The following is a 131887-nucleotide window of genomic DNA, read 5'->3' as shown; positions in this document are numbered from 1 at the left end:
CTGTTGTATCCATTGTATCTACACATCCTAACATCCACACCAGTGAGAATAAGAATTTAGATATGAGAGGAAGCACGTCCTCATCACAGGGGAATAACATCCATCCAACCTGAGTATGACCTTTAACCAGAATAGGACTAGGACCTGGTCTCTGCATAGTAATGTGGTTATTTTACACCATACATTTTGTGGAGTTGTTTAGTTCTACACAATCAACCACAACAGACTTATTCAATTGAGATCTCTCGCACAAAATGCCATCGAATGTGGCGCCCTGTTTTTTTGTGATGTGCAGACACAACTCAATCTCTAGACAGACCCTCATACTCACTAGCCCCTCCATCAGCACATACACACACACACACACTCTCACTCACACACACACACGGCTATCTGTCTCCCATTTTTACCCGTCTGTGAGATCAAAACAGAATGGCAGCATTTAGCCTCATTTGAGAGAGCCCTCGTCCTGGGCGTCCTCGAGTGATCCATAATCTGCCCTGTGATTGTGTTTCTCCCTGTATGGCATGAGAACGCCATTTATAATCTGCCTCTATGGAACAAGGCATGGCTGTGATAATGACACTGTCTCTGTCTCTCTGTCTGGTTCTCTGTCTGGCTGGCTGTCACCCAGGTGGAATAGTTGGTGTATTCCTTTAAGTAGTCTTTTAGGTTATTTTGGTGGAAATGCTATGTTGAAAAATTAAAAGCACTCTACTTCTATAGTGCTTTTATCCAAAGCACTTCACTGTGACCTCACATTCATCCATTCATACACTGATGTCAGGGGCATACCATGTGAGACGCCAACCTACACATCCAGAGCAGTTGGGAGTTCAGTGTCTTGCTCGATGGCACTTCAACAGGCTCTCTAGGAGGAGCCCAGAATCCAACCGGGAACCTTCCAATCCCTAGCCACGCCGCCCCCATGTTGCTGTGGTGCTGCAAGCCAATGCCCCTGCTGTGTTGAGCCTTTTCCTCCATCCTAAGCATGTTCCCGTTCCTCCTTCCGTGCCTGCGCTGTATCCTTTTGTGTCTGACCTCAGAGATCTCGCAGCGAGCCTGTGATGAGTCATAGCTCAGTCTGGAGCCTCTGCATCACAGCAGGGAGTCATGAATACAAAGCAGAAACACATACATCTTTACACACACGCACATGGGTGGCAGAAAGGGGAAACAAAGGCGAGCAGCATGAAGTTGACTATACAGATTCATGCAAATATTCACTGGAAAATAGAACTAAGGAGAAGATTCATGCCCATGTAACCCTACAGTCACAGTGATTGCTGTTATTGTTCACGCGATTGCCTCATCCTCAGCAACAGATCGTCTTATTGTCTTACCCTGATCCTGTGAAGTTTTACTCCACCGTGTCCTTGTGTAACTTCAAACTGCTCTGTAATTGAAATGTACACTGCTACCTTACACACCCCATCAAGACAGTTTCTGCTATGTGTCCTTACCGTCTCTAACCATGCAGTGTTTGAGTTTCATCCGTCTGTGACTAAAGAGTGTGTGTTTCCGTTCTTCCACCCCTACACCCCGAGAGACTGCAGCGAGATCTCAAAAGAACAGCACGCTGTGATGTATATTTCAGCTACCTCCTTTAGCAAACCCTGTCTCCAAAGCTGCTGTGTTTTTTCCTCGTGTGCTGCAGTAGCGGCTGTGTAGTCGTGACATCGGCCCTGGAAAAAGCGTTCCGCTGAGGGAGAGACTCTTTTTCATCTTTTAAACAAGTTTCCAATGCTCTTCTGATCAATGAGCTATGTGATGCTGCGAATGAAGATGTGAAGAGAGGAGGACTGTCACCGGTTTACCTCAGCCCTGCCTAGACAGCCTGGGAGTTTAAATGTAGAGTCCCTTAGCCCTCAGGAAGAGAAGGTAAAATGAGTCATGGATCAATCACATTCTATGTCGTGACATGGAGCCATAGGTCCTGTGGCAGCTCGCACCTGTACACCAATAATGTCAGATGATCAACCAGCAGCTCCATTTGCAAACTAAACCTGAAATTAGGTGAGTGTGGTTAGGAAACAGCACACACACACACACACACACACACAGATACATGCATACAATCATACAATGTTGAATTAATCATGGCCCAGAAGGTTCGTAGGTTAATTAATTATTTTTCCTTTCATTACCACGCCGCCAGAGATCATACCTACAAAACCTTGGACTATAAAAAGCCTCATCCTTTGTTTGCGGCATAATTTTTACAAAATCTTCCATCCTTACATTTTGCAATCAAGATAATGTTAATTGATGCCGGTTGTGACGGTGGGAACTACGTTATCTCTGTAGGCTGACCTATTTTTACCCATTCAAGACACATAATATAAATATATATATAGATCACATAATACTAGATTACAGACTAGTAAGGATGGATATTTTCTGCCTAGCATTTCCCATAAAACACAAGAGTCATTTGGCTTCTATTTTCTGCCTCCGGTGGTTCTCTCATGAATCATACGAGGCAGACGGAGGGATAAAACTGTGCACCGGGTAGAGCACCTCCTCATGACTCTTCTCATGGCTCTCTATGCTGAAGTCCTCCTAAATTTGTTCCCTACACATCCGTATCCACATCATCAGGTATGAATACATACATTTTTCCTCTTTATTTAACTAATCATATGTTACTATTAAGAGCAGTGGGCAGCCGCAGCAGAGGAGCACCGGGGGGCCGACTCCATATCTGCAGCCCGGTGGCTTGGTCAAGTGGAGCGGCAGGAGTAATTAACCTAGCGCACATTTGTATTTGAAGGTTGAGGTTGGGAACAGAATAACCAGAGGAAACCCACAGAGACAAAGCAAACGCATGCAAACTACACACACAATGGGGCAGGGATAGAAGGGATTTTGTTTTTGAATCAGTGAATAAGAATAAACAACTTGTGACAACAAAACGTTTGATGTGACTTTCATGCAAGATTGTAGGAAAATAACAAAGAATTCAAAATACAAAAACTGATTTCATTCATTTACCATTTTTGTTGCTCCACTGAGGCCTTACGAATAGTGTCAGTGAACGCAACATGCAGAGGGTACAAGCCAAGACTGGCAGCAGCAGAAATCTCCTATTCATCAGCAGTCTCCTCCATATGTCGAGCTCAAGAAAACGGCGAAAGTGGGTTTTTATGGCACACCCCTGTAGAGTAATCAGAAGTACTGGCTAAGCAGAAGTGACAGGGTTGGTTTGGGATTAGGGTCAGCAGCTCCGCACGGCTCACGGCTGAGAGAGAAGGGGCGAGGGAGAGAGAGGGAGAGAGGGAGAGGGAGAGGAATGGGGTGGGCGGCGGCAGCGGCGGCGACGGTGTACAGGAGGTTCATGCGAGCCGGTGGGCAGGGGCCAGCTGGCAGAGTGACAGCATCAATGTCTGGGTTGAATCAGACACTTACCTACCTGAGGAACCTATCAGAAGAAACACATCTGAGGAGCTGAGGCTGATTAGCTGGGCAATGGGCTGGAAAGGGGCGGGGGGGAGGAGGGGAGGTGCGCAGGCGGTGTGGCTTTCAGGTCGAGTACGAGCCTACATTCATTAGCAGGTGTCAGAGGACTTTTTTTTCATTAAGTGAAGGTTATGACGGGATGGGACCTTATCTCGGCCCTGGACTCGGAGCGACCTTGTGCTCATTACCGGGGTGCTGCAATCAAATGTTAATACCCCTTTGAGTTTTTTGGGGGGGTGTATAATGTTCCGCCATAATCAGGACAGTCGTTTAATTTTGTCATTAAAGCTTAGATTGGGCTTTCAGAGGCTTAAATTCCTTTGAAATTATTTTATTTTGGGATGGAAAGGTCGCAAGTTCAATCATGGTTAAGTGAGATTAGACACTATTAGTGTAAAAAGCAGACTCCCTCCGACGCTCTGCTTGTACCTTAGAACTTCTATATTCTTTATCTATTTTCTAAAGATTTTATTAAACCAGAGAAGTCCCAGTGTGGGCAAACCAACCTCCTAATAAACAAAAGTAAACAGTTTTCAGCTGCTATTTGTGCTCAGTGCTTTAGTTTTCAAGATACATTCAGTTATTATTTGTCTTTCACACACTTTGGTCCAAATTATGGGACTGAAAAAAAAGCAAAAACAAGATTAGAAGGTTTGTGCATGGATGTCTAAATTAATCCAGTCAAGAAATTGCCTCCAGTATTCTTTGTTCTGTGTTGTTGTGATTGATGTCCGTGGGCTGCTTTGTTTTTGTCCATCTATGTTTTTCCTGCAGCCATAACTAACAGAGTCTGTGTCATTTTTATGCTATTAGTGAAAAGAATTACATTTCTCTGATGGTGCAGTTTTTTAAAAAGGCCTAGTCATCGTTATCTGTATTGCAACATTGCACATAAATTGCATTTTGTGATACTTTACATATTTTGAAATGGAATTATTCACACATATTTTATAAGTTAACACTGCTACATAATTAGCAACATATCCATCAGGTAGCAGCGGGTTAAAGTCTGTGCTGCTGTATAAATCATATATACATAAATCATTCATCACCGGAAGGTGGGTGGGGTGTTTGTTTTGATTGCAGCAATTGGATTGAATACATAATATGACACTATATGAATTGCTTAAAAATCTTTACTGCAACTGGTGAAATCTTAGCTTAGACAATAATGGGTTTGTTTGTTTGAGCGGTTTCACTTCCAGAGATACAAAGGTAACGTTTAAGATCAATATAAACCCCCACAATGAACATAATAGGGCTTTTTGTGCCGGGGGGGGTGGGATTGAGGGGCACTTGTGATATGTAACAGGAAGAAAACGCTTCTCCTCTGACAGAAATTGAGCTGAAAGCATTCTCAGTGTGTGACAATGGCAGATAGAGGAAGGACTGAGGAGCTGATGGGAAAATGATATCTAAAACGTTTAACTTTAAGAGGAAAAGAGAACAGGAAATCATTATGAATAAATTAGAGGCTACGTTGTTTCAACAGTCTCATTTTGTTTTCTAACGGGGGTATTAAGCTTATTTTGAAACACTACGTTTATTGCAAGTGGAGAGGGATGTCAGTGGCTAAAGATAAAGTGTTGATTCTAATGGAAAACACTATTGCACTTCTATTTTCTTTGATACTACTGAAGAGTCCTTTGATATCTCTTTCTAGGAAACGCTTGTGTCAAGTAGAGCAGCACAGACGCTGCACCCAGGCCACTTTAATTTAACCCTAATTAACCTAAATCTAAACCCTAACCCCCTCTGGCTAACCCTAACTTCATCTAATAGTGTCAATTTAGAATCATATATGTCAAACATGTGAGCTGTATATAGAATGGGGATTAAATATGTGGTAAAGCTCCTTGTGTTCTCTTAGGGCATACGCGGTCATGTTTAATTTTAAACCGTGCCCTTTCCGTGTTCTTAAACCTGAAGAAATGAATCCATCATCGGTTCAGACCCCCTGCTGGTGGATGTGTCACCCCAGACTGTTGTCATCTAGATGGCCGCCGCTGGGCTGCGTTCACCTCGCCTTGCCAAATCATGATGTACGATGTTTATATAGCCAGAAAATCCCCTCCAGATCTGCAAACTTTACTGCTGCCCCTAATTAAGAGCACGTAGCTACAAACACACACACACACACACAAATACACACATCCATTTCCACACACGTACGCGCAGATTGACAATTTACGCGCATGAATTAACACTCACATATTGCACCACAAAACACGGGAGATTAAGCATACTGGTGCGTCACACACTTATTCACACATCATATACACACACAGTATTACTCATATTGCTGGCGGCAGAGGAAAAGTAGATACCAAAACACAGAACAGAACCAGGTTTTCCAGTCTGTTAACATCAACGGGAACACATTCAGAAAAGACAGATGTCTCCCTTGCTACTGTTTATTGTCACACAAAATGTGAAGTTATTGATCGATATAACTCTTTTAATATTTCCACTCAAATAACAGGTCCTTCTGCTCAATTCACGACCTGCCAATGCCGTCTGCAGAGGGACAGTAAAAGCAGGGTCAGTGTAATATTTATAAGCAGGGACAGGAGTGTCTTGAGGGAGGCTTGATTTTTATTGTTGGAAGGAGTGTGGGCTGCACACACACACAGCTTACACACGTGCGCCTGGCTTCACATGTCACACACACACACACACACACACACAAGTCCTCCCGAAGAGCAAGCCTCTCTAGATTAACTTGTCACTAAAGTGGAGAGCCTGGGTCCTCCGGGCTGTCTTATCCCTGCGCAGAATGTCCAACTGCTCCTCTTTATCTAGTGAGCGCTTATCTGCCACTCTGAACCCGGACAGCACACTATCTATACCACACGGAGAGGAAGGAGAAGAAAAAAAACTTTTCTAGGCAGTCCAGCTGTGAAGTCTTAATCAAAATGATGTCATGTTTGCATCGCAGCTTTGGAGGAATCTTAACATATATGAGCAAATGTCGTTTTCTGCAGCAAAGTGGCTGTTTTGCAGACAGAGTGAGTCAGAGGTCGGAGAGATGAGAAGGGAGGATAGAATGAGACTTTGGAGGAAACTTGAGAGCCATGAGAGTTTAGAGGTCAGGCTGAATGTGGTTATGAATAACAGGTGCGTAGTATAAAGAAGCACTATAGGAATAAATGTGAATAAGAAGCTGTTTAATTAGAGTTGCGCTGTTTTAAAAGTGTCCTCCAACGTCGCAGCCGCTGCCTTAATAGTTCCGCTCTAAGGCGAGACACTCCAGGGGGTGCCGTTGTTAACGAGCGGCAATTATTTATCCGAAATGACCTGAATCTCCAGTCTAATCGCAGTGAGTGAAATGCAGCTCACTAACTCAGTCATCGGGCCTTTTTCTTTAGACGTCTCCCCCTCTTCCCCCCCAACGTTAAAAACTGAGCTGAGTGCCGAAGCGTCTGAAACATCTTGGAAAACAGCGATCGAACGACACATTCGAGCATCTGGGTGATTCGGCAATTAGACTTAACAGATGCACTTAGCCACATCGCACAGTCACTCCCCGCTTTTACCGCCGCCGTGGTAGATAAGCAACCGCCTATGGGGTTCGCTATTATCTTCTTATGACTCACGCATCTGGTGGACGCGTTGTTGTTCGTATAGGATGCTTTTCCTCTCATTGTGAGCTCCGTGTTTTTCTATGGTGGACTGAAAGCAGAGAGAGAGAGAGAGACTTGATTGGGGGGGGGAAGTAAGTGGCCCTGCTCTCATCTGCTCGGGCCTCCACACAATGACAGGATGTGAAGTCACAAAGTGCCACTCTGCAGCCCTGCAACCCGGCAGTTTGAGCGGCGGCCGACGCTGGCGTGCGGGGTGCAGCGGTACGCCAGTTACCCACAAATGAAACGCGAGGAAAAGTCTCTCAGAGAGAAAATAAAGGGTCAGCCTGGGTTTATTTCAGTCCAGATTTAATGTGTGTGGCTGACTTGTGGGTAGTTCACTGTGAATACGCTTGTGTAAAATTCAGAGGGGGTCATTTCTTCCTTCACTGCCCTGTTTGAATGGAAAGAGACCCTGCGCCCTTTTGGTGTCGTCCATGCTGTATAACTTTTTCCATCTGAGATCAGGCCTGTGAGTGTGTGTGTCTGAGAATAGCTTGACCCCTTCCTGACTGGCCAGCCGGCACATGTCGTCTTTTTGAAGATGAATTGTGTCGGTGGAGAGACTTGGGTTTGAATACAGAATACATTTGTTGCGCCAGGCTCCATTTTTCAAAACAGCGGATTCTGTCACTGCGCTTGTGCTAATTCTCTTAACGTATGTCACTGGTCGTCGGTTCTTGATGGCCAGACGTATAGCTCAGTGCTGTCTGTGACCAGAGCCAAGGTTCTCCGCAACCAGCCAGGGGAATCCAGGGGGTCAACATTTTGCTTGGCACGCTTCCAGTGTCGTGAACTAGAGGGAGTGAACGGGAAGGGAACGGAATGAGGAGGAAGAACTCAGAACAGGAAAAATAACTAATATTTTTAACTCCTGCAGTGCGTCACCGAGATGTATGGGCCTGTCCGCTGAGGATAAGTGTGGACATGAAGGAGGAGGAGAAGGAGGAGGAGGAGGAGGAGGAGAAGGAGGGTCCCGAGAAAGACGAGAGAGGCTTTCAGCAGCTCCTGGTCATATTTCCACCATTTCCACAAAGGGTCGTAAATATCTTGTTTTACTTTCTTAGCAGTACTTTTTTTTGTTGACAGACCTGCTATTCTATGCATATATCCAAAGCGTGTGCCTGTGTGTGTGTCCGTGTGTGTGTGTGTGTGTGTGTGTGAGTGTGTGAGTGAACCACTTTCACTGCAGACTGTTGATTCAGCTGGAGCTGCCTGAACGCCTGACAGCCAACTGACATCCTCTGTCACTGAGAGCCAGCACGTAATCATGACTCAATAAGCCCAGGAAATCAGGGGAGAGAGAAAGAGAGGGCAAAAGAGAGAGAGAGTGAAAACACACACACAAACACACACACACATGGCGAGCCAGAGCAGAGGTGAGCCAGCCTCAGGGGGTGAGGGCTCTCTTGCACTGAAGATCAAGTTACAACCCCCCCATCTTCTTCTAGAACCTTCCCCTGAGAGTACAGTATGTGTTAGCATGAGAAATCTATAGGGGTGTGTGTTAAATTCACCCAGGGGTTGTCTGGGGGGCGTGGCCTATTTTTTAACGAAATCTTTCCACCTTGCACAATGTTGAAGCAGATCCTTATGATCCTTCCGTTGCGATGAGGGCATGAAGGGGATGAGGGGCTCCAGTACTCCATCTAGAATTTTGGGGGGAGGGCAATGAGATCTTTATTGCCTCATGACAGTAGTAGTCCTAAAGGTAATAAATTCCCTGCTTGCTCATATGTTCAACATATGTATCTATTTTAGTATTAATCCAGGTTGTAAAGTTCTAACTTGAGGAGAGACCTGTTGTACCGTAAGGCCGCGTGTTTTCATACCTTTATTTCGTGGACATAAGGGAATCAAATGACGTGAACAATAAAATACACAATGAACTTGGCAGTGCTGGTTGTATTTCGGTCAATAAAATACACGGAGGGGTCGGTAACTGAAGAATGAAGCGCCGCCTCCCAGCAGTGGATCGAAAGCCGCCGTAAATTAGAGCCGTTTGTTTCCCAGATGGCGCCGTTTTTTCGCAGAAAGATAATGAAACAAGTGGCAAGGAAGTTGAGACTGTTGGAGAATCTGAATTGGAAATGTAAGCGGAAATGTTTTGTAAGTGAAAACATACAGTCCTGGGATTCAAAGAATTCATATTCAGGACCTTTAGATCTCAGAATTTTGTCCATTCTTAGATTAATGCAACAGTATGTAACTATTACACTTTTTTAATGTCATTTGTGGAATCCTGATGGGAATCTATGAATTGAGACATCTGTGAAAATGTTCATATTTCTGTCACACCTTCAACTGACCCAATCTGATTTGGAAAAGCCGCCAAAATACCACAAATCACCACAAGGAGAAGCACTGCCTCATTAAAAATGATGGGGAATTGCAACCAAGCTGAATGAATTTTATGTCCAAAAACCAGTGCATGACCTGGAACGTCCAGGATTGCATCCATCCATTGCTGGCACCATATGTCAATGTGGAGGTTAGAGGGAGGAGGTTAAAAGACGATGATAGATTCTTTCTGTCGGCGTTCAGTTTTAGTGTGTGTGAGCAGTAACAAAACAACACAATCCTCCCTGATACAAACCAGTCCAGCTGTTCAAGGTTATCTTAGCCTTTTTAAAGCATGTGGAAGCGTTCGAACTTCAGCCTCTGAGGTCACCGTCTCGCTTGTTGATGCCAGCCTCTGGTGCCCACAGTCCGCTGCATCCTCCCAGGCTTTGCTGCGGCAGAGCGGCAGCGGAACATTCTGTAGGGGGGGGAGGAGGGGGTGGGGAGGAAGCTGGGGCACACGAGCCAAATAAGCGGGTTTTGGCCAATTAGAGTGTTTTGAGCCCAGGGTTTGGTTTGGAGGGCAGACTTTGGGTTTTTCACGAGAGTGTGAAAGCATTCGGTTGGATAGACGTCAGTGGGGGGGGGGAAGCAAGTCCACCAGTGCATCCTGACCATGAAATGTCACCGAGAATGTGTCACCAAAAAGCCCAGTTGATTCATTCCCCTGGCGGCGTGCCGCTGGGTGAGGCCCGGGCTTAGCTGGAGGTTCTTGCGGCGAGTAACATATGTTTTCTTGATTTCCTCCTATCCGTCCTCTTTGATTTAGGCAGAGGGGGAACAGGAAGGAGACGTTTCTCTTTGGAAAGGGCCAAGCAGATGCGCGTCGAGGATGAGAGAATTTTGCACCGAGTTAATGACGGGCAAAAAAACTTCCACTTACAGGGTGCAAGAACTCCGGCGCGCACGTGCGTAACCACCAGAGCGAGCGGCTGTAAGTCTCTCGCCGAGTCGTAAAGGAGACGTCTCTATAAAGGACTACACTGTGTCCTTTTAATAGAGGAAGATACAGGGAGAAGAGGGAGGGAGGGGAGAGAGAGAGATGAACCGACAGGCGGATAACATGGCGTGAAATATCTGCCGTGGGAGCGCTTCAGCACTGACTCAGTGATGACCTATCTCACCACTGAGAACAAGTAGCAATTATGCTGCGGAGAAAAAAAGGAATGATAGACAAGCCTATGGATGCCCTGCCGGTTACCCCTCTATACTCTAGGTTTAAGAGCCACCGGGGTCAAAGTTCACACAGAAGCCAGCCTTGGGGGTTGTTTTTAGATTCATCCTATCGCACAATACACCTTTTGTTTCACATCTGTCTAAAATAGATCGGGACGTGTTTTTTTGAATGCGTTTTTCTGCTTCCTGTTCATTGTTTGCGTGACAAACAGGGAAGAGACAGCTTTGGAGTTGGGTTTGTTTCTGGGCCTCATCATTTGAACATATACATTTCCCCCGTTTCCCCCAACAGGGCACAATGTTGTCATTCATGTGTGTTTTGGCCTTGAAACATGTAGGTGTGTATGTGTTTATGTGCATTTCCTGCCCTGTCAGAGCTCTGTGAGATGGACAGTCCATCAGAATTAAACACACATCTCATAGAAAAGGCCCCAAATAACAAAAGAATAATGTCTTAGTCTCATTCTAAAGTCTTGATTTAAAAAAAGTGACAAATGTTTTAGCCGCACGACTGCCCTGTGTGATTTATTGTTTTCGGATGGGAGACATGATAAGATGACTCGTTGAAAGAGAATTTCTTGCAGTGCCCTTCCTCTCCTTCTCCTCTTCCAGGAAATGTTCCCATGGTAGCTCATCTCCTCATTGGGTCTCTGTTCACGCAGGTTGGATTATGGATGGAGACTAGAATACTTATAAGGCCAAATTCACTGCTGCACCACAGAGCTGAGCTGAGCTGAGCCGAGCTGAGCAACGCATCTTTGCCTCTCCAGCAATATTCCACTAAATAAAAGCCGCACGAAAACAAACATTCTGAACACAAATAGCTTTTATTTGTGTCAAACGTATTGTAGAGGATCAGCAGACGAGAGTAAAGCGCCCTCCATCAAACGCTAATGATGACAAATGCCCGGGCTGATGAAATTTCATGATGAGAGTATTGAGATGTGAAAACAAAAACGGGACAGTTTGTGCTCGGCGTGTTTATGAGACTTGAGGGGAAACAACGAAAGCGCCATGCTTATTTCTCGACAAATTCCTCTGAAAAAAACAACAAAGCTGCCATGTGTCCCGTTTGTAAATGAGGTGAAAATGACTCTGCAGCTCACACACACACACACACACACACACACACACACACACACATTTTTGGCACCTGGCTTACACTCTGATTCAGCTTTTATTCCTAAACTTGGAAGAATAGAAGAGGAAGATTAATCTGTAGCCTCTGTTTAGCTCATTATGCACGGTCCCTACTCTTACCGGAGTCGTTATGTTGCGCTCTGGTGGTTGGTGGTCAGCGGATCCACCCTGCCGCTGGATGGCTGCAGGAACACCAACATGCCAGCTCACACCACAACGTCCTCAATTCTCAAGTTTAAAAGTAGCACTGGTTTCCTGTATCCTCTTGGCACCTTATTATAGGCAGGCTCATTATGTCTTAGAGTTCGGTGATGGTAAAGGCACCACCACCACCCCAAAAATGTTTTTGTAACCGGCAGAACGTCGGCAGAACTGGAGCACTTTTTGGCAATGCAATTAACAACCGAATGTTCCATGTCAAATGTTTGACTGACCTTTTCAAAGAAACAAGTGAAGGGCTTTATAAACTCAGGTGTGTCTTGTGTCTTAGATGATGAAGAGCGACGCCCAGAATAAGATGAAACCAAATGAATCATGCAACACTTAGAGGAAACAACAATGGAAGCTGAGAAAAATCTACAAAACTGCTGTATGAATCTCCATACAATCAAAACGTGTGAATGAGTGAAAACGCATAGAGACTTCCCCCCGTAAAGTCACAGAGTCATAATGAGAGTCTGTCATCCAGCTGTAGTCTTCAAGTGGCGCAGGTAAATATTTAGCGAGGAGTGTGATTGCTGGCAGCCATGGCCTATTCATCTCTGTCACCCTGTAATAATGGAGAGCTGTGAACACTAATGCGAGCGGCGGCTGACAGAGAAATGACTGGGAACACATGAGAACATACTCTGCAGTGCAAGTCTGTTTGCTCTGGTTCAGGACAATTGACTCCATCGCTCCACTGTGTGCTAATGAGTCTTTATGTGTCTACTCCTGACTTGACACAGTGATTAAAGAAACAGCGATTATGCCGGTTTCCCCCCCTCTTCTTTTCCTTTATTTCCAGCAACTGTTAAGTGTTTTATAGGTCAAATGCTGTTGCTGCTTGTGCTGATTAGCTTTCCAATCCGCAGTGTGAAGATGTTCTCCCTGCCAAAAAGAGAAAACTGTTAGAGAGCAGCTTGCGTGCACATGTTCTGGTTTTCATTAAGAGCATACGAGTGGCCCAGTGAACGGGGATGGCTGGCGTCCAAAGAAATGTTTCTGCAGGCTTCATTAAAAATGGATCACCTCAAATGGTGATGTCAACTACAACGGGGCGACTTCCCCATTGGCCTCTCAGGGGTCAGCTGGTGCGAAGATCCTCCTCCGCACTTACAGGCACGAGGTAAAGATACATCTGTGTAAACAAGCGTGAGTGGCAGTTCGAGGGGTCGTCATGGGAGCACAATACGGAGAGAATAAAGCCTCCATATGTGTATAAACACAGAGGGAGGGATGTGCACTGTGCGTCTGCTCCTGTTGGGAAAATGGAGTACATGCTTGCCTGTCAGAGGGAAGAATCAGGAACAAGGGCTGCTTGCAGGGTCAGTGGGAGCGGCTTCAAATCCCTCTTTGTGCTCCCAGCCTGCGTTGGAGACAATGCGCATAACAAGGGAGGAATTTGGCGTGGAGTACAGGGGAAGCACCTCACCCCGGCCCCTGGGACCCCAACCACGCAGCTGTCTCAGCTTCTGTTTCCCCAGGGTTAGACACTTAATATATGTGATCCATCATGGTGAGAGGTGATTGATAGCACTGGATACAGTGTGTGGGTCCTTAATATTTTCCAATATCTGATAAGGATGTTCAGGGATCGTGGGATTTAGAGCTTCATTGTCTGTTATTCTCTGCGTGGAAATGTCATCAGAGCCAGTGTGTACAAAGCTGTTCGGAGTGAAATGTTTTGTAAAAATCCTCATCACATCCTGATTTATCCCTAATTAAGTGTAAAAACAATGTGTTCACCTGCAGATTACAATGTTAACTGTCTTTCCCTCCCTTTCTATCTCTTCTTCTGACACTTTCTTGGAATGTTTTCCTAAATCTAGCGGTAAAGAATCAAACAATTAATCAAAACGACAGTCTTACATTGTGAAACTGTCAATTTGTTCAGTTTCCAACTCACAATCTTTATTTATTGCCACCATTACAATGAATGCCATCTTTACAAGGGTCCTTTGCTCATAAAGTGCCCGGGGCCTGTAGCACTTTCCCTTTGCTGTTAATCAAAACTGATTATGTGGTCTTCGCACATTAATATGACACTGATAGACATTGTTAGGGATTTGTTTTTAATATCTTATTTTGTCAGAATGCATTTCAGTTTGGTTATGAATGCAATAAATAAATAATAAATAAATAAATCCCAATATTTTGGTGATACAGAGGAGATAAAAATATACTTCCACCATATGATAATACTGATCCACAACGCTACATTATACATCATTTGGGAGTTTTATAGTTTCATTATTATTATTATGGAACTTTTTAATATCAATTTAACACCTCGTGTCTTCTTGGGTGTTTCTTCTTCACCCAGTGGAGTGTGTGAGAGTCCTGCTGTGTGTCTGCAGGGGGCTGGAGGAAGTTTAGGAGTCCATGCCGGAGCCTGACCGGGACTCTGAGCGGGGAGGGACTTTCTGGACTCAGCGCAACAAGTCCATGTGTGATGAGAGTCAGTGGCGAACGTGGCGCAGCAGTAGCAAAAGGACAAAAGGACAAATTTGGTAGATTAAGGTGAAGGATTTTTCCCAGTATTAAAGCGTATTTCTCTCTCGCCGCGACCATTTTGAAAGGACATGGAGTAGTTAAGAAGTTTGAAACCGAAGTTGGAAAGCGCGCCCGGTGGAAGTTTTTACCTCGCAAGACGCAGAATTTTGGGAATTTTTAGTGGACTTGTAAGTGACAGAAACCGGCGAAGATGCGGCGTTTCACACAGCTGGTGCTTTGTTTGTGTCGCGGGTTCATTGTCAAACGCAGCGGGGAAAGTGTGCAGCATTTCGGCGACGCAGCAGGTGATTAGCCGGCGGACACCATATCGGGACCAGCGCGCGCTTCATCTTCTTACTTCTTCAAGGTTTGAAATGTGAAATGGTCTCGACTCGTCACAGAAGCTGGGAGGATATCACTTGAAACATTTTAGAAAACAAACAATAAATAAATCTCAGTCCACCATGAAAGCGCTGAGTTTGTTGTGCGTCATCGCCGCGCTGTGGCGCTCCAGCCGGAGCAACGGGGATTGTCCGGACCTCATCGTTGACAGCTGCCACTGCTCGGCCGAGAGGTCGAAGGAGCTGAGCCGGCAACAGGTCCGCGTCAAGGTGGTGTGTGTGGATGTGGACTTCATGGACACACTGCAGCCCAGCTTCCTACCCAACAGGACTGTCTCTCTGTAAGTAGACAACAAATCACAAATAAGGACAATACACCCCCCCCTTCGCCTCCTCCTCCTCCTCTTCATCCTCCACACATTTGACCCAAGCAGGGGCGCTAATATAATGTTGCCCGTAAAGTTGGAATAATTTACTTTTCAGACACATTCCTCTTTTTATTCCTATTTATACCCATAAGTTATCGCCTTTGACCAGGTGCAATGATTACATACTGAGTCCCAGTTACCCAGGTGAAACTAATTCATGCTTAACAATTGTTTTGCGCTATAAAAGTCAAAAACATTAACTACTCCAACTTTATGGCAACAGTGTACATGTGCCCCACCTTGGAAACTCTCCGGCCCCCCCAGTCTTGATTTGACTACATGAGTAAAAGCAGAAAGAGTGAAACATCTGTCTCACTGTTCATCACTACGTTGTTATTGTGTCCGTTAAAAGCAATTTGAAACCCAGCACGGATAACAGTACGATAATATACAGCCTATAAGTTTTACTATCCTCCGGTAATATCACAGGCATGTTAAAGTGATACTATTAAAGATTAAAATGCTGTTAGGTTTTACAATACTGTTACTATAAACTCACTCAGTACCCCAGATGCACTTGAAGTCCCGCAGGAATATTATAGGGATGTTGCAGCAACACCACAGGAAAGGAAAGATAAACATTAAATAGATAAAGTGTCTTTAACCTCCGACCTTATTATCAGGTAGCACAGACAGCCTCAGTTCCCCGGTGGGATTGTAATATATTACAGGTATTTTTCTGTATCGATCAGTTGCAAGACCTTGAATGAACCTTGTTTTTATAGGTTGTAACGCTTCTATTTTATCATAAGCCAACGTGTCAAGATACGACGCGCGGCGGTGGATTCTCATTTGGAGGAATTAGACGAGGTACACGCCGCCGCGTCGCACACCTTGTTAAAGCTTGATGCGCTTAAAGTCAAGGGCCTCAAATAGATCTACATTACAGCGTGGATGTTCATTTAATAGAGAGTGAAGCCTATTATTAGAAGTCATCCTTTCCCTTTACGCTGTTATCATTACACTCCTGGCTGTAATACAGGTGCAGCTAGTCCCTGGACTCCGCTGTCACAATGTCAGCTACGTTTAGGCCTCGCCGCTCGTCCTGGTAGGTGTCATTACAGCTGCCGTCCACATGAAGACTTTCCTTTTCCCTTTTTCCCTTTTTTGCTCTTATGGATGTTATTTGCATTGCATTCGTTCGGCTGCTCTAACAGGACATTTAAGAAAGCTCCTTTTAGTATTCATCCATGCTCCTTTGCAGATGAAATAGCACTCGGAACACTCGAAGGGGAGGGGGGGAATAGTTGATAACTTCCTCCTGCAGATTCACAGATTGCCCCGCTAGATTAATAGACTGTTTTATTCTTAGGAACTTGAGGTTTGTCGTCTTGAGTCTAAAAGCAAATGTGAAATATAAAGGCTCTCGACAAGTTCCAGCCAAACCACTCATTGGGAGCTTGAGGAACAGTTGATGATAGCACTTTGCTTACTTCAATTTATCCGTCGGCAGGTTGCCTTTTGTTCCTCTAAGTAGAGAATTCTTGACTTTGTTTTCCACATTCTTCAAAGTGCTGCGGTTTTATAGGCCGCACGCAATAAAAACAGGTTGATTTTTAAAGTGCACCGCATAGATAATTAGGTAATGTCTCCCGCAGTTTCTTATATACATCACATATAGCGCCGCAGATTAGACTAACTGGACGAAGGAGCCCATGTTAGAACCAGATGCCTTCATTTCTGCTGCCTTTTTGTGGATCCGTTCACTTTCGGTAGCGCGTATACGTTCTATTTTACGGTCCATTCAAATAACACACCACCCTTACTCCCCAGCCGCTCTTATTTCTTGGTGAGCTACATTCTACACCAGGCGTGCTGTAGCCCGGCCAGGAAGCAGTTCTCCTACATTAGGAAACGTGACCTTTGTCAGGCCGAAGTGGCCTCCCTGGTCGCTCTTTTGTTTTGACGTGCTGTGCAAATAAACAGATATATCAAGGGGAAGTATGCACATACCGGCGTCCCTCTGCAGACTGCCCAACAAATCTCTCTAATGCCTCCCCGTAGCCTCGTCAGTCGCTCATCGTTTAACCTCCTACATAGACAATGAGCTACTTGTACACCCATTTCCTCAATGACAGTTCAAGTACAGTGCATCATGTTTTGGCTACTCTAGCCACAATTCAAATGCAGTCTTTAATTAAAGGCACAGTTTGGGGCTTTTACATATGCCACGTATTTTAATTGTTGGGTCTATATACAATATTTATGAGGAACACATCCTGCGCTAATGCAGTGTCTTACAAATGCAGACGGAAAACAACTTAACAAGCAAATTAATGAGCATTAGCATAAATAAGTGATGAAAATGAAGTGCACGCAGGAGTGTGTGTCTAATTCTCCAACAGTTGCCGTGCAGCTGAACGCCCTCTATTAACACCTCTGCCTGTTTTCCTTATCTTCCACGGGGGATCGGGAGTCCGAGAGTTTGAAGCTCAGGCTGACAGCTCTGTTGACCTTGGGACCAATCTGGTCTAATCGTTTCGGCTTTGCCGAGTAGCAGAAGCGTCCCGCTCTCTGCAGAGTTGTAGCCGAGATTGTAGCTGACACCTGTCTCGGGCAATGCTCTGACAGGAGGACACAGCGCTTGTCCAGGGGAGACCAGAGACAGATTGCGAAAGAGACACGGGGATAGAGTGAAGACGGGAGATAGACGTGGAGGGGCAGCGAGGGGGGAGGGGAGGAAGAGGCAGGGAGGAAGCGGGAAACAGAAGGTGGGAAATGTTTTGGTAAAGCGCCACTTGATTGGTGAGATTACGGCGATGTGATGGACGACTGCAAACAGCGTGTTTGGACGAGGGAGTGTTTACCGCTCAGGTGAAGCTGATTGCAGCTGTGTGTCCTCGCCGCAGGAAATTGCATGGAGTGAAATACACACTGCACTTACACAATGCAGAACCGATTTAGTTTGTATGACTGTTGTTGCTATCCAACCCCCCCTCCCCCGCCCTCACACACACACACAACCCATCTTGTGCTGCATACCAAACCTGGGTCACATATCATTTGAATATTATTACTATTCATTCATTTCTGCTGAGTCTACACAGATGTGTCAGGTGGAAATGAGCCCCAGTGAGTTTTAAATGAAGGATCAGCTTTACGCTTCATCCAAATTAAATCTCGATGCTAAAGCAGTGAATTTCACCCATGAGCAGTTGAATGCACTCATGGGTTTAGGTATGAGTCGGTGCTGGTGTTACCTTCGTCGGTCAGATATTGCAGCGTAACCGAAGTTACTAAGTCAGTTTGAAGTCCCGGCTACTAAATGTTTCATCTCGTCAATGATAATGATTGAGTAGAGGCGGGATTCAATGCACTGCACCTCAGGTGGTTGTTTTCATTTTACTTACACTCAGTGGAGTCATCAAAGTGATTCGGAGAGAATCTCGAAACATGTAGGTAAAGAGACTTCAGGCGGTTTCTCCGACTGAGCGATCTGTCCTCTGTGGCTTCTGTCGACTTAAAGTTACAAAGGCTTACATTGGGAAAACTAAGGGGATATTAGGAACATTTTTAGTAATTGTTTTTAATTGTTGGCATCAGGCCTGCTCTGTAGGACCCAGCGGACTATTCAGGGTTGCAGTTTAAATTTAATGCACATTTAATTCAATAGGATTTGGTTGGTTATAGTTGCAGGGACATAAGGTAGAGGAGGATGTTTGGTCATGTGTGTTCAAAGTTGCATCGCCTGTTCACTTACTAGAGCAACTGCATAAAGCGGTCTACGGCTTGATTTGTGCGTTTGCTTTGACCGCACAATGCTCCCTTGAAGCCTGGATGCCCCCTGGCGTCTCTCGGTCTATCTAAGCTCCAGAAAGGAGAGAACTTCAGGTGGGTGGTTTGGCATGAAGCGGCGTGTTCTGTGTACCGTCATCATCATCTTCATCTACATCCTACAAGGGGCCATTGGAAGTATCAAGCTGGAAGTGATGTGGATGAGCGCTGTAGTGTAGGTGGACAGTGTAAGGTGTGATGTTTTTATATATATGCACAAACTTGTAAATCAAAAATGAAACGTCCTCCCGCGTATGGTTTCTTAAAGTGACTTCCTGCTTCCTGTTATTGAATTCTTCATATAGCCACGGATATAATTTAGTCATTCCCTTTCTCCCTTCCTGACCTCCTTTCCCCCCCTCACCACCTTAAAGGCTTTTCTCCAGTCTGCTGAGGTGCTGTTTGTGCTTCGTCCTCTTCAGAGCTCTGAGTACTTCCGCATGAATATTTCATTGAAATGCACATGTAACCCGTCCAGAGTCTCCCGTGCAACACGTCACTGACAAACCCGGTGAGCACACGGGACAGAGAGAGAGTGAAAGACGCTTAAATGATCTGTCAAACATTCGCACGGAGCGCCGACTCTTAATCTATAGAGACGTGACCGAGATGACCTCCGTGAAATGTGTTGTATCTTACATCTTAAGCTGCTAGGAGCATCGCCAATCTTCCCGCCGCTGCGTCGGTCCGTCTCCGACTCATCTCCAGCGATACGGAAGAAAAAAGCAAAAGGTCTTCCTTAGATGAGTGCACTCTACAACATCAATCGCCTAAGCCCAAGAGGGAGCAATGCTTTCAGATCCACCTCAGCACTTGTCCCTCTGTGATAGCGAAAGGCGAGCAACATTTGCCCTTGCGCTCGCGTGCTCATGATGTGTGAGGTCGTGAGGCTGATCCGTGATGTCGCCGCACAGCGGAAACTGTCAGTCTCTTGAAGAAGTAACTATCGATTAATCTATTCACCGACAGGGAGCGAGGATTTTGTCAAGGTTCCCTCCCAGGATGCATATTGATACATCACTCACAAGGTCCCCCGTTGGCGCTCAGATTGCCTGTCTGAGACGACGGGCGTGTAACCGCGGTTCCACGTGGCGCGGTTTGTGCAGCAACACACGATCGCTTCTGCTTTTGACAACAATGATTCACAAGAGGCAAGTTCGTGACCACGATAGGGGGAGAGAGGGGAGAGGGGGAAGGCTGATGAATTTGCTCCAGGCTTTGAAAAATCAAGAATGTGTCCAAACTCGGCCTCACCGTCTAAAAATATTAGGTAAAGTTAAATACAGCGTTTGCCAAGGATATGTCTCTGGTCTGCTGTCCCGACCTCCTCCCTCCACCGCCGGGTAAATACAGGGGTTACTTTACGGGTCATAAATCTGTGTGCATAGACGAGGCCAACTCAGAAGCTTGTTGTCTTTTTTTTTTTGTTGCTCTCTGTCTCATTGTAAAACACAGTGATTAAAACCCTGGTGTGCTTCGCCTCTGTTGCAGGGTGTGATCGCAGTGGGAAGCATATTAGCTTTTTTTGTAGGGTTTTATAGGCTCTCCGGTGCTGTGTGTGTGTGTGCATGCAGCTTGTGTGTTCAGTGTGTGCATCAGCTTTTCTTAACATCTAAGCAGCTTGTGTCACTCAGAATGACCTCATAGCTTCTTTCTCAGCACGTTCAGCTCAAATTGTGTGTTTATATTCTAGGTACAGATGGTGGGGTGAATATTTTACAACCCGACATCTTCAAATTAATTTGCATAGTGAAGGATTTCTTAGCAAGGATTCAAGTGTGTACGGTGCAGAATCGCATCCAGGGATTTTTGTAAAGTAATTTCTTGTTCTCTATCTCTAAAAAACAAGACAGGATCACTAATACATGCAAACTACATAAGGACTCAGATCTGGCAGAGTAAAAACACACACACTCGCGCAGGGGGGCACACATTAGCCGAAACGCCGCGCAGCAACAAATAGAGCGGAAACATGCAACAATCACTTAGCCGAGTGTAGCTGAGTTGATAGGGACTCAGTCGCTTGCAAAACAATAATTTTAATAGTTAGAGAAGTAGAGCCAGGAACAAGCAATGCTGTGATTTTAATTAGAACAATCTTGTTTCTCTGAGGGCAATATTATTTTAAAATAAAATTGCACATTTTCGTCTTGGCTTGTTTGGCCTCGCTTAGCGGTTATAAAGATGTTTTGGCACTTACATCAATAACTCATTACATATTCTCTTTTGCAGGGTTAAAAAGTTACTTTAAAAATAAGAGAATAAGACAAAACAGGGCACTTGTGTCAAATAAAACGACAGCAGATTCGAGTGAGTTTTATAAAAGGGTCGATTTGCCTGTTAAAGTCAGAGAACATAGTGAATTTCTATGGCAAATTACTTCATCTATGACTCAAGACTGAAACGAGCTGCGATTTGTTTCCCAGCTTGCCGTCTCTGGTATACAGGATGGCATCCGAGGCAGATGTGCTTAACCGTCAATAACACCCAGTCGCTTTGAAACTCTGTTAATACCTAGTTCAACCCCTCTGGCAATGTCTGTTTCCCATCCAAGGTCAATGTTAGTAGATATGAAATATGTTATTTTGGTTAGCTGTGCCTAGTAATACGATCTTCTAGAATAACACGGGGGTTCGACCGTTTGAAGAGAAGTAGCTCGAAACGTCGGGGCCGGCAGGATCTAAATGTTTGTAATAGTTCACATTGTGATCTCTGCTCCATTTGGTCCTCATGATTGGTGTCTTGGATGGTGCACGTCCAAAGCTATTTTTGTTTCTGCTCCTTTATAATAATACAGTCGGATGTCTCTGGTGCATGGCAGCAGGGCCGGTTTGTGTAGCGGAGGCTTTCCGAGTTGGACCTCACAGAAATATCCCAGCTGTGCTGCCGAGGGAAAATGAAAACCAGATCTCCTGTTTTGAGAAGAATTGATATGGATCTTAGCTGCGCTGTCCAGTCATGTCAGTTAACGTTAAGGCCCATGAGGGCTTAAGACAGGAGTGCCTTTAGACATTATATAATTGTCTTGCCATGAGTGTGATTAGTTTTTATCATATATTGTTTAGTTTCTCTGTTTTAATTCTTATTCAATAAGTTACCAGTTTATCCAAAAGATCTAAAATATAGAGCAAATAAAAGAGAGAGCTTTGCAAACTCCTCCACAACACTGCACTGTTGCCATCCTCAAACCGACTGTGCCGAATGGGAGAGACATGAAATTATGGCATTTTACAAGCTATTAAATGGTGTGGTTAGAATTTCAATTTGATTGTGGCAAACGTTTTTGCCGGTCACACACGGGAGACAGACATTAACCGTTGGCCGTTTGCTGCAGCCCAGAGAGACAATGCTGACTTTGCCCGCTACTCCCTCATCGAAAGCAGCTTAGCCATGAAGAACATAATTGATAATGTAAATAGAAAGTTGGACAGACTCTCCAGAAGTTTGTCAAGGGCTGTTTACATAATCTACAATTCTGTTTTGCCTGTGATTTGCTGGACGTTGCGCAGAGGCCTGAGATAGGCATGCAGGGGTCGGTAAGCAGTGGCTTTCCATTGCACACATACACACACACACGCACGCGCGCACAAAGACACACAAACACAGCAGAAGACACGCTTGAGTTTGCACAAACAGAGGCTGCCTGTCCCTCATTTGGACTTCTGTCTAGGGAGGGAAGTGCCTGGTGAACAGAAGGGAGGCATGGAGACAACACAGCGACAGCACCGAGCGTCTAGCTTCTTGTCATCACACCGTGCTGCTGCTGCTGTGAACGCACCAGTGTGGCGTTTCAAGGCTGTGAGAGTTAGCGGTTGGAGCTTAAAATATATTCAAATATACACCACTTGGCTAATGAAACACAAATTATTATCAATAACTCTATTTAAATGAGCCTATGTGGGGAATATTGATAAATGGACTTGTTTAGGCCTGGGTGTTACCTTCTCACCAGGCTCATTTGACTCCACGCTGTCTTCTATCTGCTGGAGTTTTGTTATTGAAGAGCTTTGTGTCCAGATGAATCCAAACTGACCGAACCCCAGTAGGATATTGATGTGTGCATCACCGGCAATAAAAATCCATGTGAAAATGCTGCTCGCTCACTTTTCGGATGCTCTAACCGGCTGCCTGTGAGGTCTCTTCCTGCAGGGTTTAACTATTGCCATCAAGTTCTTTGTCAGTGTAAAGATTTAGCACTGATGGAGACGTGATATTCTCCAAAGAATGCTGCGTTGCCTCGGGGGGGAGGCCCAAAACATAAATAAGATGTTGGATGTTGACTTAAAGTTACTGACAACAGTTTGTGTCCGTCCTGGCGTTTCTGTGAGAGGGGACGCGCTATCTCCATTCCTGTTCTTCCTGCCAAGACAACTGTTATCACTCAGGGGAGAGATGGGTGCTTTCCCTAAGGACAAGTATGCACAAACAAACTTGTTCACTGAAGTGCCAAAGCCCACCAGCACAAATACAAAAAGTACATTTTTCTCACAAAGGATCCAGAACTTTTGCTCCCTCAGCTTTGTCCAAACTTCATTTTAATCCTTTTTTGTGTGACTGAATGGAGTCTGTGTTTATTTCTTCTTGTGTGGGTTTCTGAATAGCCTGCATGTGTGTATTTGTATAGCCCCGACTTTGTAATATTTCCAAACTTCGCATTTTAGCTCTTCTCCCCCCAGACAGTGCGGTCAGCAATTTGCAATCTCCGCTCAATGCATTATGGGATGCCACTCCTAAATCCTAAGGTTAGAATCGAAGGTACATTCCTATACAGGTGTAATGAGCAGCCAGTCGTCACCGAGCCAACCACTGACAATTACCCCCACATTTCCTTTCCTGGTCCATCCCTCCTTGTCCTTTCCAACCTTGTTAAAAACAAGATGGGGAAGAGGCGGAGGCGGCGTGATGGAGGCGTTTCACGTGGGCGCGAATTGTGTGTGACTTTGTTAGGTGTGTGTATGTGGCTGCATGCCGACTGGAGATACACAATACTACACATGCAAAAAAGGGCTCCTGCCTGTAGATCACAGACTCAGATCCACGATGTCATGGAGATGGAGCAGCCCTTCAGACTATGATTTAAGACCTGGCTGCAGCGATCAATATTTTAGCAGATATGAAATCCAGAAATGCCATCCAAGGTATATTTAAAATGATGTGAATCTGGGCTGTAGAATAAGCGTGAAATAAATCATTAGCTCCTCTCCCTGTACCTTACAGCTCTGTGTGGCTCTGTCTGTGGGTGTGTGTGTGTGTCTGTCTGTGTGTGAGGGAAAGGGAAGGTAGCTTTTAGAGGATTTGACCAATATACAGTATATATATATATCTCAATATAAATGCTGAAACAAATTGTTTCGGATTCTAACCCCTGGGACTTCAATACATTTTACAACTGATAACATAAAGTTTTACCTCCAGGCTTTGATTGAGCTTCTACACGACCAGACCAGTTCACAATATCAGCAGGACTGATGGTGTTGCGATTAGGGGTGGGGTGACGCGTCGCCGTAACTCGACTACTCGCTTACGTAAATACGTTGATTTGCCGCCGGCGCGCCGTAATGACGTAAGATGGCTGCGCCAGGTGGAAGCATGCACGCAACCGGAGAACAAGCTGCGGCGAAAAAAAGCCGGCCACGGTGAAAAGTGAAAGCATCGCGAAGTGCGTTGTCGAGGCGGCTCTTTGCCGGCCGCCATGCGGCTCTTGGCTGACGTTGGGCATGCAAGCCACACGCCGGTCTCTGCCGGCTGACGTGCGGAATCGCAAACTGACCTGCTTCTCATGTATTTTTGTTGTTGAATGCAACTTGCGCTCGATCACTTTAACTTGAATTGAATAGGCAATATGTTGGATTGTAGAACGGAGAGTATCAGTCAAAAGGTGGCTAGTTGTGGAATAAGGCATTGCAAATCTGTTACATTTGTTTGTTTTCAAGAGAAGACGATTGAAGAAAATATTGAAATAGCAATGAGATAAGTTTGATACTTGTTTTGGGGGAAGTAATTGTTATTTCATAATAAATGTAATCTATAGATTTTTTGACTGATCGAAGATATAATCTGTAGATTAATCGTTGAAAAAAATAATCGTTAGGTGCAGCCCTAGTTGCGATTTGTTCTACCACTATCTTGCAGGTGTGTTTGGGTTACACGAGGCAAACGCAGTGGTAGTTATTATTTGGGTGGACGAGTAGACTCTCTTTCCGGAAATGTCCAGCAGGTCACACGGATTGTGTGTGTGTTCTAATAAGTCACCTTGGGATTTTCCGCTGCAGTAAAAACGATGTTGTGCCCTCAAATCTTCACGTGAATCATTTAGGGTGTTTGTCCAGGTTTAGGGTTTGTGAGAGTAAGGTGTTAAATTACACAAGTGATGTTAAAGTTGCATGTGTCTGTTTCTGGTGAGTAAGGTTTTGAAGGAAAGCCAAAGTCTCTTTAACCCCAGTGTGCTGAATAATGCGATAATACTGTGTGTGTGTGTGTGTGTGTGTGTGTGTTATCAGTAACACACAGTAGGAAATCCTGTCCAAGTAATACCACTCTAGCCAAACAAATACCCCCTCTTGAACAACATATACTTCCTAATTTCACTATTTGACACAGACATATTTCAACCCACCCCCCAAAAAAAAGAAAAAAAAGGAAATGCACTGAGCACTGTCAGGGAAATGATCAAAATGGAGGCGCAGCATTGCCTCTGAATATTAATTCATCACTTACAGATCCCTGCAGTGCATTTCATTGATTTGTTTGCTGTTATAAAGTGAGCAATGGATGATTGAATTGTGCTGAAGCGGCGTTTCTTTAAGCTTTTTCTATTAGGCTGATATTTTGACATGGAGGGGGGAATAGTTGGATTGAGGGGGGGAGGGGGTTCATTATCCATCTTAACCGCAAACAGCATTAAACAAGACAGAAATGTGCAGAGGATGAGCAATTTCCAGATTTACGGCCGCAATCCAATCAAGAGCGAAATCTTTTATCTCTTACGACTCACGCTGACAGTCACGGGACAAACAAGTGATAAGAAATATGAATGAATAATTGTGTTTTTTGCGCCGCATACAAAAGATTTCATTTCCCTTTTCCTCTTCCCCCCCCCCCCAATTCTTCCCAAAACAGGAATCTGAGTCACAACAAGATCTCCCTGCTGAGGAACGGCTCCTTCTATGGCCTGGCTGCCTTGGAAAAACTGTGAGTACTTAAGTAAAGATCTGTTTGCTGTTTGTCCTCCCTGGAGTCCTCATAGCTGTCATCACAATGTTGCCACGGCGAGGCAGAGCGAGACATGGGAATTAGAAGACGCTTGTTGGGTTTGTGCTGTAGCTGTGTTTACCAGCGGTTCTCACCCTCCAGTCAGTTTGAGTTTAACCTCAGTTGCCACACTTAATGTCTTCAAGGGACAACAAATGGCATCAAATAAAGGCCTAATGTGGGGCGACTTAGAGGTGGTTTTGACAGTGTGACTGACTGGACTGAACCTGTCGATGGCGTACGTGAGGTCCCAGAGGTGTGCGTGCGGTGATGAGCGCTGTGATGACTGCTCTGATTCTTCCAACCCCCCCCTGAAGGCAGCTATTGATTGCTTATTGCCTCTGTTCATCCCGCCGATCGCTGCTTTTACACCTGATGGTGACACTGACATTCAGCCGTGATGAGGAAATGAGGGAGTGGGTGAAATTGGATGGACTGGACTGCTAGATAAGAACATCCCCCTTCTTTCTCTCTCTCTCTCTCTCTCTCTCTCTCTCTCTCTCTCTCTCTCTCTCTCTCTCTCTCTCTCTCTCTCTCTCTCTCTCTCTCTCTCTCTCTCTCTCTCTCTCTCTCTCTCTCTCTCTCTCTCTCTCTCTCTCTCTCTCTCTCTCTCTCTCTCTCGTCATCCTCTGATATACACGCGCATGCTCACACTCTGAAAGGACACATTCAGCGCGTGAACACACTCGCCGCTCGCACACTCGCCGCTCGCACACTCGCCGCTCGCACACCGCAGTAATGACTCCTTTGAATGTAATTACACTTCCTTTGGCGCTGTCTCCCCCGACTGCTTGACAGTTAATTTCATATCGGTATAATGTCAGAGGAATAATTCTGCCCCTCTTCCACTCCACTTTTGCTGATTCTGTCCCTGATTGACCTGAAGAATGATGTCACCTGTCTCGCCGGGTCTTATTAGCGCAATTAAACTTCCCCACCTTCCTCCCTGCAGCGTGTCTGACGTGAGAGACGATCGCGAGGCTTTTAAGCACACTCAGCCAAAGGATGGCCGTAGCTGCCTGTTGACCTCTTAATACCAGCAGCGCTCTGCGTGTCTCATCCCTTCCCTCACCTCACCCCCCCCCCCCCCCCCCCCCCCCCCCCCTCAGTGCAACCCGTCCATCCACCCTGCCAGATGTAGCGTTTGGCAGAGATTCACATGTCTCCCCGCTGCTGGTGCCAAGGCAGGTACTCCCAGCGAGCTGGAAGTGATCGCCAGCTGTTTGCGAGGCTGACTGGCTGACTGGCTGACTGACTGTAGTTCTGATGACTGTGGTGAATTGCCTGTTGATTGACGGGCGTGATAGATGTGTACGTGTTCGCGCAGCTGTGGACTATGAGAATTTGGGACGTGAATGTCAAACAAACCTGGTAAGCGCCTGCAGGTTTTTTCTCATTGCTACAAAAGGGGAAAAAAAACATGAAATAATGTTGTAAGTTAATTAAATGCTTGTGCATGTAAAGCAGGAAACTCACCATGATACGAATGCGAGCGACCGTATCAAAGGTATTATTTGTTCCTTTCGACATCACCAATCCCACAAAGAGACTGCTTCTCCTGTGATATAATCTCCTCTTCCCATTGTGATGTCGCTCCATAGATGAGCCACTGTCCTCACGTTGTTGGGTCTCTGTGTGTTGGACGGTGTCCTGCATCCCCCCGCATGGACGCCAGCCCATTAGCATCAGCCAGAATGGGTCCCACAAGAGCAAAGCACGAACAAAGTCCATCAGTGTTCTCTGATCAGGACACTAAATCTAGCTGTGCTGCTTCATCACAGGTTCCCCCCATACAAGCCCCTCCGATGTCCAAAGCTCCCGTGAAGAATGGACAGAGCAGATTTTCCAGCTCTCATAGATATTAAACTAGATAAGTACTATGTTATATTTTTAGTAGTAGTGGTAGAGGTGGCAGTAGTTCTGTTCTACACCCACAATCAAAACATTTTTCATTGCAGGTAGTGGCTTTCCTTTTTTTTGGCAATTTGACCTGAAGTTATTTGTCTGGCCTAAGGACTTCTGTGGCAGGTTGAACAGACTGAGTGGACTTGGAGCTCAGGGCAGAGACCGTATCAGAATCCAGAGTGGCACCTGCAATTGCTCATTCTGAGAGGAGACGTCAGGCGTGTAGGGGCGTCCTTTAAAAAGTTTGCTCCTCCTGTTGTTGTTCTCAGCGAGGAGGTGCTGTCCTCAACAAAGCGTCTCCTTGGCCGGTGATTGATGAGGGCGTGGCACCCCTGCGAAGGACAGAGACCCCGGGTGGTTGTGCATGTGAATGTGTGATGAGCGGGCGAAGTGGAGACTCAGCGGTCAAAGGAAAAGCTTAATGACCACATGATGATAAACCACGCTGACCCTGACGTTACCCTCGTCGGGTCAAAGGTCAGGGATTATTAGTTAAGGAGAGCGGGTCAAATGAGAGTCTGGCTGTGTTATTGACTCATTTGGGTCAATAATGCTTGATTAAAGCCCAAGAGTATTCAATCAAAGTTTTCATGTAGCTTATAAGCGTACGAATCAATGTGACTAAGCTTATATTCCTGTGCCATGCTACCACTGGAAAGAATTTGGTCTTAATTGAGCGACAACATTGTAAAAACAGGAAATGTAATGCAGAATAATAAAAGATTTTTTCCGTTTCGGCCTATTTCAGTCCGTTTCGCAATGATGTCATAGTTGTAGGACATAAAGGCAAGTGAAGCCTTCTATGGTCCAAAGTCTCATGTGAAATATGAATGATTTAGTTGTTGTTTTGAAGGAGACTGTTGCCGGGTCGCGTTTGAGGCTAAACATGTGAGCAGCATGGGTGTGACTGATTTAGTGGCGACGTCGCGAGGAGCCGAGGACACCAGATTTTTCCTCTTACATCACTCTGTGTAACTGAACCAGCTGTGTTGCTCTGCGCTCTTAATCACAGATTTTTTTTCTCCTACAAGGGGAAAAAAAACCCCCCAGCAGATGGACGGTGGAAAACTACATGATGATTTAGCAGAAGAAGTGTTCACAATATTTATTTCCATTTTTGGGAGTGTTGGAGTTCTCTCTCGGTTAGAATTATTTCTTGGCTTCTCCTCTTATGCTATTTAGAAAATATGAGAGGAGTTATATCATAAGTATCTCTTAGAAGAATTTCCTGCATGCTCTGCTTGACCCTTTTCTTTTGTTCGTGATCAAAATATCTCATACTGATGAGCGCAGCAGTACAAAAATAGTATACTGGCAGTAGCAGTGAAAGAGTTTTCCTGACAATTGTGCGTTACTCAGAGCTCCTTCCTCGCCATTTGCTGTGAATATGCCTTTACTGGCTTGCGGAAGGTTTTATTTTTATCTGCGTGTGCCGGAATGTAGGTGTCCATGCATTAGCCACGGGAATGCTCTTTCCTTTTCCCTTCTGTTCTTGAAAGCAAAGCAAAATCGGAGAAAAATCGAAGGAAATATTCAACACTGGGAGCAAATTGCACTCCAGCAGCGTGTGGGAACTGTGTGATCATTGGGCCAAATTGGTACGGACTGTAAAAACATTAAAGTGGTAAAGACTCACATTCTTTTCTTTAAAAAAAAAAAGGCGTCATATTTAAATAGAGTGTAGAAACATTCCCTCAACATTCCTGCAGAAATATTCATTTATCTGCTTTACATTAAGGAGCGTTGACTGTTTGAAATAGAGTGTGTGATTGTGTGGCGTGTCTTGGCAGTAATAAGGAATTAATGAATTCATGGCTACTATTCTTGCGGTACAGTGCGTATATATAGTAGTAGCATAATGGAAACGCACATAGGAAGAAGTCCTTTTTGCCGCTCTGGCATTAGCAGCTACAAGCCTGTCACAATACATACATATTCATTTTCTTTAATTGGACCGAACTGTCCAACTATCCGCCTATTCTTCCTCCCCAGTGAGCTTTCAACACATACTCATTTACAATCCAGTCGTGTTTATCCATCTCGCTGAGTGTTTGCTTCATTTCAGAGTGTGTGTGTGTGAGCAGATTTCCCCTCCCAAGTGTCTGCAAACTGAACCATGACTACTGTGGATAAACGGTATTAATAGGAGTGAGGTTGTGTTACGCCTGTCATTGTGAGTCTCGCTGTAACAGCCCGATCATCTGCATCCTCCACAACGTCTTTACACTTGATAGTAATAACTTATTTTTGCAGAAACATCATCATTTAATGGCAGGTAGTGTATTGTCAGGGGCTCACACTGACACATAATGGGTCATACTTCTCTGAGCCCAAGCTCGTTGTGTTCTGGCTGACAGTTCCATTAAATGTGTTCAAACCTGAGCCGGAATGGCACTATATGTTATTTTTGTAGTGTCAGAGATGAACAGCATAACAAGTGGATAAGCATTTCAACCTTTACAATGGAAGGTTCAAAGAAATAGCAGAGACACTTAGACTGCTCACTGTGTCTGTGGCTGGAAAGGTAAGAAAAGAAAAAGTAGTAGTCTGAGGAAAGGGAGCGGAACAAATATATCTTTACTAATATGAGGATGAATGATCTCTCTCTCTCTCTCTCTCTCTCTCTTCTCTCTCTCTCTCTCTCTCTCTCTCTCTCTCTCTCTCTCTCTCTCTCTCTCTCTTGATGTTTTCCACTTCCTAATTTACAACATCATTTAAAATAGTCCTGCAAGTATTTTGTGTGTGTGTGTGTGTGTGTGTGTGTGTGTGTGTGTGTGTGTGTGTGTGTGTGTGTGTGTGTGTGTGTGTGTGTATTGGTTATCCTTCTTGTCTGCATGACATGGAAGTGTTTACCATCACACATCCTACTCCAGACACCACATGCCAATAAGAAATATTATGAAAGATAAATCAATATATGGAATCATCTCATTCCGTTAAGTGCCCACACGCACACGCACACACACACACACACACACATCAAATCCATTTGGATGAGTGCCTGAAACGACAAGCCGCAGTATTATTTGCTTATGCGCTTAATGTAGAATGTGACCTGTAATGAATCGGATGGTATTTTGATAATTACAGGACGTCAACATAGAATTCTATGTAATGAGGCTGTGTGATTGAGTAGCATCAAAGAGAAAGGCAGCGGTCAGTCCACACACCGGGCCTGCAGCATGTGTGTGGTCTGGCTGCCGTCCTCTATTACTTTATGGGTGTTTTTGTGTGTGGTGAGTACATGTCTTCGAGTGTGTATGTGCACGCACACCGTGGTCTGTCTGTGTGTGTGCGAGAGACGTGGTAATCGGCTAGACTCGGAGACGAATCCGCCCATTAGTGTCATATGGTGAACAGGCTGATAGCCGCTGGGTCACGCAGCTCGCAGACGATGTGCAGTCTAAAGCGTACAGTAAGAGTTTGAATTAATGGGGGAACCACTTCAGTAGCTTTTCAAACATTAACCGCAAATGGTGGAGTTTATACCGCCGTCTTCTCCCGCTCATCAAACATGCAAGACTGGGCTAGTTGAAAACGGTTATTGTTTAAACATTCATCTCATTTGAGCCTCTCCAGCTGTACATACACACTGGATAACTAGGGCAAGTTCCCCCATGAAACATGCCTGAGCTTTAGAATCTTTCAGCAGTACTCGTGTGTGTGTGTCTCTAGGTGTGTGTGTTTGAGCATAGAGAAGGGGGAGAAAGACAAAAAGAGAGGGAGACATTCAGGCAGAGAGAGTGTGTAGGACAGGCGTAGTCCTGCTTCAGGAAACAGGAAGAGGACCTTATTCTAGTAAACTTCCATTTTCTCTTTCACTAGTTTTATCATCGGAGCATACAGGCAAAGGCAGCCGCATGTTAATAACACTCCCTACGTGCGACACTGAGAGGACTGTAAAGCAGACACAAAGCTCACAATATCTGATCATATCGCACTGAAGATCACTTCTCATTTGTTCAATCCTGCTCGGAGTAACACATAGGTGGGGCTTTACTGCCAGAGGACTTTACATATCATGCCAGAGAGGTTGTTAATTCCAGAAGAGAAGAAATATGCAGGAAATGATGCTATATTGACTTTCAAATAGTTTCCTTTGATTGTTTCAAGTTTTTTGGCACCTATTCCATTGTACGACGGTGTAGACCCCACCCGTCTGGAACCAGAGTAAAATAAACTATGAGGATTTATAACATTTTATTTGCAAATAGTTGTCGGAGCAGGTCTGATGACTACAGAAGATTGCAGTGTAACACACAATGCAGTCTTTGTTGTATTTGGCTTTAAAAATGACCTCACGCTGGAGGTCTGCACGGTAAAACAAACAGGGACTACTGTGGGTAACATTCTGTAGAGCACAGGACGCAACAGAACATATCACACTGCTTTTTTTTAGTGCATATTATTCATGCAGATTCCAGATAATGAAGGTCATTTTTCAATCGAAATGTAATCTTTTCATCTTTAAAACGATTGATTGATGGTCAGACAGCAAAACGTGGGATTGCCTATGATAATGCAGTTTCAGTCGTGGGCTCCACATCCCCGCACACGACCAGAATCTGATCTCAGAGGAACACACACCTCCTCTCCCAAAAATAGAATCCCTCATGCAATTTCAAAATTGCCTTTATGAATATTTCAACAGAGATGTTTTTCTTTGTGTGTCTCGCTTTATTGACTTCGTGGCTCTTCCGCACTTAAAAAGCTGTTCTGTGCTTTGCTGTTAGTTCCTACAGCGCATTCCATGTCCTCAGACTCGCTGAGCAGTGACCTTTGCCCCCCTGCTGAGGCGGATGGTTGATGAGGTGGAAAGCGCTGAACATTCTAGCAATTGCGGAGACTGCCCGAGCGGCATGCTGCAGGACAGTAGGGTATGAAAGGCGGTGCTGCGGGCGCAACAAGTGACCTTTTGACCTCCACCCTCCAGCCGCTCTCGTCTAGCATATTGTACATGATCAGAGTCGGCTTTGGGTGAGAGCGGAGATGAAAGGCCGACCTGTCTGGACCGAGGCTAGTCTTTCAAGAAGGCAGCTGCAGTTATATCTTACTGTATGAATGATCACTGAATGTCAGAAAATGTCATGATTAAATCTGAACATGAAAGTCAGCAGAAATTGCAACGTTCAGAAATGAAACGACCCCTAAAGCAGCAGTCATGAAGGAAACCACAATGTCCCGGGGAAGGCCTAGGTGCACTTGTGATCTCCAGATGTGAGGCACCGGTGAAGCGTTTCCATCTACTGTCTGCTCGGCCACAACCTGGTCGGAGAGGTGTCGGGCTCAGGGAAGCCTAATGGCGCAGACAAAGTGTGTTTTAACTACGGGGCGAACAATTTAACACGAGACACAGATCATTAAACCCAGATGAGAGTCATTTTTCTGCTCCTAACGATGGCCTCGTCTTTTGTGTGTGTAACTAATGCTTTACGGTGACAATGTTAACATCCGCTACTGTAAAAATAAGCAGGGCTGGAGCTCTCGGTGAATCTAATGGCAGTGATAGCAATGCTTTCTCTTTCTATTCGCCGCCTCTGGAGGAAAGTCAATTCACAATATGGGCCCCGGCAGGCTTCTGTCTGTACCGAATGTAGCATAATAAATTCTTTAGCTTCAGCTTTGATTAGGTAAAAGGCATCATTTGCTACCAGGCTGTCCCATGTGTCAAATAAAAAGAGCTCTAGCATGTCTTTTATTCTCACTCGGGGAGAATGTCTGCAGCTTAAACAGTCTTATTGGTCGTGTTTTGTTTCCTTTGGCTGGCCATGATTTGGCCCGTGTGATTGTTAATCCAGGGAAAAGAAAAAAAAAAGACTGTGCCGCTGCATTTCTGCTCACATTTTGAAAAGAAGCGAGGAGCCTTCTTCTATTCTCATCACGCTGCACCGACAGAGGCAAAGGAAACCAGGCACAGACAATTTCAGGAAGTTTTCTTTGGCCTGCAGAGAAACCCAGAGAGGAGAGATTTTTTTCCCGAGATCCATTTTTAGTAGCGTCAGACATTTGAGTTGGGGGTGCGACTGGGCAGGGAGTGCCGACTGCTGAAAATGCAGCATGTGCATGTTTGCCTCTTGGCTTGGATGTGGTCTGGGCCCTGAGCATGCAGGAAATGATCTCCATCCACTGAACAGGTGCCTCACTTAGGCACTAGAATTCTGTCGTGTTGAGAATGAATCATCCCTGTGTTTTCCTGCATCGAATGAAGAAATGTAGAAACTGGGTGCTTATGTTGGTGCATTTACTGTCCGGTTGATATAAAGGAGCTTGAATCATTGACTCCTCTTATTACTGTAGTGAAGCATTATTGTGGGAAATCACAGAGTTGAACAATGTAAACATCCTCATGCACGGTTTGACTGTCATGTTTCCTCTGAAGGCTCGGGTTTGCATCTCAGCATCACGGTCAGCAGGCACGAAGTTCAGATAGATAGATAGATAGATAGATAGATAGATAGATTCTCTAACACTCTCTGTGTTTCTCTCTCTTTCTCCAGGGACCTGAAGCATAATTTGATAAGTACAGTGGAGCCTGGGGCCTTCCGTGGTCTGCTGGTTCTGAGGAGACTGTAAGTATGATGAAGCCTTGTAACGTATCTCTCTCTAAGGGATAAGGGGGATGAGTCCTCTGGCCTCAGAGAGAGAGTCTTTACAGTCCAGGGTACCCAAAAAGCACCCAAAGGATGAAGTTGAAGGAGTACAACTTCCATTTCAGGCACTTTATAAACTTTCCCTCGACACTTTATTACACTCCCAACTAGCTGTTTGGTATCACCACATTCTGCAGTATTTGGCGGCCTAATTCGTTGCCAGAAGGCACATCAGCAGGAGCTTTTACGTGAAGAGACTAGCCAGAGGTTGTGTGCTTTCTTCACTCAGATTTAGGAGATTGGAAACACTGACCTTTCTGGTGACCCTTTACAGGACGCTGTATTAAGATCTGCTTTTGTATCGGCTTCTTCCTTGGGTGAAACAGTTTGTTTCAAGGTGGATTTCAATTACTTATCTTATTGCTGTTCAAATTGCATAATTAGATTAACATACACAGTAATTAAACACAGAGGAAAACAAGTCTATTTTCGGATGCCAATACACTTTAATCTGTCATGTACAAATACAGGGTTTCAAACTTTGGTTTCATCTGTTTTCAAACATGTACAAAGCAGGATTTTGGCTGGAGAAGAAAGTAAAGAAGCTTCTTTTTTTCTGTTTCGGCAAACTCCTCCATTTGAGTAATTTTCTTGACAATTACTCTCATGCTGGCTTTCTACATATAGGCCTCAGAGTGAGTGACATGACTGCAGCAGCCTTATAGTTAGTGGGATCTGGCTTGGCAGGGATGCAGGCAGTGAGTTAGCGGTGCTTATTCGGGGCGCGTGTGCGCCAGGATCGGGGAGCAACAGAGTGCTAATTTAAGTGCTCCCCAACTGGTGATTACTTGAGTGCTCTGCTTATTTTCCCACAGCTGCTCCAGCAAAGCAGCTCTTTAATTACAGAGCGTGAGGGCACGGAGCCACGGACGCGACACCACTCAGCCACTCACATTCAGAAGCCCACTGCATTTGCAGGGTGTGTGTGTGTGTGTGTGTGTGTGTGTGTGTGTGTGTGTGTGTGTGTGTGTGTGTGTGTGTGTGTGTGTGTGTGTGTGTGTGTGTGTGTGTGTGTGTGTGTGTGTGTGTGTGTGTGCGCGCGCCTGCGTGCGTATGTATGTGAGTGTGCACATGCGAGTGTTTCTGCCAGCCAATGGTTGTGTGAGGGGTAAAAGGCTACTAGAGGTCAGGCCTGATTCCAAACGTTAGAATAGATAAATGAACATGGCATAAACCTCTCACAGCTGTTTAAACTCCCTGGATTCAATTTTTAGAAAGCAAGCGTACATGCAAACAGACACACACACCCGCTCATATTTTGGCCATACATCTGGGTGAGGCAGTGGCTCAGTGGGTAGTGCTTCCGCTTGGGAACAGGAGGGTCGCCGGTTCGAGCCCCTGCCGAGGTGCCCCTGAGCAAGGCACCGAACCCTCAATTGCTCCCCCCTCTGCGAAGGGTGGTAATGTAATGTAAGTCGCTTTGGATAAAAGCGTCTGCCAAATGATCGTAATGTAATGTAATGTAATCCTATGCTCTGCTTTGTCCTTTACGCTTTTCCATCCTTCTGCTACATAGCAATATCCTATATGGAAATAAAGCAGAGACTCTCACCTTGTCTTCTGTCCTCACAGGGACCTGTCCAATAACAGGATTGGCTGTCTCGCACCTGAAATGTTTCAAGACCTCGGCAATCTCTCCAAATTGTGAGTAATCCTTCAAATTGAAAACATACAATGCACTCCTATAGATAGAATTTGGAGAGAAGATGTACAATACGTGCCATGATACAGTCATATGGTTGTATTTTTGTGGGGACTCATCTGTGTGTGTGTGCGTGTGTGCGCGTGGGCGTGTGTGTGTGTGTCTCTCTCTCTCTCTCCCTCTCCCTCTCCCCCTCCCCCTCTCTCTCTCTCTCTCTCTCTCTCTCTCTCTCTCTCTCTCTCTCTCTCTCTCTCTCTCTCTCTCTCTCTCTCTCTCTCTCTCTCTCTCTCTCTCTCTCTCTCTCTCTCTCTCTCCAAAAACAGGAATTTATCTGGGAATATCTTCTCCACCTTGACTATTGGATTGTTCACACACCTTGTGGCTCTCAGAGTGCTGTAAGACAAACACACACACACACTTTATACAGCACATACAAGTTCATATAGAATACATATAAACACATACATACTGTAGCACCTGCACACAGTATGAGGACAACTGACTTTCGACACAAATATTGATACACACACACACACACACGTTTGACTGTAGTTTCTGTTCCCTCCAGGCACTTCAGCACCGAGACTTTGTTCTGCGACTGTCAGCTGAAGTGGCTCCTCCTTTGGGCTCGAAGCAACTCGGTGAGAATCGGCAACGACACGGTGTGTGTGTTCCCCACACACCTGCACGGTCTGGAGTTTCGCAACCTGCGCGAACAGCAGCTCAGATGCGGTAAGCGACCAAGTGACTCCATGTTTGGAAAGTTATAAAAGTATGATACAGAAGATAACATTCAGAAATTCATTTAATGTTTATGGGGAGTTTAAACAAAAAAACAGACAAACTATATAGTAAGTAGGAGTAAATTAACTTGAGGATCACCAGCTCAAACTGTATAAAACAGCACAAATATTATTCCGCCCACGGCCACTTAGCCATTAAAACTGATACGCACTGACAGTATTTTTGTTATTATCATCTCCATATGTTGCGCTGAACTTGTCCAGTCCCTGATTTGAACGCAGCTCCTCCACAGCCGCTTTATTAATTCTACCCACTCGTTAGTTAATTGCATTCAGCTGCCCTCCCAGGTGTGACTCCATCTCTCGGTGGAGATGAAAGCCCGTCATGACTAACAGTGCTGCTTCACGCTGAGCTCGCCTCAGCGTTTCTCCCCACGCTGTAAAAAAGCAGAACATCACAGCCGCTTGGTTTCTGTCGTCGTGTACGTACGGGAGACGCTGGACTTACTCATATTATCTGGATTTCAGACCATAAATGGAAACAATTGAAGGTCTTGAAAGAAAACTACTACAATGTGACTTCCAGGAGGAGCAAGTCATTACATTAAATTGTCAATTTCTAAGAGAGTTTGTGAATGGTAGATGGTCGATTCTTTAAAAAAATGAATCTTTTTAAAGGAGAAATCTCTTAAAAATTGACCTTTTGCTCTGAGAAATAATCTTTATTCTGTCAGAGCACCTATTTAATTTCACCTGCACTGTGTTTTCAAGTGGTTGGCACAATGAGAGCATGATTAAGTAGATCTGTGGTGATAATAGCGTTCCCTCGCTGCCGTTAGCGCTTCACCTGCTGCGAACTGTCTGACAAACCCAATGTAAAGCTATGATTTAGTGCAGAATTGCCAGGCAAGCCCTCGGCCACAAAATGTCTCATGATTGTCCTTGGCCTATTTTACGCCAACTGATTTGTTGCAGCAGAAGTCTAAAAGTGAGAGGAGGGAGCGTGTGCGTCAGAGGTTGCCAGTGCAAAACCTCTGATCAACTAGAGAACTCCAGGGTGGAAAAACTTGATTTCAGCATAGCTGGTAGTTTTTCAGTTCAGGCTTCTTTGTCGCCAGCAGCAGCAGAAGATTATTGCTGTATTGGGCACCTGCCAGGTGTGAAAATGAAAATGATGACCAGTCTGAAAACGCAGCAGGGTGTTAGAAAAGATCATGCAGGCTTTCCTCCATAATTATACTGTTGGTTCAACACACGAGTGTTCTTCATTAAATAAGCCCCTACAGAGTCTGCTGTGTGTGTATCTGCCTTCACCTACATCACACCAGCAATGTCGTCCTGTAAGTTGATCGTAAATCCAGAGTTAAACTGCACAGCCAGAAATGCTCCTCTATGTTGCTTGTACTTGCAGCGCTCTTTTGAATTGTGCTTTCAGGACTAAAGCCATTTTTATGTACCTGTCACTTCCATAATGTCAGAGGAGTTAGTGTATTTGCCTTGCCTGCCAGATAAGCTTAATAAATCTAATAGTGAAATACTCTGCTTACAGTAGACGGGCGTTAGTGCAGTTTGGTGCTCATCAGCAGCGGGGGTGGGATGGAGAGTTTTATACGAACAAAACAGCCTCTTTACTGACTGGAAGCTGTTCGCTACACTAGAGAGGGAATCCAAAGTCTACCTTTTTGCTGAAAGACTGGTTACAGACGGGCAATCTCTACCTCCCTTGCTTTGCTCCGTCTTCCAGCTCTGTGCTGCAGTCCACGGGGGAATTGTACTCATATGTGATAGAATCATCCTCCCCTTCTCCTCCTTACATCTGGTTCACACAGGGGATATTGCTCCGGAATGAGAAAATCATTGGTTAAGGTAGCGGTGGTGGGGATATGTGTGCGTGCGTGCGTGTGTATGTGTGTAGGCACATTATAAGAAGATGCACCACATGCATGATGCGAAACATTTCACAGCAAAATAATGAGGCAAAAACAGTCTGCACTTTACACCATGAGCATGTTCTCTCCCACATAGTTTGCATATTGCATACTCCGAGTCACCCTGAGATGCCTTCACCTCAGACATTCTGGACGCATTGTATGTAATCTTAACTGTTAGTGTCTTTCATTGACATGCAGCAATCCAAAACAAGCACAGGGTAATTATGTGCAGGCCACGGTCAAAGAGCTATGAGTGGAATCCAGTGGAAGGACTCGTCCATTATGGGATTAGCATTATGACGTTCTGGGCTTTCTGCTCGCGTCCATCCACCTTTCCACACCACGACTGCATCTTACAACACCTTATTCATACACTTTTGGCTACAAGCGCACACAAATTGGATGCAGCCCAGTGCTATATTTTTTATATTATAGCATGGCTGTTATTTTCATATGGCTTCACTTTGTGAGGGAATGTGATGTAGCCAGCCAGGGCCTTGTTAAGCTGCTCAGCACCCGATGCTAGGATCATGTTATCAAGAAAAAATACCTCTCCAACAGTGATATACCTTCAAAGATATTAATATTTCTCTGCAAAGGCGTCTCTCCCTTGTTTTTATTAAGGGACACTATATGTTTGAAGATGCACGTGTTGCTTGCTCCGGTGGATGGGTAGCAGATGTCTGCGCCATACATTCCAGCATTGAGCCCCCTTGTCCCCTCTACTGATGCAGGTCGGGCACTGCCTGCAAATGAGGGGGAACGGAGGAGCGCATTCAGCTTCCTGCCAGGATCAGGTGCTTCCTGTGTTGAGGTCAGGTCAGGCGTCTGTTTGGCTCATCTATCCGCGGGCTTTTGGTTCTTTTAAGACTGCTGGGATGAAACCCACCGGCACAGAAGTGAAGTCTGGAGCTCACATGGAGCTACAACCATATCAGTAAATTAAATTCTGAAAGCACAAGCTTATGCTTTGCCTCGAATAACTTTAGATGTTTTGAACTAGAAGTGCTCATTAGAATGCACAGAAAGACTACAGAAAATTCATAAACATCTAAATCACTGAATTGCACCTATTGATCGTCATGGGTGTTCGTTTTCATTGAGTTGTACATTTTCTTTGAAGAACTTGACAAAAACATCCAAAAACTACCGACCACACACATGCACACATACACACGCGCGCACGCACACACACACGTGCAACACAACCAGCAATTTCATTTTGCTCTGGCAGTGTCCAGCAGGCAGAGGCAAGCAGCCACACTTTGATCCTTGGCTCAAAGCGTCGTTTCAACAGTCGTTTCATCGGCCAAGTCAACAGTCAACGGCCCCCGTGACGTCTCTGCCGCGTGTCGCCCCGAGGAAATAACAAAGCCCCGGACCGCTGGTGCCCGGGACTCCACCGTGGTCAGAAGTAATTACACAGGGGCAGGAGAAGTGGGAATCATCGCGGAAAACCCAATATTAACGACACTTTTATTATGTTACCCCCGAAAAAGCCGGCACTTTTGATTACACACCCATGATTATGAATTACACATGTGGAAAGTTGAGGGCGAAGCTCGGCATGTGTTAATAGCTGTGATTGCTTAGTGGATTATATGGTATCATAAACAGCACTGCTAGTTAGCCTTTCCAGCTCAGGGGAAATGTTCAGTCGGACCATAAATGTGGTCCAGATCCCCCAACGCGGATCTGTTGTGCAGATACAGTTTCTCTCTCCTGTTCTTTTTTTCTCCAAACCAGTGTGCAACGAGCAATAAAAGAGTTTATGACCCGTGTATCGAATGACCTGTCGGGCCGAAGCACCATCCGCAATTGATTTGAATACAAGTGAAAGCAAAAGCACTTGCTTACGCTGCTCTTTGGAGCATGTCCAAGGAAATGTCTGGGCGCGTATGAGCATACCCGCTCTGTGAGGAATCCCCGAGGTGGTACAGCGAGCTGGCAAGGCACCGGGCTAATCCTGGACGCACAGAAAACCCGGAGAGTCGACTCCTCGCCCAGCCAGACACCACCGATACGTCTCATTTGGTCGCGGTGATTAGAAAACACGGCTTTAGCTTTCCTAGATCCTATCTGCAGCCTGAATCTGATCGTATTCCGGCGCTCTGGCTCGCACTCGACACTTCCACACCTTCTTATTTCGCACTTAACACGGCATCATTGTCTGCGAAACAGCTCGAGGCCTCAACTAGCTGCAAGGTAACCCATCCTATCGCTGGTGTCGTGCCAGTCTCCCATTGTGAACATGTAAGGAGTCGAGGAGACGAGTGCTCAAGGCTCCTCTTTATCAACGGCTCTTCATCTGACACGGCAACACGCGGGGATGACTGCAAAGGAGTGCGGTGGCCTTGAGAGAATGAGACTGTGTTTTCTTTGGCTTGTGTTGATTGTACTGTTGATTGTACTGTGTGTGTGTAGGTGTGTGTTTACAGGAGGCATCCACACAAAAGCTTTTGTGTAATGTGTTGGATGACACCACAGGCAGCCTGGTGACTCGTGCTGACGCATGTTTCTGCCCTCAGAAATGTAGATAGTATCCAACCCCTGCACCCTCCTCTCTTTATCTTTCTTTCCCAACACACACACACACACACACATCCTCCTCCTGTCATCTGGAAATGGATGAGGGGGGTGGCTTACAAGTTGACCTTCCTGATCTCTCCTCTCCCTCTTCTCCAGATGGCCCGCTGGAGATGCCCCTCTTCCAGTTGATCCCCTCCCAGAGACAGGTGGTGTTTCAGGGCGACCGGCTCCCCCTGCAGTGCACGGCCTCCTACCTCGACCCGTCGCTGGAGCTGAGGTGGCGGCACAACGGCCAACTCGTGACCACGCAGGAGGACCGGGGCATCTACCTGGAGGACACCCTGCTTCATGACTGCTGCCTGCTAACCAGGTAAACACGGGCAGGGGGGGAGGTGGGGGGAGAGATGGAGACAGATGAGAGGAAGAGCTGAATTCTGATGAGGAGCGGCTCGGCGTGTTTGGCTGATACACATCGATAAATGCAGACACAATCACAATACATGTGCAATCAAATAATCAATTGAAGTACACGTGTCACAAAATTGTACAGTACTTGATTAAATGTATTGTTTTCCTTTGTAAACCCTCTGCAAAGTGTGTAGAACACGTGTGTGAACTGATCCCGTACAGCTACGCCATCCACAAACAGCCACGCTTACAGGGGTCACTGCTGCTCGTTGACCAAGATCATGATGTCACACACACGCACACACGCACATACATCGCTCCCTCTCTCTCTCTCTCTCTCTCTCTCTCTCTCTCGCGCTCTCTCTCGCGCTCTCTCTCTCTCTCTGTGTCTCTCTCTCTCTCTCTCTCTCTCTCGCGCTCTCTCTCTCTCTCTGTGTCTCTCTCTCTGAGGAGCTGTGATTTACCTTTTGTTATTGGCGCCCTTGATAAGAATCTGAAAGGACGGGGACGGAATTGTCTTGGCGGCGCGCCAACACCATTGAGCAATCAGCCGCTCGTCCCGGGGGGATGGCCGTCCAGTCGCTCCCGCAGCGCTGTCGGGGGCCGCGAGCTGAGCTGATCGCACGGAACAGATGCTGAATCGTAATTGTAGCCTGGCAATGTTGCCTTTCGCACTTTTTTTTGATTGAAGAGCACGCCGCAAGCCTCCATCAACCACCCCACCGCCCCAGCCTTTGTTTTCTAGGTGGTCTGCAGTGTGCACGGATGGATGTGTGCGGATGTTGGCGAGTGTGTGTGTTCTTGTTATAGTAAATGCATTTGACGTAACACTCTGGCACCAGGGCTCGCACGGTGGAGCATTTCTGTTGCTTAGTCTAACTGCTGCCTGTTCTGAGTCGGCCCTTCTCACATAAATATTGATGGGGTGCCGATAGAAATATGTTTCCACGTGTCAACGGCGCCAGAACGCAAAATCTGTTTACTTGGCAACATGAGGGCCAACAACTTTTTTTTTTAAAGCAATTCACCTGTGTCCTTCTCAAAGGCATCCACAGTGGATCCATCAGTAACTTCTTGTCCATTTCTTTTGTCATTCTTATGCAACTGATTGTTGTCTCTGCTCCTCTCTTTTCTCACTGTTCTGCAGCCCTGTTACCCCACAACTTTGACTCTATTTTTCCAGCTCTGTGTCCCAATGGAATGTGATGAATTTCACCATGTTCTGATTAGGGCCCCGCTTGCAATTATCCACCGCTGCTCTGCTCTTGTATACACAAATTATGCAATGTTCTCCCTCAAGCAGAACGCAATACAGTCATGTTGCTCTTGGCGCCCAGAACGTCTCCCTCCTGCAGAAAACCTGCAAGGAACAGACATCATTTCCATAGCTGATGATGAGTGTGTGGCCGCGCTCAGTCCAACAAAAACAATCTGCTGCGCCCGGGCTGAACTTCACCCTTCACCTCACTCTTATACCTTGAAACGCAGTGCCAAAAGAGACGTGAGGGGGAAATTAGAGCCCTGTGACTTCAGCAGTCCAGCAGTCATTAAGTAGAAACAACAAGAAAGAATATAAGTAATGCTTTGGCCTTTGACACGGACAGTGTCAAAGCCCTTTTGGCCACAGTTGACGCTATATCTGTCATTACAGCTCGTGTGGATGTCGTTCACCTTGGACGAACGCCCTCTGAGTCAGAGGGAACAGACTAAATACACAGGATTTAGACTGACTAGACTAGTTCTGTAGCACACCGAGTTGGAGTGTGGAGAGGCTCTGTGCACTGACCTCTTTGAAGGTGAACTCAGAAAACATTTCTCCAGCCTATTTCTGCTCATCCTGCTCTCGCCCGTCTCTGGCGATGTGAAGCTAAAATGCGACATCATCTCCTATTTGATGAACCAGGCAGGTTATGATTAAATGTGTTGTTGTATTTGTTTAGGCGCGTGTCTCTGTGAGCGGTTGTGTCAGTTCTTTGCCGTTATCGCAGTGTGACGCATCATTACAGCCCTGTACTTGCCGGCGCAGGCGGGCCAATAAACTGATCCGTCTACATTGTTCACAATGAGCAGCAGTGAAAAACAAGGCCTCTGGAGGCCTCATGGTGCTGCGATGTGTGGGCCAGACTCCTGCTGAGTAATGGTGGCAGGCCAAACTCCCAGCATTAGCGGTGCGAGCGGCAGCAGTGGGACCAGCTTGTGATTCAATCCTCGTAAATCAAACATTTTGGAGCCCTGTAGCTAGATACAGTCGACACTTTGGTGGAATCTCTTAATCTTCTCCATTTTTATCAGGCTAATCTTGCACAAAATTAACCTAGCTTGGGAATATGACTGAATATGACCTCCTCGCCTAAAGCTCTTTTCCAACTTTTGCTCACAAACATGAGCGTTTTTTTCTTTACATTTTACCTACATGTTTTTCACACTTTTTCTTGAAATACCTCCTCTATTGCACATTTAGTTGTTTTTTTCTCCTTTAATTTCTCCTCTTTTCTAAAGCATTAGTTACCAAGGAGATCATAATGTGTATGCATATACAGTTTTAGCTGAAAGTGGCAACCAACAGTGTTGAACCCACTTTCAGGCAATTAAGACAGAAAAAAGCTTTGATATACATTGGGTACATTTATAAATGAACAAAGGGAAGTGAAATGCATAGAGCCTATACACACCTATACATTCCTGTCATAGTTTCCCCGGAAAAATGCAAATTTTTAATTAGAAGCCTTAACAAGCTCTGATTAAACACAAATTGACAAAGCAGCACTGTGATCAGCAGGCTTGCAGAAAAACGGTGTGGCTTCGGAGCGTTAGTTGGGTAAAGGGGACAGATTGGAACTATACAGTCTCATAAGCATCATTATGTAAACAAATTGTTAAATATCAGCATGCGAGCATAAGTGTTCCTAATGAGTCCAGAGGGAGATGCTCCACAATGGTTCAGTGTTACTGTGGATTTAGGTCAGTGCTTTGTGTCGGGGGCTGTGTGTGTGTGCCCCTGCCACGCCGCTTCCCACAAACTGGAGCCACTTCTTCATGTTTATCATTGAGTGTGATGATGACCTTCCCCCTAAAAGTTAAATTTCCTCCATTATCCTTATTTTGTTCAGGTTTGAGGTAAGTTAGTGAACGGACTGCAGCATGCTGGGTTGTTCGGTGGGTGAGTGGGAGAGAATGGGATGAGGGTGGGGGTTCTGTGTGTGTGTGTGTGTTCCCTGTGTGTTTCCCAGCATTCAGTTGGCCCATGTTCAGTTAATGATGTAAGTGTCCCCACTGCAGGCTATTCACAGATAGAGAGGATGAGCACAGCAACTCTATACGTCTCACTCACTCACTCATTCATTCATTACACTTAGTGACCTCTTCTAAGGCTGTTGCTGTCATCATCATTATCATTGACATCATCATCATTGATTTCAAAATGCTCTTATTCCACTGCTGGCAATTTCTTTCAAATCACTGGAGGTGGATCATAACACTCCTGCCATATTGTTTTCTTGTTACATGAAAAGAAATCCTGCTTGTGTCAGCGTTTCACAGACGAGAGTGCTTTTCTTTTCCACCTACAAAGCCTCCGAATCCAACATTAATAAGAATCGAAAGCTACTAGTGTCCGTGCACCTTTGCGACACCTCAGTGATTTGGAAGTGTTCAGAACTCCTCGTTGATTTGAATTGCTTGCAAATGTGCAGTTTATATAGTTTGTAAGGGGAAATTCTGAGTAGTATTTTGACGACAACATTGCTCCACTGACAAAATGAACTTGTAGTCATTTCAGCTTTTTTTTCACGGTTGTTAAATTACGCTCTTCCACATCCAGACTTCAAAATTACAGACAGCATCTTGCACATAAAAAAAAATGGCCTCCTGTTTAATCAGTGTGCTTTTCCCATCACACAGGTGTTGGCAGGATTATAGGCAGGTGCTTGTTTTAAAAAAAGGGAGATGTTGAAAATTGTCATTCCCAGAAGCGTGGCCTAGACGTGGCTGATTTGAATGTTCTGGATGAGTCGCCCAGAAGTGGAGTTAACTCTGAATATGAGTACATTTCCCCAGCGGATCTTTTGACTTAAGTAGTCCCACTTAAGTCACCAACTGTGAATCCCCTTATTCTTTGTCTATTTTATTTCTTTGCAACCAATAGAGTTGGTGGTGTTTTGAATGCATTCCTGGCACAAACATGGAGTTTCCATCTCTACATGAGGAAGCACAGTATAAAATCTTGCCTTTATGTTATTGCATCAAGGCAAACTGTTGATCTGAGCCGATGTCACTATTATGTGTGAAATGATTAAAGCAAGAGTTTGCAGTGTGTTTTGTGAGTTGTTGTAACCGACTGTAATAGTACTCCTGTGCAAATAGTGCTTGGTTAAGCATGGCTAACAGATTCAGTCCTCTGCCAAACCACCCTTATATGTTATCAAGACAAAACTACATAATTATATTCTCAAAATTAGGTTTCACCAAGCAGACGTTGTAATTGTGGTTTGTTGTGTTAGAAGGATACAGCTGTTGGCCTGTGGACGCGTTCTGATAGGTGGGCTGAGTCCAGATGGTTTCTATTTAAAGCACATCCACGATACTGAAAACTTGACTTTGTGGTTGTGTCCCAAGGAAGGACGATATTGTTTTAAAGTGGGTTGTGGAGAGAGGGGAAGACGGAGTGTGTTTGTGGGTGTTTGATCAAGAGCAAATACAGAGCATAGACTTTGGTTTAGAAAACGTGTCTTTCTCTCTCTTTCTCTCTTTCTCTCTCTCTGTCTTTCAGAATGTTTGACAGGCTTCCTCTTCGCTGTCAACCTCGAGTGTCAGATTCACTGAGGCATGCAAACACTGTGTCTAAAGTTTGACAGATTTTGCTCAATTTCAATACTTGAGAAATGTCCTGTAGAAACAATTAATTGACCTGGCCAACATTGATATAGAAATTAAAATAAAATGCACAGGAGGGCATTTTCTGCAGCTATATATGTAATTACACACACACACACACACACACACACACACACACACACACACACACACACACACACACACACAGGTTTACAGGAAGACACAGACAAGTGCACACACAGCCATACACACTGGTGCTGCAGCCCAGAATGTCATCATCTCAGTCAAGCGTTCAAATCTGATTTAGGGCCTTTTTAGAAAAGCAATCACTAAAGAAAGCTTTAGTGGGACACAGAAGATGAAATCAGGACTCATTTTATTCATTTTCATAACTCGCCTATAGAATGTCATTGATGAAAAGTCACTTGCTGCATTTGCTTCAGGTTGAAATGCAGCATTTTCCATTTCTTTCTGTGTTTCTTTTGTTTACCGTCGACCATAGTGTGATGTCATTTTTTGATTTGTGGTGTAATTTTTGACGACAGGATTCTAGCTTTAGAAACGATTCTGTTAGTAGAAGCCAATATCCAGACCCCGATTTTGTCAAGCAGGCAAAACAAAGGCACTTAATGTTTCTGAGCAACCCTTCCCCACACGTCCTCTGAGACACATTGTCCAGAACTCCTCCGCATTGGAGCGCATTCACAGCCAATAACCGTCTTTACTTTGGACCATTTTGCTTCCTTTTTCATCCAGTCACTTCTAAATCATATTGTCTGTTGTCACACCTGCTCACGAGTGCAGTGTTGATACACTGTTACGCATGTATGCACGTGTGTTTACTCCACTGTATTATAATTACCTGTGGCTTAATTCCTCTGCCAGATTGGCATTAGCTCCTACAAACAAGGCAAAGTGTACTGTATATTTGACTACAAATACGCTCTATTTGGAAATTAACCAGTTGGCATTTCTGAAGGAGGAAGTATTTCCATGGTGATAATGCTTGTTGCTAAGCAATCTCAGCTGGCTCAGCTTTCCCCCCCTTTTCTTTTTTACATTACAGGGATAAAATCCTCAGGATTAGCTGGTTTGGCAAATGGCCTCCGTCGGCTCTTTGTCACTGTTTCACCGTCCTTTGTTTAATCGGGCATTTCCACTTGAGATAGGGATCACGGTTACTAAGGAGGAAAGATAAGCATGAGTAATGATCATTTTAAGTCACAGACGAATATTTTAGGACATTATATATCGATGTACCCACAAGGAGGTCTTAGACACACACACACACACACACACACACACACACACACACACACGTCTTAGTACTTGTATCTTTATTAGAAGCCGAATATAGTGAATCCCTACAAGACTTAATTTCACCCTCTCCACTACACACATATCTCAAACACAACCCTCAAGATCAAAATTACACTGTTCCTGAAAAAAAGTCCTAATTACAAACGTGATGCTCATGAAAACAGACCTACACACACACACATTCAGTTTAACCCCTGTGTTTCCCCCTCCTCCGCAGTGAGGTCATCCTTTCCAACATAGACGTAGGCATCGCCGGCATCTGGGAGTGTCTGGTGATCAGTTCCCGTGGCAACACTTCTCGGCAGATGGAGATCGTCGTTCTGGAGACGTCAGCGCCTTACTGCCCCGCCGACAGGGTCACCAACAACAAGGGAGACTTTAGGTGAGCAACATCTCTGGGGTCAGACGGTAGAGGGGTGAGATGGTATCGATACAAACAAAGGTGTGTTTCATCTGTACCGCATAACACAATGTGACATACACTTATATCCTCCCAACTAAGTGGTTTTCAAGCAGTTCCACAAGGTCCCCAGAAATGTTATTATGTAACTCTGATCCTTCTTATTGCTGGCTGGTTCCGTGCTGGCATTTTGTTACTACTCGACACTTAACAAGCCACACCTGCTCTGTTCCTGCCTCAGACCAGATGTGGCCTGTTAACTGTTAAGAAGCGGAGTGGAGTGCCTTCAGTAGAGGCGAGAAAGTAATTCCCATGACTGGTTTTCCACTTTAAGGACCCTTTTATATCAACATGCATCTGCATTTTCTGGCCAGGCATCAGCAGGGTGTCTAAGAAGGGGGGCCCTGGTGCTTTTAGAGCTCATCCTTCCCACCAGCTCCACGGATGATCATCATCTGTAATAAAATACCTAATAACTTTTATCTTTGGGCTGTCACTGTCTGTGTTCAGGGGACAGGTCCCTGTTTACAGCATGTCGCAGCTCCCACTCAAACTTTATGAATGTATCCCTGCTGCACACTTTACATTTACACCTTGGTACGTGTGTGTGTGTGATCCAATCACAATCAATGCCTGCCCGACCTCATATGGATAGTGTCCCATTTTGCGAGCATTGCAATGCCTGAAGCAACATCTCTCTTATTAACATGTGACCTCTTTATCTGAATACACTGTACAGATAATGAGAATACATGTTAATGCAAAGTTTAAATGGGGCATCGTGGAATTCTGTGAAGTCTTTGATTACTAGTGGTGTTGTGGGGCAATGGTTTAAAGATCAGGACACAGTAACGTGGGGTCATGATCCCAATTTTGGAATCTGTGAACTTCCGGGCCTGTGTTCTCTATTTCCGTATGCTTGCAGAAAAACTGCATGGTGTTCCTTTAACATTCTGGTAGACAGAGAGGAGACTTAAAAGTGTAAAAAAAAGGAATTTGGAAATTGGGAAATATCAATATTACAGCTTGGGAACGGCAATCAAATATCCCACAAACTTCTCAATGCGACCCGGGTTCACGACATGTGACGTATAAGCTGACCTTTTCACCTTTTGTGCTGCTTTTAAATAGCGTCCAAGCTGATAAATGATAAAACCTGGAAAAGAACCTTCTGTTTCTGTTGTTGTTTTCACAAAAAAAAACAATGCCTGAAGCAATTCTATGTATGCATTTTGTTTTATAAAGGAACAAAGGCAGTATTAACACCCTGTGCACCATGAAATCTATACTGTGTTTTGTTTATCACAGCAGCAAAATACAGATATAAAATAACAACACGCAACATTTTGATATAGCTACAGCAACAAGACTTCAACAAGGTCAAGCTGGGCCATTTTGTTTTGTTGTTTGGCAGGAGGAGTTTGTACCTTGTTAGCTGATGCAGATTGTAATAGAATGAATACACTTACAAAAGGATAGACCTGCATTCTCTAGTGAAGATTTGTCTTATGGATTCATTGGGCTTTGAGCATCACAATAGATTTAATTTTGTAACCTTAATCTTTACAAGTGGTGCTCATCAGGATTCTTTAGCATCTAATAAAACCAATTGATGACAGTAAAGTTTCTTAAAAGGGAGCAACGCACCAATAAATGAAGAGAAGAAAAAAGTGATGTCAGGAATACAGAATTCTCAATCTGGTCTATAAATCTTTTATGTGCCCAGAAATGTATGCAATGTGGTTGTCATGATGTTATACTTAATCTGAATGAAGCCATTTGTTTACAACAGTGCTCCACAGAACAGTACCTTTACCTCCACTCTTCCACTGCACCCTGCTGGGCGCGTTGTTGTTGCCGCCGTTCTCTCTGTAGCCGCTGTACATTATGGGCCTTTTCCAGAGCAGCGAGCAGCGACTCTTTGTTTCTGCTGAAACACTGAGGTAATGGGCTGGAAAATGAGCCCCCTTTTTTTGTAGAGGGCAAAATTAGCGCTATTTATTACCAAGTAGCTGAAGCAACGTGGCGGGAGAGACAGGGAGAAAAATTACAGGAGATGGCGAGCAGACGGAGTACAGGTCTCCGCCCTCGGAACAGATTAGCAGCCTCCTGATAAGAGCTGCTCTTTTATATTCGATTAGGTGAACTTAGGAATGTCGGTGTTAAGCATCAACCAGGCCGCAATTCTGACTTTGCCTTAAGGAGACGAGCCATAAAACATTAGGCACATCTTTCCACTGATTCTGGACAAATTGATAGATATACAATCACGAGCAATTTGCTCCCAAGTCTTCAGAGACACATGAGTGAGTGCGTTAATCTAAAATAACACCAACCAAACCACTCTGGATCTCTTCATACCGTGAATTGGAGGCTGATGCAGTGGACTATGAATGTTTCATTTAGTTTATACACTCAAATGAGCTTTACTCTATTGAAACCCTAACCTGCATTTACCAAAAATGAAAATTGTCTCTATAAAACAACTGTCAGTATCCACAGGTTTGCCAATACAGCAGCCTTACAATTTGGCACTCGACTCCATGAGCGCCGCAAATCTAATTTCTTGGTTCAGAGGAGAAAGCACCAAACTGATCATGTTGGCCGTATGAACACAATTTGCCCCAATTAAGCTTTTCAGCGCTGCAACTGATTATGGCCAATATATCTGTTACCCAGGGAAAAGAATACACAATCCTCCTTTGATAGTCATGCAGTGTTAGTCACCACAAATTTGGATTGATTGGATGGCCTGAATTTTCTCCTGGACCAGACTGTTTGATTTTTAAACTGCATTGTTGATCATTTAAGTCTGTTCTTCTGTCCTGCACATCGTAATAATGTCCAATTTGTGAATCGAAACTCGAATAATTCATTTCTAACATTGCGTTTGTACTGTTTTGGATTTTTGTGGCGCTCCTTTAGGGACGGTGCTATTAATTCAAGAACACATTAAGTGTTTCTGAGCACGTGTAAGGTGGAAGTTGAAGTAAATTAAGGCTGATGTCTGAAAGTAATCAATGATATTCCACAGTGTTTCATAATTAATTGCTAGAATCTGGCAGTCATTTAAAAAAAAAAAGAAAATTAGAGCTCGACGTAACTCAAAACAACAATATGCAGTGTATTTCCCCTGAACAGGGAGTGTAAATATGCCATCTGGTGCAATTGTGCGCGTAGCTTTCTCCTTTCTGAGCCAGTTCTTTGGTGATAAACTGGATTTTCATTGCCATAGGTGGCCAAAGACTCTCGCTGGCATATTGGCCTTCCTGCCCTGTGCTCCCGCCACGTTTGGATCTGCCCCCCACCCCTCTGGCAATGCTCCTCACAACCACAGCCAGAGGGAGAAGAAGGCATGGCGCCGGTGTGACAGAGCGGGGCGGTGGGCCGAAGAGGACTACACGCAGTGCCCATATGCGAGTGAGCTGACGCGCGTGCTGCATGATCTCACCCAGGTACTTGGTGCACTCGTTTGTTTTTCACCGCCACTGAATCATCTTTCCACTTTGTAAGTTTACCTTGATGTAAGACAGTTTTGACTTTTATCCCCTGAGAGCATGAAGTGTCTATGATTTAATGGCTTTTTGTGATAGCGAAATGAACTCCTCTAGTGATAGAGCTGCGGCCTGAAGGAGCTGACAGATCTGTTTGTGTATGCTTAAAACATTACATGATCTAAATCGACTAATGACATCTAATTTTCTTCTGCATTAGTCAGGGACCCACTACACTGAAGTAATCGGGTTCAAACAACCACTGCACATACATGACATGACTGATTTCATAGATTAGTAATTCATCCTCTGCTTTCAATGTCATTTCACGTATTAAGTTTGATAGCACTTGTGATGATGGATTGTGCGAGCGTGCCCTCCGAGCTAAACCTTTCCCTTGTTATTGCAGATCACCATCAACACCACCAATGCTATGCCTTTAGGTCAGCAGTTAGTGGCCTTCACCAGCAGGGCGGCGCACTTCACCGACGTCATGGATGTCATCTTTGTCACACACCTGGTGGAGAGGCTGACGAGGATGGTGGAGCAGCGCAAAGATGTGAGATTTAACATTAGTTTGTAGTATTTCTCAAGCTTCAAATGATATGAGAAGAGAATTTACACCCAACTTTGCACCTCTTTGAGCCTATTATAAGTATAAATACGGTAGGTGTGATTGGTGATAGGCTGCAGGTGAGGGCAATGAGCCACAGGTGTTTGTGATTAGGTCATATGACAGGAGAGGCTGGTGATTGGGAATCCTGTGTTTGTGTGTGTGTGTGTGTGTGTGTGTGTGTGGGGGGAGTAATGCTAATGTTGCTGTGAGCCTTCTCAATGTTTAAGTAGGCTTTTATTATTTGTAATCTGTAAATCTCAGCAAAGTGATAAGCCGCTGGTATATCAAGGCTGTGTGTCCGTCTGTTTCGTTGGCAAAAATGATCAATCTCTTTATCTCAGCTCTGTTTGCTGCTGCTGCTCCTGTTCTAATATTATCACATGCGCTTAGTTGGAGTTCCATCCAAACAAACAAACCTAATCCTTAAACCTAATTATTTAAACCTAATCCGAGGGCTACAGGAGTTTCCAACTTCGCAAGGAAAGTTGACCGGCCCAGCTTGAGGAGCCAGGGCTTCTCCAAAAGCTTAAATCGAGCAAACTTCAAAGGAAACGTAAGCGAATATCAGCAAGACACAGTTGAGGCTGAATAATAACATGTGGCAGTGTGCAGTCCGTCTTTGAATCGATTGCAGTCAGCTTAACATTTCACATCATACTGTTTCCCCTCTCGCTCGTGGCGCCGCTCTTTGTGAATGGCAATTACCTTTATGATGATGCATCACTTTTTGGGCAAGCCAAGTTGTGTTTTACCTCAAGTTAATTTATGTTCCGTCTGTAGCCGGAGGCAAACAGAGGATGTTTTTATGTCGTGCTGAATGCGGGGTTCTGTGAGGGGAAGGTGTCTTAAGCTTTAGTCGGTACAAAACGATCAATATTAGCTCCCGCGTGTCTGATTACTCATCATAGGTCACCCAGGAGGAGATATTATTAGCAGTTAGATTCATCATTTTTAAAAGCATTGTTGAAGCCACCTTCATTCAGCCGGGAATAGTCACATGAAACAACAATGAGAAGTCGGTGTAAATTGCGAACTGCCATCCCCAAGAAAGCCATTATGTCCCATTGGCGGCGCTAATCTAAATTAAATCTCCCTATAATGAATGAAGCCACCACTGCCTCCCTCATAATTCTAACTGGAGATTATAAATGCCTGTTGTTGGGGATATGATTGATGTGCATGATGAGTGTGATTCTCTCCGCGTGTGTGTTTGTACTGTATGTGCGGCCCTTGTTTAAAGATTTGCTCGGCTGCTTACATTCGCAAAAAACGTGTGGTCGCCTGTGTGTTCTCCCCCTGCAGCTGGGCGACTATATATCAGACATAGCCAGCAACATGATGCTAGTGGAGGAGCATATCCTGTGGATGGCCCAGAATGAGGCCAGGGCGTGCACACGGATAGTCCAGTGTGTGGAGCGCATCGCTGACCTGGCGTTGACCGGAGACAATCGGGTCATCTCCAAGGTATGGACAGGTTTAAACTCTTAAGTCCCAGCCATGCTCCATCTGCGTCAAGGCTGATTATCTGACTAAGCTTCACATATCTTTACCTTTTTTTTAGTGGAATAATGGGAAGTTAATTTGTCTCGAGCTGATAGCTAAAATGGGCAGGAGGAAGATAAATTGCTTCCTTCCTTTTGTTTCGTCTATTTTTTTCCCCTCTCTGCTGTCTTTGGGGATGAATGCCGCTGCTAAATACTAATATAAAAATCTCAAACACTTCCTTCCTTCCTCCCTCTCTCCTCCCCTCCTCCTCCATGCTCTCGCCACAGGTTTCTGCCAACATAGCTCTGGAGGCCTTCTTGATTCGCCCGTCTAACTTTCTCGGCCTGTCCTGCACGGCGCTCCAGCAGTCTCCGTCGGCCGCCACTGCGCGCCTGCACGACTCGGCCAGAGATCGCGACGCCGCAGGGGAATCGTTCCTCAACTTCAAATGCCACACCGTCAACAGCAGCGGCCCGCCAGCCAGTCATCTCAGTCGGGTAAGGCCCTAACCGGCTTTTCTGTTCCTTTCGCTCTGTTGGAAGAATTTACCAAATCCTGACCAAAGGTCCAGGCAAGGGACATCGTCTGAATGTTTCCCTTTCACAGTCACGCTGGGATTTTGACGCTGTTCAATTTCGGTTCACAGAGAGGAGAAAGAGGCAGAGCAAAGCAAGCGAGAGAGAAATAAAAATGAGAAATGTGGTCCAGCTTGTACAGTTGCTCATGGGCACAATAAAGCGCTGTCTTGTACGCCGCCTGTTCCAAAAGAACACGCGAGGCCCCTCTGCCCTCAAGTCAGTTGTTGTCTATTTGTCGGAGCGAGATGACACCTTGCCTGGGTGTGTCGTCGGCGCGCCATACATCAGCCCGCGATAGATAGACGGGGTTGCGGAAGGGGCAGCGGCTGCAAATAGGTCGGTAATTTGGGAGTCGCCGATTGTGAGCCACTACCCTGTGATGGATAAGATGGCCTTGCGTATCTGTCACTTTCAATCGTCTGCAGCCCCACAATGGCCCAAATCGTGGCCTCCCAAATGACATAAATAAAAAACGCTATGTCAACAGACAAGCGGCGCTCTGCATCCACAGACAAGCAAAAACACTCAACTCTCTCTCTCGGCGATGAAGTGGCGTCGCCCTGCAGCATCCTAACAGTTTGCCACTCGTTCTAAGCGCGTTTGGCTGAATTCATCTGGACGCCGCCTGAACCCGTTGTGTATTAGCAGAGGAGAGCGCGTGGGTGTCCACCTCTGTCCGAGGGGACGGTGTCAAGTCTCTAATTACAGCACTTAGCCAGGTTCTGGCTGCTGTCTGGGTTTGTGTACACGTATGTATTTCAGGTGATGAGCCGAGTTGCTACATCAAGCCCTGCTATTGGCTGAGAGATTCAGCTACAGGGCACACCAATACATTTCTTCCAGATTGCATGTTAATCAGCTCCTCGGCGGCTCAAAAGCGCATCTCCATGCCTTCGTCTCTTCTACACTGTCAACTCCTCAAGGGGAAAAAAGAGCGTGCTTGTCTCTTTGCAAAAATGTGGAAATGGGCACAACCCCAAGTCTGTTGGCACTCTGTGCGCTTGAATATTCACGCCTGACAAGTGAACTCCCAGCGCATTCCATTTCCTTTTCACAAACAGTAAATAGAAGATGTTAAGTTGATGTGTTGTGCACTATAAAGCCTAATCTCAAATAAGAGTCCTTCTCCAGCAGCAGCAACCTAAGAGAGATTTATGTCTTCTTAGTTCTAATTCTCTGTTTTTCTCCCAGTTGTTTTGGCCTCAGTCATCGAAAACGTGACACGAATGAAATGTAAAATTTAAAACGCCACACTTTGCCATACTTGTTGGTGCGAATTAGTCATTGCATCTCCGTGCAGACAGGAAACACGGCAGCGTCGCGCCTCGCTTCGCTCGCGTGAGTTTGATAGTGCTCCTTGAAGGAAACGAGGGAGCAAAACGAGCGTGACAGCACGGGCGTATGTTTGGAGGCAAACTGTTGGCGCGCAGGAAAGCAGCGGTAGTGATTGTCATAGCAATTCTTATCAGAGGATTTGGTTGACGTCGTTTTGATTTTATTCTTTCAACGACTCAGTAGTGTATTTCGCCCACGCACTACTCAGAGGAGCTCGTTGTGTATTTTTGTATGTTTGTGCGACTGCTTATGGTCCCTCTTGATCGGCTTTGGCTTTACCGTGTCAGTCTCATCCTGAAGAACGTTTATGCCTCCTCTCACAGGAGACGCTACCTGGAGCAAAGTTTACCATCAGAGTCATTTTTCATCCTTTTGAGTTTGACGTGAATCTTAATTAACCAAACTTAATTGCATTTTTTGTCTCTGAAGTAGTAATACCTTCTTCAAGCATTCTTCAAGCAAATGAGCTTTTATGCAAATGGCCTATTATAATTATTATCTTACGTTATGTTGTACAGGAGGACAAGTTGTGGTTTGTAGCAACTACTTAAAGCCAGTTAGAAATCTCAATAATAGCACTGTTGAACATAAATAAGGCTTCAGTATTTTTCCATTTTTACTTTAGTTCCAGTAATCTTCGTTTAAAACGACACGCTCACACTAAACATCACTTGAAGTATCCATTTTCCATCAGTACTTTGCAGGAGTGCTTGTAAGGCGCGAGCGAATTACACACTTTCAATTTCAATTAGATTGAAACGGTGCTTTACTGATGCATTAAGATGCGGCTACACGGCCAGAGCATTAATAAGACAACACGCATTAATATTTCATACAGTACACACACACACGTTGAAGTGATATATGGACATAAATGCTGTGAACAGAAAAACGCAAACTGCAACAGTCCACAACAAACTTGCTTTGGATCACTTGAAATCCTTGAAATGTCAATTTTGGGGCATGAGATGAGGAAGTGTAATTCAGTTTCCAGCTCATTTAGTGTTTGGAATGAACACACTCTGTCCTCCCTCTGTGATTCACACACTCGCACCTACAAGGGCTCAGGATTAACACACTTTCCTGCACCCTTGGAACAGTTGCGGGGCGAGGAGCAGCGCCATGCTCAAGAGCACTGTACTTGTAATTATTGAGGGTGGGGGAAAAGTCACTTCCACTGCTTATGAAAGCACTTTAATCTATTCGAGCCATCGTCACCCTTCAACAGTATATTCCTATTTCTCTCTCTTGTTCTCACAGAGCATGTGTGAATCACCCAATTATTGTTAATGTGAGAAAATGTCATTGGCTCATCTCTAATGTCATAAACGCTGAGCTCAGTCTGGTTGGAGCTATGAAACAAAAGTTGAGGAAATGGTCCACTTAAAATGAGCATATGAGACTTGACTTACTGCTTCCAATTTAAATGTGATGAACTGTGTTGCGTTCTCTCTGCAGTAAATACATATGAGGTACATATGAGGTCATGAGTAATTTTAACATTGAAGGACTTTTCAGAAGCTGCAAGTGACAAACGGTAGCTTTTTGTAAGGTATAATCAGTAGGGAGCAGCCAGAAATGTCCAGACACAAGGACAACAGGTTTAACTTAAGTACAGTGATGTATAAGGTGTTGGGAAGGAATAATGTAATGTCAACATATGAGGACTCAGGGTCTCGGGAGGTTTAAATTACCTTTTGAAAATAGCCCAGACTGTAATATGTGCACACTCCAAACTCTAGGGGGGCTCAGTAAGTGGATTATTGTGGGGGAAGTTACTATATTACAAATGTTTGTTTGTTTGGGCCAAATTTGGATAATTGATGAAAGCTTTTAGTGTGGCTACTGGCAGGGACTTTACAGTACTTTATTTGACGGGCACTATTTAAAGACACAGAATGACCTACACTGGGTAATTTTACCCAAAGAAGTGGGCAGACAAGGGCTTTCTTTTCTAAAGTAACTGTCAGGATGTAGCAGGCGCAGGGTATTGTACAGCTCGCCTGATAAGAGGCATGTCACTGAGACAATGGCTTAATGTATGGGGAAGAGACAGACGAAGACTAGAAAAGGCTTCCATTCATCTCTTCAGTGCGGTGCAGAGACAGAAACACAACATGTGCAATAATAAGACGACATACAAAAACACAAAAACACATCCTACAGAAGCTTTTGGAGGCATCAAACTGCACAGCGGGAGCTTTTGCTGTGCTTAACCAAAGGCTTTGATAGTGAGGGACATTTGGTGAATGGATGCAAATTAGATGAGGAGATAGAGGGTCATCTCCTGTGGGGTGGGAAAGGGACATAGCAGATGCGTAGGGACTTGTCCAGCACAGAAGCTACACTGGGGAAGGAGAGGATAGACTCCTTTGCGCCTCTAAAACAGGAAATAAATCTTGTCTGTCCCTCAGAGGAAATGGACAGGGGTCCCCAGGGCCCGCTGATCTCTGGCCATTAATAGAGCTATTTTTCTTTCTAGTTCGCTGCTTGGAATCTCTCCCTGTTCTTCCCTGCTCTCTCTCTCTCCCTCTCTCTCTCTCCTCAAACACTGATGATTCTGACATCCCGTCTGTCTCCACGTACATATTCTTTCCCCGCTTTTCATTTGTCAACTTTTGCTGTATCGTACCCTTACTAATTCCAATTCCAATTCCCCTTTTGTCTGCCACCCTTCTCCCCTCTCCCTTCCCTCCCCTATGATGCATTTAGAATTCAAGGCCTCTCACTGCTGCATCACAGGCCTGTTTGTTTCACAGCGCTGCACAGCGAGAGAGAGAGAAAAAAAGAAGATGCAACTCCTCGGGGAGTAAGGCATAACATTCCTCTATTTCTTTGCACTGTAGAAGATAACACACACACACACACACACACACACACACACACACACACACACACACACACAAGCTGTCAAAGCTTATGGTTCACATCTACCCACATGCTAATATAAATCTGTATGTTTGTATACAATCATTCACACGTTTAGATGCCTGAACACACCAGCAGCACCAGCTTCATTATATAACATTAAATGAGCTAATGAAATCTTAATGCCCATCAAATGTTAACACCATTTGACTTTGACACTGAACTGAAGTTCAACGTTCAAACAAATTAACCTCCAATCATTTACGCGTCAAAAGGTGTCCTCACTTTGTCGCCCCGCCCGTCCTCAAGGACACACAGGTCACAACGCAGTAATGAGCACTTGTACTGTTGATGTTGACGTTCGACGGATTCCAATTAGAAACAAATCAGAAATATTCATAAAGCCCCGTGTTTACCAAATTGGGATAAACTGGGTCGTTATTGGACGTCTGAAGGAACAGCTGATGCCTGTGCTGACATAGAGGATCTGTTTATTGTGCAGCAGCCCCGGGTCGCATTCTGCTGCAACAGTGTCCTAAGATTAAGTCATAACCTGAAGGGTGGCAGATGCGTGCACACAAACACACAAACACACACACATACCCAAACATACCCTCACGCCCAAATGCACAAAAAAACATCCATACACAGCACCCTTAAAAAACAAACACAAACAGACACCCACACACACACGCAGAGAGAGCCGAGCTGAGCCGAGGCGGGTGGTATAATTAAAAAGGCAGTGGAGCTCTGTGGAGCAGAGAGAGGCTATCTGAGGAGAGAGAAGAGGTGGGAATACTCCACCCGTTAAGCCTAAAGGCGTCCACTAATTACCTGTCAATGACAAGAAAGAGGGAGATCTAAAGTGGTAAATATTGTCCCAAACTGTCAACCCTCAATGAACCGTGCACTTGGCAATTCCGTTCAAGGATAATGCCCAGTGACTTGGGAAATGAGATAAGATGCCATATGTTTCCGTAATTTGGGGATAATTAATTCGGGGAATGTGTTGTAAACAAAGTGACAGGGCGGTGTTAAATGGCGTGATCGCAACTACAGATCACGCGGCAGTCGCGCAATAACAACCAAAAAGGAGTTGGGAGGATGTGGACTGCCCTGGTGCGATGTGACTTGTGGAGTCGGTTGTGCACATGTACAGGTGATCACCGCCATATAGAATGATTGGAATATGGTGTGCCAGACGTACTGGTGCATTATGGGTAAACCGTCTTTAAAGGTTTGCAGTGATTTGATGAGATTTTGAGGTGGAGATATGGGATCGGAGCACTTTGTTTTCCTATGCCGACAGAAGAGGGGAGAAGAGTGAGAGAAGAGTGAATCTGTATTGGTCGCCTGAACCCTGGAGGTAGAAATGTAACAGCCAGAAACATTCGGGAAATCACTTGAGAACACGTAAAGCTGACATTGAAAGTTCACAGCCTTCAATTGTCACTTTCAAAATAACTACACAACCTCTGAAATGTCTTCACATGAACCTGGTGAGTATTCCCCCGTTGTTATCTGTGCCGGCATCTGCTTAAGCTACGGGGGGGAATGTGTAGCCTCTGTCAAAAGCATTGGTTTGTGTGAAACCCCTGGAATGTGTATTGCACCTTTGTCTTTGGGTTTAAAACGGTTGTCTCTTTGACAGTGAGCATCAAAGACAACTTTTTGACAGGCTGCAGGAATGCCTTTTTTTGGAATCAGTTACCAAACCCTTCGCTATTTCAGGTCCAACCTTCCCAATTAGGCCTCCAGCTGACTTCTGAAACTGTGGATAGGAAAGTTTTGTGAAACTTCATGTCAAAAGCAAAAGTGTCAATTGGGAATTTTCATCAATCCATCAACATTTATGCCCGGTTGAACTGATCTGACCAATTTCAACACCTTGGCTAATGTTCTGCCAATGGTATGACCAAGCTCTGCCAAATATAACTCACATCATGTTATATTATCCCAAAAATGTATTGTAAATGTTTGAACGGGTTGCAGAATTTGATCAAAAATGTTCCCGCTAACAGAGTGGCAGAGGCCAGTAAAAGTGGTGCGAGGCACTGATGTTGCCGGGCTGTGATTTATTATTTCTGGCACGGTGTTGCCAAAGCAGGGCCATTTGCAGTGCGTCTAAGTCCAGTTGGACCCAGAACAGCTCTAAACGGTGCTGAACCACTGCCAGAACGAGACAGAGAAGGGATCACTCAGCCAGTCAGTCAGTTACACCAGGATGGAGAGAACAGAGGGGGGAAAGAGGTCTAGTTTATGAGGAAGTCCAAGGGTTTATAGGGGCTAAACTATTAATCACTCTTAAAGCCCTGTCTTAAAAGTTTGTGTACTGCTGCTCGCTGTTCACTGACGAAAGCCTGCTGCTACCAAAGCCAATTTAGGTCATTGAAGAGTGAAAACATCTCAATATGTGAAGCAGCCAGCGACGCAAAACAAAATTAGAATTGCGTAAAAGCGACTCGGAATTAAGACGGATCAACCCCGAGGGTGCTAAGGGGAGTGTGCAGAGTTTCTTAAGACTAAACATAGCTGGTAGAAATATTACTATAAATTCCCGTGTCAGAAAATATCAGTCTGTACCAATTTGCAATCTGACATTGGCCACAATTATGCGAACATGGTTCAGAACATGACTAACAAAATGGATAATTAAATGTGACTCACTGCCAGTCTAAAAACCACCGCGTCGGGGATGTGTCACGGCTACACACTCGGCTCGCACTTGTTCCCCGGCGTTGCCCCAATTCTCTTTGCCTTTGTATCTTTTTAGTATCTCCTTTGCCTGATAACAAGCTGTGCCGCTTGTGTGTCTAGTGCAACCTTCACAGGGCTCAGTTAAACCGAGCGGGGCTGAGCAGGCTGAGTGATGAGTCATGAGGGGATGGTGTGTGTGCGTGAGTGTGCATTATGTGCATTTATTTTTTTGTTCCTCAAACACGGAATGGGTTTAACTCCAGAACTTCACATTGTGATTCTCCTTCTGGCTACTTTCACAACACAGCCTTTTACTCGCAATACGTTCTCTAAGCTCATATCTATATATGCTGAGAATGTACCACGACTAAAAGAAATGATGCAACATTTGTTCTCGTTGCTCTAGCTTAAATATAGCATCTCCCCTAACAACCACAGTGTTTTCTTTGGGCTTGTTTCTATTGTTATGTTTTGCGATGAGTTTAGGTGCCGTGCCTCTGAATTTGATTCATCAGATTGGAACTAAAACACTGCAAGCCAAGGTTGCCTTTGCCTGATAGTAAAGAGAATTAAGCTACAAAATACTGTTGTATCATGATGAACCTTGTTATGTAAAAGGTAAAGGAAAGTCAGTCAATCAGTATTCAATATCAGATACTGATTATTCCTTACAAAAAGCTACCGTTTGTCACTTGCAGCTTCTGAAAAGTCCTTCAATGTTAAAATTGCATTTTTGCCATTTGATTGAATTAAATCATGTACTGTATCATTTGTAGCGAACTGCAGAGTGCGAGCTTGAGTTAAGTGTTCGCTTGGTCGCTGTGCTGAATTTGTGATCATTTATCATACATTTTGAAACCAGGCCCAGCGTAACAGGCTGCATGAGTGTGCAGCACACACGCCTCAGCTCCTCTCTCACAGGCGCAAGTCAATCAATTAAGTTGCAGAGGTAGAAATTGTAATAATTGAGCGGCCTAAAATTCGCCACGACACCTACTGAGCCAGCTGTTTACAATCTCATTTCAGTAAACAGCAGACAGGAAGAAATGTGTAATACTCTTTGTGTTCATATGTAGCACACATATAAACACACACTTCACTTTTTTTTGTTTTTTATACCTATAAGGTGCCACTAAGCTCAAATAGCAAGGAGCAATTAAAAATGCATACACAATAAATGTCCGAGTCTCAGTAGAGTCCTCAATAATAATCGATCTTAATTAATTCTGAATGAAACCTGTTTAATTGGTGATTAAGTTGCCAGGATAACACATTTTTACCTGGATTTTTTGGTTGTTTCTCGACAAACCTCCACCCACACTTTACTCACACAAGGTTTGTGAGAAACGACGTGAGACCAAAACAACAAGCGGTGGCCAAGTCGACGGTCCGCTGATGCAGGTGAAGCAACGGAAAAATTGGATGTCTGCCGTTGCGCCGGGCAGCTAACCAAGAGTTTATTTGTGTCAGTGTGAATTTGAGGGCAGGATCTTTGCTTAGCTCAGTAAAGCTTATCCGGACCGAACGTGTCTAAACATTACATCTGTGGTCGAGAAGACTTTTCAACTGTTTCATTTACTGTGTCAACTCTTCTGACAGCTGCCGACAGCTTAGCTCCGAAGCTGCTTACCGTGCCTCCAGTCCGACACAACATCGGGTCATTACGGCCGAGCGATGAGCTGGATCCCATTCTCCTCCTCTATGCCCAATCAGATGGCATTCATCACGGTCTGCCCTCTTATTGGCACATGTTTGACCTCTCTCTCTCCAGTAATAAAGGAGCATGGTTCAGCATTGGCATTTTCCAATCAGGGGACCGATAACCCTCTCACATTTCATCTGCGATCAGTCGTCTGATCCCTTGTACCTTTTCCTCTTTTTTTCTATCTCTCAAAAACCACACAGCGCACATAAACACACGCCTACACGCATCACCTTTTTTTTATATCGCCTCAGTTAAATTTTAATTCATCATTCAAATACTCAAATCCTCTCCCTGTGATGATCAGGGGGTGATTGATGCTGCGGCCCCTCACTTTGCCCCTCGCAGCCGTAGTAAATCCTTCACATTGATTACTTTGTCGGGGTTGTCAATTTTCCTGGCTCTTTTTTTCGTTTGCCAAAAGCCGCTCTGCTTCGCTGGCTGCTTCCCATGTGCTTGTTCATTTGGCTGGGATTCATCGAACGGCCTCATACCATCCAATGTCGCCGCGCCTTTCTCGTTTGTAACAAAAAATGTTAATCACCGTGATTGTCATCTGTTTTTTTTTTGCACGGCTGAACAAATTCGGACGTTGTGTGGAAGCTGTGTTGTTGCTTAAGGCCTCACATTGCCCTCTAATGGACCCAAACACATCTTGCGGGGATGTAAGCTATGTAAGTGTTCACGTACAATGTGACATATAATTTGGCCCCAAAACAGGATTTTTCCCATTTGCCTCATTTAATACACACACACACACACACCAGTCTCTCTCTCTCTCCTCTCTCTCCTCTCTCTCCCCCTCCTCTCTCTCGTTATGCGGCTAAAAGCTGCACCGTGAGCCAAACGGCTGGGCATGACGCTGCCTCCCATGTGCTGTAGCTAATCTGGCCCGTCCCGCTTTATCTTCCACCTTTGCTTCTGCCCTACAAATCACAAAGTCTATTGACTCTGGTTTCTATCCTCCCTCCCCCCTCTGCCCTCTTTCATGTCCCACAGTAAGCACCTCCTTGCAGAAGTAGCGAGGCGGCGGCGGGGAGTCCTTTTGCAATCCTCTGTTCTCCGTCTCTCCTGCGACCCCCCCCGCCTCCTTCCGCCCTCCCCATTCTTCTCTCAGTCTGTTCCAAACCGCCTTTCTTCCGTCCCGTCCTCCTTCCTGCGCTACATGGGGTAATTAGAGATAAATTAATAGAACATTAGGATGCTGTAAGAGCAGGTTGCCCAAGGTCGGGGCTCGCCGAGGAGGACAAGGCGATGCGAACACACGCTGAGAATAAACAACTTGAGAGTGTTGACTCAGAGACGCGATATGCAACCTCATGCAATCCAACCCCTGCTCCTTAAGAGCCGCAAAGATGCACCGATATATCAAATTATCCCAGAAAATTGATGTTGAACAGCTGCTGATATGACAAGCTGCAGTACAAGCATTGAAAGCAAATTAAATCTGGGAACGACTGTAGAAATCCGTAACGCAACAAATCCAAATATCAGACAAGCATCTTCCAGTGCCACTTGAGTCGATGTTGAAGTTGTCTGTCTCTCTCCACGCTGCTGTGAAATGCATTTAAAGTGCCTCCATTTTCCTGTTTGGACTCATAAACGTACATCTTTTTTTTGGTGTGGACAATATACCGCATGTGGTTCTTTCACCGCGCTCCTCTTCATCAGCAGTTATCTGGTATCTGACCTTGAGTGGGGCCTCCCAACGTCCAGTCGCTCCCAGGAAAAGCTGCCCAGAGGCTAAAGATGATGAACCGGTTTTTACTGGGATCGCTCAATCATAATATTTAACCTTCCCCCCCTTGCTGCACGCCATCAGACTCATTTATTAGCCATCCATGTTGCTCTCTCTCTTTCTCCCTCTCTTCCTCCCCTCTTCCTTTTATCAGTGACATACATATCGCGGGGGGGAAAAAAGACGTTGTAATTACTCTGCAGTGCGTGTGAATGTTGCACCATCTGTGAGCTTCTTCCGTTCCATCAATTAGAATTCTTAGATCAACAAGATTGGAGTTTTTCTGCACCGCCAGTGTTTACCGGAATCTGCTGAAAGAGCACCAGCTTTCACAAGTTCTAATTACAGTACCAATGTGCTCCTCTCTCAACAGTATGAACTCTCTCTCTCTCTCTCTCTCTCTCTCTCTCTCTCTCTCTCTCTCTCTCTCTCTCTCTCTCTCTCTCTCTCTCTCTCTCTCTCTCTCTCTCTCTCTCTCTCTCTCTCTCTCTCTCTCTCTCTCTCTCTCTCTCTCTCTCTCTCTCTCTCTCTCTCTCTCTCTGTGTCAGTGTGTGTGTCGGTGTGTTTGTGTTTCTCTCCAATTATCGCTATTTCTCATCTGGAAATAGTACTTTTCTGCACTCCTGTCTGTCACTGCCAGCTGTTCCGCTCCGTGCATTGCTGGAAAATTTGGCATCGCAGTTGCTAATGGGCAGAGACTGTCCATTAGTCTGGATTAATATAAACACCGTTTGAAACACTCCTTTTCTTTGAAAGACGCGTGTCTCATGTAGGACCCTCGGGTTCCTTCAAACGCGCAACACGGCAACCGTTGCGCGGCAAATAACGAAGATATCCGAGGATGTAATCTGTATCAAATTGTGAAGTTTTAGAGTTATAATGAAACGCATAATGGCTTCTGACAGGGAAAGCAGACAAACCAGAGATGCAGCTTGTTACCAACACTCAGTGCAGATAATTAGCTCTGCTTGTGGGCCCATCGGCTTTGGTCTACATGCGCTCGTGGGATTCTTATATGTGCAGAGGGAAAATGCACAGCCACGTTGTCTACCATCACTGATTGATTAGATCTGTACAGAACAAAGCCTCATACTGTAAGTAATGATCATCATGATAATAATATTTTGTGAGATATGTTCATTCTTGGCTGGTTTTGACTTTGACTTTCCATTTAGTTTGATAAATTGATCTTACACCTTACGAGTCAGTCATGCATCAGTCTCATAGATGACTTGTATTAGATGGTAGCTTCATCATTCCTTACCTTTGTAGCACACATTTCAACCCCTGCAGCACCATGCAGCACACACAGGCTGTGTATCCTGCATCCACAGCAAAACTTTAGCATGTATTATTCTGTATGGTATTATTATGACTGCATAAATACGTCATCCTCGCTATTCATTCGCGCTCACCTCTGGAGTTCATAGTTACGTCTGCCCACCCACTGTTTCTCTGCACTCGTCCTCTCCCATGCTCTTCATCTACACTTCTAATCTCTTTGGAGTCAGATAGAGAATGCATGCTATTTCCCCCCCCCGCGTGTTGCATAAATATGAAGCGCTTCCCATAGCTGCATCTTCCTGTTTCTGTCGTCTTTGCAATTCCGTGTTTGCCGTGCATGCGCCTGGAAAGTATGGAATAAAACACGGCTGCCTCTGCAAACACACGTGTGGCATACATACAGAGGTACTTGTTGTGTTTATATACCCGGATCATATACAGGACCAATGTGCCGCCGGACACTGTGTTGAGTTGTGTTGACGATGCAATCTATTTTTTTGTGTCCATTCTGTCCAAGCTCTGAGCCTCTAGGCTACATGTGAAGGCGTGTTTCTCTTTTATCGTGTGTAAGTCTCCATGCATTCTGATGTACCTCCTCTCTGATTCTACAGATGCCTGTACTGAAACGACTCTTCCATTTTAATAGCTACCTGCTGCATTATTTTATTTCCCCATCTGTATTCTGACAGGGAGGCAGGTTGTCCGGGCGTCTGTACTGTAGTGTCACCTACATGCCAGAAGGGTAGAAAGCCTGCAAATGCTCATATACAATGTTAGGGATGTGGTTATATAGTCTGAACTTACAACTATCAGTGTCCCGGGATACTAGTTGATCCTTCATGGGGAAACACGGATGGAGATAATAGTAACGCCTACCCGATGTAGAGGCAGGAGCGGACTGCAAGAACTACAGTAGATAAGAGCGATACTGCCGCACAAAGCTGGGATTTGAATGCCTCATCAGGCACGGCGCATATGCCTACAGCTGCAGAGAGAGGAGATGAAGGCAGGGCAGAACCAGGAACAGAGGGTTTGGATGAGGGGTTGGAGTTTTAATATCCGACCCAGACTTTTCCGTGGCCCAGCAAACTTTCACTCAACAACGTTACCTTAACTGGATTGATCTGCACATTATGATCATTCTAGAAAAGCATTTAATCCAGTAACAGAAAGAAACACATGGCATAGTAAGACACAGCTACGCTTCATTGAGCCTGATTGCTGCTGCAGGATCATTTAAACGTGTTTGGTACGGCCATGTGAGGGCTCAATAAATCAATTTAGCACCATGTTGGGCTTAAATTATATGTTTGACAAGAAATAAATAAAGGTGATGGATAATTTCCTTTGTCCCTAAATGCAGATCTTTTTCGTTTGTAGAGTTTTCTGCAGTTTTGTGCTTCATTTTCAATTGAATGGAGCCGTTTGAATGGTAATTATGTCAGCTGACAGCTTTAGAAAAAGGCTTAAATGTGAAACTACATTTGCAATCTGATGTAATTGGGTAATTTACATGAGAAAAACTGATACATTTGCTCATCTTTATTTTCTATCCAATCTGTCCTTCAAAATAAAATTGTTTTAAATTTGATTCTAAATATTCTCATTAACGACCCCGATCTTGACAAGACTCTTTACCCTTTGTGTTGAATCACATTATGAAGTACACTCTGTTGTACCATATCAGCTTTTACACTGATAAATACAAATAGATCAGTGGCACCAAATCGCCAATAAAAACACAAAATCACTTCTTGGCGCGTCGAAGTGTTTTCGTGAGGCGATGATGCTTTAAGCTTGAAAATAGAAAACATGTAGCGTGCACAAGAACACCTGAGCGACTGCAGTGTCAGAGGAGAGGAAGCAACTCTCATTATCCTCGCTGCCATTGTTCTAGCCGCATGTTCTCTCTGTTCATCACTCTCCGGCTCTCATTGAAGTACGTAACCTTTTCCCCAGCTGTGTAATCCAGTGTGGTGTCGCTCCTCGTTCTCCTGGAGAGCATAAGCAACTCCCAGCCCCAGTAATCCATACTGGAACCCTCAGCTCTCTCTATGCACAGCACCTGACTCGAATGCTAAGACGAGGGATCATCTGTGTTTGGAGAGCAGCGAGGCTCTTCCTCGTTAGCGGTCTGGCTTTGTGTTCATGCGCCTCCAAACCGCATTCTGCCTCTACTATCTGATGATGCAAAGCAGCCTCTTGGTTTCTGTAGAGACGGTGTGTGAATTTCTAATGGTTAGTATCTGCCATCAAGTCCAGCTATTGCCTTTTTGCCCAACGGTCAAACAAAGATGAGGATTAGCCTACAAATGCTATTTGCGATTTGCAGTTGTAGTGGCTTTCTAAAGGTTTCCTCTTCTCCTCCCTGTCTCCTCCCTTCCCCCCTTTTTAAAAGAAGAAGAATAACCATGATTCCACAAAGCAGCCCGAGGTTTACCTGAAGTAAAAGTTGTATTACTGCAGCAAAGAAATACGGCAAGTAGTAGTCTCTAGCCTATTGTAACCAATTATACTGTGTGTGTGTGTGTGTGTGTGTGTGTGTGTACACTTGAACCTACGCTGATTTGATCATTTCCCCTGGTCTTTCCCTCCACTTCTTCACTTCATGGCTCACTGACTGAAATGACATCAAATAGGACAGTTTAGATACAGACACACACAAGTTAGTGCAAAAGCAACAGGGAAATCTCAGTTTACTAATCTTCAAAACTTGTATTTCCTTTCCCATGGAGGGCTACCTGGATCCTCCCGTGGCCACATGCATCCCACCATCTGAGAACTCTCTCCTTCTGTCCTTCTGTTTAATCATCCAGTGAGAAATAGGCTGTTCCTCAGGTTTTAGGTTTGCTTTTGAACGCAGCTCGCCAGTTCAGCCCGATCGTTCCCTCTTTGCTGCTTTTGGAGAGACTTAGCTTAACACTGGACCTATTCCTATATTAATATTAGGTATTGATTATCTACGGTGGTCCAAGGCAGGCTGACGAACTTCCTCTCCCTTTCTTTATTACGGGACGTCAGCACAGGTAGTACTATTTCACCACACACACACACACACACACACACACACACACACACACACACACACACACACACACACACACACACACACACACACACCAACACACACACACACACCAACACACACCAACACACACCAACACACACACACACACACACACACACACACACACATATACACACACACACACACACACACACACACACACACACACACACACACACACACACACAGCCACCCGACACTCCAAGGAGACGTTTTCAGCCCCCTGACTATTAATACATTTATGTAGCTGATTTTTATTTTTCATTCTGAAGTAATGACAGCGGTCCAGACCTCAGACCTACAGCCTTGACTGTAATGTATTATTTTGTTCTTCTTTATTTCCCCTTTCTCTGTTTTTCTTCTTTTTGCAGTAGTACTCAACATGAAATTATAACATTTCTTTGAAGGTTTGGTCCAAAACATAATCGTAACTTCATAGTGCATATTCTTAACTCTCTAGAATTATTTATTCCGGGCTGTAAAGTTTTCACCGAAATCAATTAGTGGCTGTGGTTGGGTTCTAGCCTTGTGGTTTCTTTACATTGTATTGTTGTGTAGTGTGGTGTTGTGCAGTCTTTAGCTCAACAAAACAAAACAATATTGGCCAATACAAATGAAATCAAATGGATCCAATACAACTGGTTTCTTCAGCTGCTGGTTTGTGTGCAAGGTTTTTGCTTGTGTTTGTGTCTGTGTGTGTGTGCTGGTTGTCACGGTGTCTTAAATAATTCATCCCAAAGGTCTTGAGTACAAGGTGTTACTGACTGGACTGCAGCACTTCACCTTTCTCAGATTATTCCACGGAGAGGCGGACAGTCACTGAGATGTGTTTCTGTCCGGGGCTTTGGACAGAGAGCCTTTGATAATTCATGAGGGTTTGATAAGGAACTAAAAACCTCCCCTTACCCAGACAAAAAGCAAGCAGAAGAGGGGGAGAGAGGGACCGATGCCGGCCGGGGACGGATGAAGGCGGCGGAATAAGGAAGAAGGAGTGACAGAGAAACCGAGAGGCAGAGGGAAGGTGCAAGAAATTATGAATGTGGAAGAGTGAGCGGGGATAGAGGTGATAGATAGAGACAGAGGTAGCCATGAATAAATTATGAATGAAAGAGAGAGAGAGGCTGGATTTTAAAAGCTCCTGTAGCTTTGCCCAACCGCCTATCCCATGCCGCAGCCTGTGTCACCAGAGTATATGGGACAGAAAATACTCCTGGACCAGTTAGATGTAGATACATAGAGAGATACATAGATAGACTCCATCCTTCCTTATTCTGTTATTCCTGTAAGATCCCTGTACCCTGTGTGCCCCCCCCCCATCCCCCCCCTCTGCGTGTGTGTCCCTGGCTCTGCTTCAGTGGCAGTGGGCGATCATTAGAGCTGTTTGCGCCTGGCAGCCAGACAGCCGTCCGAAGGACTTGGCTGTTGTCTAGAAAGCCGTGAGCGCGGAGCCGCAGCCAATCCCGCGGGACGGGAGGAGGCGCGAGCGGCGGCCCTTGTGCAATGATTGGTGCATTGTTTCAAGGCACCCGCCGCCCGCCTGGCAGATTGATGGAGTGGGACGCATTGAAAGTGAACGATAGGAAGGGGTAGAAGGTGAGCGGCGAGGGAGGAAGAATAAAAAAAAAAAGAAGTGGCTGCTGCCGTCTTAGATAACAGCACTCTGCTTTGTCTACGTGGGGTTTTGGTGGCTGGTGGGTGAGATGTGGTTGATTATGCGAGAGGAGGTGCAACGGAATGATGAGGTCTCTCACGGAAACAAAAACCTTGATCACGTGGTGTAAAATATTCATCATTTGTAATTCTGTACATATCCAAATGCATAATAAGCCGTTTTAATTCCAGGCACATCCTACATGCGCCTTCCCCACCTGTGCCGCAACTTTACGGAGTAAGGGGTTATATGGAAATGTGACACGGCTTTGTGACACGGATATCTCTTCTATCCTCATTCCTTGGGACATGTGTTGTCACAGCCCATTAGGGTGTGGCAGCATAGGGAATAGAACAGGGCCTGACAGACTGAAATGAATTTAGATGTAGCGATCTTGTCTGGGATAAGCTTAAATAGATTACATTTTATGGTGATGTGGCCTGTCCCCCCTCGCTCTGTGTGCGCTTATCCTCCCAGCTTACACGCGCATCGCACACACACACACATACACACACATGCACACACGCACGCAAACACAACCACAAACAAACAGGCACCCACCCACTCTCATCAAAACTCTATCTGTCCCAATCGCTTCCTCACTGTCTATTACTTTCTCTCTGATTTGTCGCTTCATCACAATATCACACCGGTGCTGTTTGGGTTTCTCCACTCCACCTGTGTCTTCCCTCTGATCAGATTTGGAAGCTCCCTGACTGATGGCTCTGTTTATTTTGGCATTAAAGTGTTAGACGGCGGGTAATGTTAATGATTCCATAATTGCGCGGATTGGATGCGTTGTTGTTGCTGATTCGTCCTCGTGTCCTCACTCTATGTTTATCAGGACAGCGGACAGGCCCCGGAGCTACAGCGTTGTTAAGCAGGTAATGGTGGCAAAGCAACAAAAACCCTCAAATTACATTTGGCGCAGGGGATTTAATGGTTCAATAAAAAAATCTGTTTTAACTCCCCCACTGCCCTCCCGCTCACCGTCCCTGCCACCGGCTCTCCTGCTCCACTCCGGCGCTCTGTTCCTCTCCTTTACACATCTGCGTAAGTGCACTCCAATCACAACCCCCTGATATAGGATCAAGGTTATTTAAGGCCAACGCTTTCATCCGTGCCCGGGATAGCTTTTTCAATTAAGACGCACCGTGATGTAGTTTTAACTTGTTGGAGCATTGATTTTTTTCTCAGATCAGTTTCTCTCCCACCTGTTTCTTCTGGCGAGTTCCATATCAAATCAAAAACGTTTTCTGGCCCCAGGTTTTCATTTTGGCGGCGATTTTATTGTAGCCCTGACTGAGTGACTTCATACCCTGCTGACCTTGATGAAAATACTCAACTTTCTCACCTTTTGATGAAGAATAAGCAGATTACAGGATTATCTGATGTTGTGTATGAGCACATATTCACATTCTCCACTTCAAAAGCGACAATATATGTACAAAAAAAAAAAGCTTCAAATAAACAGATAAATATGATAAGGAGCCAGGTTTGGTGTTTAAGTACTCATTCAAATCTTTTTTTGCCTCCTGGGGGGAAAATCTGCCGCCTCACGCTGCAGCCCATCATAATTTATTCATTAAAGTCTCTTATCTGATTATCTCTATTAATCAGCGTTGTGTGTTCTGGTAAACAGAGCGTTGAGGACAAAGAAGCCATCCACCTGAACTTGTTTCTAACTTCTCCCGCCCGTGGCGCAGGGTAAGAGCCAGCAGATTTTTGGTTGTGAACGAGCGCACGTGTGTCGATTAAGAATTTATAATGAAAGAACTGGGGGGTTGGATGGGGGCTCCATGTATTCAGGGATGCTAAACAAAACAAGCGTGTGCCAAACATGGAGCCAAGCCTCTTCTCAATCCCATGAATAATGTACCAGAGGAAAACACTACATTCTGTCGCCGCACCACAGCGGTAAACAGATCATTAACATAATGACTGACACCGACACATACACACCCATACACTAGCCCAGACACGGGAGCCGAGCTCTTTGCCCTGCAGGAGGACAGTAATTGTGACAAATTAACTGGTCTGTATGGATCACACACACACACACACACACACACACACACACACACACAAATCCTGAAAATACAGCGTGATAAAATAAATCCTCTATGTTTCCCCTCTGCAAACTTTTGAGTTAGCTTTGAAACGATGCCCTCTAAAACATATCTTTGTTCTATATATATCATAATGCCCTCTTTGGTATTCAGTCCAGGCATTCTCATAGATTTCTTTACTCAGTACTTATCTGAATGAGATTCTCAAGGCTATGCTTAGTGTATGGGTTTGGTTATCACTGTAGCACTGTGGTATCAGTCTGCTACGTTTGTTTGGGTTAATTAAGACATCAGCCCATAAATCCACCCGCTTGAGCCTGGTGCTTCTTTAATTCTTGGGGTGGGGAGGGGTCTATATGTTGTTGTTCACATCAGGATGAACCAGCTTTCCTAAACATCTCTACAATTAAGATTCAGATATTTCTCCTATTTTCCTGTATTACCACATCTGTTGGTCTTTCTGTAATTTACTACTTAGACTTTCCCACCTACCGCTCTCGTTCCTCACCTGAGGGAATCGCTCCCTTAATTCTCCTTTCTTGCTTACGTGTCAAGGTTTACAGGGTTGTTTTTCCTTCTTAGAGAGCTTTACGCTTTGAGACATTGAATGGGATATTGGCCTTAACTCACACACACACTCGTAACCTGACTTGACCAAACATTTGTATTTGCTATATCTGCTTCTGTTTGCTATATCTGTATGTTTGGGACATTGATGTGTATCCTGTTGGCTCCAGTGTGTGCTTCTCCCCTGGATTAGCAAACCTAACACCAAAGTCTTTCAGCTGTGCGCAGACCTACAGGCAGCGAGTTCCCAGGTGGAGCCAACAGGTTGACGGTGTTTGGACGTGCATGAGGAATCAGTAGTGTTCTGCCAAGCGCATCTCTCATTCTCTCTCTGCCTACCCGGGGGCCGAGGTCTGTGGGCTGTCTATGAAAGGTCACGGAGATAAGGCGGAGCTGTGTTCCGCTGCAGAGATGGCAAGATAGGGAAGAGCTGCATCAATGGGAACTCCTTTAATATCTCCTTCTCACTGAGGAGAATAGGTGGGATTTGAATATGTGCGGATGTCTTTAATTTAAGAATATAAACGGGTACTTTTGTTTTGTTTTAGTTTGAATTTAGCATCACTGAGACTCATTATAATATCCTGCTGTGTTGGATTTCGAAAGTTAGTTGGCGACACACAGTTATCCACATCAAAACCACCTCAGAAACGGCTTGGAACTCAACATATTCGGGTGCTGATGGTGCAGGCAGCTGCCAACGCGGCCACAAACCTCCTTTATCCTTTCATGTCGCTGCAAGTGCTGACACAGGTTTCTGAGATCTGAAGGTTAAAATATTGGCTGAGTTAAACTGAATTTAGTGGCTCACAGGCGTAAGGGCTGTGTTGGTTGAAGGAGAGGAGATGAGTGGATGTTCCGTGTGGTCAAATGGCACAAATTGTGGTTGAAACATCGCCTGTGTGTTCATGCAAGTGCATCCGCAGATTTCCTTGTATTTATTTGACTTTTCACACAGTCTCTGTTTTGCTGCCCTCCCGCCTTTTATGCGACTCTCACACCTTAATCCGGGATTGCAGGGAAGGTAAGATACCTGGGGTGCTTTAGCTGAGTGAAAATTACATTTACGCTGACATGGAAAGGCAGGTCCATCCCTGGAGTGGAACTAAAGTCTGGCTGGTTGCTCGCCGCTGTCAAGCATCCATTCTCATACAAATCTCCCCGAAGGCTCCACTTTGGCAAGCTCACTTTTTCAGCGGAGCGGCTCGTTTGAGGAAGATGTGTCACCGTCACCGCCACGGTGTCACCGAGGTGTTTTCTCATTGTCTCGCCCCTCACCTCTGCTGCACTTCTGCTCTGTTATGTGTGTGAGCGGATGTGACTTCATGCAGCATTTGTAGATTCGCTGCTCGTCTGTTGGTCCAGTTTGCACCGTGCTCACCTTCTCTCCAGTTTGTTGTAGTTTTCCTTCAGGTATTTTTGTGTTATATTGAACCTATTATACTCAAACATAAACAAATACCATCAATGCAACTCACCATAGCATAAAGACATTATTCCTGACTGAAGTGAAGACAGACGGTGAAGTCAGCACGAGCAGCAGAAGCACCACCTTTAAATAAGACGGTGCATTTACATATCATACTGACAAGCAGTGTCTGGGCACTGGAGTAGTGCACAGACCCGTGGTAAATGAGTTTTTAGCACAAGGATGTCAGCTAGATTAAAATGAGTAAAGTTAGCCATCTGCAAGCACACACACAAATGAGTTGTTAATAAGCAGGGCAGATTGGCTTTTGAATGGATCCGAGGTGGAAAGCAGGAGGGCAAATCTTTGCTTCGGTCCCGATGTCGCTTCTTCTGTCGATTCTCCGGCGGTAATAACACCTTGATGGTGGCACTAACCTCTTCTGAAGACAGTGCATCACACTCACTCACTGCCCTAAAGTGACCAATTAGCTCACACCCCTGAGACACGTAGCCTGGATGCTGCGGCGGCGGTTGCTGGGGGCTACGGCGCAGACTCTTTAGTCTGACAGAGGAGGGAGGGAGGGGCGGCCGGCGATGGTAGGCGAGGGGTCAGAGGATTACAGACGGAGCGGTAGATAGCGTCTCTCTCTGAGGACGGGGGGGGCTTGTTGGGGGGCTTGTTGGTATAAATCACTCCCTTGGCCACTTCACATCACACGTAATGCTGACTTCACCGCCCCGCCTCCCTCGCCACAGCTAAACCTCACAACCACTCAAGGAGAGAGACTCAACAGGAAAGGGAGCGTGTTTGCAGTGTTAGTACATGTGAGCAGATTTTGGTTTTCAATGAATAGATCAGTCAGATGTTTACCAAATAACAAACAAAACGTGTTGTGAGTTTGAAGCGATGGCTAGTAGCACCACTCCACACACAGGAACCACGCTCTCGCTTCTTCTTCTTCTATGCTTTGCCAGAGCGGTAAGCGCATCGATTGCGCAGTCCGACTTGGAACGAGCACAAGAATCAATCAAAAAACAATCTCTTCAAATCTCTTCGCTCCACCTTTTTCCCCAGCTTGTAAAGTCTCGGATGGCAGATGATTGTTGCCTTTGAAGAAAATATCCTAAAAGGGACAATTAGACAAAGGTCGGCGGGTCGTTAACGCCATTACTTTGCTTGTTTTCTAATCAGCGTGAAACCACATCTGTGATAAATGGCTTCCTTCTTCCTCTCTCCATCTCCCTCGCTCTTGTCTCTCTCCGCCGTCACTGTGTACACTAAGTGGGGATGGCTAATAAGTCCCCGTTGGCTTACATGGCCGGCTCCCAGCTAATCACTTTTTCAGACGGAGACTTCAAAGAGCGCCCTCTTGTCTGATGCTAATCTGGGCCGAGCGGGGGGGGCTCCGTGAATGGATACGAGTGGACAGCGTGAGTTAGCTCTGCTCCATTCAAGTCCATCCATCTATTCCCCCCTTATCTCTGCCATGCGACATACGTGCCCCGCTAAATACCTGAGGCAGACGCAGACACTTGACCTTGAACCAGAGTCAAAGTGAGGTAAGTAACTAGAACATGTCTTTACACAGACCGGGCCACATTTAGAGGTCGGCTCAGTACCGCAGAGTCCCACTAAAAATTTGAACTCGGCGGTTCTTTGCGACACTTCAGGTCCACTTTTGCGTCGCTCTCCGGCGTGCAGTATCACTCTGCTTCATAACTTGTAGCTCCTTAACGTGTAATAAAATGAGCCGGTTTAATTATTGGCCGTAAAAATTGAAGAGATTAAAACAACAGGCTTTTATTGTAGGAGTTGAAAAACGAGGCCTCTTCAGTTCTCATGTCAGGGCAGGGATTCCTCAGGACACCTGAAGGATGAGGACATCTTTTGAAGACGGACGCCGTGAAAAGCACATTTCTGAGTTTCTATCCAGCATGACATTAGTTCTCTAGGTGACGCTGGACTTCTTTGCACTGGGACCGGAGCCATGTTGAAGGTGTACGGTTACATAAGCAGCAGACACATGATTGGGCATGAATTCAATCTTCTTCCACCTTTCTAATTACACACGCATGTTACCCGTTCAAACCGCCTCAGCTTCCAAATGAATTGGTGCAGCATTTTGCGCCGCACGTGCTACAGAGGCAGACGATTGACAGCGTCTGATTACCCCTTGTTTAACACATTAAACGGCCGGCGGAATTGAACAGACCCCTGTCGACTTCAATTGCTCAAAGGAAGCTCATCATCTTTGTTTTATCGTATTAAGGGAATCGCCATTCTCATCATGACCATCACCATCACAGGTAGCGGAGAAAACATGGCCTCTGTGTGACCGATGGCCCTGATTGAGAAATACAAGCCCAGTGCACCTCGAGACACTTCTCACTACAGAGATATGGATCTATGGATATTGGTCCCTGTGGATCCCATGTTGGAAGGGGGGGGGGGGCTCACTATGGATGGGACCTTCATTGATCAAGACAAAGAACAGGATGAGGGAACGGGGAGAGCTGAACAGCCACAGCAAGCTGACTATGGTAATGCTTCAGCAGATCGATTAAAGGGATACGCATTTGAGGCAGAAGAACGCTCCAATAAATCCTCCATCCTCCCATCTCAGCCTTGAGCCTGCTGAGAAGGAGGCGGCCTGGATTCTACAGCGCCAACCAACACTGTGAGACCCAATGCCAAAGAGGAGGTGTACATTCAAAGTGGACAGACTCTATTTTTATGCTCCATTCATGTTACTTTCTCTGGAGGATTGTGCAGCGGTTGATGTCTTTTAACAAGGCTACAGGCCAATGTCACACTATTTTGTCCATCGGGCCAAAACCAACAAGATTTCATCCCTTGCCTCAGCTCCTTTTGCTTGAGTGCTGATGTAAAACTTGCCCCGTTATGTCACGCAGATCCTCCTCTCGCCGCTCTCGTTAAATTCTTGCATTCCCACTGTTGCCTTCCGTCTAGGGTAGCCTCTTCCCCAGTCTCCTCTTCAGTCCGCACCAAACATGACATGCCTCTGCAAACACGTCATGTCGTATTCTCCTAAACAACCAAAGTCTGTGTCTATTACAGTTTTTTTTGCAAACTACTCCTTTCGTACGACTCGCCACAAAATCCACCCCAAGCGGCCGTGAATAAACTTGAGGGCTTTTTTTTTTACAAACGCGAGTGTTTCCATGACTCATTTTTCCTCCATTGCACTGTTAGTACTTACCATATTGTTATTAACAATTTCACAAAGACTTTCCTGGAGAGAATACTCCGCAGCGTGTTTGGAACTACCCACTCCAGGTGTGACTAAGTCTGCCGTCTGCCTTTTTTATTGATGAGCTTCTCCCATTGTCTGACGTCTCTCTTTTATTGGCGCGCAGAGGAATAACTCCCGAGTTCCACCTACACGATTCAAGCCGAAGCAACCGTAATTACCCTGCAGTCACATCACACACAGGCTGACAACATTAAGGGGGGGTGGGGGGGTCTGATAAATATCTGCCGGCCAGTGAGTTGAGTTATTTTTCGCCTCTGAGTTCATCATTTGCCCAACGAGACAAAGATAACCACAGAAGCCATTAGCGTTTTTATTTGGTGCCTGCGAAAGGAATTAGTCAGAATGGATTAATCTGGTAAAAGGAGGTCACAGATGTATGGCTTTCCTTTCTTTTTCTCTCCTTTAATTTTCCTTCACAGATCAGACAAATGTGTCCTGGTATTTTAACAAGAGTGTAGTCAAACCACAAAATGAGATGCAAAGAAGTAAATTATAGGCCAAGATGACGAAACTGTGAGAAATAACACAATTAAGGTAAGCGATACCCGGTGATTAATCTGCTTTACTAGTTCAGTAATCACTCCACCTAAGCCGTTGCATTTACACTCCGGCTTACATGACGCATTTCTGCTCTCGCTGGGTTTGATGTGTGTGGTTTTGACAGCACGGTGCCTACGTGTGTTTGTCTGGCTTCATGTTCTGGATCGGGTCACTGCATCCCTGCTGCAGGGTTCACCTGGACGTAATCAGCATGTTGCATTCTCTAATAAGGTCACAGGGTTGAACAGAAGCCACGTTATGTTGTTTTTGTTGTGTTTGAAGGGGATTGGTCTCCAACGCTTTGTTGTTTCGCCTTCATTTGTCTTCGCTGTGCAGAGAGCAGCGGCACTGCGCTCCCTTCAGCGTCTCAGAAGTTTACACGCAGCAGGTGTGTGTGTAGGTGTGATGGGAGGGTCGGGGGATGTGATCTCAAATCCATTGTGGAAGAGAAATCCAGCTGCTTTGTGCAGAGGTGGAAAGTCACCAAAGGCATTAACCAAAGTACTTTTCAGATTTGTTTGTTTTTGTAGTAGAGTGATTTATATTTGTTTAGCTGATGCTTGTAGTTTATAGTTTATCTGTTAATCTTCAGATTTTACATTCAACAAGTGATGAACTCACGAGAATCAGGACGAATCACTAATATCATGTTTCATTTCCTTCCTTCCTTCCCTCCTTCCTTCCTTTGTTTCCTCATTTCTTTTTACCTTGGTCCCTTCTACGTTTCTTCATCTCCTCCACCCTTGTCTCCTTCTCTGTCCTCACCATTTCCCCCCCTCTTTCCTTGACTTCATCCCTCCGTCGGCTGATCAGGTCATGCAAAAAGCTTCCACATTTAACTCGTCAAACGTGAAATATGTAGTTTTGATTGAAACAAAGTATTTTCCCTTTTTCATATTGCTATTGAGCTTATGTAGAAGATTCTTTCAGCGATGCCTTTTTGACTCTCTGTGTTAGGTTATGGTTAATGAGCTCCATTCAGACAACTCTAAACGTTACATCATCACGCTTACACAAAAATGTAATATTGAAACTTTCCAGGGGGTTGATTAAATAAACATAAAACATTAAAAATGCACACATAATTAATTTTTGTTAACTTTCAAATCCGAACAGTTGGATCTGTGCTGAAGAGGCGAACAGGCTCCCGGGTGGGTGGGTGGGTGTATGTGTGTGTGTGTGTGTGTGTGTGTGTGTGTGTGTGTGTGTGTGGACAACCGTTCCCACTGTCCCACATGTTGTACTTGGCTTTCTTTCTGATGACTGACTCCCACTTCCCCACAGTCATGGGCTGTGTATTCATGTATCTCCGCGTTGATGTAATTGCGCTTAACACACGAAGGAACTCCTTTGCCCGCAACTGTGCCACTGTGTGAGGAAATTGTGAAGTCACGCGGATTCATAAGGAGGTTACCATGGAGACACTTGGACGGCACCAGCCTTGCCTTCTTGCCACTGAATGTTAAACGCGAGGAGGCACGACGGGCCAACATCTCTCAGTGGTTATTACTATCAGCTAATACCCTCTATTCAGCACGGAGAGGATACCAGATACACATCTCAAATCTCCTGTGTATCTGCGTGTGTGTGTGTGTGTGTGTGTGTGTGTGTGTGTGTGTGTGTGTGTGTGTGTGTGTGTGTGTGTGTGTGTGTGTGTGTGTGTGTGTGTGTGTGTGTGTGTGTGTGTGTGTGTGTGTGTGTGTGTGTGTGTGTGTGTGTGTGTGTGTGGGTTTTACTCGATCCCTATTGCGATTGCAACTGGGATATGAAATGATGAGGGCTGAAGTCTGTAGCTTAAAATCCAAATTCCTAAATTAATTGAAATTTGAGCTATATTAACATTATTGAAGAGCTCGCCTCAATGAAGGAAAAATTTATTTCTCAAATAAAAAAAATAGAAGCCTTTTTCACCAGTTTGCTTATGAACATTATGAATTCCCTGTATTACAAGACTTTGTTAGTGTGATAAGCCCTTCCAATACTATTGTATGTAATTAAACAACAATAAAGCGCAAGCACAACAAACACACTGGGCATTAAGAGAGAGAAAACACATTTGCATAAGATAATTTCAAGTTCAGCAATTGACACAAACACACACACTAAGACACAGCTCAAAGAAGAACCCCCCCCACACACACACACATGCACACACACGCTTCTAAGAAACTCTTTAGGCACATATTTACGGGTTCAATACTGCTCTTGCCTCGCCAAAATTGAGAGATCATCATAAACACCTCGCACTGCATGAAAATCAAATAGCGACTGAAAGGTAATTGAATGATTCAATCTGTGGCGCACAAGCCAGTTCACATGCATTTCACCCCAGAGCTGGATCTCAAATTACAATCTGCAAAGGCCCCGAAGAGACGGCAATTGTGTGGCCCCCTTTTCTTGGCACAGAGAGCTACTTTAATCACACTGTTCAAGTGGAATGCACACTTTCTGGGTAAGCTGCTATTGGCTCCGACGGCGGCGCTTGTGATGGACTCGTCGTGACATTTGATACGAGTGCGGCACTTTTGTTTCTCGGTTGAGAGCCAGGTATCTGCGAAATGATACTGTTCGACACATGCAACAGAAAGTGAGAAAGCGATTTGAATCTGAATTAGCGACTCAACAGGACCGTGTTTCTTTTGCTGCTTTTTCCTGTTTTCAGCGGAGCAATGAGTCAAAAAATATTCTAATTGAAATCTCTCTTTCTTCATACTATACTGAATAAAGAGGATCTATTGTAAGTTTGTCCAAATAGAGAGGAATTGACCTTCTGGCTTAATCCGAAGTTATGACTCCGTTTCACCCCTCAGGCAGCGCGAGCACACCCACTTTGTGTGATAGCCAACTGTTATTGCTGCACCAAATGATGGCCCATTAATCCTGTCTCTCAGCTCTCTGCAGCTGAATCAAACTTGAGAAGCGTGAGTGTGGGAGAGAAAATGTGGCAATAGTAAAGCAACGACCTGGAGGAGCTCCAGGAGGGCTCGGCGTGTGTGTGTGTGTGTGTGGGTGGGTGAATCCCTCCCTCATGCAGCCTATATAGTATCACATCAACCACCTCTTCTGTACATTCTTAACGGCTAATTCTTGGTATTCCGCTTCGTGGCAGTTTCGGATTCATTCACAAACACGCCAATTATAACTTGTTCAAGTGTATTCAAAGTGAGTAGGTTGGCGGATGAAGAAGTAATGAATAGTTTAGCGAATTAATGAATAAATTAATAGATAAACGGCTTAGGTATAGCCATTGCCTCTGTGTGTGTGTGTAGGTGCACATTGGAGACCCGTTTCCTCGCCTACCGTGGACGAGAATATGAATGCCGTGTGTTGCGTAATACTTCTTCCATTTACACGACTTCACACTGGAAAAATCTATCATTTCCTCAAATTCCAGCTCGCTCAATTACTCCCTTAAATATTTTGTCTCGCAGCAAATATATTAGTCATGGCCTTATACAACATTTATTAATTAATTCTTAATGCATGGGGTGTTTCTCTTCCAACATCTTCTTCTTCAATCGGTTGCAGCCTACCGGATGGTTTCCATTAAAACACAAGCGTGCGCTGTGACAGATGTAGCTGACTGAAGAAGAGTCGGGTCTGACAGCGAAGCAGAGCTGTGCCTCGCCAAAGAGTTTCTTACTTTGGATCTGCCCTCAACCAGCACAGCCCGTCTGGGGGAGGGGGGGGGGGGGGGGGGGGAGACTAGAATGTTGTCGGCATGGCAACCATATGACTGTGTTTAATTTGTCTAGATAAGTAATCTTAACGACGTGGCGAAACACGGAAAAGATCTTTTAAGCTCGTACGTTCGCAGGGTTCTGTTTTGTTTTGTTTTGTTATTTGCAACTGCTGACTCATGCTATATTTAAACATTGACAGCAGCTCCAGCAGAGGCGTGTGTACTAAACGTGGCTTGTGAGGGTGATGATAGAAACTACAGACTGTGTATAAAGGTGATATCTTACCTCATTCTCTCTCGGTCATTCTCTCTCTTTGGCCATTTGCGCAACCGACTGAACTGATTACAAAGAAATTATGCAAATCTCCCATCATGCCTGTCAGCGCTTCTTCCTCAGCTGTGGCTCTGGGTTCAGTCGGCTGCCTTTGAAGAAAATGAAGCGAGTTCATTTTTCAAGGAACCCACCTCCCAAAAAAATAAATAATTCCATTGTTATTCCTTCCTGCGCATAAATTGGGATTTTTCTCTGAGGTTGACTGGTGACCTGTTCAGGGTGGAGCCTTCCTCTCGCCCTGTGAACGCTGCCAGTGGTGTGTGTGTGTGAGCTCCTTGACGCCTCCTGCAGGCTACAGGATAGCCTATATGGATAATATACAAAGAATGGACGGATGATTCGGATTATAGACTGAAATAAACTCTTAACCTCTTTGTCCGAGCACATTCAACAATAATCCCTCCTGTGAAGGGAGTGTGAGTGTGATTTTAGCGTGTTTAGACTGAGATTTGCTGCTTGGCCCCTGGGTCAAATGCTGCTGTTGTGTCTTTCCCTGCGGGCGGTTATGGAGCTTTAGTTTTCTCATTTGTTTATGTATGGCTGTGCTCTGAGGCACGGGTTAGGGGGGAAGGGGCAGGTAGAGGAGGCTGACATGGGAGGTGACTGCTGACATTCACCTGGACACCCTCCGTAACCATGGCTCTATCCAGCTATGAGGTCACTGAGTATTTCAGAGGGTGGAATGAAAATGGGCTATATAACTGTATAAATAGTCAGGGGTTGAACACATCTCCTTTGAGTGTCTGCAAACAGGTCAAGGAGACGGTTCTCCGGCGGCGGGACCCACGGGAGGATCCGGTTAACCCTGCGTGGAAAGGTCATATATGTTTTGAAGATTAGAAAAAGCAAGATTTCCCTGTTGCGTTGGCACTGACTGATGCTCATAACTCATGTGCGCCACTCTCTGCCTTTATTTGATGTCGTTTCAGCGAGCCATGAAGTGAAGAGGTGGAGGGAAAGACCAGGGGAAAAGTTCAATCAGCACAGGTCCACGTGTGCACACATACAGAAAATAGGGGGTTGTAAATAGCTAATGGGTGTACAGGTGGTGTGGAGTTAATGGGATGTGAAATTGATTGTTTGCACTGTATAGTTTTATTCGGTACATTCATGTTATAGAAATTAAGAAATCATTTGTTGTGAATGTGTAGGTGTAATTTTGGTTTAATGTCTGCTGGCTTTGGGTGTCCTTCAATGGCTTTACATGGTTTTTAAAGTGTTCAGCAATGCAGAAAATAACCTTCAATGCCCCCCCCCCCCACACACACACACACACTCTTCGCTATCCACCTCAGTAATTTCAAAACCCTGTCTGCAGCCATGTCTGTGAGGGAAGGCAGAAGTGGAAAAGAGAGGAGGGGGAGTGATCTTTCGAAATGTAGGCTGAGGAGAGAGAAAGAGAGAGAGACAGAGACAGGGGCTGTGTGTGTGTGTGTGATTATGGTTACTACAGCTACCGCATGCTGCTGCTCCGTTAACAAAGGGAGGGGCTTGCAGGAAGGTCAGGCGGCTGAGCCACATCCAGCTAAATCAACTCTCAAGGGTGAGGTGGTTTTGGGGGGGGGGTGGAAGAAATGTAGGTGGCTCAGGAGGAACATAGATCGTTGCTTAGAGAGGGACCTTGTGCTCACCATGGCTTATAGAGCACCCGTGGGCTGTAAATCCCTTTGATACGCCACATAAAAAGAGGATAAAAGATGTAGAAAGCGATGAGGAGACACGCGCATATGAGATGAGACTTCTTTTTTTGTGAGTGGAGGCACTTTGTAAAAGGCAGAAAGATCCAGTTCTTCTGTTTAACCCCAGCTTCTCCTTCTCCTGTCAACTGTCAACCCAGGCTCAAATCCCGTCCTGCCCCCATCCCTGATGTCTGTATCCCACGTAATGTCCTCGGAAACAGACTGCCGGCTAAAGCTGTTCAGAAAGGAAAATGATGCAACATAAATTTCAAGGCAGGACTTCTCTGTCTGTCTGCGTCTCTCTCTCTCTCTCTCTCTCTCTCTCTCTCTCTCTCTCTCTCTCTCTCTCTCTCTCTCTCTCTCTCTCTCTCTCTCTCTCTGTCTCTCTCTCCTGCTTTCTTCCTCTTCCCCAGATATACACACATGCACTGCAGGATGAAAATCAATAGCCTTTCAAGAATGAGTCAATGCAGAAACTAATAGCTAACAAACCCTGGGCTGTGAAATCGCTGGTGGCTTCTTCTAACACACTGTGGTTGTGTTCGGCAGAGGGGATCGTGACTGAGCGTGACTGAGCATGTCATCGCACGCTGTAACGTATATAGAATTATTTTCCCCCGGATAATAGAACGACTGAAGGCTCGAGAAAAACAAACTCTTTTATCTGGCTGCCCATATCAGTAAGAAAGACCTGTCAGCGTCAAAAGGAGCTCACACACACACACCTACAGCCGCCACGGCAACCAAGGCTGAGAAGGACGTAAGAATGGACCAAAGGGCCCTTGTTTCACTTGATTAAGAAATTTGGCTATCTTTTCTCCTCGACATTGATTGGGTTGAACGTCTGACTAAGCAGCCCCCCATTAACTGTAAGGGCACTTTATGGGCATCCACATTCATCTCGGACAGGAAGCTTCCCTCCCCTTTAGGGCTCAAAGTGCTGATCCCCTCACACTGGAGGGCGACGTGATTGAAAGCCGAACAAAAGCGCCGGACTTCATTTGGAAGCCAGGGCTCCGCATAACAACTATCATTATCTTTATTGTGAACACGAATCATCAGCGAGTCATCACCATCATTCTCGATTAGCAACACAGTGGCGGGCGGGCGAGCAGGCGGGTGGGCGGGCGGGGTCGTTTAATGGATACATTTGCGTTCCGCCCGTGCGTAATTATGTCGTCGTTATTAAAGATCTGTTTATTCGAAAAGACAATGATTCCCCCCGGTAAATCAACGCCGGTGGTCAGTTTATTTTCTCACACATTTTAAAGTCTGGTCAGTGTGTGTTTGCCTCACTTCTAGCTGTGGATGCAGAAAGGACAAAGAATGGGGGAAAACTGAAAAATGCCTTATTTACTGGATGAGGTCACCGAGTGTATGCTTGTGCATGAAACACACGGAAATGGTGATGTGTTGTTCATTTGCATCTATTGCGTCCCTCCTCTGGGTGTATATACATATGTATCTGGTGTGAATATCAAATACATCTCAGGCCTTTGCATAACTGAATGTTAACCATCTTAACCTTTGCATAAGAGCAAACTAAGAGGAGCGGACAGATGAGTGTGTGATCCAACATTCATTTATGCCAGCTGTGCTACTTTGAATGCTTTTCTGTGATGAAACTTGTCACTTCTGTTGGGGTTTAAAGGTGAAATTGTTCCCCCTTTTGATGCACACACACCCTGCAGCAACGTTTCCCTCCACCAGGGGCGCAAGAGCACAAAAACCCCAACCTGTGGCAAACTTGCATCTGATCTCATCCATTCTGCTTTTTGAAGAGTTGAATGTGATTTGTATAAGGTGCAACTTCCTGCAATTCCAGATGACTGAGACTGAAGCCTGAACTTGAATGGGATGTTGTGGAGCTAGCTTCCCACGTTTGATGGTACTTCTGCTTGAAGTAGTAACTCAGATTACTCCCTACCATGCACACTGGCATACACCCAACAAACCAGCCCCTGTTCCTCCAAGCACTACTTTGTCCGGGGCTGTTTTAGTTTCAGCGCGCTATCCAGCATTCATAGTGCATGAAAAGAAACTAAAGTCAGATCGGTTGTCTCTTTAAATCAAACTGCAGTGTTGATGTGCCCTCAAGCTGAAATGGTAAGAACCATTTCCACCTCTGCGGCAGGGAGCCTGACCAAATCGGCGCACTACAGCGCTTTAAACGTGCTTCTCTCTACCTTGGTCACTTGCCGTCTATGGTCGCCTCCAGTCCGGGCAAGAGGGAAAGCAAATACACCAGTGTGTTCCCTGTGTGTGTGTGAGTGTGTTGTGTTTTCCCCCCCTTCCTGCGCATCTCGGAGACGTTATTTAATTTTTATTTTCCCTTTTTTTTTTTTTTTTTTGTTCCATCCGCAGAACTCAGTGGCAGTCGCCTCGATCCATTTCCCGCTGGCTGGTCCGCCTATCTCCTCCTCTGCGCTGCAATCTGTTGATAACTCCACTTGCAAGCTGCAGTTTATTGTGTTTCGCAATGGGAAACTCTTTCCCTGCACGGGGAATTCGTCAAACCTCGCGGATGACGGGAAACGTAGGAGCGTTTCAACACCAGTTGCTTTCACCAAATTAGGTAAGAGGAAATCCATTTTTATCATCATGCCTGTGATGTCAACGCCGCGGTGTGTGTGTGTGTGTGTGTATCGCCAGACTCGGGCAGCAAAGCACAGCACAGAGACGCTTTACACACACAGACACCGCGTTTCTGCGCAACATGTTGACATAAAAGCTTTAAAGCATCCGAGCGTCTCTCACCCAAACACCACTGATTTCCGTTATTGTTTGTTTTGAATCCCTGACATCATATCAGACGTGTCACTGCTGCGTGATGCCTGAACTCGTGCTTGAGATGAGAGTGTGTTCTAGTGCCAAATGTGCGTGCGTGTACGCCTGTGCCTGTGTGTGTGTGTTGGCATGTTATCCATGTCCATGCGTCTCTCCTCATATCCCACTTCCAGACTTTCTCCCCCTCGGTTTCTCCCCCTAAATTAACGCGCTGCTCTGGCTTGCAGATGGGTGCAGCCGCGGGAGCGCCGTGCACTCCGTGACTGTTGCTCTCCGGCACTTCGCGCTGGGTGTCGACCCCACAGCAGCCTACTGGGATTTTGACCTGCTGGATGGACACGGCGGCTGGAGGGCAGAGGGCTGCCACATAACGGGCTCCGGGGGCAACACGACCACTATTCATTGCGCCCACCATAATAACTTTGCAGTGCTAATGGTGAGTAAGTCTATACAGTGTGGTAGCGGTTTCATTCAACCCCCCCCCCCCCCCCTTCCCCTCCCTCCCCTCTTTTTTTAACGCACCCTTGCCCCCCTTTGATAGCATGTCTGCCTCTGCTTAGGGCCTATTATGGATCAAATGCGTCTCTGTCACCGAGGAATAGACGGAGTCACGTGTTTTGTTTTTTTTTGAAGAAGCGCTTCACGCAGGGACCTTTTATATGCTTCCTTTTATTGTTGCTCCTCAGTTGGAACGGATACGCAAAATGCGCTGCGGGGATTTCTTGGCTTTTGGAGTACTATGCGCTACCGTGAATTCCCTCTCGGTCTCGACGAGGAGAAGTTGTGCGTCGCGTGTTGTTGTGTAGTCTGCCACCTTCTTTTTTCTCTCCCCCCCACCGAAACAGCAGCGCGGCAGCCGAAATAGAAGCGAGGCTCAGGAGAAAGGAGGAGAAGGAGGAGGAGAAGGAGCGCCTTGTCAGGAGCCATTCGCCTCCGAGCGCAAGTGGTGTACTAATTGGTTGCAACCAAGAAGCAGGAGGGAAAAAAAAGAAAGAGAGAGAGGGTGAGAGAGAGAGGGAGAGAGAGGGGGAGAAAGAAAGAAAGAAATGTTGGGACTGTAAAAGCGTAAAGCGTCGGCTCGTCTGCTCTCCTCGCTCCTCAACTTGGTCTCGACGCCGCCGCCGCCGCCGCAACACGGAGACGCCGAGATGCCGCTTTCTCCCCGCACGACGTCCCTCCGTTCAAATTGATTTCATGAGGATAAACGACCGAAAGCGCAATGGCATCGCATCGCCCAGTCGCTCCGTAGAGCCGCTGCGCCTGCTCCGCTTTCTTTGGATGAAACGAAATCCTCCGGATGTTTACCGAAGAGTGGGATTCGTTAGACTGGGAGGTCAGTTTCCTCACTGGAGCATGGAAAAGTGTTGTGTGCTTGAGATGTCGCTGCTTTCCGAGTTGCCTTGTTTTCTCCCTCTTCTCCCTCTCTCTCCCCCCTTTTGCCTGCATATTTGATGAAGACACTGTTCAATTCCGCTGTTTGTTCGGGTGTGTGTGTGTGTGTGTGTGTGTGTGTGTGGAGACGAAGCTGGCTCACACACACACTCACACACAAAAGCCGCATAGGAATGAGAAAGCGACATACAACCGCGGTATAGGGTGCTGTGTGTGTGTGTGTGTGTGTAAGAGAGAGAGAGAGAGTGAGCGGGGTGCTTGTAGAGAATACTAAGCTGTTGTCAGATGGAGAGCAGATGTCAGATTGTCATTGTGAACGTACGTGATATTAAACCGTGAGCTTGGAGAGGCGCGTCAATGGGCACCTGTGTGTGTGTGTGTGGCTGCATGGAATTCAAAGCCAGATCGGCGATTTTTTTAGTGTGATTTCGTCGCGGCAGATTAGCGATTTAGAGAAGTTTCAGCACCGCGTATAGGTTCAGCAAAGCCCGTCTGTCACATGCAGATGTGAAGCAGAAAGGCCGGGGCAGGAGTGTTGACATCATGCTATTATGTGCCAGCGTTTGCGCCGGGGATTGCGCGTCTACTAATGCAGTCACCACACCCGCCTGGTCTCTGCAGTGCCCGAGAAAAAGGACCCCTTATTTACAGACTTGTGACATCATTCTCCTCCTGTTGGTCTCCTGTGAGTGAGGTGTTGCATTGATGACCCTTAATGCCCGGGCAGGCAGGGCTTTTACTTGCAAGTACTAGACCTGTTGCGTAATCTTTTTCCACGTCAAACTGAGAGGAATGGCAGATGACTTTAGATCACAAGTTGGCCATTTGGAGCCCCCATCAGCTAAGATCTCCTGTTTAAGTCACACAGTTGAAGGTTAGAAATAGCAGCAGAATCCCTGCTTTGCTTTTTCTAAGGAAATCCAGGCTTCACTAAGTTCCTCCACTCGGTCTTACCCTAAGTTTCCTTGATGCTGTTAACGTTTCCAGCTGATGTGGCAATGCTGAAAGGAGAAGGTTGCAATGATCTTGGCTTTTCCCTGAGTGTGACGTAATGCAGTGTTTTGTACCTTCATCCCAGCACTTCCAGACAGCATCTATTAACTCTGTTGCCTTTTCCTATAATCTGAATAGCTGAGATTCCTCATCAGATCAACTGTCTGCAATCAGAATCCATCTCATGGTGCATCTGTGATGTTGAGCAAACTGACAGAGGGTTAGCCACAAAGCATGACAGCTTTGAAAGATGAATAATGCAACAAAATCATCTCAAAGAATGGGGAGGAGACGAATGGAGGGGGGAAAAAAAATATGCCTGAGAGGCACAATGCAATAACCAATTCCTGTTGATCCAGAGTCTTTCACATTCAGTTGTTACAGGGAGAAAGTCTCTCTCGCTCTCGCTCTCGCTCTCTCTCTCTCTCTCTCTCTCTCTCTTCTCTGTGTGTATGTGTGCAGGTGTGTGCATGTGTGTGTGGAGGGAGATGATTAGTCTACAAAATAGCATGACAATCCAATCCAATTGTCCCTGGGGTCTGGGGGTTTGGGATATAAAAGTATTCTAATGAGAATATTTCTGACTCTCAGTTGGAGTTAGAATGGCGTTGCTCCCTCCTCTGGATTTGTGATCAGAATGCCAAACAAGTAACTTGGGATGGGATGTGTGTTGTAAACCTCCTGCTCTCTGCTCTTGTTTGGATACACTATACTCCCCCTGCTGTGGGTTTCAAAAATGGGTAGGAGGAATAAATGAATAATTTCACTTTGCTCACATTTGGAAAGCAGGTCAGGTACTCTCATGTTATAACAAAACTACTGATCCATATATCGGTTTGGATCTGGGTCAGCTATCGAAAGACGGCGTGCGTATTTGCTGAGATAGATAGATTGTGGAATTTCTCTCCCTTTCCTGAACTCTGAGCCTTTAGGAACCAAACCGTTCCAACATTTCAGCACCAGGGACAGTTCTCATGCATCTCCCTTCTGTGGAATGTGGACTGTGTGTCCGTCTCCTGCCCCTTGTCTGTCTGAAGGGAAAGACAGACTCACCCGTTTACAACATTGCAGCCTCGTCATCTATCTTCATCACAGTGACAAGCCTCACCCTGCAGCCCCCCTTTAACCCCCCCCCCCCCTCTTTGTCTGCCGCTGGAGTGTGTGTGCACTGCATGTTGTTCATTTCCCCGTCGAGGCAGCTAGACTTCTTTTAATTGTTGTCGTGGGTTTAAACTGGGAATTCAGAGGCTGTGAAAGTTCCTGCATTTGATTGCTGCACTGCTCCAGACTGTTTTATATGCACGAGCAGACCTTTAGAAAGAAAGGGAGAGGGAGAGCGAGAGAGAGGGATGGAGGGAGGGGTTGTGGGGGCGATGGAGGGGGTTGCTGGCTTTTTGTAAGTATCCAATCATAACAAAGGCCCTAAGGCCATAGTCCAATAAGGGAAGAGCTGTTCAGATATGCATACCCATACATTGTGGGAGATAATAATTATGAAAAGTGAAGTTGAATCCCAAGGAAGCCCACGCCACCGGTGCTGTTTGTGTGTCACCGCTGGAACAGACGAGCCGCTTGTGACGCGATCAAAACACGGCCGTACCTCACGCCCTCTGAATAACATGTGGAAGTGGGTAATGATTCTAATTGCGGGCTGAGGAAATTAGAGCGAAATAAAGAGATATAGCGTGCAATTAAATCAATAAGCTTTTCAAATTCTTACATTTGATACAATTCATTTTGAGGGTTGGCATCTTTACTACAGCTCACCTCCATCTTGACCCAAAGCAAAGACAGGATTCTTTCTTGATAGATAAGTTCTCATTGGCAGTGATTTCTCCCGACTTGAATATGCCCTGACATTACTGCTGACTGCCTGAGACGGCGGCGGGATCTGGCCTCCTGCACGCAGAGACAAATATGAAAACAAATTTGCATCGGGCTGCGTTTCACAAACAACCCACATTGTATTCCTTCCTCCCATATTGCATATTATTTGCACTCCGCTTTGTTCTTGGGCGCATCTCAAAAGATGTTCAACGCCCAGACTGCCTCAGCACCATTGTGTCTCCTCTCAAAAGGTTCTAACTTGGGGGGAAATGACGGGTGGAAGGATGGAGCATAGGGACGGACAGTAGCAGGAGGAAAGTAGAGCTCAGTAATGACACTTTGCTGTGATTTTAACATTCTGAATATATCATCTAAAGAGAGATTATTCATATTCAAGCCACATTCTGTATTGCTTGTTTAGCAATTATGGTAAGTCGCGCAGGATCGGACTTGCTAATGGAAAAGAACCTCCCAGCAAGTTTCAGATCCTCTGCAAACCCCAAAAAAGCGGTTTGTTTTATTTTAAGCCTCTTGAAAGTTTATTTTTCAGCAAGGAGCAATCTCAAAGTTGTGTTTTCTCATTAGGCTCGTGTCCACATTTGTGCCGACGGTGGAGATAATGAGACAAGCCAGTTCTTTATTGTTCAGCCACAAGCGAGTGGCGTTAACTTTGGCCGTTGTCTCATTTCCTGGGCTTTTAGTTTTCAGCTTTGTTTCCATACTAAAAGGGGATTCAGCGTGTTTAAGGGGATCGAAGGATTCAACCGTCATGATGACCCAATCAGACATGCATGGTGTCGTTTATTACTCTGTGTTGTCCCTCGTTTTGTTGGTTTGCATTGTGGGTAAGAGAAGGAGAGGGAGGGGCTTTGTGCTGCCTGCTCTGACATCATGTTGGCCTCAGGAGAGCCAGATGCAAAAGGATGACAAAATATCTGAAAATAGGTAAAAATAAAACTACTTTTTATTACAGTATGGATTGATGCTTCTATTGTATAATCAGTAACATTTCCAGAGATAAAGCCCACATTACGATTCAGACGGACAAGATAAACAAAACAAACCCTTGTACTTCTGCAGAGTGCGTAATGGAATTCAAAGTAAGCACATTGTCTTATAGCAGCAGTTAGCAAGGTTCATCCTATTCTCACACAGGTGATCACTGGTGGGTGCCTGGGTGTGAGCGACAACAATCCCAGCACGTGTTTGTGTGTTTGTGTCAATGCTAAGCTTTCTAATAATCACAACGCTTCATCTAATTCTCAGTGTAAATGCTAATTATTTGCTGCGCACTTAGCTTCACACACCTTTGACCTCTTGCCTCACTTGCACTCGTTTGAAACACGGCAGCTGACAGACAAAGCTCTAATCTCCCTCTCCCCCCCAACGCTGCCGACTCGCCAGCTGCCGATGTAACCAGTCGCACCGAGCAAGGGAGTTTTGTGACGCACGCGAGTTTGGGTTCAGTCCCGGCTGAGGTAAATGTTTAATACATTCACTCGTGTTCCATTTGTAAGCATCGACTTTTATGTCAGCGGTGATTGCATTTTCGCAGCGTAGAGATTGGCCTCGGTTGAGCCGCTCTTTTGTTTAGCTTCCTGACCGCACTCGTCCACGTTGTCCTGTTGCTGATTGCGGCTAACAGGCTTGCCAGGGTGTGAGCGGAGACGGGTCAGACTCATCCAGCGCTTCCACAACCGCTCGCTGCCGGCCAATAACCTGACACCATGCAGATTGTTTTCCCTCTGAGTAATGAGTGCAGAGCTCACGCACCACCATTTGTCTCAGTCATCAACAGTTCCAGCGGACTAAACCAATACTCACGATTGGTCCTTTTTCCCTGACGCACCACATTGGATGCGTTTGCTTCCTCTATTTTGGATGCAGTGTACATCCCTCTTTTTTAGCCGGGATACAAATTGCATTGCGATGACCTATTGTTATTCAAATGACGTATGCTGCTCTTCATCTAAGTGTATGAAAGAGCATAATACTGCTGCTTGCTGCAGAAGAGAGTGTACCACTGAGTGTGTATGTGCATTTTCTTCTCAGCCAGTAGAGCAATTCAAAGGAAGTTAATAAAGATTCTGAGGTGTCACAGTTTTGACGGTGTTTATATTTACAGTCACCGCTTAATTGGCGGAACGTTTTCTTCAAATCTCCACGCTGACAAGCAAACTTCAGGAAAGATAATGATGGGGCTGCGTTTTTATCTTATTTCCATGTTGGTGATTCTGCATAATTCCTCTTAAAACGCCACTGGTTTAATGCCACATGAACACATGAACGATACATCAAGGCTTTTATCACAATACATCAACGTCAACGCATCAGGACGCTGACAAGTGTCGCATGTTGGGATGTGCTTAAACATGAGAGACAGATCCATCTACAGTCCATGATTAGTCACAGGTGATTAATGCGAGACAGGTTCCTGCTTGTCCTTAGCATGTGACAGAGGACATCTTACATACGCGGTTCCTGTCTTATTACACACTCAGTAAACACAGTCTCACACACACACCGCACAAGCCAAGTGAATCCATGCAACCGTCCCAATACGCCATCTGATTCAACTCTGTCCATATCCAGATGTCTCTTGCACCCAACCCTTCTCTCTCTCTCTCTCTCTCTCTCTCTCTCTTTCTTTCTTTCTCTCTCTCTCTCTCTCTCTCTCTCTCCAGCTGTTCCCTAGTCGACAGTGCGACTCTCCCCCAACCCCAGAGACGGCTTCAGTAGAAATGAGGACAGCCTCTCTGTCTCTCTGTTTCTCTGTCTCTCTGTCTGCCATCCTCCATCTCTGCCCGTGTCTCTTTCTCTAGCTTTTGTCGGGTTCCTACTAGGTGCACTGCATTGTGCTGCGGCAGACGATACCTCATTTGCACAATTCCGTCCAGTCTAGACAAACACATTAAGACATTTTTCTCAGTACCGGTGCTGCTGTCAGGCCCTACGTAGCAAAGGTATATACAACAAACACACTTTAAGGCCATAATCGTTCCCATAATGACTTGAGAACATAGCTCTGTAAGTGGTTGATTAGATAGATTGGCTTTATTTAAACTTTGACTTCTCGCTTTGTAAAAATAGATCCTGCTCTTCTGCATGCGTGGCAGCCATTCCCCGTTTGTTTCCTACTAATCTAGAGGAAGAATATAAAGCTGCTGCTGCTGCTGTCGGTTGCTACACTTGTAATTAGTGAGCAGCTATAGATGCCACCCAGCCCCCTGTGCACTCATAAGAGACACAGAAGATGTGATTTGTGTAATTTGAAGGGGAGGGGGGGTGATAAAATGACAGATGAAAGGCTGTATCTTCTGCCAAGCTCCTTTAAAATGGCTGTTCAGTTGTCTCCGAGTTTTTTTTATGCGTGATGTGATCGTAAGATGATCATAAACTACCATCCTGGTGAGGCATTCTGGAATATCTCCTCAATCTGTGCGTCACGGTAACCTGTGTTCGCGTGCAAACAGGTGGTTTAATCAGGGAAAAACATAACACTTTGAGTCGAAATGGCAGCAACCACGCTGGCGTCGGCTCCAATACCTGGACCCACGCTCACAAAGGGACAGCGCCATAAATCAGATTTCCCCCTCCGGCCACAAACGGGGGCCTTGATGTCGCTGATGTTGTGTAGGAGTGACAGCAGTGATGTTCGCTAAGGTGTTTTAGGGAGAGGAAGAGGAGGAGGAGGGCCAATCCCGACGGAGGAGGATGGTCAGGGGGCAGCTTTGAGTCACATGTGCCTCAGTCGTGTCTGATCAATGAATTTCATGTCTGATTGGTTAGGCATGAAATAGGTCTGATTGATCAGGAATCCTGGTAATTAAAGTGACCTTTTTTTTCCCAGGCAAAACCTTTTAAAGGAGGTTTTAATCTCCAATAATCCATTTGTTGGGCCTCTTGAGGAAGCTCCCAGTTTCTACAGTTTGTTTTTTCATTGTGTTAGCTGGCATAAAAACCCAGCAGAATCACAACAATGGAGGAGCGAGACAGAGAGAGAAACACATCTGGGTTGTTTGCTAAGTAGTCGCTCAATTTTCTTAACACCCACTTGTTTGGTTTGTCTCTCAGTCACTTCCTGCTGCGCGGGTAGAATATGTTTGGCTGGAATAGGGTTGTATTATCCATTTTCCTTAACCCACAGTGTCAAGTATTAAGTATTGCATTGTATCCTCAGGTTTCTCCTCCCATCTGGTTACCTGTGTTTGTAAGCCCGTGCATCTAACATGCCTAATGTAAAGGATTAGAGTCAGAGCTGCGGGGTTGCATGTGTGAGAAATCTATATCAATTTTTATCGGACGTTGCGCTTTCAAAACCTTTCCTCCAAAAAATCCCATCCTCAGCGTGTGAGTGATGTGCTCCGCTATCAAAGCTGAAAACTAATCGGGGCTATTTGGAAATCTCTCCCTCCTCCTCCTCCTCCCCTCTCACCGTCCAGACACTATGCCCCGCCGCCTCACACGCCGCTCTAATGAGATGCAAACATGTAAATGGCTGGCAGCGGCCACGGGAGGGGGGAGGGGGGGGGGGGAGAGGGACCCATTGAGGTTTAAATGGCGCAGATAGCACAACTGTCAGATGGCAGGAAAGGGGACTGACGGAGATCACGCTGAGCGATCTGTAATCAAAAAGCAGAGAGAAAATTGCATCGCGGTGGAGATGGAGGGGCGGGGGGGAGGAGGGGGTTGGGTTGGGGAAGAGGGGGGGTGGACGAGAGGCGAGGCAGAGGAGAGATCTGAGTCAGACGTGCAGCAGGTATTTGGTCTGAAAGGGGGTAATGGTGAGCCTGTTTCTCTCTCTCTCTCTCTCCGTCTGTCTCCACGGGCGTCATCTCTCCGTAGCGCTATCGCTCTTTCGCCACCTTATCTCACCTATCACTGGCTTTGCTACAAGCTGCTTTCTGTTAGACGCGCTACATAACCTATTCTTCATGCATTTATTCTTTGCACGGATGACTGCATTGATTCACGAGTGCCCCTCATCTCTTTCTCTCTCTCTCTCTCTCTCTCTCGCTCTCTTTCTCTTTCTCTCTCTCTCTCTCTCTCTCTCTCTCTCTCTCTCAGCACCCTTGTCTCAGTGGCTAAATGCCACTACAATTAGATAACATGGCAGCACTAGATAAAGTCCACAACAGCACTGAACATCACAGTTCAGTGCAGATCCCCTTAGTTTTTGCTGGGTGGCCTCTGAAAGGAACATTTGATTCCAAATGCGCTGTGGAAGTGCCCAACATTACACATTAGCTTTTTTTATGCAGTCCTGCCAGCACTAGGAACACATTGAAAGGTTTGTATTGGATGAAGGCATAGATGAAAATGGTGGACAGCAACAGATGTGTGTGTGTGTGTTTGTGTGTGTGTGTGTGGGCTCTGCGAATGTGCCCGGCCCCGGCCTCTGTTAAGCACCACGCAGGCAAACGTAAGCTTATTGATCTGAGACCTCTGCTGCCAGAGAGTAATGCGTTTTGTCAGAGCGGCTGTTTGCATTTGGTGCATTGTGAGGCTTCCGTTTACAGTACATCTGCTGCGCTCCTTACTGGGAACAGATCGTAGAACCTGTTGCGCGCCGTTCACTATTCTGATTCATTGTTGCAGGGGGTGAGGGGGGGAATGGAATGTTTTGGTACAACGTATCGTCCAATGAGGGAAGGAGGTGTGCAGAGGTGTAATGTAGAGTCCCATTCTGCCTGCTGAACAGCGTGCCCTCTCTGGGAACTGAGAGAGCCGTGTGTGTGTGTGTAAGGTGGTGCCCTTGTGTGGGCTTCTTTTTGCTTAGGTGTGTGTGTGTGTGTGTGTGTGTGTGTGTGTGTGTGTGTGTGTGTGTGTGTGTGTGTGAGGGATGTGAAATGAGTGCGTAGCCTGTGCTGAAGTACAAATCCATTGAGCATTCTTTCGTGTGTAGTGATTCGAGATGAGTCACCCCTACCAGCCTCTCTCCCTCATACACAAACACACACACACACACCCCTAACACATCCCCAGTGTGAATGTACCTATACACTCTCGCAATTGAAGTTCTGAGGCTGTTGAATGGACTGTCATCAGCTGTTCTGTGATGTCGGTGAGCAGAGTTGATGGCTTGCTCGTACATTTGCCTGAAAAAACAGGATTAGTCATATTCCCGCCTCTTTGTGCTGCTTTCAGAAAGAGATCTACTCTTCCTCCTCTGTTCTTTCACATTTATATGTATTGTTTCCTTCGCTCAAGCCGCAGGGGAATGGAAGAGGAGAGGAGCGACCAGGCGGATTTTGGAGCTGGAATCCAGCGATCAGACAGGGTAGAAATCTTGACAGGAGCGGTGAAAGATTTACCGATGTCAGGCTGCCTCTGAGGGAAAAGCACCCCAAAAAAATCCCTCGTTGTTCTGACGAAAACGGTGCAAACCTGGTGCTCAAATTAGGCGTGTCTCCAGATATCTAAAAGGCACGAAGACTCTCTCACTCCCGCCGTCTTGTCTTTGCCCTGCCATAAAAGCTAAAAAGTCTTCTCCCGGCTTTCACATTTGTTTGTATTGATTCGTTTTGTGCGTAGCAGGCGTGAGTATTCCCCACTCTCATTGTGTGCAGTTGTAGAGAGACGAGGTAGGGGGGGAGGGAGGGGGTGATGGGTGTGCGGGGCGGGGTTGCCTAAGGTGAATTATGAGCTTTGTACTCCGTTCGCAAGGTTGAGCCGCGCACACGGGCCTCATTTATTTGATAGTCACACTTTAAACATCTCCAGCGCACCAGCGATTACAGTACAACTCCTGTATAGAAACGTTGAATCACCCCGGAGCTAAACACAACACTTCTAATCGGAGACTCTGGAGAAATTAATGCTAATGAAACAATGCCCCCTTGATGTTTGAGGAGATAAAAACGTGCTCGGCTGATGTAGCGTGCTCGTGGTGGTGATGTTGGTTTGAGAGGTTTTCCTCTCCTACGCCAAACAAGATTTCTCATCAGCTCCTAGCGCTCGTTGATTTGATTGACGTGTTCGTGATTGCGCCTGATTCGATTCCTTCATTTCACGGTGGTTTCTCGTTCGCCCGAGCTGTTGAACATCGCATGGGCGAGGGCGCTGATTATGAGACACGGGGCCGCCGCCGTAGCTCAAATCTACGAGCGCGCTGACAGCCAGAAGGTAGCGCTAAAACAATGATGACCCGCGTTAATGGCGCGCGGCGGGTTTCCCTGAATGCCGGCGGGGTCGGGAGGTCATCGGGTCGCCTGTCGCCGTCCTTTGTCTGGGGGCGTTATCCAGCCCGGTGTGTGTGTGGAGAGAGTCCAGAGTGGGTTTGATTTGCACACTCGCTCCAGTTCTGTTCCAGTGTTCACGCAGCCACTCAAGGATGATAGAATACAGCGCCGGATGGGAGGTGGGAGCCGGGAGCCCGCAGGCTGTTCACCAGAGGATTTTAATTTTGTTTTTCTCTCTCCATCTCTCCGTCTTTCTCTTCTCTCTCTCTCTTCCCTCTCTCCCACAGTGTTTGTGCATTCTTGCATGCACCAGTGTGATTACAATAGGGAAAGGAGCACATTTGCGGGGACACATGTCACCGACCGGTTTACAGATCGTTGTAGTTTTCAGCAGCGATCAATTAAACACAAAATGCATTAAATTTCACTCCGATATCCAATCACAGGGCTCAAACGCGACGATCTGCATCTAAGCGCCTTTTCCGATATAAACAATGTGTTTGTGTCCCGTTTGGTATTGCGGTGGTGATAACCTTGTTCGGCGCGGTGAGATTATGGATCACACCGAGTTTAATTGACTCCTGTAATCTGATTTTGGTACGGGGAGGGGAGAAATGTGGATTAAAGTTGTAACTGCGACACAAACAGCCGATCGGGAGCCCCGTTTAGCTGCAGAGGCTAGAGGACAATGGATGCATGTTTAGATGTAACATGCCAGTGTTAATCTACAGTCCACTAAGCTGCCTTGTATGGTAATATTGTGCTCCGGCTGTAATAAACTGCGCAGTCACAGTGTCCTGCCGCACAGACGCTGTAATATACTGCCCCCGCTACTGGTGATGTTACACAATAGCAATAATGATAATAACTGGAATGGAGGACTCACATTTAAATCTGGCCGCCGCTGCCGTCCCCTCCCTGACATTGACATTCCGCCGTTCCTCTGCGAAGAACAGGGGAGCCGAGCGGGGGAAGAGTTGTTTCGGCGCACACTGCGAGCGACGCCACCGGCCTATCAGTCATCGTGACAGCCGGGTCAACAAGGGAATTGGAATTTTACGGCCCGTATTTTGCCGCACAGCACAGTTGAGTCGGATCCATACCAGTTTATTAAAGTCGATGCAAAACTCCGGAGTTGCAGTCGCAGTGTGGCAGATTTGCATATTATGGAAAAGGATACAAACAAACGCTGATGAAAAGCATTAGCGCTTGAGCTAATGTACTGTCCTGTGCATTCATCACACCGTAGCCTTCTACTTGATTAGCTCTTCTGTATGAGCTGCAGCAGTTTGCCCCCACATCACCCCGGGAGCATAAACACTGCTTGGAGGAGCCATATGAACAATTTGTTCAGTGCACCCTGTAGTGTGCCTCGCCATTTTTCTCCAGGCCTATCCATCTGCTGAAAGGGACAGTGCCTCTCCATCCTTCTTCCTCCTTTTGCCTTCTATTATCTCCCTCCGCTCAGCCGGCTGTACTGTCTGTTTTTAACCTTTATTTGTCCAGCCGAGGGTTTTGCTGAGCACGCACGCACACGCTATTTCAGCCGTGCCCTTCTTCATATACAGCCATATGTGGTGAAGCTCAATGATTAAATGTTGGCGTGTTGGGCCACCATGCAGCTATTAAGCACAAGGGCAGCACAATAGTTGTTGTTGACGAAGGGAAGGAAGAAGAAGGACGCGTTGCCTTCTTTGAGGGTGCTCTTCTTTGGCTCCAACTGCAGGAAGATGTTTCTTATATTTTGTCCAGCTGAATCACATACATGAGGAGGGTAGAATGTCTGAAACACTGTTCAGTACAATGCCCTCTTGTATAATAGCCTCAACAATTACCAAAATATTATAAATGTCCTCTGAATGCTCTTCCCAGTGATTCCAGGTAGCACAATCCTTAACAGTAAACAATGCAAAGGTGATATAATGAGCTCATTACGTCTCTCATTGCGTTTTCTGTTAACGGCCCAGTATGTCAATGTGCTTTCTCAACTCCTGCAGCAGACTTTCAGGTCCTGTAGGAAGAGCGCAAGGTTCAGGAAAGGGCCAGCGGTTCAAAACGCTTTGGCTCAGTTGAAGGAGCGCAGCCTGTTTAGGTGAGAGCGGTGCTTTGAAAAACAGGAGTAAAGGTAGCAGGAGGACTTGAACGTGTCGGCCTGAAAATAGCAGCCATCAGAGCGGGTTATTATGAAGGCAGGCAACAAGGAACAAACAGAGAATGTAGAATACCTTCACCTTTCCACGCACTTCCAGAGAATGGAGCTCCAGCTGGAAGTGCTGAGAGATTTATTGAGACTACTACCAGCTACTCTCAAAGAAGCTACGGGAAACTACTGTATCTCCCTAAGTGTTTCCACACACATGGACAATGGTTCCAAAGTGAGGATCTTCATCAGCACCAGCCCAGAGAGAGAAAGGCCACAAATCTTCATCTAAACCTCGCTTTATATATCATCCTCAGGTCGACACTGTGAGGCAACTTTAACACATTTTTATTTCTATCTCCCCGCCATTCAAAGCTCGGCACCGCAGGCTTAGGATAGACTGTTGCCGCCGTCGATGTAAAGCCTTGAAATGATAAATATGTATTCGAAAACTGGTACCTATGTGTGAAATAGACGGCCGTAACTCTTTAGTTACTATTGCAGCATCACAGACAGAACTCAAGATCTTTGCAGTCCAGCGGCGGCGGTATGAAGCAATTCCAAGCATCGATGTGGACGCACACATCACTCATGCCGAGGTCGAGTTCAGTTCACCCCGCATAGAATTGCCGCGGAATTAACATATTGACACTCTTTGCTTGGGAGCAGCCACTGTCACACCAGCAGCCTCTTTCATATGGTTGTTGTGATCTACTCTGTGATACTTAGCTTCACATTTAACCGCCATAATATGGATGAATATGACTTATTTTGCCCAAGCTTTTCCGTTTGACCTTTAGTGACGTCAATGTGTGCGTGTGTGTGTCTGTGTGTGTGTGTGTGATTATGTCTCTTTGTCTAAACTCCTATTAAATGCGGTTTGTGCTACATAAATCAGCTTACTGAGCTTGAAAGACGTATTTTTCAGCAAGATTCCTTCCCGATGCCCGAGGCCACGCTGGGATTTTCTCCTCAGCAGCATCGATGTATTGCTCTGTAATTAACAAGTTTTGCACTATGCTTCAATGACATGTGTCAGAGGACAAAAACAAACGCTGTAACTCGCTGAAAATCTCTTAACCACGAGCTTTTATACCATCCGGTTCCATCTTTGGCATCTGTTTCAGGGGAAAAAACATATTTACTGCTTTAATTTTGGTTCTTTTTCTGCGCTTCTCTCGTTCTCCTTTCTATCTGTCTGTACCTCTAAACGCTAGTACATTCTGTTGCTCGGGTGTAATTGCGGTCCCATCTCCAAGCCTTTTATACCTCCCTGTGTCATTTCTGGCTTTTCTGGCCAAGCTGTCGTGTCATAAATGGCTGTATCTCTAAAGATCTGTGATCACGCTTGTTTGGAACTCTTTAGGCTGGAGAACACGCTCTCCAGTGATAAGTAAGTGCATAAGTAAACTTTATTTATATAGCACCTTTCACCGACAAAGGTCACAAAGTGCTTCACCATCAAATAAATAACAGCAAGGAGAATAAAAACAGGAGTAGATAAAAACAAAAAGAGCACAGAGAAACACATAAAACATACATAAAAAACGTGCAACATCCCAACCAAATGCCTGGTTGAACAGATGGGCTTTAAGCTGCTCTTTAAAGATTCCACAGAATGGCTTGCACGCAGAGCTAACGGGAGGGCGTTCCACTGTTTTAGACTCAACCGCCTGAAAAGAACGATCATCACGAGACAATTAGGAAAACCCCGATAAGCGGACTGAGGAGCCTGACTCGTAGCGTAAGGGCGCAGAAGGTCGGCGATGAAACCATGCAGCGCCTTTGAAAGTGAGTGCCAGGTGATCAAAAATAACGCCAAGATTATGGAGGCTGGATCCAGAGGAGGAGGATAAGGCTTAAATAGTCCGTCTGATCTCTGAGCTAATGTTCTCACGGGCAACGAATCTAAACCTCTTATGCCGCATTTAACAGAACATAATTGTAATCCAACCACCTCCGAATTTCAACAGTCTTAAATGATAGATAACTTATCAACTGTGTGAGGTTTTAAAGGAAAAATATAGCTGGATAGAAACGATAAGAGATATGTTTGAACCTACTTATCATCCGACCCTGCTCGAGAATATATCATGAAAATAAAATAGGGCCCAAAACAGATCCCTGGAGACGGTCTCATGACAGAGCCGCAATCTTGCTGTACATATTCGCCCTCCGAGACAGAAAAGAGGAAAAATGAGGAGCAACGCAGCCCCAGAAATGTCGACTTAGGGGTTCAGTTTGTTGATCAAACTTTAAACTACTTCATAGATAACACAGAATTGATCTGTCAGTCCATTGAAGGTTTTGCATTAGCAATCAGTCAGGCAGCTCACTTCTGTTTGCCGGTGTAGAATGAATACAATCGGGCTGTTTGAAGGTAAAACTGAAGAAAAGAAAACCATCAATGAAAACTTTATCAAGTAAATACAATGCTGGTCACTCTGTGCAACGCTTAGCTCGTCTCTTTGAAATTCACACGAGTAATAATATGGACGATTACCGCTTTTCTAGTGAAAACTGTGATTTCTTCTGTCCTTGTTTGTTTGGATAGAAGTCAAATGGCCGGTTTCTATTTCTGCTTTTCCCCCGGTAACACAAAAGAAAGACTTCATTATACTCACTGATAAGGGTTTGATTGAGCGGCTTTGTCTCTATTATCAACTCCTACATCGCATCCCATTGTCCCCAAACCTTTAAAGGTTCCAAAAAGGTTGGTTTTTAAAACAGCATTACCTGCCAATCCTTATTTTTAAATGTGTTCCTAATTCTTACGCAGCCTGGTTTTGGTATTAAGTCCCATTAATGGAGTTCAGCGCCCATATGAGTTAGTTTCCCAGCAGATCTTTTGACTTAAACGCCCAACTTAAATCTTTTTCTCCAAATTTGGCCCAATGTGCAATAGTATATGTAATCAAAGTCTCACTCATTGTAGTTGTTTGTACATGTATGTGTGTGCTGATGTGCAATTATTAACTGATAGATTTCACATGTTGAGTAACTTCTTTAGAAAATGTGAGTGAGATAGTTGGAGGCACAAAAAGGGATTTGACTTCATTCTATGCCTGGCTCCTATCCATTTTGTGTGCTCTTTATGTTGGCAGGCTAGGAGGCTTATGCTATTGTTGCCTTCTGTGGCTCTGGTGAAGGGTGTCAGCTATAAATGCCTGAAATGCAAAATGTAATTGCACAGCAGGAATATTCACTCGACAGGGTTACTATGCGGATTTGGAAAGCATTCAAACACAGAGACATTTCCTTGACATTCATTTGTATTTTGCATGCGTATCTTTCCCTGCACACATGCATATGGAGGGCTCATCATCTTGGGCTGGGGCTTTCTGGAGGCTCCCTTCTCCTCGCTGCTTACTGATTACCTTTGTGACACTGTATTCATGACGACTTCTGTCCAATCTCATTTCCTCTCTTCTTTTATTCTGTCCCAGGATCTGAAGAAGGTGCTGTCTTTCCCCCCGTACCCTGGGGAGTTCTTGCACCCGGTCGTGTATGCCTGCACGGCGGTCATGTTGCTCTGCCTCTTCGCCTCCATCATCACATACATCGTGCACCACAGGTAAGAAGAGCCCTCTCCGTCAGAAGTTTTGGTTTGTTTTCCACTGCTTTGTCGCAGATCCTGTGTGTGTGTGTGTGTGTGTGTGTATACAGTATGTGTGTGTGGGATGCTTTAGGCCTGTCTAAAGCTCTGTAGCCAGTCTGACTTAAGAGGATCTAAATTAAATGCACAGATTAGTGTGTTTGTGTGTGGGAGAGAGGGGGAGAGGGTATGTGTTTCAGACAGTAACAGTGGGTTTATTCCATATAAGTATAGCTAATGAGAATATACATCATGGCTGTCATTGTACACTCTGGCTTTTGTACTTTGGCATCTGTTTGGTGTAGGGGTCGTCTGTTGCTGCTGCTGTTATCACAGCGAGGCCTGACTGGCAATACATCACTTCATCATCTGTACGATATACAAATGGTTTTCTCATTTTTGTGGCTAACGAATCTGTGGTGTTTGTTTGCCACCAGAATAAATGTGTTTAATATTCATTCTTTTTTGTTTTGTTGAGTAAAATAATCAAGTTACAAGAAATTGCGTTGTGTACTGAATGACACATTTAATATTTTTCATAATCTTGACTTTAATTTCTGAATAAATAATTACAAATGTTATAGTAACAAATATATTTCAATGACTAAATGTAGATTTGCACATTTTGTCATAGAAGGAAACAGGATTTGGGTTGAAGGAGGCCAACAGCCGGCCAACATCTCCATGGGTTGGTTTTATTTTTAACATGGCAAAGGCTAAACTGCTTTATAGTGGACAGCGCTTTCCAAACCACATTCCGATTTCCTTAAGCAGAAATGTGTTGGGAATAACACCCACACGCTGCCTTCTGTTTGCTGATGTGCAAGCAGGATCCACAGAGAAGAAATGGAGTGAAAGTCAGATTTTGTGTTATTATTGAAACACGTTAGATTGAGGCCATTAACAGTTGTGCTTCATAAGGTGCTAATAGGCAAAAGTCTGAAGCAAAACGCTAAAATCCCTCATCGGAGATTTTGAATGATTTGATTTTTGAATTTTCAGGCAAATATTAAAGATCATGATCCTGTTGCTAAGTAACAGAAACAGAGTGTAGAGTAATGAAATGCAGCGGTTCTTACAATTATTTTGCAACATAGCTGTGGAATGATATGATATTCTGCTTAAAATTACTTTGGGATTTTAAAGAAATCCTTGGATGTGGTGGTCTTTCTGTAAATAGGTCAAACTTAGTGACGGGATTCATAAAAGAGGTTTATTCATGGCCAAGCAGTGTTTAGAGCAAAGACATATGAAGAATGGATACACAACCAGAGCAAAATAGCTTTTCATTTAAAATATGAGTTCTTGTGTAGCAAACAAGGTCGTCTGTCACACACACACACACACGTACACACACGTACACACACACACACAAAGGGTGGGTTACAGTTTGCTTTCACACTAACAAACTCCAACACGTCCTCCTCCACACATCCCTCTGGGCACTTCCCTGCAATAAAACACATCTCCGTTTAGTAACACTTTAGTTGTGTAGTATCACTCCAGCTGACTGACACTTGGAGTTGTAAAGCGCTGGGACTGTGTGTTAAATGTGCACTATTTCCCTCACATCGAACGACATCGAAACATCTAACACACACACACACACACATATATGCAGTACATGTGCTGTTTGCTTTATGGCCCCTCTCTCTCTTTCTCTCTCTCTCTCTCCCTTTGCCTCATAATAGTGATGGCGTAAGTAGGACGAATAGCCAAATAATGTCTGGTGACCCGTGCGTGTTTCGCCCGTGAAGTTCACCAAGTAATGCTTTAACAAATATGACGAATGCTGATTAGTTCCCGGAGCCACAAGGGACATCTTGAATTTTATTTACTCTGAGGGAAAAGCAGCTAACTTACAGAACAAGAAGTATTCAGTTCTTAAGGGTTTGAATGGGCAGCGTGATCTATGGTTGTTAACTGTAATCCTATAGCTGCTATTCATGTAGATTATTGTTATTATTATGGGATTTCACTCTCTTTTCATAGAGATTGTTGCATTACGGAGAAAATGACAAAACACTAAAACAAATCCGCCTTAAAACCAGATTGGCACCGAGACTGAATGGGTTCTTCCATTTCTCACTCCCGACCCCGTGCATCATGTTCTATCAAAAAAATAATTAACAACTTCTTGACTAATCCTGTTAAGAAACAAACAGACAGATAGGATGAAAACAAAGCCTCACTGGGACTGATAAGATCAGGAAAAATGCCAAGTAGCGGTAACAGTCAATTTCTGATAACCACACTGCCAAACCGTGTTTCATTGGCGTTATCAGCATGGTTGGAACATGTCTTTAACTGATGAAATTGCTTGCTGGAACTACCCATTGTATTACATGTCATATTATACTGTCCATAGCTTTATTGTCTCTTACAGTTGGCTCAGCAGAGGGGTGCAGGGCAAGAGAGCAGATGCAGAGAGAGAGGACAGTTTTATGCCCTGCATCCTCTGGGAGATGGTGATGTGGACGGTGGCTAGGTTAATGTACTTGACCCAATGAAAGCCCAGAGCAGAGCCTATGAAAACCCCTCTCCAGCGAGGGCCAGGAAGCCGGCTTGATTTACAGCCTTTTTGCTGGATGGAGTTCAGTACCTGGACCACAGCAGAGGCATCAACAACAGCAGCTCTAACTCTCCCTCCTTTTATGCAGAGCGCTGGAGCCCGGCCCCAGACACGCCTCATAGCTCACTGCCGAGCCTCAGCTTCATCTACAGTTGGCTCACGTGCAACTGGGGCTCCGCTCCTCCATTTTGGGGAGTGCAGATTTCCAGCGCAGGGGTTATATAATTTCAAACAGCGACAGTGAATATAAGGATAAAAAGGGCAAGCTGACACCGGGAAGTAATTAGAGAATGGATGGTGTATTAATTCATGCAGTATGACAAATATGTTGATATTGTCTGACCCATTTAGCCCATTTTTTACCAGCTGGATTGAAAGTGGCAATGTGGGTTAAGTGCCATGCCCAAGGCTGCGTAATCCTCTGGCCGATGCCATATTTTACAGAGTGGATGGAAGTGCATAGATTTATATTGTGAAAGCCGCAATTGACCCGGGCCAGTGGACCCAGTGTGACTGTATTTCATCATCAAACGGCCAGAGTGATTCCTATTTGTAATGTATATTGAAATTATATAAACCAGCTGTGTAGGAACACTGTACTATTTCTAAATTGGAGTGAATAACGCCTTCGCCTGAGGTTGATCGCAGACATAATACAGCATGTAGAAGTGTTGCAATTTAGTCAATTCAGTATTTGCATTGTTTTGTTTTTTGTAATAATTTCTGAAGGATTTTTCACATTTTTCTAGATTTGAGAATAGTATAATGTGTCTCTGTCTTTTTCCAATGTTGTGCATTCTTCATAAAGAGATTGAAGAAACAGAGAGCAGCCCTGTGTACACATGCAGTGAAGACTAACAACAGCATTTGTTTGATGCAGTTATTACAAACAGCCGAATGATAAACGACGATGAAATCCGTCCAATCTCGCCAAAGTGTGCATTTTGGCTTCCTCCGTTCACTCATCTGATGGAATGTTTTTTAAGCATTCCTTTACTCGCCCCAGCTCTTGGCAGTGGAGTATGTAATCATCAGTGTATTCAGATTCAATGAGAAGCATGCCTAGAATTTCCCAAGGATGTTGCGCTACATTATAATGCAGCAGCAAAGGTAAAAGAAAAGCACCTGGTAAAAAAAAAACGAGCTGGAGCCGTTGTTGTCGTGAGTGACGCTGAAACACAATGAGATTGGACTTTAGTTTTAAAACACAATACACACCGGTGGGCAGGATTTAACCAGAAATGTTTCTTTCTTGCCAGCGCAATCCGGATCAGTCGGAAGGGATGGCATATGCTTCTCAACTTCTGCTTCCACACGGCTCTGACCTTCGCTGTGTTTGCCGGCGGCATCAATCGAATCAAATACCCCATCATCTGTCAGGCGGTAAGTGCATTCCCTTTTCATTTGTCCAACTCTTAAAGCTTTTCAGGAAATTGAATATGAATGTCTGCTTGGGTGTCAGCAAACCGGGGCGCTGAGTGCAGAATGTGGACCAAAGTGAGCCAGACCGCCACTCGCTTTGTAGGTCTTTCACGCATCGACTGCATGTATAGCCTGGTCTCCCTTTTAAAGTGTCGGTACAGTGAGCCCTGAGGAGCCGAGCTCTCCTGATGTAAATGTGCTCGCTCCCTCTCTCCCTCTCTATACTGCTTGTTGTTTGTACTCTATCATTGCCTGGGGTTAGGGAAGGCTGATATGGGCTGAATTTTCATTTTGACATTTTGGTCCTGCGAACTGATTTCAACATTTCAATGGCTCCAACACTTTGTTTATTAAATGTAAGTATTTATTTGTAGATGCTAGGATCAAACCCCAGAAAAAGACTTGAAAATCAATATCCATTCATGCACATGCTTTCCTTGTAAGTGGTCCATCCATCTCTCCGTATCATCCAATCCTTGTGATGTTTGCAGCATTATTGCAGACGGCAGTTGTATGTGAAAATCTGAACCTTAGCATATATTTGCGCAGATATATCATGTTTATTAATGAACCATGCACCATTCCCTTGGGTGATAAATAAAAGGAAACCAGCCTCATCTTCAGTTTCCCTTCAGCAGGACTTCACACAGTCAGTGTGTGGCCATAATTAGCCTATTGTTCCATTCGTCTGTCAGGGCAGTGAGGCTGCCGGTGATGTTCTTATATTTTCTTGCCCACAGCGTGTGTGTGTGAGCGAGTGAGCGAGCACAGCTTGTACTCATGTAGGGGCATGGAGATTTGAGATGTCAGGATAGATTTGGAAAACAGGTTGGAGAAATGATTTCTCGCCTGCTGGCACCTGATTTTTGTTCTAAATTTTAACACGTCAAGAATGGAAGTAAGGATTTCTATACTAGGAAGGAGCTCTTTGTGTATGATGTCAGATCAGATTAAACACACTTTTCAACTTTTATTATCATTTCCTGACAGTGTGTCAGGGAGTTTATTCAATTGCCGGGTAGGGATAAGGGACAAAACAGCACATAAATGATCATATTAACGTTATTTTGCTGATTCCATGACCCAATTATAATCTATTTGTCTTCAGGCAGTAACGTTCTTTCTCACAGCCAATCTTCTCCTTCAGAGTGCAGTCGCTGAGCGCCATCAATCCGACCGTCCATACTTTCCTTTTCTTTGTGAAACTCTTCTCAGTCCAACTGTGGCATGGCAGTAATGGAAGTGTCACTAGTTTGGACAAGTAAAGACGCCGGGCTACGTCGGCTGTTAATTCAGCCGTATCGTTGATGGACACAGCTAAACCCCGGTGAAAGGAACGTTAAGGGACGACGTGTACAGTGAGATAGCTGACGTCTGTGTCCAGATAGCAGCCGGTGCCAAAAAGAGAAAGTAAGAGTAAGAAAGTTATATGTAAAGTTATATGAATCTAACTTATCCACATGATTGGAGCTATATGCAGTAGCTGTGAGAGCTGAGAGCCCTCCAATGTTTGCTCAGCCCAGCAGGAGGTATTTATTTATATGCGGGTGGAAGTAGATTGATGAACGACTCCATTCTTTGCTCACAGTTTCAAATGCTTTTACGGACTCCATTTTTTTTTTTTTATCAATGAGCCTCATTCCCTTTATTGTGCTCTGGGTGCCATTTGGGAAGTCAGCTCCCTCTCCTCCTGTCACAAGCACTTTAGGTGGCCCCTTATCCCACAGTGTAATGACTCCACCTCTACATGCTGAAGTGCACAGCGTCATATTTCATGCCAGCCTGCTTTGCCCGAGCTGCCTAGCAGGAGACTCGGTGACAGGACAGTCTGTAAGAAGTCACCACGCGTGTCACAGCCGTCAAGCTTTCCTCCAAAACTGTAACTGACACGTAACGGCCAGTGTTGGTTAGAAAATGCAGCTTTTCTCACCTCAAATGCTCCCTGCCATTCAACATCACATCAATATGCTGTAAATACCATATGTAATCCCCAATCTCTGCCAGTAGACATCTTAAGGGTATTAAGGAGACGACATCTCATCCGCTGAACATTCTGCACCAAGGTCTGTTGATCGATCTTGACTTATGTCTACTTAAATAGCACAAGTTCCAAACATCAGCACCACTGCAGGTGTTAGTGACAAAGCCATGGTACATGGTTGCACCGTCCTTGCTTCTTAGCTTGTTTATTCATTCATTTATCTAATTTTATCCCTGATGCCTTTGAATGTCTCCTGCTGCTCCTCCTTCACCCAAGCACTGTTAACAGGATAACTCTCAGCGGATTTGGGCAAGAGCCCAGATTGTCTCCTATTCCACCGGGATTGACGCAGGCCCCACCAGACACAATTTGGGATAATTACAGGGCTGCTGGAGGAGACGTGCAATCACACAACCCACACGGGCACATACGTACACACACAGCGCCTGCTAAGTTGTCTGCGCCATCACGCCTCCCCTCCTCACACACACACACATGCACCCTCTTCCCTGCGGGACACATAAATGCATGCTCTCCGTCTGACAGAGGGAACTTCAAGGAGAGTCTGAAACTCGCCTTGGCAGCTTCCATAGCACTTGAAGCCATGCACACTGCCATCACCACCAGCAGCACCCAGCCCTCCACCCTCCACCCCTTACCTATAGTCCCGTCGACTCTCTGCATGCCAGACTCCACTCTCCGGCAACCGTCCTCCCACCCACTGTGCCACCCGTCACCAAGCTTCCATTGTCTTTGCAGTCTTAAAGTTAAAGTCAACTCTAATCTGGTGAGCTCTGGTTACTCACTTTAACTGTCGCTCTACGTTTTCCTGTTTGCAAAAGAGGAGCAAATATCTAACCCTGCAGTTACATTACATTAGCAGAGGCTATCAATATATGGAATTACATTTCCGCTGATTTACCGTCAGTGAGCGTCTTTGAGTAACTTGTTGATTTCTCAAAGAACTTGGCTGAGAATATGAATAGATCTGGCGTCCATCCAACCGTCAGTTTATAGATTCTATTCAGAGGATTTACTCACCAGCGTGCCATCATCCGCATTCTTATTCAAACAGTGTATCATATTTTTTATGCTTTTATGTTTGCAGTAGTTTTTGCATTTTATCCTGTTGATATTTTGTGGTTTTGTTATGTGTCAACACTGCTTCTGTTGCTGCTGTCTCACCCTGTTAGAGTAGAGTTTTAATCTTATTTTGTGCCTTGCTGCTTCGGCTAAACCCTAATTTGGGGTCCTATACTACACGTGTGAGGTTTTGTGGATGTTTCTTTTTAACTTGAGTGAAATATGGTCCAATAAGATAAAAGAGGAAATGGCATGGAGTCTGACTTCAAATTCACCTTTTTTCTCACTCTTCTCACTGAAGCTGATGTAATCATTTAACCTTAATCTAACTCCAACACGTATTCTCCATCACATATTGTGCTTGTTGTTTCATTAAACACCCCCAGCTCCCCTAATATGCATTTTATGTGTGTTGCCATGTTTGACAGACTATAAAAATGCATGTACCATAACCCACTACAAAGCTAATGGTCTGACAGTGGCTAATGAGGGCTGACTACCTGTTGTGTCATCTGCTCCTGTTGTAGGATCCCAGTCTGTCTTTGCTCAATGCATATTTATACTGTAGAAGAATGTATTAACACTGTTTGGATTTGTTAGAAATTTGATTTGAGTCCCTGGGTGTGAACATGAACTTGACCTCTATCTTTTTAGACATTTGCAACATTTTTATTTAGATTTATGTGATACAGAAACCCACAATAAACAAATAATAAATAATAAATCATTGATTCAAGATGAGATGCGCGGTGGCTAGCTCCTGAGGTGTGAACCCTCTGATCACTGAGCTACTCACTGATCCATCACTGATCAAAAATGATGCTCTTTACCCACACGGTTAAATATTAAAGGCATATCGGGTAAAAACGCACAGCATGTGTAGGCAGCAAAATTCCAATGTAAGACTTATTTAACAGCTTGTCCTAATTACAACCAAAACAAATTATAGCTCGTATTTGCATAATTACATACTCAATCCTGTAATATTACCTGTTCGACATCATATTTGTTAAGATATGCTGTATGGTGCCGTGTTTCTTTAGACTGTACAGTCCTCGACATTTATCCACCAACCCAATTTAGGAGCCGTCCCCTCGCCTCATTTCCAGGTCATGCTTCCACTCCCTTTCTGTCTGTTCTTGCCACTAATGAAGCTCAGGAGTGTGCGGACTATGAAGCCGTGATTGACTTAGCACTCGCCCTCAGCTCCATGTAACCAGCTCAAGGACACTTCCAATTAGCATCCGGCTCTAGTACACAAGCTTTGGTCCCTTGGAAGGAAGCTGTTTGATTGTGTGTAGGACAATGTGGGAGGCAGTGGCTCAGTGGGTAGAGCTTCCGCTTGGGAACCGGAGGGTTGCCGGTTCGAGCCCCTGCCAAGGTGCCCTTGAGCAAGGCACCGAACCCTCAATTGCTCCCCCCTCTGCGAAGGGTGGTAACTGTAATGTAAGTCGCTTTGGATAAAAGCGTCTGCCAAATGATCGTAATGTAATGTAATGTAATGTGTGTCTCAGGTTGCAAAATACAGACTGACCAGGAGAGAACCCAGAAATGTTTATGGTGCTTTTTGGGAAATTAACATTCAAAGATGGCAAACGTGACTGCAATCTATATTCAGATTTATCATTGACGATGTACACCTCATGTCCTCTAACTCAACTGATAAGAGGCTGTTCATGATTCACTTATAAACACCACCATAGGGCTCTTATCCCAGACAACCTTGATGATTCAATAGCACTTTATGGACTCGTCTCTCCAATGATATATTGTGTTTTAGTAAATGATGGGACCATAAACCAAAACTCTGATGTTGAATTGAAGGAAAATGTCTTGTTGAGAATGATCCAACAGTCAGTCTGAAAATGCCATCCTGTCATCGAGTCACACAAAGCCCATTGTCTGGCACTTAAGAGTCATGCTGTGTATGTATATATGACTCAGAGGTCCATTTGTTCATCTCACCTCAGGTCGGAATCGTGCTCCACTACTCGTCCCTGTCCACCATGCTGTGGCTCGGCGTGACGGCCAGGAACATTTACAAGCAGGTGACCAAGAAGCCTCCGCAGACGCAGAATGGTGACCCGCCCGCGCCCCCTCGACAGCCCCTGTTGAGGTAAGCTCAAACGTCCTCACAATCCCTCTGAACCGTAACTACACCCAGTCTGGAAAGTGCATAAACATTTGGACATGCTGTGCGATTGATAGCCGTATTTTATTTTTTTATTTCTCCTGCAGTTTTCATTCATTTCATTGCAGGTTGCTCTGAGTATGTGTGTGTGTGTGTGTGAGGCCAGCCAAGAACTGGTTCAGCGCACATTTATTGGCTTTCATATTACATGTTTTTGTCAGCTCATGACCCGACAGTCAGATGGATATCAGTCTGTGAGATATAAGATGTCTTAAACAATCACACTCTGAATCATTATGTGCTTTAAGGCGGTTTGTTTGGGTCGATCTGCGCTTCTCCTCTTTGATTGCGTTCACATTTGTGTCTCCGTTGATTTCCTATCTCGTGTACTTTTACATTTGATGCCGGCGTATGTTTCCCGTAGCGCTACAATCGTCTTACACACAGACGAGTTATCGCACCGTTTATCTGCAGAGACATCCGCAGCCAGTTTGCGTTCTTTCAGGCCTCTGGCTATGTTCAGTGGAGCAGAGTGGCGACGCAGCTGTCAGGCCTTCCTATTTATGTTATTTGGCTCTCCTTGTGGATTACACTCACATTTGTTCGTATTAAGAAATTACATTTTTAATCTAAGCCGCTGTCCGCCACCAGGGAGGAAGTTTAGCTTTTGAACAATAGTAACTCGTGTCGTGTGAAAATGAGGCTGATAAATGCTGGAGATTACCAGCAGCAGAGTGAATACTTTTTTCATTAGTCAGACTCCTGAACTCGAGCCTGTTGAACTTGGACTCGGGAGACTGAAGTTGCAAATTGCTGCTTAGCAACTACGGCTCTGACAGAGGCTGATGTTGGATACAAACAAACCAGTGCGTCTCGGGTATATGAGAATTCACCCAATGTGAACTTATGTCACTTGCTTTTCTTTTTTCTTTCTGTCTCTCTTTCTTTCTAGTCTCTGTTTTTTCTCTTCCTCATCTCTATTTAAATGAAGCAATTTAAATGAGGAGGGCGGCGGACACAAGAGAACACTTTACTCCCAGCTGCTGAATATATTTAATCTGATTATCACTTGAATCATCATCAACATTATCTTTGCCCTTTTATGTGTTGAACTGACAGTGATGTATATTTCATTCGACTTTGAGTCATCAGATTCCTAATCCGCCCCCGTAAAAAGCCCAAATATCTATTTTTCGCAAGTGCACGTCAGAGGAAAGTGTCTGCACTGACTGTACAATAAATGATTTGTCTCCTCTCCTGTTTGAGGCTTCTTCCCACCCTGGTAGGTAAGAATAGAGGGCAGATGAATGTCAGCACGGGGAGGAGGAGGAGGAGCAAGGACAGTGAAGGGAAGGCTGACTTAAACAACCTGTTACCATGGCATCACCCCGATGCTATACCTAATTACTTCTCTCACCCAAGAGGCTGCTGAGCTTTAGACTCGGGAGCTTTATCACAAATCTGAATGTATTTAGCCTTTCAACCCATTTAATTCATCCTCACTTAAACATGCACATCAGATCCTTATTTTTTAAACTGAACTCCATCCCCCCCCCCCGTTTCTCCATTTCAATCCTTTTTCCGCTTACTCGCCACATTTGGCATGTTTAAGAGGATCAACTTTTAGATAGAAATGGCACTCCTCCATTGTGGTGGAAGATGCTGCGTGAGCTCTTCTGCACATTGCAACTCTACTGCAGAACTGGATTCCAGAAGTTTGAAGAAGGAGTGTTTGGGAGGAGAGATACGGTGGCAAACAAAGGGCTCGGCGAAAACAGACGCACGCCCGTCATTTCATCTGCTATTCAGTTTGAAGAAGTTGTTGCCTTAAAAAAACATGGGAACATATCCGCTGATGAGACACGTCAAATTCACTTTGTTGATGTTGACGGGAATTTTTTAGGCAGAAATGGAATAAAATACACAAAATAAACAACAGATTTTGGTACATTTCTGCCTAGTTGGGTAATTAATGCATTTACTCAAACATTTACAATTGAACAGTAGAGTTCACTGGAAATGACGCAGCAAATAAAGTGTTAAATACAAAAAAAAATAAAAGCAGCTTTGTGTTTGCATTTCTGGTGACCTAAATGCTAACACCCAATATACAGTGTGTCCAATAATCTATACTGCATATATCAGTGGGACCCTATTGACACATAGAAGCATCGTAGACATTTCTACTACCAGTATTAAAATATCTAAAGAAAACAAGTAAGTTGAGGGTTTGTCCTCTAACATGCAGGCTCTCTCCGGTGGTCTGTCGTGGGTGTTTCGGGTACTTGTGATCCTCTAGCAGCGTCGGTGAAAGTCAGTGAAGATAAGGACCCCCACAGGGAGAAGATCCCCTCAGCCCCCGAGCGCCACTCCCCCTTGTGAAGCAAATCCTTAAACACCTGTGTGATTGGGGGGTTTTAATGCAGAATGTCGCAGAGGCTCTCCCATCATGCACTGCTTGCTGAATGAGATAATTTGTCTGGGGGCAGGCGCAGGGATCATGCGGTGCAGCAGTTGAGTTGATCCACAGTGATTGACTGTAATGCTCCCAGTCAGACAGGCTCATGCAAGGAGACTTAGCGGCAGGAGACAAATCAATTTCCCCCTCCCAGACGCCTCCCACCGGCCCCACTCCTCCTCTTTTCCCCTCTTCGTCTTCTTCGCTCCCGAACACTGGCAGCGTCTGATGATGCATCTCCGGCAGACCTTCACACTGACCTTTGGCAGAATTCTGCTGCAGTCTGTTGAACCAAAACACCTTTGCAACTTCTGGTCATGGTCACTATTAATTGACAGCAAGCCTTCTGACCCAGGTAATAATATGAGGAAGATGAGGATGGGCACAGATTGATCCAAAAGAGTCCATCAAGAGTGATTCTTCCCTTAGAAACATTTATATCTTCATCATCTGGGTATTTTAATTATTCTGTTTAATTATTTCAATTGCAAAAAATCAAAAAATTGAGATACAACACTCCTCACTCCATTATTGAGTCATACTTCTAACTCAATTTGCTAGATGTGTACCTGTAAAAGAGTGTTTTCACATCATTGCTTCGATTGAAAGGGATTTGAACACTTCAGCCATGACTGACTTTAGACGCTTCAGAAGAGCTATTTTTAGTCAAGGCTCTCAAAAAGCTCACATTTTCTGCATGAAGTGAGATGAGTTTATTCTGCTGATGTGAAATATCACTCTCAAATCATCAAACGGAACCTCACCACCGCACGGATGAGCATCAGAATCACCCCAGAGGACCAATTTGTCTGTGATTTTACAGTTTTTTTTATAAACTCATCTCATTCCCGTTCTTTAAAGAGCACACAGTCGTGCAGGAATCTTAGTTTTGGTCGAGCGCAGACGTTATTGTTGCTTTGCACACGAGCTTCGGCGCTACACGGCCATCAGCTGTCCCCAGATGTTATGTATATCCTGAGTCCTGAGGAAGGACGGACACAGAAGACACGCATGAGCAGAATAAGCAGGACAGGCAGAGGAGTCGCTGTGTAGCTCCTGACTAAAAGGCACTTCAGCTTCTATTTATATCCGATGATTGCTGCTCCTAAACTTGCTGCAGTCAAAAGCAGGAGTCCGCTCACACACACACACACACACACACACTGCCATTTTGATTGAGCTTGAAGGCTTTTTTAATAGAACATGGCAACAAAGAAGCAGGGAAAGAGTGTATCGGTACATTCAGGCAGAAGCGTGGAGCGGTGTGTATGTTAATGTGCAGGTACCAGACGAGGACAGTTCGAAGGTTACCTACCTGAGTGTATTGTGTTTTCTATATGTGTGTTACGTGTGTGTCTTTGTGTGTGTGGCGGCCTGCAGGAAAGACGAGCAGGACATCCTATAGGGGGCAAAGGAGAACAAGGCTTATAAAGCACCGGCCGCTTTAACGTCCACTAGTTCTCCTCATTTCTGCTTATCTGGCTGATGGGTGTGTAAATGGCTTTCTGTTGGAGGAGGGTCCCCTGAGGGAACTGCTCCACTCAGAGACAGTGACAGGCCGGTAATGCGCCCACACACCCCCCCCCCCACAGCCCCTCGCCCCCCCACAGCCCCCTCTCCCCCCGCCTCTCCACCTCGCTCGCCCTCCAACCACCCCGACAAACATCTTGATTGTAATTGAATTTTTTGGGGGGACGGCTGCCGTGTGACGGAGGCCAGATTGGGGAGACGGAGAGAGAGAGGAGGGGGGGAGGGAGGGAGGGAGAGGAGGGGGGGGACGGGAGGACGAGTGAAGTGAGGAAGATGGAGCGGTGGAAAGGTTAGAGCGCTGACAGAGGTTCAGATTGAACAGGAAGGAAGAGGAAATAGCATGTATGATAGGGAAGGGGATGACAGCGCGTAGGGGGGAGGAGGGGAGTGGGGGGACAGGGGGGTGGATTGGGGGTTGGACGAGGACAGCCGCAGCAGAGATGAAGACTCACTCGGCTTGGCTCTGAGGCAGAAAGCACTATACTCAAAGAGGGGCACTCGTACATTGTTGAGTGTGTAGTTTTGTATTTTGCAATAAATAAACCAAAAAGGATTCTTTTGGGGTTAGAAACATTTTTATCTCCAGTTTCTCATTTCTTCCCTCTTTGGTTCCCTCTTTCCCCCTCGTTTGCTCTCGCCTCGTCCCCTATCTCTCCTTCTTTCCTCCCGTCTCTCTTCTTTAGCGCCAACATCAGAACGCGACACATAGACGACAACGAGCGCAGGGCTGCCGCCGCTGACACTAACAGTCAGACAGATTTGTTGTCGTTCTCTAATTTGCACTCGCGTCCAAACCAAAGACAACATGCTCTAGGTGTGATCGCACCCATACTGCGCCATCACCAACACACACACAAACTCCACAAAGGTATCAAACCGAACGCGACCGCAGCGTTTCGCAAATTGAGGAAGGTGAGAAACGGGCGGAGGATAGCAGCCGTGCGGATCTGTCACCGCACGTCGGCGTGTTGACGTTTACCAAGCTGAAGAATGCCGAGGGGTCGTTTGTTTGGGGCTCCTCTCACCTCATACGTCTATAAGAGCCTTATGCTTTATGTTTACGACCCTTTTTATGCCATCTTCATCTCTCTCACTCTGCTGTTTGTCTCTCCTCCCCGCAGGTTTTATCTAGTCAGCGGCGGCGTGCCCCTCATCATCTGCGGGGTCACAGCAGCCGTCAACATAGACAACTATGGCAGCGGGGAACAAGCACCATAGTAAGTCCTACATTTGCTGCTGCTCTCAAGGTTAAATTCAAATCTCTGTTGACAGATCCCAGATCCCCCCTGAGTGTGTTTTCCTCATTATCTATTATTAATTATTTGCGTAAATAAGCTTTTATTTGATTTTCCTCATTCAAAGTGCCACCCACACACAAACACACACACGTGTCTACACAAACACACTCACACGCTCACACACACACAGCCCCATTATGCTTATCTTTGCCTTAGGTGGATTAGCTCTAGATGAGCCCTGTGGTGTCGGCATATTTGGGTTTGTTTGTCTCTGTTGAGTAAACAGCACAGCCCGTGGATGTCATGCGGTTAGACTGATGCTAATGCTTGCTCTGTGTGTTTGTGTGTGCACATGTGTGTGTTTGCGCACGTGCTGGATTTCCCGTGTGTTGCAGCTGCTGGATGGCATGGGAACCCAGTCTGGGGGCGTTCTACGGGCCCGTGGCCTTCATCGTGCTGGTGACGTGCGTCTACTTCCTCTGCGCCTTCATCCAGCTGCGTCGCCACCCCGAGAAGAAGTACGAGCTCAAGCAGCTGACGGAGGAGCAGCAGAGGCTGGCCGCCGTCGACGTGCCCGCCCACTGCCACCAAGGAGCCGAGCCCGGGGCGTTGGCGCCCGTGCCCGGCGGGAGCCACTGCCCCGCCGGCTGCCCGGGCATCCCCATCAATCCTGCACTGCTGGCCAACGAGCACTCCTTCAAGGCTCAGTTACGCACAGCGGCTTTCACCCTCTTCCTCTTCCTGGCCACTTGGACCTTCGGGGCGCTGGCGGTGTCGCAGGGTCACTTCCTAGATATGATCTTCAGCTGCTTGTACGGTGCCTTCTCTGTCACCCTCGGCCTCTTCATCCTCATCCATCACTGTGCCAAGCGGGATGACGTCTGGCACTGCTGGTGCTCCTGTTGCCCCGGACACCGTGCCAACGCCTGCGCCGAACCCCGCGGGCCGACTCCGCCAAGACCTAAAGTCAACGTCAACGGCGACACCCCCGGGCACGGCCACGGTCACAGCCACTGCCACCACGACTCGCCGTGCCAGGGTAAAGCTCTGATCGGCTGTGGTCACGGCACTTTAGCTCACTGTAAGCACGCCGCCCTTCCATCCTCGCAGAATCACATCACATGCCTGGCACCTGTGGCGCCGTGCTGCGCCGCCATGCATAGTCAGCAGCTGATGGAAGAGGAGCCCTCCGCTGCACACGTGCTGCTGCACGCCGATCCAGAGGGCTACAGGCCGGGGATCCAGCTGCACCCCTGCCTAAAGAGCGGCACCAGGACTAAAAGCCGGCATTTCGGCCGGCGTGCCGGGGCCGGCGCCGGCGCTGGCGGCGCGGGGAGCGAGCGGGAGTACGCCTATCACATCCCCTCCAGCGTGGACGGAGGCAGCGTGCACAGCTCACACACTGACAGCCCACACAGCACACACGAGCGTCACACCCACATCTGTCCACACCTGGCCCACGAGGGCCACCACGACGGGCACCACACATGCCACGCCGCCGCAGCCGCCACACACGAGGCCCTGGCATGCCATAATCCCTGCCACAGGCACATCTGCTGCGCCAAAACAGACTTTTTCCCTTCGCTGTGCCCGGCAGAGGCCGCGGACACGGGCACCATCCTGTGCGGCTGCGGCAAAATGGCCGAGGAGGAACTGATGGCGCCGCACCACCATCTAGAGATGCATGCTCCACGCAGACAATCCTACCCCCAGAACCCGCCCAATCAGAATGGGATTCTAAAAGGGGGCCTGCACGAAGGACTCCTCTACACCTCAGATAGCACAGGGAATATACGCACCGGACCCTGGAAGAACGAAACTACTGTGTAGTCTGGGAAGAAGAAACTGGGAAGACTGGCAGCGCTCCTGCCGTGCTCCGCCAAAAAAGAAAAACCCCTCGCCTCCCTTTCTAGAAAGAAAAAAAAAAAGCGAATTGATGAACATTTTCAACGTCACAATCAGTGTGGGATTTTCCTTTGGATTTGGTTTGACTGTCCTCATGTTTCTATGTGTGCTGTTTTACTGTACAGATATCTGACATCTCTAGATATTCTCCCTGAAGGGCGTCCATACACAGGACACACACTCTTCCATCCAGATGAATTGGTGTGAAACTGTGTGTCACATGGCACCGTCACATGTAAGTGAAGGTGTTTACGCCTTTCCCATCAAAATACTACAAATCTCTCTATATATAGCAGAACATGAATGGTTGTATGTATGAATACACATGTGTGTGTGTGTGTTAGTGCTCCAAGGCAACACGCTGCAAGATTCTTTTTAACATTTTGAATCGGGAAAAACCATCAAATAGGCGACGACGACGACGACAACGACGGCGAAAAAAAAACCTCCAGTATTTTTAAAAACTCTTGGCATCCATGTTTTAGACGACTAAACCAGCAATTATAGATTCCATTGGTATTTTTGACATTCAATCAAGCAACCTTACTATCAACTGTGAATATATACCAGAGATTTTCTAAATAATAAACAAAGATCCTGTGGCTTGTGTGTGTGTGGATGGCAGTGCGTACGTCATTGAAAAATTAAAAAGCAACAGAAAACAGAAGTGACATGATTATTATTCTCTTCCAGGTTGATGTTTGATCGTGCTCGTGTGTGTATGATGTCGTCACTGTTGTGTTCCTTTTGGGTTTTCTGGAGAGAAGTAAAATAGCGGCGTGGACAACAACACGACAAAGCGCCGTGGCCGTTGTGAATAGAAAGGTGGTGACATTGGATGAGTCGTTTGATCCTTTTGAGGGTTTTGTTAACAGTGTGCCACATACACACACACACACTCACACACACCCATACACACTCACACACACACACATGCAGCTCTGTTGTTTATTGCCAAACCGTTTTCCATATGAGTTTGGCGATGAGCTCTTAGAGATCAGTCACTGAGCATTCTTACACACAGAGACTATATTTGTAAAAAAAAGAAAAAAAATCCAAATCACATCGCTCAACTATTCTTTTTTGGGGGGGGGGAAAGAACTCAATATGTGTATGCAAGAACAAACAAGCTGCTTAAAACCACATTTTAAGAAATCTCACTGTGACCAATGTTGTGTTATTGTGCGTTTTGAGTTGAAGTAACGCCGGTCTATCCACCATACAGAGAAATGACACATGGCAGAAATCACTGCAAATGTTAGCTTGTTTTTATTTTGATATTGTTTGATAAAAAGCTCCCGAGGCATGCATGCTGTGTTTGTATGTAGCTTCTACTGTGCTATATTGTTTTGACAGTATCAAACGAATGCCCTTCCATTATTTGACTTGCCGCAGCTCCTCGCCATGTATCATTTTTGGATCGCAGGCTTTTTTGATGTCCCTGTGTTTTCTGGATGACATCACAGTATTGATTTCAGTTTAACGAGACGTCAGCACTCTAAAAAAAAAAAACAATCCAGTCCTGAAAGTGTAATGTTATCGTTTTACTGCTTTAGAGAATAAGTTGTATCAAGTGAGGCCCAAACTGAGGTGTGGATCAGATTGTTGTTTCCCGTGAAGGTCACATTGACTTTGTAAGTATTGCTGCTGAAAAACAGAAGGTAACCAGAGACTCTGTGCTGATTAGAAAAGGACCTGTGTGTCCAAACTGTTTGGTCTGGAGTTTCATCCTCAGTCTCCTTCATCAAACAGAGAGGCAGGATTCAAAATATGCAGAGAATAATCTAACAAACAGCCAAACGCCCCGGCATGCTCTCCACCTCTGTATCTCATCTTGTGCACTCTTGTCCGTGTATATAATAATAATGATAATAATTGGTTTCTGATTAATTATTTTATATGAGATTTAAGATATTTAAGAACAAATTAAGTATATATGTAAAGAAAATTGTATGGGGAAAAAAAGTGACCTCTAAATGTTAATACTCAGTATCTGAGTTTAGAAATGTTCTTTGTTTTCAAAATGGCTTTTTTTGTTGCATTTTTTAGTTGACCTTGACTTCATAAAGTATGCAGACTCGCCTCGCCGTGTGTTGTGAGACTTCTCCTGTTATATCAGAGATAGAAATGCACTACCCATGATTCTGTCCGGCCTTCCAGAATAGTAACTTTGTCACGTACACGTTTGTTTATTGTAGAATTATTTGTTTAGGCAGAAATATTTGAATTTTGAAAAAGTGTCTTCTGCTCAGAAGATAGTAGAGATGTTAATGTGACAGACGCTCCCTTTATTTGGATGGCAAGCTGTGAATAGTGAAGTTTAAGGCCCCTGTTCCACATCAAAGATGATGCATGACCTTCATAGCTTTGCGCCGGGCCTATAGACATTTCTCCCAGGGTCAGGGATCAAATGAGATATCATGGGCCAAACTTATGAGTGCTGATACACCGGCCCACAAGCTGATGACACAATATGGGCTCCTTTGAGCCGCCGTGGACGCGTGCAGACAGTGGCCCTGGCTTTAGAGTTAGAGGAAAGGGATTTGTAACAGTATCACAACACACTTTGAATTCAGTATTTCCTGCTCAAATGACACTACGTTAAACTGAGAGGACATCAGTCTGGGGTTCATTGCTGTACAACATGTGTATTTGCTGGTGGTGTGTCTTAGGAGCAGCCTGAGCTATCAGTGTCTGTAAGACAATGTGTGTGTGTGGTATCACAGGCCACCATAGGCCTCCTTCTTTGTTGTCATCAGTAGCAGATGTACTGCCTAAATGAGCTTGCTGATTAGTTTGGGCTCACCAGTTGGCTGCTGGGATCTTCACCTGTGGTACTGTGACAAAACCTAAAGCCAGTTTTCACTTTTTTCTACATCGACACAGATTCCAATAAATGTATTTTTTCACCATGCAATGGATGAGACCATCTTTGGCTTCTGTGTGTGTCTGTGTGCATCTGCATGTGTGCATGAGCAGATTGAGCCGGAGTGGATTGAACTCATATGATGTCTTGATGTGATGTGCGCAAGACAGTGAAGGAATTTTTGTTGTTTTCTTTCCATTCTTGCCCTTCTCTGTTTATTTCCTCTGACAGCGTGATGAAGATAAAGATGTCTTAAGGAGGCACCACAGGGGGGAAATTCATATGACAGCAGGGTTGACTGCAGCTGCACGTGTGTGTGTGTGTGTGTGTCTGTGTGTATATTTGTCATAGTGCACACCCATGCCATGTACACATAAATGTGGGTGCACAGTCATACGTGCACGGGTCCATGTGCACACACATCACCAAGGAAATGAGACAGAGTGTCTTCTGCACATCGCAAATCACACCCAGGGTTGACAGGCCATGAAACGCCTGAGCAAATTTAATATGTAGCTGGATTTTTTTTTCCAAGGCCACATTGCGCCCCTAACCCACCCTCCGCCCCACCCGGCCCTCCAACCATCATATTATCCGTCTGAGGGAAAGCCATGTGAAATGTCAGACCTCATTTCTCCTTTTCTACCTCATATGAAGACCCAGACTGTGAACAGGAATACCGCCAGTGTCCATGGATGGTGAGTCATGGATGGTTGACCTGTTGTGTGTGTTCGTGTGTGTGTGTGTGCGCTGCTGGGTCAAACCAACTGCAGCGGCGATCACACTTGGATAATTAGGTTTAATGAGTGAACATGTGGTGTCTGTGAGCACAATATTCTGGATTTAGTAAGAGATGTGTGTTTATGATTCAATTAACAGCCTTTTAATCTTCCTCTTGTGATTACTTTTGTTTGTAAATAAGAGTATGAGAGTATGAGTAGATAGGGAGAGAAAGTGAGTGTGTGTGTATCTCACACTTGGCATTTGTGTGCATTAAAATGTGTGTGAGCGTCTATTATAATTCCGGAGGGACGATGTCTTGCATGCGTGTTTCTGCTGTGGGCACGCTTTGTAATCTGTTCTGGAATAACAAACAGAGCTTCATACATCTGGTTTGATCTGATTTCAGCAAGGGTTTGATTTAATGATCTGCTGCGGATATGTGTGTGTGTGTGTATGAGTGGGGGCATGATTTCTGATTCTCTTTGTAGGCTTCTCATGACACTTGTAGAAAATGAAGTTGTCTCTTGGCAGAGTAGGAGCGTGTTAATTGACTTTTTTTTTGTCATATGTAGTCATATATCATCTTCAATTTCACAGATCTTAAATATACACACTCTCTCTCTCTCTCTCACACACTACCTCCAGTCCCTGATAACAAAGAATGGTTCAGCCTATAGCCTTGGCAGACGGGACTTGTGATAGAATGCTCGTCATGCTAATGGCGTCCTTGAGTAAAATAACATGCCCAACTCTGGCTGGGCGGGGGAGAGAGAGTAGAGAGAGAGAGAGAGAGAGAAAATAGAAAAGGTTGTGGGTTGAAAAGATAGTTTCAGACTCAAGGGAGTACGAGGGTGTGTGTATATCTAGAGCAACTGGTTGAAGAATTATGTGAAACTCTTTACATAAGTGGCACAAACAGGCCCTGCATTCATTTACTCAATAAAAGTAAACATGCAACTGAAGGAAGCAATAGCTTGAGGAAGGACATGAGGAAATGAAAAAAGGAAGGAAGCTCATAAAAAAAGGAACAACAGGAAAAGAAAGAATGATGGTGCTGATGTAAGTCATTTGAGTCATGTAGTCATGGTGACTTGGTAACTGCTAATGATGACCCCCGTAAAGCATGTTGCTGAGTCATCAGAGGAGGCGGCCTACTTTTCCTCACACAGACTTTGGGTTGTTTTCGTGGCCGTCGGAGGAAAGTCGGCACGTTGATGTAGCACACAGGTGCCGGAGACGCGGGTGAACAAAAACAACACCGAGTTCAGAGCTCCGTATTCGTCTCCCCCATGCAGACGACGACGACTTCCAGCCCATCGCTTTCTCTCCGCTGAAGAGTTATGAACAAACCCCCCCCCCCCAACCTATTTCAACAACCCCCACTGCTTACTGTCAACACACACACACCTGGATCTTCTGTCTGTGATATGACATTCCGAGGAAGCTTCTCATTCAGGGAAAACACGCTTTGAGGTCTCGCTGAGTGACAAGTCTGAAAATTCCCTTTAACTTTGTTTCCTCGTCACTTTGTTTCCTCGTTTCCACCCCTGTAGTGAAATTCTGTACGCATCAAAATCCTCGCCATGCATGCAAAAGACCAAGAAAGGTCAACCTCAAATTACACAACGATCTGTCTTGTAATCATATGTTTAGATGACATTGCGGTGCCTGGAGTGGACGACTGAACGGAGACGTGGAACACTGATCGCGTCCGATTTTCCCCAATATGGACGCAAACAAGAAAGAGCCGCTGACCGTGTACGTGCCGTTTTTAAGTTGAGCAAAATGTGAAAACTCTCTCTGACTCAAGCCGTTCTAGAATCACAGATGTGCTGGAACTAGAAGAGCGCCTCAGATTTTGTGTGCCGCCTGGATCTCTGCGACGCTTCAAGGCCCGGAGCTTGGACATGGATTAGTGGTGACAAGCACAAGCAGTGATTTGGCTTTTATCTGGGTGTTTTGTCCCAGATCAGGAGGATTTCTTTCTCAGACTGGAAAATGAGAGTTACAAAGCTGTGGCGGGAGCTCGATGTAAGACTGGAAAACAAATTCTGCAGTCTCCAACTCTGAAAGCTGTTTTGTGTGCAGTGTGAGTGGGGTTGGGATGGAGCCGGTAGCTGCCAATCTTTGTTGTTCTATCTGTTTAAGAGTCCTCCTCCACATCTCCCCCCTCCTCCTCCTCACTCTCTGTTTGTTATTAATAGCCTTTTTTCGATGGTGACGCATGGCGCAACTGGAAGGGAGCAAAGAATCATGTGATGGTTTATAATGCAACAATCTGGTGGATTATGAGGGCCTGAGAGGCTGCTCGCTTCTGCCTGAGTGTAACATCAAGGCTTGAACACGACAGCCAGGCGGGCAGGCGAGCAGGCAGGCAGGCAGGCAGGCTTCAGTGGAGAGAGGACAGGACAGCTGGGGACAGGCTGGTGGGCAAGGGATCAGGGAGCGGGGAGGAGGATGGAAAGAGCTGAGGGAGGAGTAAACCAGGCCATGGTAGTTGTTGTGGTCGTGCGATAATGATGTTGAGTGTCCACGTTTTCCAGCAGGGTTTGTTTTTTCCCTCAACTAAAGTGCAACAGTGTATCAAAGTGCAGTATTTGAGGAAATGTTAGTTTGCAAGACGTGGATATTCTCTAAATAGAGCTTTCATTTGACCAAATTAGAGTTAAATTGCCTGTAAAAATGACACATTAACACTTAAGTGAACAGAAATTCATTGCTTTATCTTCCCCAAAATGATTCTCGCGTTTGTTTTCATCAATTCTTCCTTCTTTCTTGCCTCTGTTCATTCCTGGGCAGCTTTCATATTGATACATCTGCATCTGACTCTTATAAGCATGTGGCTGGAGTGCAGATATGAACTCGTAACATGGAGATGAATCCATACAGCTGCCCAGGGATCTGCACCCTCTGTGCCCAATCACATCCTCAGTCAAATCAATTCTGAGTCAGGAACAGCCAGAGACATGAATGTTAGCATTTGGCACCAATATAAAAGACAGACAGCAGCATTAATGTATGAGGCGACGCAGCCTGTGGTGCTTTCAATTGTCAACAAACAGATTTCAACAATTAGGTCCAATCCCTGCCTTTAGTTTATGAGCTCTTTCTCTCTTTTCTGCTCTATACATGAATGCCATCTAGTGGTTAAGAAGAATTACAGGATGTTTTTAAGTGTGTGTTCTTATTTGCTAGCATCTGTAGTGACACACACACACACACACACACACACACTACTATCGAGAAGTGAGTTTGAACAGCTGGGATGATCGATGATGGGCCGGCTTGTAATTAGGAGGTTGATGGGTTTTACACCTGCAGGGAGTCAAACAGGAAACGGGGAAAAGGATTTTAAATGTTGTTTGGTTAAGATGTGAGTCAACTTAAAGCATGGGCATGTTAGAGGAGAAGTGTGAAGGCAGGAGTGGCCCTGCGTGGGGGAGAAATATGGTCCGGGCCCGGCCAAGTGTAGCAGAAACAGTAGGGCATTGATCCAGACTCTAAATTGCCTCCTGCTTATAGTCAGACAGGCCTTTTAAATAGATTTTTATTAAGTGAAAGATTAGCTGGCTGAAGTAATTAAGAGTTGGGATGAAAGTGAAAAATGAAGGACCCGGCTGAACTGCAGCCTCCCGACCAAATGCAAATGTGCTCCTTTGTCTGCCTCTCGCTCTGACATGAGTGTGTGAACACGTGCCGGCTCCCTGAGGTGCACACACACACACACACACACACACGTTTAATTCACACTGTAACTAATCAAATCTAATACACGCAGTCTGGTTGCCAAGATTGTACAAGCACATTTCTCGTGTCTGTGTGTTTTGATGAATAACACACACACACACACACACACACATATGCAATCTATAATACACCCACACACACCCAATCATCGGTATTTCTAGATATTTGCAAAGAAAACAGCACAAAGTTATAATTTATTAACAAAAAACTCCTATTTAAGTATGAAACTAATACAGCAAATACAATAAAGTGAAAGGAAATAGAGTTTATTAGATTTTAAAGGATTCATGAGGATTCAAAAACATGAGATCTAATCTGCGTTAATCCTTTTTCTTCTGCCCGCAGGTTCTATTGTCCTGATCCATCTGTCCTGCCAATCCAGATGTGACACACACACACACACACACACCTGCTGTTCAGCAATCAAGACTGATTGAATCGACTCACTTTTGTGTTGATTACGTAACTCCCCAGATATTACAACAGGTCTACATGCAGAAAGCTTTGTTTACGCTAAATGGAATTAGAGCGTGTTTCCCTCAGAGCAAGCATTTTGTTTCAGCCTGTGTGTGTGTGTGTGTGTGTGTGCCTGCCATTTGTGTCAGGTAGCGTTTGTTTGTTCCCCCTTGTTGTCCAAAGAGGTCAGAAAAGTTTCCCCCCTTTTCTCCGTTTTTTAACAAGGCACAGGGAAGAAAAAAGAAACGGACGACACTCTTGCTTTTGTCAGGCGGCGCATCGCTCAAAGTGGAACTCTAAACCCTGAACACACGGTCTCAAGGAGAGGAGATAAGAGTGAAGGTTGTTGTGTGTGCTGCTGTGCGAGGACAGACCGACAGGAGAGAGAGGGAGAGAGAGAGAGAGAGAGAGAGAGAGGAACTGGTGGTAAAGCTTCGACTTCAAGGCGCTGCTGCTGCTGCTCACTGCAACAAATCCTGCCAGAACATCTATGGTGTACAAACGTGCTTCAAATGCTGATAGACTAAACCTCTTCCTAAGCTGTACAGTGAGTGAATGAAAGACGAAGCGCTCAAAGTGTCTTAAGAAACATTAAATACACAGGAAAAAAGCCCTATAAGGGAAAATCTGATGTAATCCAGGGTGAATATTCGGCATTAATCACATGGAAACCAAGTGGGGAAGGATTTTTTAGATTCATTTCTAATCTAATGCAGTGATATGTGCTATAATGTGTGTTAGTCTGCCTGTTATCTGCACTATTTGGACTATATACTGGGACTATTTGTGTCCTAGCCTTCATTTCCAGTTCTCCATAAATGGCACGGTAGTGATAATCTCATCAGCATTCCTGTCCTTTATCTCACAGCCCTCCCTGGCTCAGGGCTCACACGTGATCTCTCATCTCATCCTGTTTGTACGTATACTCTACCATCGATCCGTTGGTTTGTTTGGGAATCCAGCCGGAATCATTTCACTGTACTGGCACATTCGTCCGCTCGCGTTCAGATAATCAGACTTCCAGGATTTAATAGTAGACGATTAACTCGTCAAGAATGCTAAAGATGAAGCGGCGTTCTTGAACAGAGCTTGTTTTCCCCATAATTGCTCTTTGAGATCGCTGTGTCAAACATCCATTCCTATTGTCTGACTTCTCTGCCTCTGTAGAGATTGTTCCACTCGCAGCAAAGCAGTCGAACAATCTATCGTGAACGGTGCTTGAAAATATTATTTTCCTTGGATGAGAAAAATAAGATTGATTGGTCTTAAAACAGCATAGTGGGACTTTCTTTGAAATCCAATTTTTGTGGTCTGTTAACCGTACATAACGTGATCAAATGTCCTTATGTTGCCCTCCACCACTTATTCTTACGCACATTCCACCCTGGAAAAAGCTTAGCACAAACCTAATCCTGTGTTTGTGCCAACTCAAGTTCACTGGTGTATTGTGGGTATTAAGTGCCTTGCCCAAGGGCTGCATTTAAGTCTCTGACCCTCATTTTTTGCAGCGGCTGTTGGGATTTAGGAAATTGCAATAACCGTCACCACATTACTCACCTCTAAATCTGTCTTACTTATCATATTAATGAGGTTTCATCCACGTCCAAGTTTCACTCCTCCTCATTTTAAAGGAACATGTGAGTCAAATCCCCCCAAAAACGCTTCAGCCTCTCTGGTTCCTCGGCTTATCCTGGAGTTTTCCCACAGGGACACACAATCCTGAGCTACAGTTTTAACAGCATCGTACTTCAACTGTCCACTTCAGGAACAAGGGCACCTCCCAGATGTTTAACAACTGCCATTAGTCACCATTTCTCCAGGGAGTGACAACTGTTCACCATCTACATGCTCCACCTTTCAGCTCTGCACACAGATTTGAGTTTTTTGGGAGGGGGAGGGATTTGTTGTGTGTGTGTGTGTGTGTGTGTGTGTGTGTGTTTGTGTGTGTGTGTGTGAGTGATAAATGGCTCTGTACACTGCATTAGCGCATAACTATTTATATGTGATTAATTTACAGCATTTATATTAATTAGCTTTAAGAGCAAGATAACGTTGCGGCATGATTTATCGTCTAAAATATTCTAACAAATTAAAAGTGCTTGGTAGAATATTATAGCGTTGCATTTCTATAAATATAAAAAACACATCTGCATTTGCATCCAGTTGGTAGAGAAGTGAACAGATCTCCTCCTCACTTTTGCTTTTGTTCTTCTCTTAATGGATTGTTGTGCTCTAGTTCTGAAACAATAGGATGTACACACATTGAGGAATGAGGCTCTGTAGCTGCCTTGCATTTCAAAAAACTCTTTGTTGTCCATGTTTCTGCTGCATCATCTCACTTATGTGGCTCATTTGAATAAGCTACAAATCAATAACTGGAGCTGTTTTTGCACAGGTCTGTCTAGAAATCATCATTTTTCCATTTGACACACTTGCAGTTGTGTTGTACTGTACTGTACGTTTACGTCAGTGAGGTCAGATGCTGTTTACATCATCATAGATAGAATTATTAACCATTTTACTGCATTTCTCCATGTCTTGCTTGTCCATTCACAGCAGATATCAGACACATTCACAGTGTTTTGTAGAGTACAGTAGGTTTTCAGCCCAAAATATGAAAATGGCTCAAATGTTATAGAGCTGCAGGACTCTCAGATTAATGCCACACTCATCCCTGTCAAACAGCCTCTCTGAAAATGATTCTGCTCTTTCCCCAGAGGCGAGGATCTGCGCAGTATTTCCACATTCTAGACGCCGGTACATTTGAAGTTGTAATTCCTTCTCAATGTGTCTTTCGGGGTGGTGACTGGGCAATAGCAACAAGAATCAGAATAGATTGTGTTTTCCTCATGCAATAAATCATGGAGGGTGAACGCCACAATGCCATATGCAGGGTCACATTAATTGCCTTGCAGGGGGAAGGAAAAACTATTTCCCTATATCTCAGCGTGCCAGCGCTCTGAGCAGTCGACAAATCTAACAGTGGTTCCTTCTGACTGGAGGTCTCTATATCACTGCTCAGCTGCCACAGGCCACCACCAGCATAACAGTAATTTAATTCCCTGCCATTCAGTCTCAGCAAGCAGCCAGACAGGGGCTGACATCATCTCCAGGACACGGCACGAGATGATATTCAAATGGGGAAGGCAATTACAGTAAGTTGGGGGGTAAAAATGGTGTTGATCTATTAGAAGGAGTGTGT

The 131887-nt window shown here is 45.3% G+C and overlaps 1 protein-coding gene across 1 annotated transcript; it reads left to right on the top strand.

The window, feature by feature from the left end:
* Positions 1 to 14380: 14380 nt before the first annotated feature.
* On the top strand, positions 14381 to 121312 carry adgra1b (adhesion G protein-coupled receptor A1b). Its single transcript, XM_076169228.1, has 19 exons — positions 14381 to 15114; positions 26095 to 26166; positions 34629 to 34700; positions 36354 to 36425; positions 36747 to 36818; positions 36992 to 37155; positions 41783 to 41996; positions 48405 to 48569; positions 51823 to 52042; positions 52491 to 52640; positions 54000 to 54161; positions 54470 to 54679; positions 87023 to 87233; positions 87673 to 87881; positions 104425 to 104552; positions 108405 to 108528; positions 113602 to 113747; positions 118872 to 118967; positions 119384 to 121312. Exons 1-19 carry the CDS (start codon positions 14897 to 14899, stop codon positions 120816 to 120818), a joined length of 4140 nt encoding a protein of 1379 aa, XP_076025343.1. The 5' UTR covers positions 14381 to 14896; the 3' UTR covers positions 120819 to 121312.
* Positions 121313 to 131887: the final 10575 nt, after the last annotated feature.

The sequence above is a fragment of the Genypterus blacodes genome, unplaced genomic scaffold, assembly GCF_046128005.1.
Source record: "Genypterus blacodes isolate CSIRO-AG114 ecotype Tasmania unplaced genomic scaffold, CSIRO-AGI_Gbla_v1 ptg000195l_1, whole genome shotgun sequence".
Classification (NCBI taxonomy): domain Eukaryota; kingdom Metazoa; phylum Chordata; class Actinopteri; order Ophidiiformes; family Ophidiidae; genus Genypterus; species Genypterus blacodes.
The sequence above is the reverse complement of the archived record's forward strand: the minus strand, read 5'-3'. Positions and strand labels throughout refer to the sequence as shown.

Bases quoted from the DNA above. Each gene is read 5' to 3' on its own strand.
- adgra1b (XM_076169228.1), top strand. From the start codon at position 14,897: ATGAAAGCGCTGAGTTTGTTGTGCGTCATCGCCGCGCTGTGGCGCTCC. The intron at 36,819-36,991 runs GTAAGACAAACA...TGTTCCCTCCAG, and splicing joins CTTGTGGCTCTCAGAGTGCT to GCACTTCAGCACCGAGACTT. The intron at 87,234-87,672 runs GTAAGAGGAAAT...TCTGGCTTGCAG, and splicing joins AGTTGCTTTCACCAAATTAG to ATGGGTGCAGCCGCGGGAGC.